Below are 144,179 nucleotides of genomic sequence, written 5' to 3' on the forward strand. Positions count from 1 at the left end.
AAAGAAAGGAATTTGATAAACTGCTCCAGCCTGGAGTTCTTCCCAGAGGCTTGGGGGCAGAGAACCAAGTTCTGCTGACACACCCACTCTGCCTGAAAGGCTTTTAAATAGCCATCCCTGACCTCTGGGTTTCTGTTTAAGGCGCTGCGTAGGGGCAACCTGGGGTGCACTGTGGTTCTGAGAACTGTCTCTCCAAGATCCATGTACTCCTGACTGCATAGCCCACATCTTCCTAATTCCAAAGGCAAACTTGAGAGATGGTCCTGTCTGGACAATCAGGTCAAAGTGGATCCCAGGATGCAAAGTGACTTCTGCCAAACTACACAGCTTTACTGCCAACCCACAAACAGCTTTCAAAATAGTGGTGGCCTTGGGATCAAGGGTGATGAATGGAGCCTGGAGAAAGGTTCCCTTCTTCTCCAGACCTAAAGAACGTCTCTCCTTTGTCCTAGTGTGTATGTAGCAGTTTGAACTTCCAAACAAGAACTTCTCCCCAGGATCAAGAACTCAGCCCTGCCCAGTAAGAACTCTGCCCCAGGAGACCTCAACTGGTGAGCAAAACAAGAGTCTACATAACACGTTTATTTTTATTGTTTCCTTTCCAAAACTCCAAGCCGCATTCAGCAACAGCCCGGACTCGCTCCTTGATAATGAAGGCCTTTTGACCTGGGAGACCTCTGAAAGCAGCTTTTCTCTGGAAGCAAAAAGAACACCTGCAGGAGAAGCCAGGCTCCAAGTCTGGTCACTGCCTTTTCCTAAGATGAGCTTGGTCTGAAGGTGCTTATGAGTGAGGGGTGCATCCTCAATGACCTTCAAGCCTGCTTATTAAATAGCTGTCTACCAACTGTAACTCTAGTTCTTTGGTCATCCAGGAATTTCTCATCTTTAAGTAATTGATCACATATGTAACTTGGCTGATGATCTTGTGCAAAATGCTACACTCTTAAAAGATTTTCCTTTATTTTTATTTTATGCATATAGATGTTTTCCTGCATGTACATCTATGCACCATGTGTATGCAGTGCCCTCAGAGGCCAGAAGGCATTGAATCCCTTGGGACTGGAGCTTCAGGCAGTTGTGAGCTGCCATGTGTGTTTCTGGAATTGAACCAGGTCTTCTGGAAAAGTAGCTGAATGAAAAAAAAATGAAATAAAAGAAGAGCATAACTATTCCTAAAAGATTTTAGGAGTAAAGATTTTTACTGTAGATCTAAAGAAGAAAACAGGCAGAGAGATGAGTCTAGGCTGAATATGACCTAAACCACAAGAGGAGAGAAGGGGAAGTCGAGCGAGGGAGAAGCTGCTGACCAAAAGAGGCAAGAAGCTTCCAGGACCAAGAAGGGATCAGTGAAGCCAAAATGGCTGAGTTATACAGGGATCGGGCTGGGGGAAGGGAAACAAAATGCCAGCCCTTGGGAGGGAGAGGTTTAGGGTAAGCATGTGGCAAGAAATACTGGGAGGAGCCACAGGTAGTAAGTGAAACATATCCTGGGTTTGAGACCTAAGAGTAGCCAGTGCTCTTAACTGCTGAGCAATCTGTCCAGCCCCCAAATATTACAGTCGTTAGACCTAAGCTTTCTCCACCAAACAAGAAGTGGTTCATCCAACTATTACCCACAAGTCAAGGTCCCTTTTCTTATTTTTAGATACCAATGATGGCCTTCCCTTCTGGTATCTTCCTCTTCTGTTGTTCAAATACCGGAATCTGCCATCGGTTGTCTCTGTGAGTTAATATTGGTTGGTGATTTGACAAGATCTAGTCTCAGCTAGCACGAGGCTGGCTGCTTCTTCCTTCAGCCATCTCGGTGTTTGCTTTACACTGAGGAATCCTGAGGGTTGGCGCATACCTAGTTTTAATTGTTTTACTCTATGGCAGATCGATTGATCTCTTATCATTGTACAGAGCCTTCAGTAGCTTATGGCAACTTTATTTTGTTGTAATAGTCTTGATATGTAACCCAGGCTGGCCTCAAACTTAGGACCATCTAATGTCAGTGTCACGAGTGTTGTTGCATAGGCTTATAGCTTAACGTTCTGTATAAAAGAGTCAGTAGCTCTGTGATAGTGAAGTCTTGGCACCTCCCCTCACACTCTGCAAGCACCTTGCCAAGCATGGAGCAGGAACTCTGTTGAATAAATACGGTTGGTGAGCATGTTAACATTTATCAAACACTTGCGATGGGTCAGGTGCTGTGTGAACACATTTTGCTTCTGTCTTAGTTACTGTTCTATTGCAGGGAAGAAACACCATGATCCAAGAAACTGAGAAAAGGCAGCATTTACGGGGGGATTGCTTACAGTTTTAGAGGGTTATTCTATCATGGTGGGGAATATGGTAGCAGAGAGGCAGAGTAAGTGCTGAGCAGTAGCTGAGAACTTATATCTGATCTGTAAGTTACAAGGCAGAGAGAGAGAGAGAGAGAGAGAGAGAGAGAGAGAGAGAACAATCAATATCGGCATCATGTGTCAAATCCCACCTTCAGTGACACACCTCCTCCAACAAGGCCACACCTCCTCCAAAAAGGCCACACCTCCTTCAACAAGGCCACTCCTCCTCCAACAAGGCCACACCTCCTGCAATAAGATCTTGTCTCCTAATTCTTCATAAATAATTCACCAGCTGGGAACCACACATATAAATATGTGACCCTAAGGGGACCACTCTCATTCAAACCATCACCACTTTCATTATTTCTTTTAATTCTTCCCACAAAGATTGATGAAGTAAGGATAATGACTAATGATTGCTTGGTTACAGGGGAATAAAGGGGATTTTCAGACTCTCAAAACTGGGAATAGCAGACCAGTAGTCAAACCCAAGGTGTCCAACTCCAGATTGAGCTTTTAACACCCCATTATTATCTCATTTTGTTCCACGAAGTAGAATCCTCCAAAGAACTAACAACCCAGAGCAAAAGGAAATTGTTTATCTCTTGTTTGGAAGAAGCTGGAGCAGGGCAAGCACAGTAATCGGCACAGCAGTGGAACCGGCTCACCAGGACCTCAGAATTCTCTTCTTTGTACTCCACCTTTGGAAGAAGCTGCCTTTCCAAAACCTCACAGCCAAGATACCTACTACAGTTCTAGGAAAAAAAACCAAAAAACAACAAAACAAAACACCCCCATTCCAGGTCCCTAGTGGTGGGAGAGAGGTAAGGATTGGGCACCTTTTGACTTTGAGGCAACTTTTTGAAGCTTACACATGTTCACATATTCTCTTTGTGTGCGTCTGTGTTGGTTAGTTTTATATGTCAACTTGACAGAAGCTAGAGTTATTAGAGGGAGGAAGTTCCTTGAGAAAAAGGCCTCCATAAGATCCAGCTGTAGGGTATTTTCTTAATTAGTGATTGATGGGATGGGACCCAGCCCATTGTGGGTAGCATCGCTCCTGAACAAAATGGTCCTAGGTTTTATTAAAAACAAAAACAAAAGACAAAAACAGGCTGAGCAAGCAAACTCGTAAGCTGCACCCCTCCATGGCTTTTGCATCATCTTTTGCCTCCAGGATTCTATCCTGTTTGTATTCCTGTTCTGACTTCCACCTTTGAGAAACAATGATGTGGAAGTTTAAGCTTAATAAACTTACTTTTATGGTAAGTAACTTACTTTTATGGTCATGGTGTTTCATCGCAGCAATAGTAACCGTAACCAAGACAATGTACATACACATGTTTATGTGCAGGTGCAAGTGCATGATGCATATTTGTTTGTACATGTATGCGGAGGCCAAAGAATAGCCTCTCGTGTCATTCCTTAATCACTGTCCATCTGCCTTGGTTGTTGGTATTTTTTATTTGGTTTTGTGGTTGCTGAGACAGTCTCTCACTGGCCTGGAACTCATTAAGAGCAAGCGTGACTGGCTGGTCAGAAAGCTGCAGGAATCTATGTGCTTCTACCTCCCCGGTGCTAGAATAACAACCATGCACTGCCTCAGACATATTATTTTACATGGCTTCTGGGAGATGAACTCAGCTCCACATGCTTTCAAGGCAATCCTTTTCCTGACTGAGCTGTCTCCACAGCCCTTACCTATAGCAGTTCCTATAGCTGCACAGTAAATCTAGCAGCACAGAAAATACACAACTATGGTACCAATGTCTCTGAAGCACAAGGCCAAGCATGATTCAGCTACCTTTAGAGTCTTACGAGGCTACAATTCCAGTGACAATGGGCACAGACCTCTTCAGAAAATGAGGAAAGACTTTCTTCCAAGCTTACTTGTGGACTCTGGGAGTTGAGAGGATCTCATTCCTGTCTCTGAAGGAGCAAGGGCATCTTTAATCTCTAGTTATCTGGAAGCTAAAGCTATCCCAGCTCCTAGTCTTCCTGTGAGTCCTACCTTGTGGCTTCCTCAACAAGGTCATCTGTGTCATCCAGGGAGCAGGAAGGAAGAGCCCCTGACAAGATAACTCCTGAGTTCATCAGATGTTTTAGTTGCATGATTCTAACAGACTCCCATGACATCTCAGGAGATGAGACACTTTTACTCTGCTCCACTGGCTGAGACCTACTTTTGTGGTTCCATTAGACACAAGGAGCATAGGGACAGCAAGCAGTTCATCAGTTGTTCAACTATGTCCATTTAGAAGGAAGGATCTGCTGCTCACACAGGGAGTATTCACAGCATGGAGTTACCTCCAAGTCAGCTTGTCCTGCTGTTTCCTGTGACAAACAACAACAAAACAACAACAACAACAACAACAACAAAAACCCCCACAAAACAAAAATCTAAAGAAAGATCAATAGGAACAACTCTCTCTCTCTCTCTCTCTCTCTCTCTCTCTCTCTCTCTCTCTCGTCTGTTGTAATAATCTTAGTTAAAAACTAAAAACTAAGACACACTTCCTGTTCTTGAGAAGTTTCCTGAATGTGTGTATTTAGACACATTCATTCCTCATAGCCTGTATGACTGTCAGAGAATATCTTGCAGAAGTTGGTTCTCTCCCTGCAGGAGTCAAACTCAGATCCCCAGGCTTGGTGGCAAGCACCTTTAACTGGTGAGCCATCCTGCCAGCCCTTGTCTTTTACGTGACTTTGTTTCAGGGTTCACCCTGTGCTTTATTGTAAAGTTTAATTACTTGGGAGTCAATGTGAGGGCTTGGGATTCTAAGGAAACACTTTGAGGTAATTAATAAACTAATAGAACAGCCATGGGTACAGTATGGTCACTAGAGAGTTTGGTCTAGTGATTGGCATTTGCTACAACTTAGAAGCCCAGCTGTTATGTATCTAGCAGATGAGAAAAGGATAAACACCATGTGGTTATAGTGGCTGCCATAAAGGTTTTTATGATGTGTGTTTAGAAAAAAAAGTCCTCTCAACACATTAAAGTTTTAAAGAAATAGGAAGGGTAGGAGTGTGCACAAAGCTAAGACTTCAATCATATAAAAATGAGTGGTGGAAATAATCTGAAAGATAGGTGATAAAAACGTGGGCAGTGCTTATCTTCAGCTTATGAGACTCGGGAGGTAAGATCTCCGACGATGAACGGGGGTCTCAGCATTTATGCCTTTGCTCATTTTTGCATTCTCTACTTTAATAAGCAGATATCACTTCCAGCATAATAAAAAATGGAGGTGAAGTGTGTTTCTCCATAAGCACTGTCAGGGAACATAGTCTCAGCTGTTTAGAAGGGCATGGTGAGGCACAGCTTAAATGCCAGCCAGCTCCATGGCTCCTTCAATCTCACAGAACGTGAACATTCATCTTGGACAATGATGAACTGGTGAGAGTCCCCGAATCCCTTACTCTGGCCACAGTCTCTAGTATTATGTTCCAACAAAACCCTGGATAAGACTCACTCAGTACCTGTGGCTCCTCCTAGCACTTCTCACCCCTCTCCTACTCTAAACCTCTCCAGCCTGACATCTAGGATGGTCAGGAGTAGAAAAGAGTTAGATGGGGTCTGGGGAGAGAAAGGTGCACCTTTGGTCCTACAGAGTTTCCATGCAAGAACAGCATCCCTGAGAAAAGCCTTTGCATCCCGCCTGCAGCCGATGTTGCTATTGTCCTATTCTTGTCCCCTCTGCCACCCAATGCATTCTCCTTAGAACCCATTTCAGCCTGAGCAGGAGCTGATGAGGTCTGTCTCTGCTGTGACAAAATGAATGTCAAAGAAATGGAATGAAGAAGGGAGGGAAGGAAGGAGTATGAAAGCAAGGCTGATCCCATGACATTCTTCAAATTGGCCTTTAAGGACACTAGGCCTAAGAACTGGGAAATTCCAGGCAAGTCCAGGCCTCAGAAGCTGCCCCTCCACTTGGCCTGAGGCAAGGACAAAGGGTCAGCAGCAGTTTCTAGATTTCCTCAACTACTTCCTCAGCCTCCCTAGCAAGTTTCCAGCTCCCACTCCCTGTAATGGAATGTCTGTACAGATGGACCTAACAGATTAACGTAGAGGAATTCCCTAATGTGCTTTAAATCAGGCCTGCCTGCTTACTTGGTTGTCTCTCTATGCTGGTAATGGGAGACCCCAGCATGCTGGACTTCCGTAGAATAAAATCTTTTTGCAGTTATATGCTCTTGAGTCTAGGGTATCATTATTCGGAAAATCATTGAGCCCTATGGGAGGAGGGAAGGAGGTGGGCGTGAGCAAGGGAGGAAGGGAAAGAAAGAGGAGGGAAGGAGGGAGGCAAGGCAGAGGAAAGGAGGGAGGAAGGAAACAGGTTTGTTTTGGTTCAAAATCTGACATTACAGTCTGTCACGGCAGGGGTGGGGTGGGGGTGGAGATTCTACAGCAGGAACATGAGGCAGCTGGTCACACAGTCACGGAGCAGAAAGAGAAAAAGGTCTGTGCTCAGTTCACTTTCTTCTTTTTATTCAGTTCTAGACTCTAGTCCACGATGCTCCCCACATTTAAGGTTGATCTTTCTACCTCAACTAACCTAGAAACTCCATCACAGACATATATTGAATGTTTGTTTTCATGACGATTCTAAATCCTATCAAGTTGACAGTCAAACTGACATCACTGGGCCCATACATGGACCAATGTGAAGAAGCAGGAAGTGGTGGATGTAGGCCTAGTTTTCTTGCTCACCCTGTATCACATTCCAGCATGGTGATGGAGCCTCAGTGGCAATCTGTCCATTTCCAACATGGACATGCCCATTTTCCTTCCTCTTGCCTACAGTTCTCTAGGTAATTTCCAAAATAATCTCTCTTTTTCAGATTCCTTTTAATGTCTGATTCTTGGGAAGACCCAGCCTAAGGCATGATGGCTACTTGCCTTGCATCTGGAAGATTCTTTACTCCTTCTGCATCTTACTCCAGAGACACAGCAAAGCAGTCATCAACAGTTTGAGCATGGAGGTCAGGAGCTACAGGAGAGATGCTGAAGATGGCCAGTGAGTTCATTGAGATGCTGAATCAATTCAAAAGAAGAGAGAGGATCACAGCACTGACATAGAAAGTAGGCTCTCCCCAAGTTAGTATCAATGGGGAACACAGCAGAGAATGAATGAGAACATCAATGGGGAAATATGCAGAATCCAGGAGGTAGTAAAGGACACCAGAGGCATATGAAGGGGACATAATTCCTCACCTTACACAATGGGAAATTAACAGACACATCTTGAGGTAGGAGCCCTGGAAATTTCTGACCTCTGTGTTTTATAATACACAGCCAATCATGCAAGATAAACAGTAGTTATCCATTTATATTTCATCTTTTGAGAGCTGTTTATTCATTTCATTAGTCTCTGTCACCTAGAGATTTATCAATATTACACCATCTTTTCCTCATGTATACTAAATAAAGTTCACGATCTTTACTGTGGCATATAATATGCTTCCTGACCAGCTTTCTTCCTTTCTGCCTAGATTATTTTATCATGGAAAGTCTCCTCTGACTGACTACACCTTGTGTATACATACCTACATAGTCTAAGGAGCACTTGTGCTGTGTCCCCTGCCAGAGTCTCAACTGGCATCTGACCCCTTTGTGCTTTTGCCTCCTTTACCTAGGACTTTCTCTTTCTTCCTTTTGCTCCTCTTTTTCTCTGCACAGAATTCCACCTCTGTTTCTCAAGCTCTTTGCTTCTTTACTTCTTTCTTTGTTTCAACATCAGCCTGTAAGGTCCCTGAGAAACTAGGAGTAAGGTACCACCCCTGAAAGAGTAGATGCTCAATAAACATGCTCAAACGTGAGGGTACTGTGTGTCTTCATCCCCAGAACCTGTAGATATGGTACTTTACCTGGAAGGGGGACCTTGCAAGCTTGATAACAGGGAGGATTTTAAGAGAGGGATACGGTTTTTGCAAACCACCATTCCTAGCTCTTTTGTACTGGTTCTGGGAGTTAAACTCAGGTTTTCATGTTTACAAGGGAAGCCCTTTAGAACCTGAGCCATATCCCAGTTCTTGTTTTAAGATACAAAGTCTGTGGTTCATTCTGGGAGCCCCAGGATAGCACATGGCAGCAGCTAGCCCTACTGAACCTCATATGCCCCCTCCTCCCTGCACTGGTTTCACTCCAATTCCTAGGACAAACAGAAGCAAAGCAACCTCATGTCTGGAAGCAGTTGGACTCCAATGCCTTGCTTTCAGCTCCTCTGAGTGAAAGGCTGTTGGAAGCCTGCCTTTCTGTGGCCCAGACACCCAGTACTTGGTGACAAAGAATGCAGAGTGGCCTTACTTTTTTCTCTCAGTCCAGACCCCAGAGACAGGAAATCTGTTTCGCCTTTCGTTTCTGTGGTCAGCTAAGAATACAGGCTGGTAGGGCATGATGGCCTAGCCTGTAATCCTAGAGAGAGGATTGTATGTGGAATCAGGAAGATCAGGAAATCATGGCCAGTGTTGGCTCCTTAGTGAGTTGGAGGCCAGCCTGGAATACACGGGACCCAGGTTCAAATAAAGAGACAGCAGTGTGGAGTGGGCAGATGTTCAGGCTTACCAGAAGCTCCAAGACTCAGCCCACTGAATCCCCACCTCAGTCTTTTGAGCTGCACCCCTGCCTTCATCCTTTTCTCCAACAGGCCTGACCTCCCTCTAAGAAGAAAAGGCTGATCATTGAGCCATCACTAGGGTGCCAAGTCAGCCTCCGGCACTAGTCAGGTGGGCTGTTACTTTCCCAGAAGTCTTTGGGCTGTGCCAGATTCTCCTGGAATCCACCTGTTCATGCTGCCAAGCAGATTCCTGTTGTGTGCTCTGATCTCCTCCAGGAGGGCAAATGGCATGGGGTAGAGTGGGGGAGAGGCTGTACTGGAGCTAGGGGCGGGCTTCCAGGCATGACTGCCAAGGCAGCTCCAGAGTCAGCACTCACTGGAGGTCTGCACCCTCGGCTCTAGATGGTACAAAGTTCCCAGGAGGAGACAACAGGCTCAGAGAAAAGAACGAAAGCAACATCCCTTAGCTGCCTGCCAAATCCTTGCACCTGTAAAACTTACTGATAGGCACTGAAGGTCCTGAGGCACATATTCTGCTCCAAACCCTAGACTCTGAGAAAGAAAACAAACAGGAATGTCCCAGACAGAACACAACAAAACTGAAAAGCAGCCCATTTTGGATCATGATTTATGTTGAAAAATTATTGTAAGATTGTTTCTAGCGGTAAAAATTAAGAAACAATACTAATCACATGGCAGGAGATCAGTTAAATGAATTTTAGTACTTCTCTGTGCTATTAGGCTAAACTGGCCACAAGCTGAAGATTTCATGACGTTTAAAACAGGATGACAGGAAACAGGAGGCAGACATGTGAGGCTATGTGATTCAGCAAGGAAACGCACGCGCGCGCGCGCACACACACACACACACACACACACACACACACACACACACACACACACGCTTCCCAAAGAATGCTCCAAAACACTTGGCACAGTTCTCTTTAAGGCTCAGATATAGTTTGTAATTTTCTAATATTTAATTATCTGTGTTGTCTAAAATAACACATTAATTTATTTTTTTTTTTTTCTTTTTTAAGACATGGTTTTTCTGTATAACCCTGGCTGTCCTGGAACTCTGTGGACTAGGCTGGCATCAAACTCTCCCTGTCTCTGCTTCCCAAGTCTTAGCATTAAAGATATGTACCAACACACCTGAACACATATATACATGTTACATTTTAAAAATACCTTTTTTTCTTGATACAAGGTTTAGGTCTGTAGCCTGGACTAGTTATGAATGCACACCAGTTCCCTTGGCATCCTAGGTGCTGGGATTACAGAAATGTGCCACTATGTTTGAATAAATGGTTTTTAAAATTTCTTTATTTTGGGGGTGTGTGTGTGTTTGTGTGTGTGTGTGTGTGTGTGTGTACAGCAGTGTGCCACTATGCTTGTGTGTGTGTGTGTGTGTGTGTGTGTGTGTGTGTGTGTACATGCCCATGCAACAGTTCATGTGTGGCAATTTGTGGCAATTAGTTCTCTCCTTCTATTATGTGGATTATGGGGACTAAACTCGGGCCCCAGCTGAACCAGCCACCAGGGACATTCTTCTGGAAACCTTCAGGGCTATCACTATCAGCTAGGGCACAAAGTCAGCCATGGACCAGTACCAAGTTGGCCTGACCTTTCACTTTGATGACATCCTTCCCCTGTTTTAGAGGCCTTAGGTCTCCGAGTCTCCTGCATGGATGACCCTGAGCTCATTGGAGTTGATGTCCACTTTTGGGTCCTTAGATGGTATCCAGATAATCTCATGTATTTTCTTTCCATTCTGACACATGCCCCACATGCTCCTGGTTAACACTGTTCCCTGAGCAGACATGAGAAATTCCCACATGGATTCTGGGATTTTTAGAGGTAATTCAATGGTGCTTCCAAAGCTAATAGGGAGAATAAAGTTTGGGTCCATGGCTAGCTGGTTCAGGACTGGGGTTTCTCTGTCCAGAGGAGAGCATGTGTTCTCAGCTCAATCCCCAGGGAGTTGAGGCCTATCAAGCTGTGTTTATAAAAGGCAGGTGGAAGCGTTAGAACTCTGGTTATTCATTACCCTTTATGAAATGCTGATATCTCAAATCCTCATAAATAGGCTAAGGGCTGGTGAGTCACTCAAAGGCCAAACCAGACAAATGAGCGCCTTACTGATTAACCAGCCTTGCAGCAACCTGCCAGCTGCCTAGCAGCATGGAGGAGGTTAGGGCCCATGCCTTGCCAAGGTGGCCAAAGGTCATAGTCTGCCCTTGTTCTATGGCTCTTGATCATCAGGAAACTAGACATTGCCCTTGGATTTTGGCAACTCATGGACTATCTTATAATCTTAAAAGCCCAGAGGAGCGGTCCTTGAGCCCTGCCTTCCTGGACACCATGAGGCCCATTATTCATGTCCTACTGAAGACATATTGGGACTTTTTTCATCTTCCTGTTCACTGGGCCTAGGGGTCCACTTTGAACTTCTACTCTGTGCCTTCAGCTGAATCAGAGGGAAGAGTACAGTTAAACATTCTTGGGCATCCCTAGGACATCTAAAAAATTCTCTGCTAAAGTGTTCAAGAACAGTCTTTGTGTTAGAAACAGAAAAAGATGACCTATGAGGGACATGAACCACCAGGGATACAAAATTCCAGAGACACTGTCTTGGTTGACAGTTGGATGTGGTTATAGTTTAAGTGTGAACTATCTCTCTGAATGCTTGGTTTCCAGCTGGTGACATTATTATCAGAGGATGCCGAAACTATAAGGTATAGAACCTGGCTGGTGTATGTAGACTGTTGAAAGGCTGATCTTAAGGGGTGGAGCCTTGGTTTCTTGATATAATGAAAAGCCTTCATTATAGGCTCTCAGCATCACAAACTCCATTGAGCCTTTCCACCATGATGGTCTGTACCCATGCACTAAAAATATTTCCTTTCTTCCTTAAATTGTCACTGTCATGTCAGTAGGTAGATACTGGGCCTGCCTCAGAAACCCAGAATAACCTCCCATATCAAGATGCTTAATTCATTCATGTATGCCAATTCCCTTTGGCTATGCTGGGTGAAGTCCTTGATTCTGGGGATGAGGAAATTGACATCTTTGAAGCTAAGTTCTTTCTGCAATGGTCAACTGATGGAACCTTTGTTCTAAGGATCTTCTAGCTTCCCAGTAGTCCAAAGACACAATGTTTCAGACTCTTCTTAGATTTCGTTCTAGGACTGGCAAAACAAGCCCTGGAACTCTTAACTCATCTCAACAAGGTAGGAGGACCTTATGCTATAAGGCTTTGGCTCCTTAATAGAAAGCTGTGGACACCGCCCACATCAGGGTCCTGGTGATCTTGGCTTCTCTCTTGGTTTGAGTTTAAACCAGACTAAGCTAAGACAAGGCCACGAGGGACTTTAGGCAAACTGATGCCACCTTCACACTCTGTTTCTACATGGACATGAAAGGGTCCAATGACATCTCATCTCTTTAACTTTTATGGGAACAGCCTGAAATTTTGTGTCCTGCCCCCTTGGAATCAAGCTAAAGTTTTTAAAGCAGACTCTGTTCCAGCCCCCCAACACACACACACAGTAGGTCTTTCAGCTGGTCCTGGGAGCACATCCACTTAAGAACAAGAGTCTTTCCTGGAAAGAGGTATACTATAAAGAAAATCTCTGGTGTACTGTATGGTTGCATCACTTGTCAATAAGAAAACCTGTGGCCTATAGGAAAGGATAGAATAGAAGGTGGGATGTGGTAGATAGAAAGGATTCAGGGAGAGAGAGCTAAACACAGGAGGTTAGCCAGGGAACATAGAGGAAATCAGAAACATAGGAGCTGAGAAGAGGTAACCAGCCACGTGATAGTACTTAGAATAAATGGGATATTAAGCTATAATCTAATCAGGAAACTGTCAAAATTTATGGCCTAGGTATTTGCAATTATTTTTGACTCTCAAATTTGTTATTCTGGGAACCTGAGGCCAGGAGAGAAAACTCAGTTTTTACACCAGGCCCTCTTATATTTCACCCCAACTCATTCTTCTCACTTTTGAGGCAGCAGCTACACTTGCCTAGTTTCTGTTCCTCAAACTCATTAAATATGTTTCTTATTCTGAAATATATATTTGCTTTCTATCCTGCCCAGAGCACTTTGTCTCAGCTACTGGGCCATCTGATTCCTACTCATCCTCAACTTTTCACCCAAGCCCTCTCCTCCTCCTTGGCCTCAGTAAGAGTTACTTTTCCTACTGGTTCTCTATCTCCCTTCCTCTGCAATTTCTTTCCTATACTTGTTGTGTTCCTTCTTTTTCTGAACTCAGCTGGCTCCAAGTCTAAGATATGCATTCAGTGGGCTGTGTATGATGTGGTCTATCTCCAGTCCTAGTTTATAACTCTGTGATCTTCCCAGCTCACCCCAGTCAGACAAGGTGCCAAGCATCAGGTAAGATTATGGCTTCCTACCAAAGGAGAAGTCATAAGATTTAGAGCTTGAACCCTCAACCCAATGCAAGACCTCTGATAGAAACACCTGACAGATTCCCCATGACCAAATTATGCAGTTTTTGTTTGGTGATTTTACTCTTTTGGGCTCATTCATTGCCTGTCTTTTCCTCTGAAATATAATACAAAATCAGGAGAGAGCTTGCCCATCAGGATCTTATTAGCACTAAGCATGGTCTCTGGCCTGTTGAAGGTGTATACCCAAGCTTGCTGAGTAAACAAGCAAGTCCAATGGCCCAACTGCCCTTTCCAAGCTCTGCGGATGCCCTCTCCTCCACTCCAGAGTCCCATCTCTACAAATTCCCAGGTATTTAGGCCAAAGGGTTCAGAGATCTACAGTTCTTATTTCCTTTTTATTGAAAATTCAAGAGCTTTCTTTCCATCTTCACATTACAGTAAGTCTCACATCTTCAACCTTTTGTGTCATACATATATTATATCACAACACACAGACACATAGACACAGACACAAACAGACCAACAGAAAGACAGACACACATAGACACACACAGAGAGAGAACAAGAGAGAAAGAGAGAGCGTGAGCGCGTGAGAGAGAGAGAGAGAGAGAGAGAGAGAGAGAGAGAGAGAGAGAGCGCAAGCGCTTCCCGAGGCCTTTTTGTACAGGAAATTCAATTCAAGTTCAGGGAAGGGTGTTCACCCCACAGCAATGCCTAACGCTGCCAAACGAAATCAACAACCAGTTTTCAGCTTCCAGGGCTCTTGGATTCCACTCCCCCACTGGCCTAGGTATTTTAACTGGCATTTCCTTCCAGTATTGTTATTCCTGCAGGCTACTTTTCTGTTCTTCCTCTTCCTCTTTGGCCTCCCTTCCACCCCCTTGATACCAACTATAGTTGTTTTCAAGATGAATGGAGCCTTGTTTCCCACCTTCCACACTCTTCTAGAGCCCAGCCCCGCTACCCTCTTCTATGAAGAAGGGACGACCCATGGCCTCTAAGACACGGCAGCTTCTCCCTTGCCTACTGAAATGCTGCTGCTGTGGCTTCAGATGTGAGCATTGCAAACTTAAGCTGTGATGTGGCAGTGCTGAGCAGACGGGGTTGCTCTTGCCAGGGGCCAATGCCATGACCAAAGATTGGGTTACTTATTTCCTCCTCATACTAGGATGCGTTTGCCTCATTCCTTTTCCTTCTCTACCACCTTCCTCTTCGCCTTTCTTTCCAGCCTCCCCCTCCCCCATCCTCCATGTTCTCTTCCTTGCCTGCCTTCAGCCATGGGATAAAATATTTAGGAAGAACTTCACCAGATCTAAGCAGATTTGATCTCTTAACCTTTGAATTCCCAATCTCTTCCCGGAATGGTAAGAGACAAATCTTTATTTTATTACTTGCATGTATTTTGCGTAGGTATGCATGTACAGAACTATTTATGTATTTATTTAGTGTGCGTGAGAGAGAGAGAGAAAAATACAGAGAGAAAAAGATAGAGACAGAGACACCGGGAGAATTTGCTTGTCAGTTCTCTCCTCCTTCCATCACGTGGGTTCTGGGAATTGAACTCAGGGTTAGCAGGGAGAGTCCTTTACTTGCTGAACCATCTTGCTGGCTCAAACCTGTTTTTAATAAATGCTCTAATCTCCCGTATTCTGCTATGGCGACATGAAACAGATCAAACACACTTTGTTTTGAAAATCAGAGCTGACATGTCAGGTCCCAGCTCTGGCTGTGATATTAGACGGAAGTTCTGGCCACATGATGCTCTCTGATAGATGTCCTGGTCACAAGCCCCCTCCAAAGGTCTATCTGTGAAGAGGGTGAGTGAGGTCACAGTTTGATGAATGATTTTGCTCCTACAACAAGCTGAGGCCCCAGGCATCATGGGGCATCCCTGCCGGGCACTGTCCTACTTCCTGACCCACAGAATTTCTGAGCATAATGAAATTGCCATTTGACGTCACTAGCTCTTTGGAACATTTTGCTTTAGAGTAAAACAGAAACCAAGCGGTTCCTTCCCTGTTCTCCGTAGGCAGGATGACCATTACTTTTCTGAAGCAGAACTGTGGGGTCACTTCTCTTTTGTTCTGTGTGTCCTGGTCTACCAGTCTCACATACTGCCCCAGTGTGACTTACCAAGATGTTTTCCTAAACAAACCCTCCCAGGGGTGCCGCTGATGCCAGCAATTAAAATAGCAAAGACTTTTTTTCTACGCCAAGGTTTTGAGTCCTTGGCACAGACACAGGGACACTCAATTACTGTTGTTTTTATAATTCCTGCTTTTCTTTGAAGTTGAGGAGCAGACGGGTGAGTAGGAGAGAGCAGGCTGAGGGAAGGGCCAGGGCTAGGACAGCAGGAATACACTACTGACTCACATCAGGCCACACATCTGTCTGGCATGATTCAGCTATAGAAGAGCTCCCATAGAAACATAAGGCAGATGAGCAGGTACCACATGCTGGGGCCTCTGAGATGCCTTAGGTGTAAGCTTGCCAGATAAAACCAGGTAGCTAGTGAAGTTGGCCGTTCAAGCAAAAATCCTCCATCCCAAGAAACGTATGTCCCATGAAAATTTGAGAATGATTTTTACCCAAAAAAATGATTTTGGATTTGCTCTTGTCTCTCAATGCAAATGTAACCATAACAGGGCTTCCTGTGTTTTCCTTTGCTAATTTTGGTAATGCTACTCTGGGGACCTACTGGGAAATCAGAGGTTAAAGCAACAGGGGGCTTCCTTCCCTGGGTTACAGGAAGGGAGGTGCCTGAATTCAGGCGACAAGGCTGTCCTGTTAGGTGACTCAGGCAGGCCCTGCCTGGTAAAAGCTGGATGAAGGAAGCCCTGTCCATCTCTACTGTGGAGATGTTGCCTGGGCTGGCTACTGGAGCGTAACTCCATTCCAGCTTCTCGCATTCTTGCTGTTCCCTAGTGACAGCAGGAGCCACTGGCAAGGAATCTTTGGAAATGTAATTTGTCAGAGTGACTCCTGTGGGACCAGCAAGGCACAACAAAGGCACTAATCTCTACACTCTATATTTTATTGTATTAGTAGTAGCTATTATATTAGATGTCTAAACCACTTCTTCAATCTTCATAGTGTTTGCAACACTGTATTAGGCAATCTTAACACATGCTTTCAAAGTCTTCTTCACACTCATCAGGACACTGAGGCTCAGAGAGATTAAGAAATTGGCTGTGATGTGTACACAGAAGTGGGGGTAGTACCAGCCCTTCTTACACCAACAGCATGGTGACCGGTTAGAGGAAAAGCAGAAGACAGGGACCCATTGACAGCACTATTTGCCACACAAGGAGGGGCTAGAAAGGATGCTATCATGACCCTGGCCCATATGCTTATCTGCTAGTGCATGATAAATGGCCTTTCATTCTTATTCTTCATAAAAACATCAAACTCAAGAGTTCTTCTTTCCTGATTCTCAATAGACGTGTGCTGGCAGCCCTGTCTACTTTAGGAAACAACATGGAGTCCAGTAAAGCTACAACTGGACTCAGATGTCCAGTGAGAATCCTGGCTGTCAGTTAGTAGATCTGGGCACTGGGCAAACTTCTAAGGTTGTCTGTGTCTTCAGTTCCTTGTTGACACGGTGGAGCTGGCATTACAAGGATAACATTCATGGTGATGATAGTGTCCACATCACAGCCGGGCCCACCAAATGCAGCCGTATCATACAAGGTTCAGGCTGTCTCTGGGATGAGGTGGCAGCTGCCCTGCCTGCTGATATGAATGGTTGGTGGATCTATCCATAGCAATCCAGGGCCAGTGGGGCCAGGAACACAGTCTGTACCCTTAACATATTAATTCCTTATTAGATACATTGTAGAACCATCTACATTGAGGGTTATGCACTGGGACTCCAGGACACAACGCTGAAGGTGCCATGCTGTGACATCATGAGCCTCTGGGCAGACAAAGTACAGAAGGGACCAATTCTTACTGGCAGGAAGATTGGCATTCCTGTCAGATTATCGAGGAGGCAGTCTTACAGAAGACATAGGATTGGCATTAGAATCAGAGCAGAAAGGTCAAGAACTGGGCAGAGAGCAGCCATACAGTGGTGAGAGTGCTGAGCTATGGCGTATTCTGAGGGCAGGGTGAGAAAGCAGGGTGGCATGAGGCACAGATCCCAGAGAGCTCAGCAGGGGGCATTTGCTGTGAGCCTACTACGAATGAATGAATGATGACTTGTCTTCAGTAGCAGAGGTTGCCTTCTGGTTGAGTGGCTGAGAGAACAGGAATGAGCAAACTAGAAGGAAAGACTCCCTCCTGCCCTTGGTACCCTTTCTCTGCTCCCAACTCATTGCAGCCTCTCCTCAGCCTGCCCTCTGTTCCTCTGACCCCATTCCCCAAAGTGGCTTCCAGTCTTGCAGGGTGCTGCATTGCAGAGATTCCTGCCTCATCTACCTCCTTCCAAATAAACCCGACCTCTTTCTCCCACCCTCAGGACCCACCCTGCTCTGCTCTGTGGTTGGTTAAGCAGTCCACCCAGAGGTCTCTGGCTTCCCAGCTTGCAGAATTCCTTCTAGGTCTATTTTGCACTGGACAGAGAACATCACGGTCTCACGAAGGTTACCAGGGTTGTTTGCTGTGAACCCATGGACACAATCACTGCCTACACTTTCCCAATGAGAAACTTTGTGGCCTCTCCTCCTTGGCTCTCAGCAGGGTTTTAGGAAATAACATGGATTATGGTTGCTGAAGTACACAGGAAAAGTCAGAACTTGGAATACTCTACAAAATTCCTGAGCACACTTTGGTCTAGCACAAAGAGATCTTTTGTTCTAGGCATCAACATCAAGAGGACATTCTGTAGGAGGTCGCTGTCTAAAACTCCCCTTTGACCTGAGCCTCTGGCTGTACCCTTTCTCCTCCATTCCACTTAAGGCATAGGATCCAATCTTGCAGGGTGCTGCATTCCAGAACACTAGAATCAGAATGGGGAAAGATCTTCAAACTCCCGCTATGTGTCAGAATTCGGCATGCCTACTGCCACACAGTCATAGGCCCAATAGCTTGTAGCTTTGTTGGGGGTTGAGAGGAGGGGTGAGGCTCCTGGAGATGGCTCGGCAACTAAGAGCCCCAGCTTCCTTCTAGAGAACCAGGTTCAGTCCCAGAACCTACATGGCAGCTCACAGCCATTTGTAATTCCAGTTCCAGGGTATTCAAATGCCCCTTTCTAGCCTCTATTGGCACAAGGCACATATGTGGTGCACAGACGTACATGCAGGGGAAACACTTGTATATATAATAAAATAAAATAATAGTAAAGAGTTTTTCAAAGGGTTTTTTAAAAGGAGGAGCCCATTGTGAGGAAGTTAAGTCATTGGAGACATGCCATTCAAGCAGAGGTTGTGAACCTGCCCCATCTCCTTCTCCCTGTTTGTTCTAGGCAACACAAGGTAAATGGTTTCTGTCTCCCCAAAGGTCCTCAGTACAGTGTACTGCCTTGTCACAGATACATGTCCATGAATTGAAAGCTCTGAAAAACTTCGAGCCAAAATAAAATTATGTAGCTCAGGCATTTTGTAACAGCACCATAAAGCATGCTGGTATACCTCTTAAGCTCCAGATGAACCCTGGAGTGGTCTTACCGCTTTCTAGTGAGTCGGGGATGACACCCTTTGTCTTTGTTTTGGGTGCCAATACTTCCTCTCACCTGCATATATACCTATCTACCGTCTAAAAACTGATGCCTTTCTCCACTTAACCAACTCTTCCTGAAATTAGGTGCCAGGCTTTGGACTAGGCCCTGAAGGTACATGGAGGGCTCCCAGAGCAAACAAAGAATAAAAACATGATTATGAGAATTTGGGGGAAGGGGCATTTTTCTTAAGTCATGTTGAAGGGATGGGACAAGTGTGACTAAGAATGGAGAGTCCAGAATGATGTTCCTTAGATTCAAAAGGCCCTTCGTGTCCCTAAGAATCATGGCAACTAGTCCTGCTGGCTGAAGGACTGGTGCTGCAGGCTGTGTGGCTTTTCCTACCACAGCTTGGATTTAATCTTGGGCATGTGGGCAGGAGGAGGATTTTGTTCAGTGCTAGTTTTCTAGGACACCTGCCATTGACAATGCCTACGTGTGTTAGGACATCTAAGTGTCTGCTGTCCACACCATAGTGGCTCCAAATGGCTTCATATCATATTTTCCACCTTTATCCAGTGAGTTCAGCTGACAAACGGAGGCTGGCTTGTGCACCAGGAAGTCCATTTCCAGGACGTGCAATGCAATCTCAGCTCTATTTTTGGAAGACTTCTACGAGTTCCTCTGAGTTCGTCAGAAGCTCACACAAAGCCTCTGCAGACCAACAGGCAGTGGGAGGGTTCAGCTTCTCTTTGCAGAGTTCCTGGATCTGACTTTTACTCCTCTTCCATCCCTAGGGTCTGCTGCAAAGAATGCTTAGCCTGTGCACCACAGCTGGGACTTAGAAGGATCCCAAACCATAGAACACAGGCCTTGACTTCATGTCTAGGTACCTCTGAGCTCTCATCACTGGTCAAGAAATGTTGATGGTTAGCCCCAGGTTCTCCTCTAGTAAGGAGAAGCTAGGGAGTCTGTATCTAATCCTTCTATCCCTGCAAAGCCCCTGGGAAGCTCAACAAACTTGTCAGCCTCCCAGGGTCTTATTTCCTTTCCACACCCTTGGCGAAGGAGTAGCATGCTGCCTCTGAAAGAGAGCCATTTATCAAACCAGAAGACAAGTTTGAGATGCCATCATTTGTTACCTTATTGCTTTGAAAATTTAGCCCACAATCAGGCACTCGGAAATATAATCCTGCCCAGCCCTAGTACGTTTGTGATGTATCATTGCCACCTCTACCTAGTTGTAAAAAAAAAAAACCAAATTCCCACCATCCACTCAGAATAAAAGCCTCTACCCATTCAGAAACTCTTTACCATAGCCTTCCCCCAACGTCTAACCTCTCCTTACCTTCAGCCCCTGCAAACCACTGTTGTGTCTTCTCATTTTGGGAGACAGAGTCTCGTGTAGTTCAGGCTGGCCTCGACTTTGCTGTGTAGCCTTGAATCTCTTGCCTCCATTTGCCGAGCACCTGGTTATAGGTGTTTTTACCATGTCTGGCTTATACCATGTTGGAGTTCCAACCTACAGCTTTGTGCAGCCTACGTAGGCATTTTCCCAATTGAACTGGGTCTTCGACCCTTGTTCTGCCTTTGGTTTGTGTGAATTGACAGACTGTGGACAGTAAGGATTCATAGAACAGGCAACTTGATCAGGCTTCTGTCCCTCAGCACCGTGCTTTTGGTGGTTGTCCACACAGAAGCATGAGACTTGAGTAACTTCTGTGACTGAGGAACATATATCCCTGTGTGGAAGGAGCAGCCATTCCCCCGTCCACTCTGCTGCTGGATGAAGGTGGGGGCTGCTCTCTCATTTCACCTGTCAGGAATATTGCTCTGTGGGTGTGGGTATTTGCAAACCTGCTTGCAACTATCTGCCATGCATATCTAGGAACAGAATTGCTGGGTCATGGGCTACCTTGGCTTAACTTTTTGAGGATCTGCCAAACTATTTTCCTCAGCGGCAGTGCCATTTCCTCCAGGCAGCAAGGCCCAGGTGTGCCAGCTTGCCCACTTCTCATCAACACTGCTTCTTTTCCACTGTGCTGATTCCAACCGTGTTGGCTGCTGTGTGTGGAGTATCTCCCTTGGGGTCGTTGTGAGTTTGCTTTCTCCTAGTGGTGAATGCTCTTGAGGATCTTATCTTACATTTGTTCATTTATATGTCTCCTTTGGAGAATCATCTACACAAATAACCCCTTCACTTTTTATTTATGTATTTTATTTGTGAGTGTGCGTGTGGTGGCGGCAGTGGCGGTGGTGGCTGTGATGATGGTGGTGGTGGTGCTGCATTGTTGCTGTGAGTAGAGGCTCCTATTTCACAGGGGATGTAGCATGACAGACGAAAACCCCCTAGTGTAGGCGTTCACCGTCCATGTTGTTTGAGACAAGACCTCCTACTGTTCACCACCACACTGTGGATGACAGGCTAGTTGGCTTGCAAACTTGTCAGAATTTTCCTATCTCCACTTTCTGCTTCACTGTAGAGGGGGCAGGAGTAGAGAGACACAAGTTACTTCATCAGACATGTTCTGTGAATCTGAGCTTGGGATTCTCTTGGGCAAGGAGCAGTTTACCCATCCCATCCCATCCCATCCCCTCCCCTCAGTCCACTTTCTCTACTTTTAAACTGCATTGCTTGATTTTTTTTTTTAAATTAAGTCGTAAGGACACTTTATGTATTCTGGGAAATGGACCTTTTGAAGGGGATATTATTTCTCCCAATCGTTAGATCTTTTAAAGGCTTTATTTGGGGGACTGGAAGAATGGTTTACTGGGAAGAAGTGTTTGCTACAAGCCTGTCGAGCTGAGCTTAATTGATGTATCTCGTGGTGGAAGGAGAGAACTGACACCTTAAGGCTGTCCCTTTGCCTGCACATGCGAGCAGAGGCATTGGCGTGTTTTTCTGACCCTCCTCCTAGACATGCGGGTTAATGTGTAAGCATATTCATAAACCTGCACATACACACGCTTTATAAGATGCCAGTAAGAATTATTCAGAAGAGAGGAAGAGATTTGCTGGTATCTCTATCACATCTCTCTCTCTGGTCTTTATTTAGGACACTTGACAGATGCTAGCAAACATCTGAATATCGTCACCCGTTTTTCTATTTATTCTGGAGATTTAGCCATTCTTCCTTCAAAGAAGCAGAAGCAGAGTGGCAGGGAACCTTTGCTTGTGACTTTTCTATCTACCTGGACTCTCCTCTCTGACCTGACCTGGCTCCATTCCTCGCTTAAGCAATCACTTGGCAATGTCTGAGGATACATTACATGGTGGTTTTAATACATGACAAATCGGATCTCTTGGATTTAAACTCCTGTTCAAATAAAACTTTGTCTTTTGACTAGCATCTGCCCAGTGCTTCTCCAACTTCTAATAACGCTCATTGTATCCTCGGCTTCTGTTTTGCCTTCATCAGATTCTATTCCTAGGTGAGCTCATGCATGATCTGTCCTCCTGACTCATTTTATTGTGTACAGCGCCCTTCAGGTTCATCATGCCAAGCTGACTGGATTTCCTACATATTTTGGAGGCTGACAGAACTGAACTCTTGTATACTGTGTTCCTGCTTCCTCACCCACTCACATGTGAGCACACCCATGTTTATTCCATCTCCTGACTGAACGGTGTTGAGGTGAACACAGGGTGCAGGGATGCTGCCATCATTTTTCCTCACGATATACACAGAATAGGAAGCACTGGATCACACGGAAGTTCTATTTTTAGTTGTTTTGAAGACTGCACATTGTTTTCACAGTAACTGGACTGATTTACATTCCCACCCACAGAAGTGCACTCGCTCTGGCTTTTCCTTGGATGGTTGTGAGACAGTGAAGGTTTATGCATGGGGCTAGAATGGTCACCATGATGCACTGAGGGAGTGGGGACAGAGCTCCATTTTCTGTGTGCCTTGCTCCGATTCATGGTGGGACAAGGGTCCTTTCTCACATTTAACTTTAACCTTAGCCATCTCTTTTGGTACACTGCTATGTAAAAGACAGCCCCAAAATAGAGGGTTCTCACTTTCCCTGCTCAGAAGCCCATACTTGAGGCAGGTCTGAGTGGGGAAGGCTCTTCTCCGCTCCACATGACACAACTGCAGCAGCTCTCTGGGGGTACAGAATATCCTCTCATCTATGTTCATGTGGTTGCCGAGTTGTTTTTACCCAGGGTTCCTGTCCACACCACAGTCTCTGCAGGGCTGTGGTGTTTCCTTCAGGGTGGTGTGTCTGACAGTAACGGAACTAAGAATGTGAAACTTCCACAGTTTGGAGAGCTGATTTCAATGGCAAAATGATTCCTGTCATTTTGTTAATAGCAAAGGGAAATTTAAGAGGAGGGATATCGAAGAATCTGAGGTTGTTTTTGATGTTTTTCATTGGGCTTTAGAGGACATGATAGGAACCAGATCTTTAAAAGTGCATGGGGTGAGAATAAGTCTGTGTCTGTAGTTCTCCTGCCTTCCACATATGTGTGTCTGGTCAAGAGATATGAGAGAAAGCAGAGACATCCTGGAACCCATGTGTAGAAAAGCCCAATGCAAGTGAGCTGAAGCCTGGTCAACAAGGAGAAGACGGTTATGTTGTAGTATAGCCGTGGCAGCAGGTGACTGATGTACACTGGCTTGGGTTTTAAACTGTACACAGCATGCAGCATGGATGGGTGAGCAGCAAGACAGGTAGCAGTAAAAGGAATTGATGATGAGTTGAGTTTTATATTATCTGACTGGGAGATAGAAATATCCTGAACACATGCTGAGGGAATAGTACTGTGGAAAGTGTGGTTATGAACCATGTCTCTTTTAGAAGCAGAACGGCCGGGCTGATGTTAGATAAGCGAGCGGAGGAGGTGGCAGGGTGAGACTTCTCAGGTCTCTACTTTGAGATATGAGTACACTCTTCCCGTAATGGAGGCTCGCAGACAAACGGGGACAGCAAAGAGAGGAAGAGGAAGTGTGTGGTTAGGATCTGTGGAGTTGAAGAGAATAAACATGCTAGGAAACATCTCAGAAGGAGGAAGAGTATGGAGTCCTATGTGAGGAGAGTTTGTCTCCACAGGTCAAGAGCTGTGTTGCTAGTTTGTGAGAAGTAGGACAAGGGGAGGGTCTTGGGCAGTCTAGGTACATGAGTGTGATGTTGGGATATGAGGCTACCTGCAAGGTGTTCTAGAAGGATGTAAACAAGGATAGAGGCAAGCCATGGGAAGTACAAGAGGGTTTCTGGCCCTTCAGGTGGGAAGGCTCTACCTTCTGGTGAAGTCGGATGATGCCTTCAACATCCAGTTTGGTGTATCTGGCCTGTGAGCTACACAGTCTCCTCAGCATCCCTAACCCAGTCTGTTTTTGCAAAATGAACTTCTTGGAAGCCTCAGCCTTCCCTGCCTGGCTGGCACTCTGGTGATGTACCAGCCCAAAGGTTCCTCTCCAAGGTGACTCTGTGTTGAACAAGACTTAGAGATCAGGTCCACCGGCCTTGAGGGCAGAGCAGTTGTCACCATTTGCATGATCTTGTGCCAGGCTCAGCCCAGTTCTCTGGGAGTTTGGTTGAGGTGGTCCACACAGTTTCAGATTCTGTTTAGCTTTTCCACAGTACCATGGCAGGAGAGGGGCAGACAGTGTAGGCTCAGAGTCTGGGTGCCTGACTCGCACTGAGGTCTGCTGCTGCTGAGCTGATCTGAGCTGTGTGGCTCTGGGTCTCATGGCTCACCTCTTGGAATGCTAGATTTGTGTAAGATGTGTATGTCAGTGAGGACGCCTGCCCTGAATCATGTGAGAAGCAGGTGAGGTGCAGCCTGACACCTGGCTGGAATGTTTTAGCTCTCAATACAGGCTAACATCCATCCTATCTAAACAGAGTATTGTGTGACAACCAACATGATTCTGATTTACCTGCCAACTAGGAACCTGGTACTTTCCTAGATGCTGTGCATTCAGAAGGAAAATCACATATAGTGTCTCTGCCTTTCCAGGACCTCTGGGAGTGGAATGACAGGGTTGGGTGGAACCTTAAGATACAACGATCTTGCTTAAGCCTCCCAGTGTGTACTTTAGGTACAAAAGTGTTGAAGTAAGCACATGGAAGCAGCCACCTTGAAGTCCCTAGAAATGGACATAGTTTGGATTTTTGGCCAATCTGTGGTCTTCCCCTTGTATTCTCTCTCATGTTTAAGGTACCATTCAGGGTTCTCCATCAAGTCCTCTCTGCCTTTGTTAGCACATGACTGCAACTGGGATGAGCTGCCTGGATCTCTATTCTCTGATGCTGGGCTTCTTGTCCCCTGGGGTGTCTGTCTATGACCCCACCCCTCCTGCTCGCATCTTCTAAGCCTTCTGATCAGCTTTAACCCAAGGCTGACCAAAGCAGACCTGCTGAGTTGTCACAAACTGGCTCTAAGACTAGGACAGGATCTGTGACATCAAGGAAAGATTTTGGGGAGGTGGCCTGTTGCCCTCAAGGATTCTGGAAGTTCTATCCCACCATTTATTTTCTTATTTATGATGTTGTTGGGCAATGAAACTCCACTGGTCAATGGACCTAGCATGGAAGTTGTGGGTATCTGATCTAACTGGAGACATTTGAGAGCTTATGAGCCATTTCCAGCTTCTTGTGCAGTGACCTGGACGGCTATGGGCTGAAGGAGGTGAGGTTGGCAATATCTTTCATGACGGGCTGGGGCTCCACATGAGGGAGAGCCCAAAACCCTGAAAACTGCCCCCAAGAGAAACTAGTCTTGTTCTACGTTAGGGGAACTTGAAGCTTATTTCTTTTTGTAGCATTAGCCTGTCCCAGCCTGACAGATACCATAATCAGCTCTGGTCTTTGCTCTTGACTGTGGAGTTATGAATAGGGTGACCCTGGCAAATAGCATTGCAGTCATAGGTACTCTGTGTGAACACCACTACCATCTCCATCTCTTGGGAGAATTCGGGGAGGAACATGATAAGTGTTAGGCACATAGGAAATCTCAGAAAATCGCTGGCACATTGCTTCATGCCTACCATGTCATTTAATATCCTTTACAGATTAGTAAACCATGATTCAGAGAGATCAAGCTCCCTCAGAGGCATATGGTTCAGAAATAATAGACAGCAATGACCAAGTTTCAGGTCCAGGGGTCCCCATGAACCTGGGTTTCATGTGAATCATGGAGGGGGGACATCAAGGACATTTATTATCTTGTCCACACTGGCTGGGGACTTGGGCTGTCCCCTACTGGGCCCAGACCTGTTTTCTTGACTGGTTTACTCAATTGACTGACAGAGATAGCGATCTTATCAAAAAGGTGTTGCGCTTGCTGGTGTCTAAGGCAAAGTCCTTTGAAAGTCTGACTTTGTTCACAGGTGTGTGCCTTTTCTCCTGTGGCTTTCAAATGCTTCTGCATATCAGCTAAACTCAATCAGACATGATCTAACGTGGCTCTGTTGCACCCTCTGGTGGCCACCACCACTGAACACTCTGGCTGGCGCTGTAAGCCAGGAGTCAGAAGGACGTGGGCAGCCCCGGGCTGGTTCTGTTTACTGCCTTAAACCATTGTGTAGGGCTCATGCCTAGGATTCTTCTGCTAGGAACACCACCTAGAGTCCTTGTCCCCCAGGTCCCAAATGCCATGATCAATGTTCAGAACACAGTGACCCAGAGCTCACTGTTGATGTGCTTGCTAGCTTCACCCTCTGACACACTTCAAGTCTTCCTGAGTCTGCCTCTCTTCCTCAAGGTGCTATGCCTCATCAAATTAATGCATATGATGCCATAAGCAATGTACTTTCTTGGTTTTTATGGGTGTGACTGCTGTCTGGTTATCTGCCTGTCACCATGGCTCCCAACTTTCTCCTGGCAAACCCACATTCTTGCCCACAGTCATCTGCAGTGTCCCCCATGATCTTGTGTTAGATGAAGCAGATACTAAGCCTGGATGTGCTCATGGCATAAACTGCAGCATCCCTTTTACTTTTAGTCCATCTCTGGATGCAGGCTTTGACCACTGACTCCCAGGACCCATGGGTACCCCTGGTCCAACCAGGTCTCCTCTTGGGGGGAAGAAGCCCTCCATCCCTGTGTAGACCCAGATCAACTTGAGCTCCTCGCTTGGGACAATGCTTCCCCAAAGCTAGTCCAGATGCTGGAAAGTATGGAGGAAGACTGTGGCAAAGTCCAGAGGCAGCCCAGGAGGCCATGAAAGGAGGCTGGGCCTAGGAGTTTGCGGCTGAGAAGCCCATGGAACTTTCCATTTCAACAGTATTCATGGAACCTTGACCTGAGAGCTCAAAGCAGACACCAAGATCTTTTGTTTTAGGTTTGTCACAGGTCAGGAGTACACCTGTGCTGAGCTGATGAGGACCTGAGAGAAATGGCTTGACTCCCCAATTGTGGACCACACCTGCAGTGTCCGGGGGACCCACAGTTCTGGCCTTTGGCACTTTCTCATCCATTTTGTTGTCCAATGACACCAACCAGAAAAGAACTCCTCCATCGCTTTCACACATGTGAATTTCTGGTGCTTTCTCTGTGCTATAATGGACCGAGCCACTTGGCCTGACGCCACCACCTGGGTGTCTATGTTCCCTTGTGCTGGTGAACTGCAGGTGGGTCGATGTGTACAGTTGTCCTCCATGTGCCACTGCATTCATGTACATCCCTGGGGACTGGTGGCCTCTCTAGCTCTTTCTTCTATTTTTTGTATAGTTGTCCCACCTCAGATCACTCTCTCACCTGTCAGCAACTGTGGTCCAGACTCAGGGCTTTAGAAACTGCAGCCTGACCAGGCTCCACTCCTGTGATCAAACAACTCAGACACAAATCCTCGACCCTGCTTCAGGGCCAGTTGAAGGGATGGAGAAGCTAAACCAGCAAACAGTGGAGGCTATATATATTTTCCTCTGCTAGAGACTAGAGTATAATGCTTAGCATTGCAAGGAGCTATGGGTAGTCCTCTTTCTCATCTTGACCATTTGAAGTGTTGATTTAGTTTCGTGTGTGTGTGTGTGTGTGTGTGTGTGTGTGTGTGTGTGTGTGTGTGTGTGTGTGTACACCTTATTCTGTAGGTACTGGAGCTGAAAGTTTGCAAAATACTAGATGTGAGAACCAGGATCAGCCAGTTTCTGTGAGGTGACTGAGAATTAGGACGATTAGAAATGTGTGTGGAAAGAGGATTCACTTTACTTTCTGGTTCAGGCCCAGGACAGTCCCTGTGCAGGACCTGAGAGATAGGGAAGTAAGGAGAAATTCCAATGGTGGTAGGAGTGTCTGAACCCATCGTCTGAGGTACCTGTGGTGAGGAGGCTGAAACAGAGGGCAATCCCTCCCCAGCAGCTCCTCCTTAGCTCTCCTAGTACAGGGGTGCTGGGCCTCTAAAGTCCACTACTACTTAGTAAGGGATGGCCTCTGAGGACACAGTTATCCATGCATATCAGGGGACTTGCTCTAGTTTTTTGATTTCAAAATCCACTGATGCTGAAATACCTTATATCAAAAACAGTAGCAGCCTGGAGGACTCTGAATTCTCCCAGACACTGTTGTCAGATGGGATGTCCCGAGGACTGGCTGCTGCTAAAAGCCACTATAGGCAAGAAGTGCCAGGAAATGTCTTTACATTCTTACTGCTTTTTTGGCTAATGTACATTCCAGGAACTCAGGTCTGAGACAGGGCAGGAGGAGACATACAGGGGACAAAGGAAGGCAGGCAGGCATGGTTCCTCAGGGACTGACTATAGCATACTGCCACCATGTGGCTGCTTGTCCATTGTGCGACTGAAACCATAAGCCGGTATAAGGGAACTGGGTCTGGGGTGTGTGTGTGTGTGTGTGTGTGTGTGTGTGTGTGTGTGTGTGTGTGTGTGTGTGTGTTGGTTTTGGTGTACTGTATATGTGTAGAGTGCATATTGTGTTAGGATGTGTGTTTATGTTTTTTATGTGTGAGATCTGTGTTGATTGAGTGTATGTGTATATGTGTGATATGTTATATGTATATGTATGTTTTATATATATACACATAGACATAGGTATATATGTAGTATGTATTGTATCTGTGTACACTGTGTATGTGTAGTGTGTTATGTGTTTGCAGTTCGGATGTATATTCTGTGTGCTTTGAAAATGAACGCGCCTGACCTATGGTGAAGAAACAGATGTGATAGAAGAAAGGGAAGTCTAGAGATGAATGAGCTGCACAGAGAGGATGCATGGTGAAGCCCGTCACTGAGGATAGGAGGCAGGGATGGAGACAGGGAGTGAGGGTGAAGTCAGACAGGGCTGGAGACTGGCTACCTTTCCTCTGAAGTGCCTCTGCCCAGTGCTGGGTTCTTTGCTAAGCCTGTTACCTGTGCTAACTCAGTGCTTAATGCATGTGAATTAATAATAGTAAATTAATAATAACATAATAATAAATTAATAATAATTAATGGGTGTGTCACTAAATTTACCAAATTTACCATGGAGGTCAGGCACAGGACACTCAGCAACCTGGTCAGGCTCACCCAGCCAGGAAGTAGCCCTCACACTGCCTGGCTTTAGGGCCACATCTGTACATGTTGTCTTGGACCAGCAAGGGCAAGCAAGCGAGGTGGCATATAAACTGTAAAGTGCTGTACCAATCGTGAGGAAAGGATCACAGGCACATACCAGGTTCACATGGCCAAGTTCCATTCTAAGGCTTTGGAAATATTTCTTTAAAAATTCAAGTAAGAATGCTTCTGTCATTCAGACCTGGCCTGTGTTCCTCCCAGGGTGTGGCTATCTCCTCTGTGTACACTGGACCTCAGCTAAGCAAACATTGGAGTCACAGGCCCTGTATCCAGTTGGGCCTCCTGGGATGCTTTGTTTTGATCTCAGGCTCCTCTGAAGATTAGCAAAGTCAAGTCCACGTGATGGACAAGAGCAGAGGTTCATGGAGGTTAGGAAACTCACAACAGTCACACCGCAGGGAATGGCTCCACACTGTCTCCTGAGCCCCCTTCCAATGGGGAGGGCAACATCCCAGGAGACCCTAGAAGACGATGCATCCAGCCATTTCAGGACCCAACAGAACCCTCAAAGAGAAACTGCACCCAAGCAGAACTCTGAACACACCCAAACAATAAAATAACTCTTTTTATTTACTTTGATTCAAATCATTGTAAATATTCAACAATAAATAAAACAGCAGTGGCTGAGAAAGGCAGATTTGCTAACATCATTGGAAATGCGTTCAGACCAATCAGGAGGATGACAAGATGTGGGCAGGAGAAAGCAAAGTTTAAATGGGCAATGCTGGGCCACAGGAGGCAAGGAAGGAAAAGCTTTTGGGCAGAAAGTGCTTGGAAAACTTTGGCTCTGAAGGAGACTTGGGAAATGGCTAAACTGATTGTGCCTGGAGGTGCAGGAGGGACCCACATCTACCTACTAGGGTGGTTTGATCAGGCTCTTGGGAAATAGTTAAAGTGATTGTGCAAGGGTCGGCGGTGGAGGCAGGAGTTACCCATGTTCACCCAGTAGGGTGTGCAAGATCCGGATTAGGCTCTGGAGAAAGGGTTAAAGCTGTTGCCATGGAGCAGACTCTGGGCAGGAAGAGTCAAGGAACAAGCTAAATGAGCAGAGGGGTTAGGGAGGTAAGGATGGGGTTCAGCAGGGAGAAGCAGGCTCCAGGCCTAGCCTGGCTGATGATGCATTTACTATATTCTGAGGCAGAAGGCTTAGGGGCACTGCTCTGCTGGTCTCTGCTTGCTTTCTTCACCATGCCTGCCTTTTCCAGGTATTAGGTAACACCTGGGGCACAGGAGAGGGTGACAAAGAGGAGAGCTGATCTTATCTGAAAATTGGCTAGTCAGGCCTTGGTGGCTGAGCTGCCTAGGAGCCAATCTTTCTCACCTGACTATGATGGCACCTGCGGCTCCAGCTGCCAGGTCCTGAGGGCATACAGCTGTCACTCTATCCTCTGGGCCTCCCCCACCCTGCATGTTGGGAGGGAAGGCCCACTTTGAGAAGCACAGGTGAAGCCTTCCCACCTCTGACAGGGAGGCCACATTCCCAGGAAGTGTGATGGGTCTCTAGCAGACCCGTGTGGCCACAGCGGAGACTGCAACACCAACTGTATCCTCCCTCCTTTGGTCTCTAGACCTTCAGATCGTCAAGCTCCTAGATAGTGGCTGGTGGCCTCCCCATTCTACACTGTTTTGGGGTGTGTTCCACTAACCACACCCACATGGCTTATTGGATGATGTCTGATGCCCAAAAGCCATCCTAAAGACATTGAAATCAAGACTTTCCTCTTCGGCTTGTCACGTCCAGGAACCAAAGGCTACAGATCTGATTCTCTCTCCCCTAACAGAGGCTGAGAGGAGTGGAAGATTGCAACCAGTGCAAGAAACACCAGCCTCCTGGTTCACTTCAGATTAGTAGTCTTGGGTGCTGATGAGAACCCACACACCCCATTTCCCTTAGATTTAGTAGATTCCTGCACTGGAAGCCAGCTCTTTGCTCTCTGCCTGGTGCCCAGGACCAGCTTTTCTGTCAGCCAGCCCAGTCTCTTTGGGGAAGGCTCTTCCTGTACTCAGCCTCCCACACCCAAGGAAAGCTCCGGTTACGTTAAACTAATTGCTGCACTTAATTCTGGCCACAACTGACTGTATTTTATTCAGTTAAGCGCCCACTACTAAGCCAGTGAAACACAGGGGAAGGATGAGGATTATGGGACAGAGAACCATTGGCTCCTTGGCTGGAGGAGGAACAGAAGGAGGGAGGGAGAGAGGAAGGCAGGGAGGTAGGGAGGCAGGAGGCCCCAGTGGGGGTTGGGAAGAGGAGTGGGAGGAGCCAACAGAGACAGAAGAGCTTCCGAGCAGCAGCCCTCAGCTAGAAATGGCTACACTCCCGATGCAGGCACTTGCTCTCATATAGTAGAACCCAGCTACACCTGAACTGTCACCCCCTAGGCCAATGTCCACTACTTTTGATTTGTCTTAGGGACTGACCTGCTGACCCACAAACATCTGCTGAGTTCCTCAAACTGGGACCTTTGAGGAGGCCCCTCCACTGCAAGGACCACGCAGGAGTCCAGCCTCTTCAGCCAAGGATTTTAGGTCAGAGAGATTTTAAAAGTGAAGCCATATTGCTCCCTCATTAAAAGCCTGAATTCTGAGTCGCTGAAAATTAAACAAAAGCAATGCCAAAGCCACTCACAGGACAGACTCCTAGAAAATGGCAATCTTGGTGTCTGCTCTTTGGTGATGCCTGTGAATGGCCTAAGGTTGAGTGGGGTCCCTGGGCTCTTACTTGCAGAGAGGAACCTGAGCAAGGGGAGATCACCCCAAACCTTCAAGACACCTCTCTCATTACCTGCCTTGATGAAGTTGTTGGGGTCTTTAGGGAATATTTTTCAACAGAAACAGGTTTCTCTTCCTGAATATCTGTACGGAGGAGACAGTTATCTCCAAGTGCCTACTGTCCTCCCTTCTGCAGTGAGGAAGAAAGCGTCACTTGTACTAGAAAGGGAGGTGACACGGATTCTACCAAGGATTGTCAGCGCCACAGGATCTGCCCACCAGCAAGCCCCGAGTCCAGATGTCTCAACACGTACATTTGGGTGTTCTCCCTTCAAGCTCCTGCTCTCACATGACACAGGCAAAGCAACAAAACACACTGTGGGCAGCTGTGGGGAAGAGTATGCACAGGGTCAGCTGAATTAACAAATCAATAAATAATCAGGATTTCTGTAGAGGAAGGAGGAAGAACAGACAGAACTCTGGAAAAGAGGTACATGCATTTCAATTGTAGTCCTAGAATGTCCCCAGTGCGACCCCAAACGAGTCCAGGAAGGTGGCTGCTAGGGACTTGGCTCAGTGTTCAGGACCCGGGGAAGAATGCTGGTAGTTAGTGATCCTGAACCCAGCAGTCTGAAGAAGTGAACACCCATCCCAATCCTGGCATACTCTGCGTGGTACAGAGTGTCATCTGAAAAGATTTTGAGCTATGCAGCAAAGCGGGGTGCTGGTGGAGGTCCCCTTTCTCCAGTTGGGGATTTTGTTTCATGTCAGCCAATGCATGCATTTTTTTTTTTCTTCTCAAGTTCAAAGGCACGTGGAAGTAGTCAGACCTGCTCTGGCCATCAGTATCACTACAGATGGGGGATCACAGAATGGTGACGAGGGTTTCACTGCTGTCAGCATTACATGGCCTGGTTTCCATGGAAGAACTCTAGAGACAGAAGCTTTGCCTAGCCATCATCAGTGACCTTTTTGAAGAAAGGGACAATGCGGATGTCATATCAAGAGACAGGCGAGGCTTCATGCAAAGGAGAACGGCATCTTGCTCCTCTGCTGGTGTAACCTAGTGTGGCTCTGCTCTGCAGATGACTGTCCCAAACATCCCTAGCCAGAGTCTGAGTTGAGCATGAGGCCCACAGTTCAGTGGTAGCCTCTAAATTTCTTCCCGGAAATGTTCACTCTTTTGAACACAAGAACCTTCAGGATTTTGTTTTCCCCATCTCTACCCTCCAATCCAACCCAGAAGCCAAAATAACTGTTGTTGTTTGGAGGCTAGGCCTTTCTTGGTACCTGCTCACTTTTTCCCAGTTAGGGGACTGCAGTGGGGAAGTGCTCCTACTGTGGAGCCTGAGACCTGCTCTGTATCCTGGGAGAGTTGAACAACTTTGCTATGTAGATGATACCAAAATGAGGGTGCAAGAGGCTGCCAGAAAGCCTGGAAACACCCCGAGTTCAGCCCTGGGAACTTCTGGAACACAGTGGCTCCAGGGAGATGCTGGGGCTGCAAGTTGAGAGGTGTGATATGTTGTGTCCATCCTTACTGGGTTGCAGCATCATCTCCCCTTGAAGATGCGGATTTTGTTGATGGCTGCCAGGGTAGTTGTGACATTGTACTCGAAGTCGCCATCATGAACCCCCGTCTTTCGGAATGCACCTGCTGATGGGTTGTTCTCCCAGTAATGGTGCCAATTTCCTTTGCTGTCTGCCCCAAAGCCATATAAGTCCACCTGTGGGGAAAAGCCAAGGTGAGATCCAGATAGCAAGACCATGATAGTGGGGTGGGGGAAGTAGGAAAGGTAGCCTGTGTTTGTCCCTGGAATTTTATGTTAAACATTAATGATTCACAGAAACAACTTTCTTCAAATGCCAAGTCAAGCCAAGGAAGGCTCGAGTCCCATTCTAGCCCAAAGGCACTTTGGGGTGACTTCATGTGGGTAGTCCTGAGGTGGGCAGGGCCTAGAGCCCTAAGGAGTCTTGGAGAAAAGGTAGGGAAAAGGGCTTGGGAGGCAGGCAAATCGTCTCTCATCCAAGCTGACTCTTGACATATCAGATCGTTTCAGAACTATACTTCCTCATCTGGAAAGGAGGCCAAGAGGCATGACCAGAGAAGGTAGGTGACAGGTTCTAAACCCTTCCTTCTGAGGCCAACATCTGAGGCTGGACACATGACAAACACAAATGGCTACTTATTGTGCACCTCACATTGGGCTGACATGTCAAAAGGCAAGCAGGCCTACTCTCTTTAGTTGCCACCTAGCAGGTACTGGGGACATCAGGGACACACCCATCAAAGCTCAACTCTTCCAACTTATGGAATTCATGAACAGAATGTCCCTTAGAGAGGCAAGGGTTAAATTCAGGTTCCCAGGGCACCGAGGAGAGGCCACAGGCCCAAGGTGATAGGAGGTTCTTTCCAAGAGGGGACAATTGAGTTGGGTCTTAGCTAGTGAATAGGTAGTGGACGAGTACGGAATCACTCTGATGAGCATTCAATGAAGGGCATAGCATCTATCTGCAGGGTGGAGGATAGACTGGAGCTAGACAGGGGTGTGTACAACAGAGCTGGGACAGCGAAGTTCAATGGCATTCAGTTTCTCAGCACAGGCCTAACTTAGAGCAGAGATCTCTGGGTAGGACTGGAGATAAGAGATGGGAGCAATGTCTTTGAAGTTCCACTCCGGTTCTCATAGTTGGTGGGTAGTGGGAGCCCCATAGGCCTGGTTGGCTTCCTAGCAGTGCTGGCAAAGTGTGTGGGTCAGGGTGTAGATCCCTAGGGGACTCTTAACAAGCAAGCTGAGGCTGGTAACTATGGCCTTTGTAATTCTCCCTGTCTAAGCCGTTTAGAACCTGCTTTTTCCTTTTGAGCTGAGTCAGAGCCTAGCCACCTTCACTGGACTGAGTCTGGAATCCCACTCTTGAGAATATCATACTGTTGACCCTCTTACACATGCCTGGTGAGACAAGTATCAGGGACCCATGAAGAGATGTGGTTGGAAACTGTCTTCTTCCCTCTCCCTTACCCTGGACTCCCCTGGAAACATGGGGTGATAGCCCTTGATCCTGCAACTTGCAGGAAGGTGGAGTAGCATACCTCATCACAGATATGAATGGAGAAGATGATCGAGAGGATGCCAGTCGATGGATACCGCCCATGGCCCTGAAGCCAGTTGTCAAAGACATACTTGATGAAGGCTGGGTGGTAGATCAGGATCTGCAGGGAGAATGGACTGGGTGAGTACAGTCAGCAAAAGACACAAAGCATCTAGTAGGTGCCATACTGCCGAAGTCATGAGTACATGGTCATGTAGGACTCTGACAAACATCTTTGCATTTATGGACTTAGTGCTAGGGACACTATAGACATCCTGCATCACTGAGAGGGAGGGCTGCAGAGTGATGTGGGCCACAGGCAAGAGTTAGCACAGAAGTGCTTCATAGCACTGGAGGAAGCCTTGACTAGGACAGTGGTACTGAAATAAAAATACTATGGAGATAGGGAGTGTGACCCAAGACTCCAGAAGTGTTTCAGGAAGCAGTGGAAGGGATCATGACAGTGTCACACTGCATTAAAAACATATGTATGTGCTACCTGTTCTGCCTGGCACTGGCTGGAATCGTTGACCTAAGGCAAACTATATGCAAGGCTTTCCTCTCCTGCTAATGAAGACACTAAGGTTCAGAGAGGCTAAGCAGCATGTTCACATCCAGGGAGGTCTCCCTGTGACAGGCATTGCCTTGGCCTTGTCCCCTGTGGCTGCCTTGGGGACAGTGAAGGGGACCTTGGGAGCAGCAAAGGGTTTAGTGGCCTTATATTGTTCCTTAGGGAAGGGCTGAAATGACAGATTTACAGGCCTCTGGAGGTCCCTCCATTTCTCAGCCTTGCTTCAGGATATTAGGGTCATAGCAGAGAGACCCACCCTATAAGATGCCTATGACTTCTTTCTGGGACTGTGGTGTCCAAGGCCAAGGACAGCATGTCGCAGGCACAGTGGGACTTCATGTAGTCTTAGCATGATGGAGGTAGGCTATGTCCCTGGGAAAGTTACTGGCCCTCTCTGAGCCTCCTCAAGCATGACAGTGCATGCAAAGGTTCAGTGTGCTGGGTTTTGCACACATGTTCTGCTTTTTGCCCAGGACTGGACCCATGCAGTACAAGAACCCACTGGAAAGGGCAGGGTAAGGAGAGAAAGGTGAATATGGCTTTGAGAAGCTCCCAGGAACAACTCAAAAGAAAAACACCGAAGCAAAGCCTCTATTGCTCATGCCCTCCAAGGGCTTGGGAGATGTGGACAGCTGGGTGCTACCCTGGGTTGGCTGTGATAGGTTTGGGTATTCCTGGAGGGTCATGTCTGTGGTAAGTTCCCAGTTGGTACTGATGTTTGGAGATGCACTTTAAAGGCCTGTACTTAGCAGTGAAGCTTCATAGGTGCCAGCAACTGCACTAGGCCAGGGCCTGGGCACTCTGTGTAGCCCAGTGAAATGTCACAGCACCAAACCTTGGAAAAGAAATCATGGGAGAGTAAGAGGGTCGAAAGCTGCCTCGTACCTTCTCTTGTTTCACTTTGATCTTCGGAGGCACAGGGACGTAGGTGCTGCAGATGGAAAAGAGGAGGTATTTAACATGGAGAGTGACATAGCCAGAGGGGTATGGGTCGGAAGGCTTAGGTTCCCAGAAGCCAGCTTCCTGCCCCAGCACAGCTCCTTCTGCAGCAGCTCAAAGGGGAACCTGGAGGTGACCCAGGCTGGTTTGAGAATATTCTGTGGCTAGATGGGCCAGAATGGAGACTTGCTATAAGCACAGCCTTTCAGAGGTCTGGGGATATTTATCTCCATTTTAGAGAGTCAGAACATCTGTGCTCATTAGTGGGCTCAGGCTAATGCTGAAGAACTGACAGGGGTGACCTATGGCTGTCACTGACTCATGCAAGCAGACACAGGCTTGCAGCATCAAGGTTTAAAATCCACTACCACACGGAATCTAACTAGTGCAATCTAGGCTCTCCATGTGGTAGAGTATCAGGGGAGCACCTTGAGTCAGCCGCCTGGCCCAACCTCTTGCTGAGCCCTTCCCTCACACTCTGTACCCTGGAGGCATGGAATTCTTGGAACCCGAAGTTCTTGACTCTGGTCCTGCTCCTGGGAGACCAGGACTAGGACTAGGAGTTATGTGGACATCTGGAAATGGAGCCACTCCCCTTTGAGAAAAGTCAGGGACCGAGGAATTAGACCCAGATGGTTGCATGGGCTCTGGGTCCAGTTCAGTGTTGGGCAAGTGGTTTGGCCCAGCCACAGTTGCTCCCTGGAGGTCAGAGCTAATGAGAAGCACTGCTGGGAGGGCCAAATGAGATGCTGAATTTCAAGTGATAGGCGCCATGCCTGGGGAGCAGATGGCAACACTTACCATCAGAGAGCCAATCATTGACTTATCCACAAAGTATGCGCTCAGCAGCACTTGCCTGTTCTGTGCTGCAGTCTATGCTGGAGCAAAGGGGCTCCCAGCACTGAGGATCAGCACGGAGCTACCATATGCTGAGTCCTTTTCTGTGGTTTATCTAAGAGATTCCAGAGAGTTGGAGAGATGCAAACTATAACACAAAGTTCAGCATAACAATGCTAGGTAGGAGGTGAGGGGGAACCAGTCAGGTAGGGCTTGCACATATGTGCCAGGAGGCATGGGGAAGAGGAATTCTATGGGACAGCCCAGCAGGAGTGTGATGTGGTAGGTAGGAGACAGATGGACACAGGGCAGACATTAGAGAAACTCACTGAGTGATGGTGCCTGTGGTGGTGGCACTGATCACCCATTGCAGGTCGGTGATCTTGAAGGGGACCAGGACCATGTTGACATTCTCTCCCAGCTCCCGGAAGCTCTCAGGATACACAAGATGGTGGGTGGTCCTGCTCCCAACATCTGCCTCAAAGCCCACTGTGGGTGCCCTGTTCATCCTGGGAGGAGAGAAAAATTGGGTATGTGGTAAGGATGCTAGAATTGGAGTCACCTGTGTGGTAACAGCAGGTGAGTCCCTTGTTTCCTAGGCTTCAGTTTCTCCACATGTACAATGGGAACCTTGTAGATACAGGCCAGACAGGTCTCGCAGATCAGATCTGAAATCCCAGCTACTTGGGAGGCTGAGCCTAAAGGGTCATAAGTTCAAGACCAGCCTGAGGTGTGGGAAACAACTAGGTCAGAGGAAGACAGCCTGTCTCCTGTGCACATCCAAATTCCATCCCTAGTTCAGCATAACAGAGGGCAAGGCACTTATATATTTATTTATAAAAGCGAGTTGGGTGGGTCTTGCCCTCCTACCATTGACCAACTGTGTCCTGGGTAATTATACCTAGTAGGTGCGCCTTTTTTGTTATCCAGAGCTCAGATAAGCTGTCTACCAAACGATAGCTTTGAACGCAGGTCTACCTGACCCTGAGCCTGACTCTGTCTCTCATCATGGCCATTCTCACAGGATAGTAGGCCCACTGAGAGCTAGGAAAGGGGCCTATGGACTTGAGGCCAAAGACAAAGAAATAAGGTTGTTCTAGGTTCTAGAAGGTACCTGGGGGATACTGAGTCCCACCTCTAATTATGCTCTCTGTCCGAGAATAATTCTGAGTATGGATTATGATAAACTCAAGGGTTGTATGGAGTTTTTTCCTGAGATATCAATTCCACTTGGGGACAGAGGAATCAGAGTATTAAAAGCTTCGGGTTCAGGGTCTAGATTGAACGCTGTGGGTAGATCTGAATCATAGAAACCAAGACTTCAAATCAGTTTTGCTACTCAATAGATGGTAGGTATCAAGTCCCCAGACCATTGGAAATCTCTAGCAAAAACTTGCTAGGGAGAGAAGAAGGAACTAAGTCCCAGAGGTCAGTCAGTACTAGGGCCACACGCCTGGAACCTTGGCATTCTGAGCTAAGCCAAGGTGTTTTACACATCTCTGAGGAACTGTGGACTCGGGTCCATTGCTCACCTCAGCACAAAGTCGTGGCTGTCGATCTCAGGCCCATACGAGGAGTCTTTCAGGTTACCAGAGTTTCCGACAACTGCACAGCGTCGGCAACCCACCAACCTCTTGTTCAACATGGGGTCCACATTCCCAGGTACCAGGCGAAACAGTTCCTTGACGGTGTCGCTCAGGTTGTTGGGTTTCCTCTCCCGTTGGAGCCTCTGGGGCAGAGAACAGAGGGAATGGCCAGCTTGGCTCCACTGCCTCTGGCTGAGGAGGATGGCTCCCCGGCCACCAAACCCAGCTACTACTAAGAGTGAAGGCACAAGCAACTGCTACCCCCATCCCAGGACAAAAGACAGGAAGGAAACTCATTTATCCATTCTACAGGTACTCCCTGGACACCATGTCTATGTGAGATCGAGACTTTAACTGACCTTTGGGCATGTAGGAAGGGGCTGAGGCCAATCCCTAGACACCGAGGACCACTGTATTTATTGAATCCCACATTCGCACCTCCTGCTAAGATCTAGTGTTGCTATTGCTGGCGGGTGAGACCAGCCTGGATTCATGGTGCCTAGAACCAAGGCCACACACCCTTCCCAGGAAAGGATACCAGAGACACAGGGAATGTGGGGGCAGAGACTGGGTGCTACATCTATGGGTCAAGAGCTGCCACAAATTGTCAGCAGCAGCTGTAGCAGTAGTGGGAAAGAGGCATTAGGGGAAGAATCTTGGCCTCCAGGATGGTGACCTGTGACCACCACTGATGCCTTAAGCCACCAGGTCCATGGTGATTTGTGATGGAAGCCACAGGAAGGAAAAACAGTAGGGTTTTTCTCAGATGTATACCTAATAGACCAACAGTTGCTGAGTGAAGGGATGGTGGGGGGAAAAAGATATGTTGAATACTGCCAGATGCTTGGCGGGTCCCCATGACTTCCCCCAACCCTGCTCCCAGACCCTATTTTCCTCACCAGCCACCACCGATATGTGTCCTCCTCCATCAGAGCATTGTGGGCTGTCAGCAGTGGCTGCATGGTCTTGTTGAAGCGCTGGTCAAACCAATATGAGACTTTGCCCTGGCTGATGCAGTGTCTGCAGGTGCACGGCTGTGACTTGATAAACTTGCGGAAGTTCTCTGAGAACTCCAGGACCATCTGCTTGGGGAACCAGGCACTGGGCACTCCCGAGTTGGAGTAGTTCAGGACAAAGGAAGTGAGGAAGATGAAGAGCACGAAGAAGGTGAGGTACTTGAGGGTCCTCTTCCTCATGTTCACCATCTCCACCCTTTGCTGGGACCTCTGTGTTGACGGGAGGGTGGAAGAGAGGAGATCCCTCCTATAGTTGAGCAGAAATCTCAGAGACACAGGAGCAGGCGGCAGGGAAGGGAATCTGCAGGGAGGTCTCAGATGCAGCTAGGGCAAACTTCAGCCTGTCGGAGACACATCTAGGACTGTGTTCTGGACGTCCCTGGGTGGCGCATGAGGAGAGTCTGTGCGATGCAGTCTTGGCCTTATTGGTGAACAGCGTGGTCTACGTCTTCTGCATCCCAAGCAAAGTCAAGAATGTGGTTTGATGATGCTTTAGCGAAACCTGGGAAGAGCGATGTTCTCCCCAGTTCAAAAGGGATTAAGTTTAGTTAGTTAATCCTCAGCCTGGGTGACTCCCTGGATGATCTGGAAAAGGGTCTTGGCCCAGGATGTGAAACTGCTTGGCCACCTTCCTCTGGGAAGTGTGGCTGAGGACAGTTCTTAATTAGAGCTGTGTCTCCTAGGCTGTCACTGGGAATGGGGACTTCCAGGATGTCTCCCGGAAGGCGCAGGGGTTGCCGAACATCTGTGCAGGAGGGAGAAAGAAAGAAAGAAAGATGAAACTTGGTGACCTTGTTATGAAAATTATTTCTCCAGACTTCTGCCACAAGCCTGAGGGGCTCTCTGTGGGCTACAGGGGGTTTAATAATGTTTGTTAGTTTTTCTTGCTTCAGGCCTGAATGTTGCCTCCTCATCACCTGAGTTTGTCACTGCTGTGCGTTACTCTTGTCACTGTGGACAAAGTTGCTCAGGCAGCCATGTTTTGCCTAATATCCTGAAGCAGTTCACCCTGAAGTCCTGAACCAAAGTAAATCCGACCTCTCCCTCAAGGTGTTTCCTGGCCAGTGCACTGTTACAACCGAAACCAAACCAAACAAACATAAAAGGACCCAAGACAATGGCCAGAGCTCGAAGCTTAGCTTTTTAAGTTTCTCAGTTGCTGTTTCCTGCTTCTTAAACTACGAACCTCCACAACTTACACATGAACAGATACCTGGCAGTGAGGGAAAATGGTTCAGAGCCTAAGTCCCTTACCCCAGGGTTTCCTTTCCTATGGACACAGCCTCTCAGTGTTGGACTTAGTGTCTAAAAATTTCATCTATCTTTCCACCCTTTCAATCATATCTTTGTTTGGTTTGCTGCTGTCCTGGGAGTAAGTATGCATCTGGTGTACGACACGGGCAGCTTCATCTCTACTTTATCTCTCCTCTTTGCCTTACTTCATCTCCCATCTCTTAGAACCCCACACCTCAGAGCCCCACTTCAGGCCTGGGCTATTTTGACCTGGAACTCTCTGCTTTGCAGCTACTTTTGGACAGGGTGGAGTGAGGTAGGGGTAGGCGGGGAGGGTCTTACCTGTGTTAGAACCTGTGTCAGATGGTAAGGCTCCAATGACCTCCAGTGATCTCCTCTGTTTATAAACCAGAGCAGAAGACTAGGCAGGAAGGGTCAAAGTAACAACTGGGCCCTCAACAGCTCCTGCCCTGCCCAGACGGGCTTAGAAACAGCTTGTGTATTATCTCTATGTCAGGCATTCTTCTCACGGCAGCCTTGACTCATGGCCCAATGACTTCTGGCCAAATCTTGTCCTTGTCACTGAAAAGTAGACCCTCTCCAGGCGTCTGGGTTCTGGCTTGCTGGCTCCATATGGCAGAACCAGAAAACAGAGAGCAACACCCAGGCCAGTGAAACGCCTCCAACATGCTACAGAGAAGGGAGAGCCTTGCTCAAAATGCTCCCAAGTCCTGTCATGGCCAGTGGCTGCTCCGTGCTACCTAGTCTTCTTAGAGAAGGTTTTCGGTGGAGCCATGCCAACAGTACCAGAGTAAAAACAGTCACAGAAGGCACACTACGCAGTTCCTGTGTGCTGTGGGTCAGGCCCTGAACTTCTCTGATCCTTGCTTCCTGAAACACTGTTCCTCCAGGCCAATGGGGAATGACTGACATAAAGGTGACCAACTCAGAGCACTGAGTGCAAATACTACACAAGTCATTGCCGTTTCTATTCCTTGAATACCAGATGCTTCCATTGTACAGTGCTGCCCAATGAGATCCCTGGACTGTCTCAAGGGCAAGGTTACTTAAAGGACCAAATGATACCAGGCAAAAAGAATACAAGCCAGGGACACCCTGTCTCAGTTCCTCCAGGTGGTGTCACCTGACTCTTCGGTGATTTCTGAGGACCCTGGGGAAAAGGGGTCCTAACACATAGTGCGTGCGTGCGTGCGTGCATGCGTACATGTGTGTGTGTGTGTGTGTGTGTGTGTGTGCACGTGTGTAAGGTGTGTTAGGGGCCCCAGAATCACAGAATAGCCAAACAGTGAGACTGATCCAGTGAGCCAGCAGCTAGTTTTGACTCCCCAGGAGCTCCTCCACAGAGGCTCTACTTCCACTTTCCACCTCTCTGTTTCACCTGTTCCCTTTCCCTCATACTTGGGCACACAGATAAGAGTAACACACCCCAGGAGAGGCCTCACTCCTTATAACACTGGGCCCCAGGGTTGGATGCAGCCAACTTGTTCTTTGTACTTTGCAAATCAGGGTCCCAGCCGCCACCTGTTTGGCCTCCGAATGGCCCCGTGCCCTGGTCTCTGGGGCATATCCAGCCCATCTTTCCTAGGTGAGAGGCCCTGTGTAAGTCATTCTAGCTCTCTGGTGGGTCTGCTCCATAAGGCAGAGCAATCACACCTCTTTAAGGGTCTATGGGAAGTGTGAGCAGACCCTCCGGGCATCTAACGTGCACAGAAATAAGTTATCTTCCCCACCAATGCACAGGTGATGGGACTGAGGCTTAGTGGGGAAGCCTCTGACTGAATTCATGTACAAAGGTACTGAACCATGAATTTGAACTTGCTCCTACTCCTCATGGTGCTTTCTCAGACTTAGAAACAGAAAGCCTAGACACCCCTCCACCTCCTTCCTTTCCTGTCTCTGGCACATGTACTCTGTGCTAAGCAAAAAATTCCAGGAAGAAGATGCTGGCTTGGAAAGGATCTGGGGTTTCTGTGTTCTCATGCAGGGGTGTGCCTCATTTCTGCTTTAATCCCTCATTTGGAGAACCCATGGCTCAGTGAGTCAGAGCTGGGAAGTTCCTGCCTAGAGCTCAACTTTGGCAGTGAATGCCACTTGCTTTGGCTCCTGGGCCATCCATAACCAGCAGCTGAGGACTTCTCAGCTGACACTAGGTGACTGGCTTCCTCCCTGATAGTGTTCCCCAGTACAACTGGGGCAGCCAGGCGTTAGGGTGGTATCTGCTTGTAAAATGCCTGACTCCTACTCAAAGGTGACACTGCTGTATACCAACCGAGGACTTTTAGGGGGCCCTGCTTCTTGCTGACCTGGACCCCAGTTTGGGTCACTGTCTACCACATTGGGGGGTTTGCCTACTCCCCTCCATATCCCTTCTCCAACCAGCGATGCAGGGCTTGGGCTTCAAAAATCTCAGTTTTGAGCTTTCCCTGCTCAGACAGCTCTGGAGTCAACTAGTTGATGTCTGGCTTGATAAAACCACAAGAAGTGAGGCCTTTCTTCTGCCCTACCTTTATGGTGGTGACTTGCAGGCCGCTTCACACTTATGTCTGAAGGTTGATGTGTTCTGTGCTGATTTCCTGAAGCTTTCTGGTTTCAGGGTTCCAGCCAGAATGGGTTCCCTAAGTGCCTGAGGTCTCACACCTCCTCCCTTTTCTCATCTTTTCAAATGACTGGTCTCGGAGGAATGCTCATTTTCCTTCCATTCCCTCTCAGACAGGATCCTCGCTGCTGGCCTTACAGATCCCCAGGACTCTTCCAACCAAGCCTGGTGTCCCAAATGACTCTCCATTTTACCTGTACTTGGCTGGCCCATCCCAGACAGAGCTGCCACTAACAGCCTTTGTGCATAGTATGCCCGGGTGTGATGGCTACTTTTCCTTGTCAAATTGACTAGATACAGAATTACCATGGAAGTACAATCAATCTTATGAATATGGAAGGAGGTAGCTGGAGGAATGGCTCAGAGGTTAAGAGCACTTACTGCTCTTATAGAGGATCGGGGTTTGAATTCCAGAACCCACAGCGGACACCATACACATGCCTGTGTGTAATCCCAGTTGTGAAGGATCTATGTCCACTTCTGACCTCTACAGGCACCTGCAATGCACACATGCGTGCGCGTGTGCATGCGCGAGCACACACACACACACACACACACACACACACACACACACTTTTTTTTTAAAGAATTTCTATAAAAGAGGTTGTCTAGAGGGTTTAACTGAGCTGGGAAGACCTATCCTGAGTATAGGGGACATCATACTGGACTGAATAAGAAGGAGAAAGTCAGCTTAGTGCTAGCATTCATTCCTCTCTGCTTCCAGACAGCGGAAGTAATGCATTCAATCACTTCCCTATCCTCCCACTGTGCTACCCTTGCCTAGGTGATCTGTACCCCAGCTGTGAGCCAAAACGAGCCCTCTAATGATGGTTGGAGTGAAAAGTGGATCATGCATCTGAATACTTGGATCCCAGTTGGTGGCACTGTTTGGAGAAGTTACACAATCTTTAGGAGGTTGAGACTTGCTGGAGGAAGCACATCTCTTGTAAATGTTGCTTTTGTTCAGAGTTCTTGAGGACAGCAGCATAAAGTTACCAATATACCTCCCTTCCTTTCTTAAGTTCCTTCTGCCAGACATTTTGTCATATCAGTGAGAAAGGCAACCGATACATGAAGTTCAAGCAGCCAGAGAATCTCTGAGTAACTTTCTGGATCCCTGTTTTGTAAAGGAGGAAGTTGGGCTCTGAGAAGCTGGCCTTCACAAGCCACCTGGAACACCAGTTCCAGTCAGCCCTGTTCAATAGAATGCAAGGTGAGGTCTTGAATAAAGGAGCTAGCTCTGGGTCAAGGGTAGGAAGGGCTCTGTTGGTTCCTAAGTCGGTCCTTCAGTGTCATGCTGTCTTGCCTGTCCCTGGGAAACCTGCAAGACCCTTCTGAACATAGGTGTGGTGGTTTGAATGAGAATGTCCTCTGTAGGATCTGGCACTTGAACATTTGGTTCCCAGCGGGCAGCTCTGTTTGGCAGGCTTAGGAGATACCTCCTTGCTGGAGGTGGGCTTTGAGAGCTTAACGCTTCACCCTAATCCAAGTTCACTGTCTGGTTTTTGCTTGTGGTTCAAGACATAAGCCCTCAGTTTCTGCTCCAGCTGTTATGCCTGCCCCCTACTGCCTCTGCTCCATCATCCTGGGCCCTAACTACCTAGAATCATAATCCCAAATAAACTCTCCTTCTATCAGTTGCCTTGGTCACAGTGCTTTATCTCAGCAACAGAAAAGTAACTGACACACCTGGGTGAGTCATCATCACCAGTAAATGATGAAGCCACAGACTAGGCCAGAGCCAGGAAGTATCTTGACAGTCTCTATGTTAAATCCACTCGGAGGGGCCGGTGCCTCGCAAGAGACCTCTCCAAAGACTTAAGTGACTCTAAGATGGCTGACCCGTGACAGCTCAAGAAAGGTGCCTTGGAACAAACCGCTCTGCAGACAGCTGAGGCTTGGTAAGGATGAGGGATGAAGGGTAAGAATGAAGTTCATCACAGCATTTAGGGGAAATACTAGTCAGGATTAGGGAGACCTGGTTGCCCTGTAGGGCGCCTTGGCCAGTAGACAGTGACTGGCCTTGGAGTATTTGGAAATGTGGACTCGAGATGAAGGCAAAGGGGAAACAAGGTCAGTGTCTGAGAATCATCAGGGCTACAGTGACATACAAGGCTGGAGTGTAGAGGGGGCTTGTGACATTCTGAGGAGGCTGGAGAGTGGCTTTAATTCATCTCAGAGACTGCACAAGTCTATCTTGTTAGAGTCCTTGGGTTCCATGATCCATCCCGTACACTCATCTATTTCTCCATAACCAAGAAGTGTTAGCACATGGGAGAGCCTGTGGCTACACTTGCAAGTCTCTTTCTGGGCTCTCCTACCTGCCCCTCTTGCTGATTTCCTTGCTGGGAGGATGGGGGAGCAAAACCTCCCTTGAAACACGGATAGCGATTCAGGACACAGTCTAGAGACTCCACGAGAAGCCTGATTAACCAGGATTAGCATTACATGGGGGACGGTCAGGTTGTGTTTTCATATTCTCAGCAGAACAAAAGGAATTTAAGTCCACAAATCTTCTTATGGGGATGGAAGGGTGCTCAACTTGGAGTGTCACGATTTGCAAACAGCAGGAGAAGTGAAGAACAGGACTGGGAGCCTGGGGAATCCTGCTGTCTGGGTACCCAGGTACACAGGTCCTCAAAGGAAAGGGCATTCCTGATTTGGATGGAGTAGCAAACACAGCACAGGAAAGGCCGCTCAGGAACCTCCACCCCACCACAGTGGCCCCTGGACCTGTCAGTTGCTTCCCAGATGCTCATGTGAGTGAGAAGTCTCAGCCAGGCTGCTCAGAGCTAAGCTTCAAAGAGCTGAAAGGTGACTCCGAGGGTTCTTCCTGCATTGTCCTTTGATTTTCACAGGAACACTTTAATTTTGATTCCAAAGGCATTAGATGGTTCTGGTAGAGGCAGGGACTCCTGCTAGTGTGCTTGGGATGGGCTAGTGTGCTATGGTACAGAGTCCTGCATTCACCAGCAGGTACCTGTGAGAGTCCACTGCTATGGAGGGTTCGGGCATGTCCCTTTGTGTAGTGGGGTCTTAGATGACGCTGCCTAGCCCCTGAGGTGAACAAAAGCTCATCAGAAAGAGCCACCCTTCCACTTGACAGTTTACTGCACCCAAGTTGCCTGTTGATATCTTTCCTAAACTCAGGAAATAAGGGACATTACCCTAGCTAAAGGACCACTGAGCAATCCTCTTGGAGAACTGGGATACCAGGCTGGAGTAGAACTGTCAGACTAGCAGTGGAGAAGCAAAGAGCTCAGAAAGCAGCAGCCAGGAGAGAAATGCCACTGTTAATGTCCCTCCATGTGTAGCCTTGTTGGAGGAGCCTGAGCACAGTGATGCAGACGTATGCAGTGGAGGACAGCACAGGGCCCTGTCTTTGTTATATAGCCTGCTCTGTTGAGTGACTCTGGGAACCTCAATCTTGCAGTTCAGAGCTCATTTTTTCTTAGTATACTGGGAACATGGAGATAGGAAGGTCTGAGGACATAATTCCCTGACACATTGTGAGTGACAAGCTTTCAGTCGAAGACAGACATGACTCCTGGGTCATGCTGCCAAGGCCTGTAATGGATACTACATGCTTGGGGGGTGGGTCAGAGACATTCTGATAGAACCATGTCACTTGATGAATCCTTGGTGTAGTGTGTGGTCACAGAGACCCTTCCTCATCAATCATTACATGAAGGCTTCAGGGTTCATGGAAAAACTCACTAAGAGAACAGCTCTTAGGTCTGGGGTCAGCTGCAGGGCCATCCTGCTCCATGGAGGAGACAATATAACAGTCCCTTCACTGTCCGCTAGAATAGAGTGAGAAAATGCAGGCCCTGCTTCCAGGACGGTGTTAACATGCCTGCCCCTTCTCTGGTCCCCGTGCACTTCTGGGCCCCAGGCAGAACTCAGGCAGTTCCATTCAGCTCCATCCAATCAATCTGTCAATGTGTCTGCTTTATGCATCAGGATAATGGAGCTCAGAAAAGGGGATCACTTGCTCCAGTATGGAACATCTTATAAGAGTTACGCTAAAAGGCTGGCTGGCTAACCAGCGTGGCTGCAGAGCCCATGCTCTTTCTGCTGAGTCTCTTCTTGGGCTAGACCAGTCTCCTACCCCAGGAAGTCTGTGGAAAAGGGAGCGTCATCCCACCCTGTCCTGAACCTCCCAAAGTGACCACAGATGCTATCTACCCTCTCTGTCTAACTGAGGAAGCATGTGTGGAGGAGAGAGGTGTCTTGAGCTAGTATCGGTTATGGCTGGAGGTGCAGTGGGAACAGACCCAGGCACCTGGCACGTAGGTATTTAATATAGACTTTTTATGCCCCCACCATGCAACCTGAGTTGCAAGTTCTGAGTATAGGGGATCAGTGAGAGGACTGGATTGTGCATCTCTTCTACCTATTAAAGAACCTCTTTATAGGGAACACAGAGTTTTAAGAGCATCATGTTGGGTTGGAAAGATAGCTCAGCAGTTAAGAGCACTGACTGCTCTTCCAGAGGTCCTGAGTTCAATTCCCAGCAACCACACAGTGGCTCACAACCACCTATAATGGATCTTCTGGTGTGTCTGAGGAGAGCAACAGTATAATCAAATACATAAAATAAATAAATAGTTCTTTAAAAAGTCTTTTAAAAAAAGAGCATCATGTTTTGGTCCATTTGTTTTAAAATATACAGATGTCCTCTTATCTCCTCCTAGCACCCATGGTGAAAGTTTGGCCGCTCCCTTTGGCTCTCAGAGAGATGCCAGGGCTGGAAAGTAGGAGGGCACATATGTTCTAGATGAGGGGAAACACACAGGTTGGGGTGAGAAACATCTCCTGAACCTTGCTGAAACTTGGTCAGTCAGTGTCTCTGCATGGCCTCTTTCATAGTATGTCTTATTTAGACAATTTAAGGTACAAATCTTTCCTGAGAACACGAACATGGGCATGAGGCACATGAGGGAGGGCACAGTATGGTTATGCAAAATGAAGAATAGTTCTAAACAGGAGTGGACCTTTAACATTTCCTTTTGTCCATTTTTTGTCCCTTGTCACCTTCCCTCTTTTAATCCTTCCTGACTTTTGTCAGGGAACAAACCAACAGGTAGAAAAACTGGACTTTGAAACGTTCAAGCATGTACAAGTCTGTGTGTGAATGTGTGTTTGTGAGTGAGTGTGAGTGTGTGTAAATGTGAACGTGTCAGTTTATGTGTGTGTGTCTTAAAAACATGTTTAAAAAAATTGGGGTTGCTTACAGGTTCAGAAGTTATTAGCATTAACTAATTATTAGCAAGGTGGTAACGGGGCAATGTCCAGGCAGGCATGGTGCAGGAGGAGCTGAGAGTTCTACATCTTCATCTGAAGGCTGCTAGCAGAATACTGACTTCCAGGCAGTGAGGGTGAGGGTCTTAAGCCCATGCCCATGGTAACACACCTATTTCAACAAGGCCATACCTCCTAATAGTGCCATTCCCTGGGCCAAGCATATACAAACCATCACATCAATCCTACCCATATGTTCAAATATTTTTATTAATAAAATTACTCCAGGTATACCTTGGTGACAGAAGGGATCTCTGTCCCTGACTCTTCCCAGCTGAAGCACCCTGAGTCTCAGCACTGCCTTCCTCTGAAGCTTTGAGGTCTCTAGCCCTCCTCAGGGTCTTTGGGATGTTTGGGTTATTACATAGAAGGCACCCGAAACAAACTGACCTGACTGAAAAAATAAAGTTATCTGTATCAACAGGACTACAGTAAACCAACGAATTCTGGGCAGATATTGGGGAGGAAGAACACACAAGACAGTGAGTGGGAAATTTCTAAACTTTTACATTTCTGAGACTGCGAGAAAGAACTCTTTGCAGTATGGCCAACGCGGAAGGGCTGTTAGGATGAAGGATCCTCAGAAAGAGCATCCTGTTAGAGATACCTTTGTTCTGTCCCCATTCAACTCATATATGACACATTTCTCTTGTTCCCTGCCATCATCCAATATGATAGGCCCTTGCAGATGATAGACAGAGGAAAATAAAGAGAAGTGGTGGCTGTGATGGTGGGGCAGGGGGAAACATGAACACACAGATTAGTCAAGCTGGAAGAGGGCAATGGGGTACCATGCACATTCCCTGCCTCAGGGCCTTTGCACACACTGCTGTCTACCCAGCAGTCTCCTTATCCCAGGTCTGACCCTCCTGTAACCAGGGTCTGAGTCTGTGCTGGAGACTGGGTTCCTGACCTTCATGAGGATTTGTTTCATATCCAGCACATGGGATCAGGCTAATCTGATGATGCTCAGTTAAGCAGGCCTGCTGACAAAGCCACAGCCTGCCCCTGAGGTTGCATCTCACCAGGCTGCAGTTTTGGCTTGTTCCTTATGAAATACTTCCAGGCCCTCCAAGCCTGGATCCGGGCAGAATGGCTTTCTGATGGTTCTTTTTCCAGGTGATTGAAATCCAGTTCATGGAAGGTTTAATAATTCCCTCTGGGCTTCCAGGAAAGAACTGCTCAACTATTCCCAAAAAGGAATTTCGGTCTCCGAATCCCCAGGCGATGGAGGCTCTGGAGATACAAGGCTAGCCCAAAGCTCCAGCCTGCAAGCCTTAGACAGGAGTGTCATAGTTTGTAGTTTGCAGGGTATTTCTTTGCTAAGAGCGCGAGACCTGGAAACCAAGACCTGGATTGCTGCCAGACTTGTTCTCCTGCTCACTGCTACAGACCTCAGAGACAAGCTCTGTCACATCTCTGGATTGGAGAAACGCTCCAATGGCACCACCTCCCTGCTTTAACATCTGAGGTTCACAGAGAAGATGGAACCAGTCTAGGGATGTCCACCAGTCTGTAGGAACATTGAGGCTAAACTGTGGGGTCCTTGGCTGTCTGAGCATAGCACTTAGAGTGTGACCAGCTGTAGGAAGTGTACGGTGGGTGTCTGGCAGGTACCAATGTCACCACTTATTGGAGAAGAAGACCTGGGTAGAAGCCATGCCTACCAGCTGCCTCTGCACCCCTCTATCACCAGCCTCTGCCTGCTGGTCCTCTCTCTCCGAGGCCAGTACCCCATATCCACTCAGCCTTGCTTTCTGAATTGAGCCTTCTGCTCCACTTGGAATTATGGGTCTGGCTTACTGATGTGCAGAGGCCTCACAGTCCTATCTCTGAAATGTATTTTTGAGAACGAAAGCAAAGCAACAAAATGAAGTCGTTTCGAATTTCACTTAGGGCAGGGCACTGTAAGGACCAGCTAATAGCTTCCTGTTAAGAGACAGCCTTGTCCTGTTGTCATTCCATTGTCTGAGGTTTCTTGTTCCTTCCTAATCCTATAGACACTTGGAGATGACAGACAGAGGAAGATAGAGAGGAATGGTTGCTGTGTTGGTGGGAAAAGGGGAGACTGAACACACAGAGAACCAAGGTGTGGAAGACGCCAATGGGAGATCAAGTATATCCCTGCCTCAGGGCCTTGCACACACTGCTGCTTTTAGAGCAGTTTCCTTACCCCCACTTGTTCTTCACTGTACTCTGTTATTTTGTGTCTATGCAGGTACACATATATGTCCATGAGTGTGCACAGGTACACCCTCAGAGGCCAGAGGTCAATGACAGAACCACCTTGAGTTTTGAGACAGGGACCCTGAGATCATCAAGTAGGCTATGCTGGCTGGCCATCGAACCTCCCGGATCTGCTTGTCTTGTGTCCCTGGTGCTGAGAGAGCAAGCATGGGTCACTATACCCAGCTTTTGAAAACGTGGGGTATAGAAATCAGACTTAGGTCTTCACCCTCATGAGGCAGGACTTTACTGACAGAGTCACTACCATAACCTGAATGTGTGATTCTGCCCAATAGTCCTCCTGAACACCTTAAAGCCATCTTGATTCACTCCCTGGCTCCGTGGCATTTCCCCTCCCACCTTAACCATGAGATGACAGACACTGTCACTCAACTTACATGTTTTTCTGTGTGTCCCCTGCTGATCTGTGGGATCAGAGCTCACTAATCTGGCTTGCCCTGGGCCCTAGTTGACAACAGTGACTTGGGACACAGGAGAGCACTCAGGGCTGGGAATCATTTTCTTCCTGCCTTTGCCTCATAAGGGCTGAGAAATCTCAGACTTCTCAGGTGCTGAGACCTCAGTGGACAAGGAGCTGGTCGGACAGCAGTGTCCGCTTGGGGCAAGCAGTCTACAACCTTGAGACCTTAAGCCTGGAGTTTGGTTTTTCTGGTTGGCCCCGGCTGAGCAAATTGTTGTTTCCGGGGATGGCTTTCCTTTGGCTTTGCAAAAATCAATTTGCAAAAACCAAAACAACCTAGTAGTGTAACTGTCTAACCAACCACCCAAGACTGTGTCACTGGGCGTGAGAAGTATCTGTGGGCACCTCTGAGGGCTGAGGTAGGATGGGATGAAATCACAAGGAGGAGCCTGGTCTCTCTGTGGGCTCAGGGTCTTGCTTCCTAGAGAGCTGGATCTTCAGAGAGCATTTTGGGGACACGGATTCTTGTCAGTCACCTAGGACTCATCCCTTACACCAGAACACTGGAGTTCTGGAGTGTCCTAACCACACACCAGCACCCCCCCAATCCCAGTTAAAGGCCCTAAAACTTTTCCCGATAAACTCACAGTTCTGCATGAGGTCACATCACAAAAGCCACAGCCCAGCCTTTGGTAGAGGATACAATCAGCCCCACAACATCCCAGACGATCAGAGCAGAGTCTCTAGAGTCAAGGAGAATGGAGTGCTTACCGGAAGTGCCACATCAGTGGAGTTCCTTAACCTCTTTAATTCTCAGTTTCTTCATCTGGAAAACAGAAACAAGGGCTCAGCTTCACCATCAAGAGGGCAGATGCTTGTAGGACCAACAAGAGGGTTCCTACAGTTTGCCCAGCTGGGCCTTATACAGCAAACACAAACTTGTGAAGTGGAGTGATGGCCCTGTTAACCATTCAGTGCTAGGGTTAACACATACGTACCTAAAACAGCACTGGCAGACCGAGAGAGCCATATGTCTCGACTTCTGTCTGAAACTGAAACAGCCAAGCTCTGAGGACCAGGCCTTTAAGACCACTTTCAGTTCCAAAATGTTAAACGTGGAGCACTTGCCCCAGAGCCTGAACTACCTGGGGATGTTGGCTGGTCTAGCTCCTCCCACTCCCGGGGGATGACTAGTGCAGGAAGTAGCCATGGGAGCAGGGAATAGCCCCTTCCTGTGGGCCCAGCACACATTCTAACCTCCAGGGCATAGCAGCCTCACAGGAAGCCGGCAGCAGGAAGACTGTGAGCTTCACCTGAACCATGAGGTCACAGCCTGAGCTGGAGATAAGGGTCTTAGGTGAAAGGTTATGACCTCTGATTCAGGCGCCTGCTGGAAGTTCTGTAAGGGTCTCAGAATTGGGGGTCCAGGCACAGGTTGACCTTTTTGGTGAGAGATTTATTAGGTGGGTTCTGAACATGACAGAAACCCAGCGCAGGGGGGAGGAGAGCTCTTAGAGGTTTCAGGGGTGGGGGAGGGACTCCTCTGCCATGTACTTAGTTGATGAGTAGCCCGTGCCTGCATTCTGCTTGTCTCTAATTCCAGGGAAGGCAGAAGTTCCACCCTTCAGTTAATGTGTGTCCATCATGAGGGACATGTGACACATAGCCCCTTTGTTTAGTGTCTCAACAATCATCCTTTAAATAAGATAGAATGGAAAGAATGGGACAGATGGACTGTCCCAGTGCCCATAACTTCCCTGTAGCAGTGGGAATTACAGAGTCAGCTGAGTGTGGAGGCTGCTGCAGGTGAACATGGCTTGAAAGGCCTTGGCCCAAGCTTAACAGTCTTAGGTCACCCTGGGGCAGGAGGCCTAAAGAGGCTTTGAGTCTATACAATTCTTTTGCGGGAAAAAGGAAACAGATAGTTCGTAGTTTGTAGAGGGAAGAAGTTGAATTTGAGAATGAGGGAGGCCTGATGGTTGGCTGAGCTTGTGTCTTAATTTCTGAGAGGGATGGAGACATCCCCAAACATCACGTACTGAACAACTGCTCCTCCCTTGGGCTATTCCTCCTGCCAGGAGGGAAATAACTTTCTGAGAGGCGAAGCCCTTCGTTTTCTTTTACTAGACTACTTCAGCGGCCTTGAATCTGGGTTAGCTGAGGGCTGTCATCAAGAGCGGATGACCCAGAGCCCAGGATGTTCATGGTACATGTGTGCTTAGCGACACTAGCTATGGATCCAGATGTCTGGGGCTGTCATTCATGTCATGTGTGCTTAGGGACACTAGCTATGGATCCAGATGTCTGGGGCTGTCATTCAGTGGCTCCACACCCTCAGTGAGCCACAGTGTGTGGTTACCCCTCAATTTTCCCATCCATAAGGAATGCCAATAGTGCTTACCTCCCATGGGTGGGTGGGATGATTCAGAGACCAAAATAAAGACAGCATTTAAGACGTGTATGATAAATGCTATCTAAAGGCTGTAGACCATCCTCACCACCATCATGGTCATAACCACAACCAACATCACCACCACCGCTCTCATCACAAACATTATTACTGGACAGTGCAAATAGTTATTCCCTGCTTTGTACTCATTGCAACTATCACCATCAGCATCAAAATCATCATCATCATCACAAATGTGACTATCAGCTCATCATCTCACCACCATTACCGTGGTTATTATCAGAAACATTGCCACCATCATCACTATCATGATCCAAAGGAATACCACCATCATTGTGGTGACCATCTGTCTCAGTTTCTTTTCTGATGCTCGGATAAAATGCCCCTGCTAAAGCACCTTAAGGAATAAAGGATTTGTTGGGAATCACAATTCCAGATTATGGCCCATCACTGAGAAGAAGTCAAGGCAACAGAAAATTGAAGGGGCTGGTTATATCACAGTCAGTCAAGAGGAGAGAGCAAGACATTAATGGATGCATGCCTGTGGTTAGTTTGACTTCTCCAATCTTCAAACGTTCATACCACTCCTATCTTTTTATTCCTTTAAAACCCATTTCAGCCATGCCCTTGCTCTCCCTCTCCCTCCCCCCTCCCCTCTCCCTCTCTTCTCTCTTCCCCCTGTCTCCTTCCCTCCCCCCACTCTCATCTTCCTCTCTCTTGGTTATCTCCTTTCCTTCTTTCCCCCACCCTCATGTTTCTACTCTATTCTGCTGGCCATGTTTAGTCTCCAAGTTTCTCTCCCTGCTCTCTACTCTTCTCGATGCCTCTGGCTATTTTCCCCATCACATTTCCAAGAAAAACCTTCCCCCCAACCACATCTCAGAGTAGCCATGTCCTCACTTTATCCATCTGGTGCCTGAATGAAATGAGGACATGACCACTTCTAGGTATGGTTGACAAGAAGGTTTTCATTGTAGATATGAGGGAGGCGTCTGAAAGAGTCCAGACTGAGCATGGCCAGCAGAATACATGGGACCATGAGAGAAAAGAGAGAAAGGAAGAGTGAGAGAGGAAGAGAAGAGAGAGGGATACAAAAGAAGACCAAGAGGGCAAAGAGAACTAAGAAAGCAAAGAGCCAAAATGGTGAGTTAAATAGGAAAGGGAAGCTAGGAAAGAGAGGCAGAGCTCAGGGGTTAGAGATGTTTAGAGTAGGGGGTGGGAGTGAGAAGTTCTGAGAGGAGCCCCAACTCTGTAACAGGTACTTTTGAGGCTGAGAGAGACTGGTGGCCAGAATCTGCTTTGATATATTAATAGGCACCTCCAGTTTCTTTGAGACCTGACAGTGTAGAAATCCTCAGTTCATACATTTGTTGCCCTATTTTATTTACTCCCTTACCTAGGGAATGGTGCCATTCACAGTGAGCTAATCTTTCTACATCAATTAATGTTATCAAGACAATCCCCTGTAGATAAGCCCTCAGACCAACTTAATCTATACCCCTTTATCAGGTTATTCTAGACTACATCAGGTCGATTATCCATCTTGAGCTGTCATCACCATCAAGATAACTGTCACCATCATCATGACAGCTATCACCACTACCACGGTCACCACTGTTATCACCTCACCTCCGTCACCATCATCATTGCTTAGTCACCACCATCATCGTCACCTGCGCTGGGCCAGATGGTACACATTTCCCATTTTCTTGTGCTTGCTTGCTTCCCAGATAAGGAAGTTGATGTTGAGAAGGACAATTAGAATTAGTCATTGTTTCAATGGTTAATGATAGTGTGCCATAGGGAGGTTATGTGTTAAACAGCCTCAATTCCCACAAGACTACATGTGGCACCAGAAAACATGAAAGGATAGAGTTATACCCAGACAGAAAAGAAAGGCTGTAAGGAAGGAGGGAGAGACATCTGCAAGTTTGGAGGAATCTTAACCAGATCTAGCACTAACACCTTGTCTTTGAATTTCTACACACATCTCCACAACTCATTTCTGTCCTGTAAACCTGTTGCTGATGGCATTTTTTTATGATTACCCCCCAGCAAGGGATTGCAAAGGTCTAGCAATAAGCCCACCTTAAGATGGGGAAGCTGAGGTACAAGATCACGATGTTGATAGTTACACTGCAGCCAAGTGACAGAGGTATAGGTAAGACATGGGCATCCAGCTATACAACCAGCTGGCTTGTAGACAAAGGTACTGTGAAAACATTTGTTAGTCTCTTAGCCCATCCACTTTGTGAGAGGGCAATACACCATCAACCCACCAAGGTCAAACAGCCCTGAAAATGATGTGACATCTCTGGCAGAAGGTACAGATGGGATTGGGTGGTCCTTTCAGGTATCATAGAAGCTAGTCATGTCCCAGTTAGTGACTACCCTCAGCCTGGTCAAGGCTGAGAAAACTCCCAGAGTAGCACTGAGCCACAGCCCCCAGATAACATTCATTTGCCACATGAGCAAAATCCCTTACTAGAGTTAAGCATTAGGTATTGTTTGTATACAGCAAAGCTGAAAGGTCCAGGGCACTAGCTACTTCCTACCACCAAGCATCTGATTTGTAAAAATCTGCCCACTGTGATGTTTAGCCCTTCAGTGGCCATGAATAAAGTCACTTCCTTTCTCTGACCCTGTCTCCTTACCTGCAAAAGAAGGGCAGTGTTAGGAATTACGGCAAGCTCACAGAAAAGAGATGACACAAAATTACCCTTCAGAACTTTATTAGGAGAGCCTTGTGACCATGGGCAGCCATGGTGGAGCCTTGAAGTAGGAGAGAAAGAGAGAGCAGCCATATATAACATGATGCAAGTCCTGAAGGAAATGGCCTTGAATTCCTGAGAATGAGGTAGGGTTTATACTCCTAAATTAAGAGAGCTGTAGCATGGTGTGGCCTGATTCTAGGAGAGAGAGGGAGAGGGATAGTGGAGGGTCTGTGTTCTAATGCAAGGTGGACCTGTGTTCTAAGGCAATTATTAGGATTACAGGAGGAGCACATAAACACCGAGCCAAGCAAAGGAGAGCTCAGGGATAGACAGACTGGGGTGACTGATGTGTGAGGGTTGAAGACAGGCACAAGGGGGTGGATCTAAATTGATATAGCTTTCACACATGCTTCTAGCAACTCTTCTGGGGCTCACTGGGTAGAAAGTTCATATTGCCCTTGGATGGGAATGAGGGCTGCTGAGAAGGGAAGGTTGATATCTTTAGGTACACAGAAGCACAGAAGGGACAGTAGGGTGGAAGGCACATATGGGACACCCCCTTACTCCTTGCAAGATCTTTTATCTGGCTAGCCCAGGAATTTGGAGATCTGCCAAGCTTCATCCTGCTGTCTTCTGCTCACATAAGGGGAGCAACTCACCCCACCTGTATGCTGTGGGCTGCTAGAAGTTTACACAGCACCCCAAGTTCTGAATCACTTCCAAACTCCTCCTTTGCCTGGGCAAAAGCTGTTACACTTGGCATCTCTAAAACAATACACATGGACCCAAGGGACCTTGGGTATCTGAATCCCAGCCAGAGAAATAAACACCTGAAACCTGCCTGTCCAGTGAAGTGACCCCAAGGGTCACTGGATTCATTTACAACCCAAAGAAAGCCCAGCACCGGGTCCTGATCAACAAGCCCCACTTACTCCTTTGCTGCTCAAGTTTCCTGCCATATCATATAGTAGTTGCTTCACCTTAGAAATCCCTTCCCTTCTGGCCCACCTCAACAGGAAGGTTTCCCCCCAAATAGGGTCATCCCTGTGCTGCAGATCAGAGTGAAGGCCAGACCTCCCAGTCACCCCAGAAAGCTGGTCCCCCTGCCCCAACATTGGACCATATCTGTGCTGTGGCTCAGTATAAAGGCTAGCCCCAGCAGGAGCTCTGCAGCACCTTCTGCCTGGCCCTGCTCCCAGACCCCTCTGGAAATACTTTTTAGGTAGTCCCCATGCTCTGAACTCCCGTGTCAAGTTCTGTTGGGAGGAACCAAGACACAGCGTGAGGCCGATCTGAGCTGTGAGCATCAGATAAAAAGCCCTCAGAAGTGATGCCTTTCCAAGTTCAGAGAATTTGCTGAGAACAAGATCCTCAGCACACACCTGGCTTAGGCTTAGTTCTCTGGCTTCAGATGGCTGCAGTCACTTGGCAAAAAAAAAAAAAAAAAAATTACCGAATTCCCCAGTACATTCCAGGCCCCATTCCTGATCCTGGTAGCTGTACTGTAAACAAGATGAAGTCCTTTCTGTCCTGGTTGCTTGTTGAGTCTAATCATACAAACCAGTAGACAGTGAACAGGTTCGTAGAAGAGCTTTGAGTCTCTGAGACAAGTAGAGGCTACGGCCCCCTGATGTGATGGACAGCGTGAAACTCTTATGTCTTGTCCAGATGCTAGGGTCTTTGCAGCATCTGCCAGCTGATCTGTTAGCTGACATGGAAGTGTCTCTCCGTGCTTCACAGCTACTGGCTTCATGCAGCTAGTTCTAATTAAAATTCAACCTCAGAACTAAAACATAGCTCCTTGGTTGTACTAATCGATGAACCAATTAGCACTACTAATTCAATAAGGTAATTTGATCAGAATTAAATAGAAAAAGAGCCCCTCGATGGCGGCAAACTTCGGGTGCTTATTAGCCTGGTGGCTGGTGGCTACTGCCACAGCTCATGCTGCTCTCTCTATGACTCACTGTCACAAGCAACGTTCTAGCTCCAGTAGAAAGTGCAGACCAGGGAAGTCCTAACAGAGTTCCTGCTGAATGCCTTGGGTAAAATCCCTGTCCCATAGCTTCCCTGGCTGTGTGGTCTTTTGTAGATGACCAGCTCTTTCTGGGTTGTTTCTTCACCTTTAGGAACAGAGCAGGACTGATACCCTGAGTTCTGATAAATACCTTCTGAGTCACTCAGGGGGTCTGAGGGTGGGGTCTGGGGAGGGGTTCCAGAAGAGCATCTTGCCGAGCTCCAGAGGGAGCAATTCAGGAAGCACAGGGAGCAGAGACCAGGAAGATTGAGGGACAGAGAACCTCCAGGTGGAAAGACCTGCAATGCATGGTGGGAGCTGAGCAGAAAGAACATCTCTGTAGGTTGGTAAAATAAGATGTCTCTTGCCAGATTCAGAGACATTAACCCATCAAATTACTGAGAACAAAGTCTCTTCAGATACCTACTTTCATGTCCCTTCCACGGTTTCATCTGTCCTTGAGATCCTGAACACCCCAGAGTCCCCAGGCCAAGCCCATCTTTTATGCTAGGTGTTGTTATACCAAGATAGAGTAAATCCCAGGAAGAAACTATCAGGGGCCTCTTGTCTACCCTCTAAGGCAGCAGTTCTCAACTTGAGAATTGCCACCCCTTTGAGGACTAACGGATCTTTTCACAGGGGTGCCTAAGGCCACTGGAAAACATGGATATTTATATTATGATTCATAATGGTAGCAAAATTATAGTTATGAAGTAGTAATAAAAATAATTTTATGGTTGGTGATCACCACAACATGAAGCACCAGAATTAAAAAGGTCTCAGCATTAGGAAGGTTGAGAACCATTGCTCCAAGGACTTCTCTGGGCTGCAGGTGAGGATCCAGCAGGCAGCTCATCATCACCTTCATCTCATATCTGCAAAAGGCTGGCCACAGGGGTGTGTGCACCTGGCAGGGCCTGAGAAAAATGTCAGGAGATGGAGCTGAGCTGTGAAGCGACTCACTGTTCTCAGAAGACAAGACTTGCAAACTTGCTGTATATGTGGAACAGGTAAAAGTGTTTAGTCTCATGGTAGTCTCTTTCAATAGGCACTTGGAGGCTGCTTGTGCTAAAATGTTCTTTACTTGGGCCTACACGCAGGGGAGAGCCAGGCTCATATGACTATGGTTCCAATAGGCTCAAAGGGAGTGGCACAATTAGGAAGTGTGGCCTTGTTAGAAGGAAGTGTGTCAAGCCAATGGGAGCAGGCTTTGAGGTCTCAGATGCTCAAGCCAGGCCAGTGTCTCAGGGTCTCTTCCTGCTGTCTATTGATTAATATGTAGAACTCTCAGCTACTTCTCGAACACCATGCCTATCAAGCATGCTGTCATGCCTCCAGCCATGATGATAAAGGACTAAACCTCCAAACTGTAAGCCAGCTCCAATTAAATGTTGTCCTTTATAAGAGTTACTATGGTCATGGTGTCTGTTCATAGCAGTAAAATCCTAACTAAGACAGGATTGTAGTTCCCTTATTACAGTGGTTATCTAGCATTCTTGAAGTCTTGGGTTAGATCGTTATCATCTCCAAAACAGGGCATGGTGGTCCACACTTATAACCTCTGCACAAATGGAGGTAGGATCAGCTGACGTTTAAAGGCAGCCAAGCCTACAAACCCAAGTTCAATGACAGCCTGGGATAACTAAGATTTATTCTCAATTGAAACCAAACAAATGGAGGCAAAAAAGATACGTCATGGCCCTAACCCTGCAATTCCCGTGAGTTCCAGGAATAGCAAGGCCTGTAGGCAGACAGCCCACCCTCAAAATGAGAACAATTATCTGTGAAGGAGAGGCTGCACCCAGGAGCAGTTCATCTGGAAAAAAATAGATTGGTCCCCTTGGGCAAGGATGGCGAAAGCAGTGAAGAGAGAGATTAATAACTTATTGATCACCTTGCATGACTGAAGCTGAGACACGAGGAGTGAGACTAAATCTTAAACAGGGGTGATGCTTACACCAGGAGCCCTGATGGGAGCCAACTGGGAGTCACTGGACTCCCCCAAGACCCACTGATGGAATCTCTGTGTTTCAGCATTTTTCATCTCCTTTGTAGATGTGTCTGGATGGGATCGAGTTGAGACTGCTGGAGCTGCTGGGGATGGGACTTGAGTGTAAAGTTGCACATGAGGAAAGCAACTGGCATAAAACTGCAGTAAAGGTGACGTGCAAATCTGCCTAGGTTTTCATCAGTACAGATAGCGTCGTCCCATGTTGGACACAGAGACGCTCTTTGTGCGTGGGGGCATCAGGTAGGCATCACAAGCTGAAATAGTGAAAGCACAGGGATTAGCGCGTGGAAAGAGCACGAAGTGGCCAGTGCCCAGGTCTTTATCTCTAAGTTCTGGCAGTGAGCTTTCCAATTGGGGTTTGAAGGGATAAACCTAAGTGCCTATCAGCATAGCAGAGAAAGGGTGAGGAAGTGTAAGCCTTTCTATTTCCTACGGTAATCTGCAGCATTCTCTCAAGCTCCTGGGTTAAACCTGGCTGTCTTGGCAGTGTGCACCCATCTCAAGAATGCAAAAACACTTTTTTTTTTTTTGCGAATTCCTGTCAATCCAACATTTGCTAGGGTAGAAAAGCAAGGCTGGAGGCATTGAGGGCTCAGGTGAGTGAGGTTTGTGAGGATAAGGGTGTCTGGCATCTTAAATTTTTGCAAAAACCGCAACCAAGAACAGAATGGGACTTTTCTGGTTTATCTATCAGCAGATGGGGGCTTGTACTTACTGGTCACCTAGTGTATGCTTGGTACTTTGTATGCTAGCAAATGTTAACTACTTAGGTGTACACAGTTTCAAATATGTCATGCAGATTAACCCATCAGCCTTCGGAGATGAGCTATAGGTCGGAGACTTCCTGTCATCTCCAGTTTTGACAGGCAAGTGACGAAGCTCCTTGTTTTGGATCACAAAGCTCTGGGAAGGCAGTACCAGTTCCTGAATTCAGGTCTCCTGCCTCTGGAGCTGATGCCTACAGGCACATATGATCCTAAGCTGTCTCACTTCACCTTGGACTCTGACGTTTGATTCCTTCTGACTCTCAGTCCCCTCCATTGTAATAAGAGATCCTGGAGATCAGAAAGGAGACAGGGGTCCCCAGATAGGGACCATGTAGGCTCCACTCAGCTCTTCTGCTGAGTTCTGTGGTGTATTACCAGGTCATGGAGCATGGCCAAGTCAATGGGGAAACAGTTACACAGATAGCCTCTACAAAGACAAAATGGGTTTTCCAGTTGACAACAAAAATTGGTGACTGCTTGAACATCTCTGGAGCTGGGTCAGAGGGAGGAAAGATGTTCTGCAAGCTGTAAAATTTTCCTATGTTCTTCAAACATAGACTGACAGGGTACTTTTGTAGAAGTTTCCTCCAAGATTGGAACATTCCATTTCCTCCTTCATAGAAGCTCAGTGAGATGGGAAGTTAAGAACTCAAAATAGCTTCAGGAAGTCCTTGAAATGAGCTGGATTCTCTAGGTCCCTCCCCTCTATTGTAATAAGAGGCGGTGGAAACCATAAAGGAGGGATTTCCCCAATGGGGTCCAGGTAGGCTCCACCCAACTCCTAACCTTGCTTCTCTGGTATATCACCAGGTCACCAAGCAAGGCAGAGCCAACAAAATAGCCACCCAGAGAAGCCTCTGCAAAGCCAAATTGGGTCATTCTTAGACAAGGCCAACTCACTGGAAGAAGCAGAGGTTAGAAGACCTTCCTGGAACTAAGAACACCAGAAAGGACACTCTCCAAACTGCCAGGCTGCCTGCAGGCTATGCAGTGTGCACCAGGTTTTATGGCTGTCATCTATTCTGCTTTGATGATGCAACTGTCATTGAAACATTTCTGTTCTGTAAGTAATCCCTCACCCAGATTCCTGCACTAACTCCAATAAAATTCATTGAGACACCAAGTGGAACTTTGGTTGAATCCACACTGGAGTCAGTTGATGGTTTCCTGCTGTGCATGCTGTGTCTCCCAGGAAAAGTTTGTCTCACAACAGTAAATTCATGGAGGAAGGGGCTGGTGGCTTCCATGGAAGGAAGATGAGATCCTCTTCTTATCTCCCCTACACACATCACACCTATACTGCCAATTTGGCCCCTATAAGTGTAGCATTATGATCTTGTTGGTGCTCACCTTCCTAACCCCTCTATTTTCCTCTGGGGCACACAGAATGCTCAGCTTGCCGCTATCCCTCCCACTGCCTCCTGGAGGGATCACTCTTCCTCTGCTGGACCCACGTATGCTCTGGCCAGCAGAAAGACCTCAGGGCACATCGAGAGCTCTGCCACCACCAAGGTGGCCTATAACTACCTTCTGCATAGAATCAAGGCCCAGATCAAGAAACATAGGAAAGCTCCTATAGGGAACTCCTTCCCTTCCATTAATTTCCTGCTAGTAGAATTCTAAGCTTGGGAGGGATTTAAATAAAAGCAGCCAAATTAACTCAACATTTCATGCTATACTCTCTTCCAGGAAGGCTGGCGACTCCTTTGAGGTCTAGGCTGTGCATACAGACACATCTCTGCTGTGATGCATACCAGCCCAGAAGCCCAAGAGGGACTGCAAAACACTCAAGTCTAAGAACTCGCCCCTGCTCAGCTGTAGTATGTGTCAGGTCCTTCCTAGTTCCCAAGAAAACTCTCCCTGCTCCTTTAACCCTCAGCTTGCAGGTAGAGACCCAAAGTTCAGAGAAGTGGAGGCCTCTGACTATACAGCCTGTATAGGTGGAAAAGACTTAAGCATGCCAGACTTTAGAGACAGGCTTGTAAACCTGACTATATATGTCAGGAGAGAAGAGCTGAATTAAATCTGTCCAGGTAACTTGTGAAGGGCAAGAGGAAGTGAGTGGTGTGGGAGGGAAGCTGAGGCCAAATGGGAGGTGGAGAAGGTAAAGAGCCTTTCCTCAGCTATTGGAAAAAGGCAAAGGAAGACAGATGGCGACATCCTGTGACACCGATCAGTTTGGTGGAAATGTGAAGGCATTGGGATGCTGTGTGCAGGCTGGGATGTGTTCCTGGTAATCTGTACCAATGAGAGGGAGGAGGCATTAGCCATGCTGAAGAGCCCTCTGGAACTACTATAAGACATGTTTCATTCAGGCTTGTGAAATACCAGTAATTCCCCACGCTGGAGAATCCCAGAGCTGCCCAAATTATCGAGCAGTCTCCTGGAGGTTGTCATATGCATTCAAAGAAGAAAATGGTTGTCTGTAAAGAATTTACAATAGCATGGGACTATACTGCTATGACAACATTTACAATATCATGGAGATGTACTGCTATGGAACCATTTACAATAGCATGGGACTGTGTTGCTGCGGCATCAAAGTGACAGGACTCAGGAAGTAACTATAGTATGAGGACATAGCAGAGAAGCAGGTTTAGGAGCTAGGTGGAACCTGCATGGACCTCATCTTGTGAGAATTCCTATCTCCTTCCTGGTCTCCATGACATCTTGTTACAATGGAGAGAACTGTCAGTGGCACCAAAGGTCTGAGTCAAAGGTGAGGTCTTTAGTGTTTGTATACTCCAGGGGACAAAAGGGCCTAGTGAATTTGGTCAGTTTCCCTTTGTCAGTAATACAAATGCCTTCTGAGAAGGCATAGGACACACTTCTAGAACTGAAAAACTGAACTAGCTGAAGGACTGTGTACTGCCTTGTTTTGCTTGTCAACTCAACTTGACACAAGATAGAGTCATGAGAGGTAAAGGAGCCTCAGTTAAGGAAATGCCTTCATGTGATCCAGCTCTAAGGCATTTTCTCAGTGATCAATGGGGAAGAGTCCAGCCCATTGCGGGTGGTGCCATTCCTAGGGTGTTAGTCCTGAGTTGTATAAGAAAGCAGGTTGAGTAAGCCATGGGGAGTAAGCCAGTAAGTAGCACCCCTCCATGGCCTCTACATCACCTCTAGGTTTCAGCCCTGTTTGCATTCCTGTCCTGACTTCCTCCAATGATGAATTGGACTATGAGCTGGAAGTGTCAGCCAAATGAACCGTTTCCTCCCTCAACTTGCTTTTTGGTCATGGTGTTTCATTGCAGCAATAGCAGCCCTAACTAAGGCCTGAACCCTTGCATTGGGTCAAGTGATGACATAGGTGGAGCAGGACTATAGCAGGAACAAACCTGACTACAAGGTGAAATTTTAAGAGCAGCAGAAAGCAAATTAAGTCAGGAATGCATGACAGGTTCAATGTCTCTAAGGTTCTTGAAGAAGGCCGAATTGGACCAGAGACAGGGTTCATAGAGCTACCTTTGGTTCCCACTGATATTGTTTTGTGATTACTCTTTAGGGACTTCTATCTTCCTGGAGGTGGCCCCTTTTCTGGCATAGAAGCTTTGGTGCACAGATATGCCGGGTCAGCCCTTCCAAGAGCTCTGAGTCATTCTAGCCCTAAGACAAACTTGATCTGACCATAAGGATTCATACAGCTGCCAAGACACCAGTGTAGGATGCTGAGTTAGGTGCTGGCCATTCTCTGCCTTTGCTGAGCCTGAAGCACCTAGGGTTGGTTCCTGCTCAGCAGAAAGGGCCACAAGTCCCTGCCAGGAGCCCTGGTCCTCGCCAGGTCTGCTCTACCACAGCCTTCCATCTGGCATGAAAGAACAATCACCCAGGCCAAAAAAAAAAGTCTAGAAAAACTCTGTCCCCTTCCATCCTGAAAACCTCCTAAGACTCTATTCCAGGAACAAGCTCAATGTATCATCATCTTGGTGTGCAGAGATGTTTATCATCTTGTCATTTTTGCGAGCACCATGTCAGAGTGTCTCAACACATGCTGGTGTAAGGAAGTCATCAGTATGGGGTGAGGTGGTGCATGGTGCAGGCTGCGATCCTAGCACTCAGGAGGTAGAGGCTGGAGGATGAGGATTTGAAGGCTAGTCCCAATGACATAGAGAATTTGAGGCGAGCCTGGGATATGTAAGATTCTATCTGAAAACAAAGAAGTCATCGGGTATGTCAGGGACAAATATGCTGTCAGCTAGACTATGCAGCATCCTCACACCTCAGAGCACACCCAGAGTTTCCAATGGCACCAGAATTTTTCTGTTATAGTGTGTAATCAGGGAACATGGGGAAAAAACATTACTGAACCAGAACTCCAAGGAGTAAAAGAGTCTTAAACACTGGGGACAGACAGTTACTTCCTGGGAGGGGTGGCCCATGGGAATCTGGGTATCTGCTTTATTTTTGTTTGTTTTGTTTTGTGGGTTTTTTTTTTTTTTTGAGCTCTCATGGTTTTCTTACCCTTCCAATATTTTCCTTCTGTGACCACACAGCAATTTCATGACTGGAAAATATAACTGTCTAACTAATTTAGAACACTAAAAACTGGTGGTGTCCTGTGCTGGGCAGGAGAATAGGGTGGGATGGGGTGGGATGGAAGAATCCCCACTCTCAGGATCTTGACCAGAGACTTCTAGAAACTGAGTATCAGGTTAGAGGCAGCCTAGGAACTACTTTCTGAGGATCAGCTTAAAGTCAATGGAGCACAGAGCGGTGAAGGACACCCCAGGAATTTGAGGGTAAGGACCAGTGTGTGAGAAAGGTAGCCCTAGCAACACTTAAAATTCAAAACCAAATCACCGAAGCTGCCTTGTGCCAGTGGCTAGAGGATACTGCCCTGCTCCAGGGAGACCAGCCCTACCGTTGTCTCTAAATTCTAATCCCGAATCCACTGGAGACAGTGAGCCTCCCAGATCATATGGGTCCCTTCTTTACTACAAAGCCCTTCCTACTTTAAAGTCACTTCCCTTAGGTCTTTGTCATAGCCAAGGCAAGCAGAGATGGCCAATGACTATAAACCAGCTAAGAGCAGGTGATTATCAGGGCCTCAGAGAAGTTCAGCTTTCTTATCCTTGGAGCTTGGCATCCGATGTGTAGGTCTTTCCACACAACCTTGGGCCAACTTGTAAGGCAAATGACTTGCAGCCAGCACATAGCTGAGCAGTGATGTTCTGGAAGTCCACCAGGCTTGGGGGACTTGAAGGGAAGATAAACGGGGAACTTGGAGTTGATACAGCTTTGAGTGGTACACTAGAAAGCATACCCATCCAGTCTGAGGTCCTCACAGTGAGCCTGGCCATGGGGAAAAAAGCCTTGAATTGGAAGGTTGGTCCAGCTCAGGCATTAATCTCTGTGAAACACTGATCTGTGAACACCAAAAGACCTGCTCAGCTCTGTCTCTAGACAGCCCAGATCCTCAACCACAGTAACTGTTTGGTATCACCCAGGGCAAACAGGCTGTTCCAGAGTAACAGGTGGGAAGGTAGAAAGAAGTGACAAGGACTGTTAAGGCTCCCTAGTCATCCAGAGCCACAGAATTCCCATGGGAAGACTCCGCATTTAGTTTGGGTGAAGCAAGGTTTGGTTCAAGCTGCTGATGGCTTCCTTCCTACCCAGACTTCTGTGGTGTTACAAAGCATCTCCAAAGTCTTGGGGCCTAGTGGCTGTGAGTTCTGTGAAATAGAATTAAAAGTCAGAGCAGAATAGAGAGTGCTGGGCTTCAGGCAGCAGAGACTATCTTGAAGGCCTACAATCACAGGCAAACATAAGGTCACAGTCAGGACTCCGGGTAAAAATAGCCCACAGGAGTTTCCTAGACTAAAATTTCACAGGCCCAAGAGTTCACTGGGCTCTTACATGAACTCTCCAGCTTAGTACAGAAGGTGGAGTCCCCTTGATTCTCAGAGGGCTGAGAGAACTATACAGAAGAGAACAAGAGATAGAGGAAGCCATGTGTGTGGAGGGCCAGGGCACAGCCACTGGGGAACTGCAACCCAACGTGAGCTCAGCTCTCAGAGCAACCCAGGCAGTCAGACTCTGACTCCCCATTGGCTAGCCAGGATAACTGAAAGCCAGAGAGATAAGAAAACTAGCTGAATCCCACACTAGCATTGTCTTGATCCTGGGGTTGATGATTTGAAACCCGCACTGGCTCACTCAGGTGAGCATGTATAGTCCGCCATCTGCATTTTAGCAAAGGATAGGTTATTTCACTCTCCACAGAGAGAAAGAAAGGTGAGGTTTTGTCTGTTTGTCCTCAGTTGAAAATGAGCTTCTGTCTGGGGACAGATCCTGGAAGCAGATATAGTTTCCCACACTGTGAATACTGTGCAGCTGTGTTCACATCTGGAGAATGGGCACAGAGGCGGGAGAGTTCCTTGGGGGCTCTGAGTACTTCCCAGGGTGTATCAGCTTGCTGCATGAACAAGGATCTCATCAGATTATCAGATACAAATCCCAGCTTGCCTAAGCTTCTGTGTGACTTTACTCAAGCAATGTTCCTGTGGCTCAGTTTCCTCTCTAAAACAAGAGGATAGAAACTATGGCACTTGCCTCACAAGTTGCAATGACAGATAAATACGTGGATGTACACAGAGCCCTTTGTATGTGGCACACACAGGCTCTGCAGCGTGAATACTAGGAATCACCACCCATGCCAATGAAGGGCCAGGTTGTCCTCAGACAGGAATAGCTTGTCTCTGAGAGCTTTAGCACCTCTCTGTCCCTGTCCCATAGCTACTCCCCAGAGATTTCAATCCTAATGGCACCAAGCAAGGCTGGGAAGTTGTAAATCCAGGGCCATTGCCAAGAGTATGGCATGTCCAGACACAGGAGTCTTGAGAGCTAAGGTAGAGTGCCCATAACCAATCAGCTTAGGTCACTAGGCCAACCCTACAGCAGCTCTTTGAATATCTGCAGGATTTAATCATGCATATGAAGAGAGGTTTCAGCTTAACTCCAAGCCTAGAAAGTCACAATGATCCCCTCTTTATACTACGAGCATACAAAGCCACAAGTGTCCCCTCTCCAGCCTTTATACTAATTAGGCTGGTAGTCACTAGGCATGGACCCACAGGACAGTATCCACTAGTTCACTGCCCATCACACACTGAATTGTGGGGAGCAGACCATAGTCCCTGTGCAAGGCACTGAAAATGCCGTGCTGTCAGCAGCATAGTCTAGGGCCTGGAGTGATGGGGACATAAATCACCAGTAAGCAGAAACACACTGGCTAAATATGGCCTGCTACCTATGCTTGTGAAGCGGGTGTCTGGTACCGGGACACAGCCACACCCAGTTGTTTCTGGGTTGCTGTGGCTACTTCTAATCCACCTTGGTGAAACTGAGCAACAGAAGAGGAGGTCTGGTCAGCAAAACTTAGTCAGTCTATTTACTGTGCTGTCTCTCACAATAACCCTACTCTGAAACATACATAAAGGCTGTAGTATACATCTGCCCTCTCTAGCCAGGGTCTCAGGGGACAGGACAGCTTAGTTCAGTGAGGCTTTAGTACTTTGATGTCTTCTAGGGGCAGGGCCTGTTGTGATCTCGTTAGTCAGTGGATCTCTTGTTAGGTAAAAGGAGAGGGGTAGGGCCTCTGGGCTATGAGGCTAGCCTGTACAAACAGAGAACACCACAGAGTGAGCTAATGATGCTTTGGGGGGCCTGCTGGAGACAATATGGGGTCACAGGGGACTAAGCCTATGGCAGGAAATACTTGGTGCCCTGTACTCAGGTTCTTAAGCTGCTAGAAATAGGCCACTGAAGAATTTTTTTTTTATGTCTCTCTGGCCACAGAGAGGCAGGGGATATTTGTAGAATGGGCATGGGCCACATTTCTGAGGTAGAACTTGTAGAATTTAGCATCCACAGGGGGAATCTGACGGGCAAAATAGCAGCTGGCACATAACAGGTTTTCAGGATGGAGAGAGATGCATCTGGGGATAAGGGAACAAAGTCCTTGAGGGGAATGTCCTTGGGAAGGGCCCTGGGGGCTGAGAGTGGGGAGCTGCTCCAACATGAAGTTGGAGTTATAAAAATCAGGACTGCCTACTGTTAGCTGAACTTTTGAATAAACTCAGGGGGTGGGCACTCCAGCATAGGCCTTCAGAGTATGTCTTCAGGCAACTGTCACTTCAGGACCTCTGCAATGGCCTCTGGGGACCTCCCTTCCTCTTGCCAGGGTGCAGCTATGTCAGAACAGGAAGGCCAGATTTGGTTTCAGGTCCTGAAGAGTCTCAGGGGTGGAGGCACTTAAACCTTGTTTCAGCTCACACCCTGGGCATTCAAGTAGAGAGCCCTGGAGGAAAATATTCTTAGCTGAGGCTTGGTGGGCTCTGGGCTGGCCCTGGGGCTTCCTGAGCTGATTTCTAGGCATCCAGGTGCTGCAGAAACAGCAGCAAAATGCACGAGACAAAAGTCACAGCTGTCACCAGGCTAAAGAGGGACTTCAGGGAATCAGAGGGGAGCAAGCGGGTGGCTCTTAGCAGCTGGTCATTTATTTGTACCCCCGCCTTTGAAACTACATTTTGTACATCATTTCTGTACACACTGGTGGTTGCCCCCTGTGTCCCTCACTCTGGGTGCAGAGGCAGGAGGAACTGGCTACTAAATATTCTAAATATCAGAAAAGAGAAGAAGCAAGTGACTTGCTAGAGTGACCCATGGGATTTGTTTAAATTGGCTTTAGTGTGTGCACAGGATATTTAATATATTTATAAATGCATATGATACACATAACACAATGGTTTAATGTAGCACATGCTAATAGTGCTTCTGTAGATGTACATATATGTCATTACACGAATGATATAAGTACATTTATATATATATATGCATGCATACAATGTGAATGTGTGTGTAGAAATATATACACACATACATGTTCTGCAGCCTTTCTGATATACCCTTGGAGTTTTGTACAATTAACTGTTAACTCCCATAATCCTCCTCTAAGTAGGTCTTGTTATGCCAGTTTATAGAGAAAGGAAGTGAGACACAGGAAAAACTTCAACAGCTGGGTGTGTACATTGCAGCTGGATGAGAAATATGGCTCCTCCCGATCCAACCCAAGAGAGCCCATGTACCCGCTGTTCTTAAATCCATCCCCATAACTGCAAAGGACAGGAGAGGGTGAGGGGAAGAAGCTCAGATTATGTCCACATACAGGTCTTCAACGATGATGGCCCACTCTGTGCCTTCTGTGGAGTTCATAGTCAGAACCATTCCCCACTAACGCCAGGCTTCCTCCTTCAGAGGCAGATGGCACCTGATTCCATAACAGACTGAAGCAAAGGCAGAGACTGACCCTTGGAAGGTATCTTCTAAGCCAAACCCTGACAAGATCGGCCCAGCAACACCTCTCTCCTCACTAACTGGGTTCCTGTCGAAGCATTTCTTGTTGAAATGCTTCAGGCATTACCTTATAGCCAGTTGTTACTGTTTTCAGACCACAAAATAAATATCCCAAGAATTCTTCAGTATTTTCATCCAGTACAGGTCTGAATTATGTGAGTGATGGAGTTGGGACCATCCTGCAGCGAGGAGGAGGGGCTTCCTATGATGAGCACTGTGAATCGCTGCCTCGTACAACCATGCCACACTCTAGGCGCACTATTTCTCAGGGGACCTCTTCACTAGTTCCTTTCCTGCCATTGCAAGCCCATCCCTGGGGCAGCATGCTGTGCCTAGAAAGTGCAAGAACTTTCCTGCTGCTAGAACAAGAGTTTTCAACGCCCCCCCGGCCCCGTGTGTGTGTGCATGCGTGTGTGTGCGTGCGTGTGTGTGTGTGTGTGTGTGTGTGTGTGTGTGTGTGTGTAGGACTCCTGCTGTGCCTCCCTTTCCTGGCTCACTCCTATATTCCCACATCCAAGTCACGGATAGCTGGTGACGTGTGGCTTATGCTATTAAATTCTAGTGGATATCAGGACATTTAGAAGATCCAAGGCTATCTGGATTCCTCTGGATGCCGGAATCTCTGAAGCCCCTGAATTTAATCAGAACATGGGCTTTCCACCTCTCACGGCCCAAAGGCATTCTCAATTTCTTGCAAGTACCACCACCAGGTATGAATGGCCTGCAGGCTCAGAAGACACTTGGAGCAAGCACCAAGAACCATTGCTTGTTTAATTTTTGCCCTGTAGATTATCAACAACTCAACATGACCCCAAGTGGTGTCCAGTGTATCTCATTAACTGCTAGCAAACATCCTGCCCGCCCACATGCTAGCCTCTGATGAGTGCAAGATTGGAGAATGGGTCCTCATCATATCAGAAACAAGCTCCCTTGACCCCATGGCCTGCCTTTTCTTTGCTTGACATCTCCTTGCTCCTGTTCTTCCATGACCTGGATACTGAGCCCCGCAGAAAAAAGATCCACTTGCCTGTTACATGATCCCACCATGCTGTGGGATCGCCTTGGTTTTTGCCCTGTCCTTCTCCCAGCCTCTTAGGATCATCTTCCAGCTCCTGTTCCCAATCTTCCTGGCTTCCTTCCCCAGCAAGGTCACAATTGCAAACAGGTGGGAGAAATTCTCAAAGCCGCTCCACTTGACCTGGGAACTCATCCCAGGAACACAGAGTACAGTCAGTAACCAGGGCGATCAGATGTATTGATGTGCATGACAGACAAATACGCAGCAATAGAGGGATGGAAACTTCCAAGTTCTACTGTTTGCTAGAATATTACACAACCACCAGGCAGTGTAATGATTCCTGGAACACTTTTAGACTGACTCTCCTTGACTCAAGCACAGGATTGAAGGAGTTGGGGGTAGAGAAAGTCCCTGACCCCTAAAGGCCCTATTGAATACACTGCCCATCTGCAGAGGCTACTAAGTGAAGGAGGGCGATTTTATTCTAATGGACAAAGACAAAAGCAAGTCTCTGTCTTCAGCCTTAAAGGTCCCTTTCCTGCCCCCCCCCCAGTGGCCATTACTCTCAACACAGAGGGTAGTTTTAGTGCTTAGAAAAAGTGTTTACACAAAAACCATTGAGCAACATAGTGACGTGTCTTCCCCGAACAGCCTCTTGGACGTGCTGTAGAATGTAACACAAAGGCTTGCCAAATGGATTTCATGCAGGCTGGCTCTGTTACTCTCCCTTCCTCTTCCTCCTCCTCACCCAGCCATTGATTTCAGAAAGGGCTGAAAACTACTTGGGTGTGCTTGCTTAATAAAGTGGGAGGCATGCAGACATGTAAGTGGGCCGGTACCCAGAAAGAACGAAAGTTCCCAAAGTCAAAAGAGCTCAAGGCCACAGATAGAGATCTTCAGTTTCTGTTGCCCTAAGACTAGATCTGAGGTGGTGTAACAGGTTGGCAGGGACCTGAAGAGGCTGAAGAGGGGAGACAGATACCTAGGAGTCCTGCCTGACTCTCACCCACTTAGCTAGCTGCACTCTGAATTTTGTGCTTATGGATTGAGCAGATGGGTCAGCCTGTGGCTCTGAGAGCAGTGGGAAATAGCCTGGCTTTGGATTGCATTTTCTAATACATTGGGAATGCCTAGATTTACCTGGTCCATCACCTGCCTCAGTTCTAGAAAAGAAAAGCTATAGTTGGTACATGCAGGAGCTCACAAGGGGGAAGAGGAAACACCAGTTCTGTTCCTCCAGAATCCTAAATAGCACAGGGATACCCAGGACTGGCCAGGGTGACAAGGACATGCAATGGGAAGGTGGGGGTAGGAGACGCCAAAGGCCTGGCTGAAGACTGGGGTAAAAATGGAAAGAGAAGGGGTGACGTCCAGAAGACAGGACATGGGCATGCACTGAACTTTGAAGAAAAGATGACAACTGAGTCATGATGAGGCAAGGAATGAGGTTTTCCAGCAAGGAAGAACATACGCAAACCACAGAGGCTTGAAGTCCCTGAGGTATGGCAGGCTTCCCTCTGGAGTGGTCATAAGAGCTATGACATCACAGCCATAACTCTACCCACAGTCACCCTTTTGCTATGAACTCAAATTCACAGAAAAAAAAAAGCCACACCTTTGTTAACTATTTAGCAGACTGATTAGAGCTCAGTAATTTTGAGTAGCTGAACTGTTGTAGACAGAGAGAAAATATGGCCCCAGGTTGCAAGTATAGCTGAGGTGGTAGGGTGCTTACTTAGCATATCCTGGCTTCAATCCCTAGCACTGCAGAACTTCAGCACTGGGGAAGTAGAGGCAGGAAGAACAGAAGTTCAAGGTTATCCTTAGTTACTTAGCAAGTTCAAGGCCAGCTTGGCTATATAAGACCCTGACTCACAAAAAATGCTACAGATTATTTTTAAGTCTTCTTACTATCCAGTAATCAACTGTCTCTGTCTCTGACCTAACAGTCTTTCAGCTTCAAGTGAGACCCATAGTACGTATTAAAACACCACTAGCTTTCAACAACTTTAAAACTAAGCATGTCATCAGATCACCCCTGAAATCTATAGCACAGGTAGCCTACCTACCCTCTTTGCTGTAATTTGCCCACCTGATGTTCCCACTGAAATTTTGGGTAAATGAACTGTTTTTATGACTTTCTTTCGTTCTGTGACTACAGCATCCATGTTACCAGTAAATGGCGGAAACACATCATTTGGGGGTAACCTGAGTCTGTGTTCCTTATCCATGTTCATTTATATTTGCCTCAGAATAAACTTTCCTTCCATCTGGAACAAGAGCTGCTCTTTGATCAATATGTCCTGAAGTCTTTTCTGTTTCATATGGGACATCAGAGTGTGCTGTATCTAGAAGATTATCATTAGCTATTATGTCCATTTCACAGGTAAGGAACTTGAGGTCAGGATTACTCGGTGAGTAGCAGAAGTATGATTTGCTGCCGGGCCACATTAATCACTGTTCTATAGCAGGAGGGATGAGATTGGGAGAGCTAGGACGAGACTTGGAACTCTGAGGAGACATTGAGTATTGTCCTTCTTCCCACAAAACCTGGAAGATATACCAGAGCCATCATGGACATGAATATTAGAAGGAGAAGGACTCAAATCGAAGCCACGCCTGAAACCGAGCTTATCAGCAGAACCTGCCTGAAAACCTCCTACCAGCTGGGTGTCCCAGACCAAAAGCTGATCATTCGTGAAGAGCGAAGGACTCAGTATGTGACGTTGGCTTCTAAAAGCACCTGCAAAATTCCCATGCCACTGTTATGCTTCCTCATCCTGTGACACTGGGCCTGGCCACAATAGTTGACTGAAAATATCTGTTGCCCGTGAAGCAAAGTGTTGGATCCAAGGGAGGCTGATGTGAGTTACATTTGCTACAACAGTGAAGAAGCAGGGAATAGCAGAGAGCCCACAATAAGCTGGACAGTGAGGAATCACAAGTGCCGGGACACCCCTGGTCCTACCCTCAGGATTTGACCAATGGAATGAATGTGGGTAAATGAGTCTGCTGTAACAAGCACAACTGAAGGTGTACAAGCCAGAGAGAGAACTCTACAGCATCAGCCCCCAGTATTCATTGTTTTCTATACACAAATGAGACTTTCCCTCTTAGCATCTAATACCTGGAACATTTCAGTGTTCTCTGGAAAACTATACATGGACCCATTATGAGTGATTCCACTCTAATTAACCCTACTACTGAACTTGGCCTTTCAGGCTATTTTCTCGGGTGTTTGAAGCTATAAAAATTAGGAGCAGGGATCCTGAAAAGGCAACAGAGCTGTTGGACATGGCTCTGGAAACACGCTGCAACTTCTAAAGATCATCTCAGAGCCATGTGTCTGTGGGTACATTACTAAACCACTCTGTGCCTCTGCTCCATAAAAGGCTTAATCAGTGTGGAATTGTTGCTAAGGAAACACTATACAAAGCCACATATTTACAATGAAATGCAAGCTCTTGATAAGTCGAGTGCACCTGGCTTGTAGGTAGCTATTTCCCATGGTGGCTGGCCATGTGCTCTAAGAAATGAGCTCTAGTCAAGCCTTGAAGGTACTCCGACCTGCTCCACCAACACTCAGCTCAGCCCTTCTGTAGTTCATCTCATCCTTGGGATGCAGCCTGGAAGTGGGATCCCTAGGTCAGTGTCTTAGTTACTGTTCTACTGCTATGAACAAACACCACGACCAAAGCATCTCCTAGGAAAGAAGGCATCTAACGGAGGGCTTGATCAGGGTTTTTAAGGGTTAGTTCATGATCATCACTGCAAGAAGCAGATGGTCATGGTGCTGGAGTGGTAGCCAAGAGCTTTACAGCCTGATCTGAAGGCAACATGAAAAGGGGCAGGGGGTGGCTGGGACTTGGTTTTTAAATCCTCAATGCCCACCCCTAGCAACTTATGTCCTCCAACAAGGTCACACCTCCTAATTCTCCTAATCCTTCTCAAACAGTTCTACTCCCTGGTAACTAAGCCTGACAATGCGGAAGTGTCTGGGACCAGGACACCCTTAAATCACCACAGTTGGCCTAAAGATTGTATAGACTGTGTTTTTGAGCATCCCAGTAGCATGAAAGGAACAAGAGACTTCAGCCCATTTTCATCAGCCAGAAAACGAAAACAGAAGCCCCCATGTTACCAATCAGCACTGTGGATGTTCCTGTCCTTCCCAATGGCCTTCCTGGCGTTAACAGATGACCTGTTCCCCACCTGAAAGCTCTAGAGACCAAGGAGAGAAAGGCAGATAGTTCCTCAGCTACACATCCACTGGAGACTGGCCCTCACCCAGGAGAATGGTACCCCATCTGCAGAGCACCCCACTTATCAAGCCTTATATTTTATTTTAAATCCATGACAATATATTATTTCTCTACAGAGAGCTCCAAACTGCACATGCCACAGGCTCCATATAGGCTCTGCCTCCTATGCCTGCACTGACTGGTGATTCTATTTTCTGCTGCCTGGGCTTATCAGCAGCATCCCAGAGGTATGGGGCCAGCTGACTCCTTCCACCTTCCATGCCCAGCAAAACTTCAGGGCTGGTGACACCCATGAGTGCCTGCCAAGAAACGGAGGATGGGACGTACAGACAGAAACAAAAGCTATCTTCCGTTTCTATTCATTCATCCACCAGGTTCACTCATTAAATCGCCTTTACTGCCTAATCCTTCGCTACCTGACAGTCTTGCGGATTCTCCCTTGCTTGTATCGGCCCTCTTCCAGGGAAGGGGCACCTGCTCTTGACACTGCCCCTCTCTTTTCAAAGGCCATCAACAAAGAAAACTCCCCAAGCTCCTCTCCACCCAGGTCAGTATCTGGGGGCCACCAACGTGCCCTCTTATCTCAGTTACTGAGAGCCTCGCCTGCAGGTTGTCTCTGGTCTGGCTGATAACAGGGCCTGTTGTTTTTAGAGGAAATAGCTTAGTGCTGAGAGCTTCCATGCACATGACTCTGCCTGAATGTGTGGAGGCAGGAACAGTCCCAGGTCTCTACACGGTCATAGCTCCTATTAAAGAGGAAACATGCCCATCATGAGTTGTGACCAACAGTACTAGTTTCTTCCCTCCAAGTTTTTCTCAGCCATCAGCAGTGGGCTTAGGTTCCCCACAGACATCTAAACAGACCTCTGGTTGCACCACAATTGCAACATTCCACACCTGGTGCCCTTGCCCACTATCCTGCCATTTTGATGCATACTTCCTTTGTCCCCTTAACCACTCCAGGCTAGGACATGAACTCTCTGTGGTCATCATCTAGAATAACACCTGACACATTCAAGAAATCAAAAGCACTTGTAGAGCCCCAAGGGAAACTAGTATTTGTCCAGTGATGTTGAGAAGACAGCTCTGTTTAAATTAAGGTTTCCTTCCTTGTTTCAGCTCAGCTAGGTAAATCCAGGACAAGAAAAGAAAGCTCTCAAGTCTTCCTCCCACTCTGAGCTCAGGACAAGAGGCCATGTTCTGTGTTCTCACATGCATGTGTATACATACATTGTTGGGTATTGTCGGTGTACTTTTTTAAAATAAGACTGTGTGTGGGTGATGTGGATTAGGGAGCAATGTCTCATGGGGATCAAGGGAGAGGTGTCCATCAACAAGGTCCAGCTGGCCACTGCCAGGGTCAGAAACCTGTACCCATGGGAACAAACACCTTCCTATTGTTAAAGTTTGGAGGTGAAATGTCTTCTTCTTATAGTTTTACATGTTTGAATGACTGTTCCCTGACTGGTGACCCCATTTGGGGAGTTAGGGAATCTTTAAGATATGACTGTGGAACTCTCTGAAGACTCTCTTCCTGACTGGAGGAAGTTGGGCCTCCCATCCTCTGTCTCTGTCTCTGTCTCTGTCTCTGTCTCTCTCTCTGTCTCTGTCTCTGTCTCTCTCTCTCTCTCTCTCTCTCTCTCTCTCTCTCTCTCTCTCTCTCTCTCTCTCTCTCTGTGAGTATGTGTGTGTGTGTGTTTATGGTTATAGCTCAGCTCTAGTTCCTGTCATAACTCTCATAACCAGCTTCTAGGTCTATCTGATCTGCCCAGATGTGAGTAAGCTTCTGCTGCTATAGCTGAAGCCATTCCTGCCCACCATGTCTTCACAATCATGCTGGGGTAGCATCCCCTTAACCCAGAAGCCAAAATAAATCCATCTTCCCTAAGAGAACCTTTGTCAGGTATTTGATCACGGTAAGGAGGGATGGATCTGTGACACCCACCCTCTGCTCTGGGTTTTCTTCTTCCTTTTATGGTGCATTCCTGGCCCTGTTGCATTCCTGTTGGAGCACAACAGGCAAGACAGGTGTTCACTAGGAGTAGCTGCTTTCCACAACAGTGCAACGTAGCATGGCTTTATTAGTGTTCCAGATAAGGGTCTAACACAGGCTCTGAGAGTTTAATAATGTGCTAGCTGGAGTAGCACAGAGCTATTTAATAGCAAGATAGGCTTGAACTTCATGGATGGTCTAGCATCATTAGTGAGAACTTAAGATGCAGTTCCTATACAAGTCAGTCAGTCAACTTGAAGAGGATTAGAACTGCCATAGAAATCAAGTTCTGGGCACAACTCTGGGGAGTGTTTCTAGGTTAATGAATTGAGGTGGGACTATGTATACTAATGGTGCTGGTACCAGGCATGGACTGGGGTCCTGAGCTAAATCAGACGGAGAAAGTGAGTCAATCCCTAGCATTCATCTCTTGCTGTTTCCTGGCTGTGGATTCCACATGTCCAGCTGCTTCATGCTCCTGAGACCATAACATCTCTGTCACACTGAGCTCGCTATACCTCCAACTGTAAGCCATAATAAACTTGTCCTTTCTTAAATCGCTTTCGGTCAGTGAGAGGCCATTAATACAGTTTGTTTAGTTTTAATCCGGATGATGTGTATAGATGTGGATGTGTGTTTATATGTATATACATGTGTGTGTTTGTCTTACACAATACATAATCTTCCCTAGCACTATATTTAGAATGCAGGGCTTCACTGCGCCTGCCACACCATCCTCCCCTGAGAGGTGTCAAGGCTCACTGACAGACGCTGATTCCGCACAACCGCCAGCCATCTTCAGATCTAGTTGCATAATGTACGAAGCACGTGAGCCTCTTCAGTCTTGTCCTCAGTGGCAGCACGGAACTCTTGAGCGACGATGCAGTCATGGCAGGCCAGGCCGCACTTGTATTGACAGTCATGTGTTATGAAAGGACTTTCACAATTCAGGTGTCTCTTCTCAATTTTCATGAGAACGGCAGAGTTCTCAATCAGAAGCCTGCTCTGTACCTCACAGGGAAAATGGTTCCTCTCAGGGGGAGTTGCTCCATATGGCAGACAGGCAGGGCACGCTACAAAGAGTCTAAGAAAACAGGGCAATGGCCCCTTGCTTTGCTACATAACCCACAGAAGAGTCTGAAAAACAGCACATGTCTCGTCCCCTGTGAAATCCCTCAACATTAATTCCAAAGAATAGAAAAAGCAGCATATTTTTCTCATCCCTCAAGGCAACCCACAGCACAACCCTGTGGGAGGGGCTGGAAAAGACAGCACTTCTTCCTTACATGGAGAAACACAGACACTTACCTCAGGAAGTTGAGCCACTGTCTGCCTCTGGCTCACTGATACAGCTGTCTGGCCGCAGAGCTCTGAGCCTTGCTCAGCACAGACCCAACAAAGTGCCAGTTGCTCCTTGATGGCATTGCTAACTCAGCAAAGTCAAGCCTGACAACAGAGAACAGAGAGAACGTATAGGTTAGTTTGGGCATTAATCCCATTCCAGGTCTTTTTGAGATACTCAGAAGACAATGACAAGGAATCCACCTACCGAGCAGCCCGCCCAAACATTCACACTGTACAGGGGGTTCCAACAGCACCACAGTCCCATGTACGGACAGAACAATAACTAACTGTAATTTCTGCCTGCAAGGGGTGAGAGTCAGACAACTGCACAGAAAACGTAGGGGGATGGGACACAGGACGTAAGGGACACTTGGGAGGAAGTGACCAAGTCGGTCTGAGAGAAGGATGTGGAAAGAAGGAGGTGAGAACTGTTAACCACGACTACCCATGAGATCTCATTTCTATAAAGGCAAAGGTCTTGAGGGAAGTGTACTCAAGGGCCAGGAAAAACAACACCAGCATGAAAATTTAAAAGGATTATTGTATAGGGAACACCAATGGCGAGTCACTGGTCTCCTCGGCTCTCCAGCTCTGTAATGCATTCATGACATTACCAAGGTCATAGTCTCAAAGATCCCCAAATTATGGATTTGAAAAGCATTCAAATGAGCACGGCACAAGAAGGACAGCAGAGAACAGGAAACTGAGATTGACTTTGCATTAGTGAAATAGCAGATGGAGCACAAAGGCTCAAGACTACAGTAGGGATTGGGTGTAGCTTAGCAGCAGAGTACATATTTATAGCATTCAGGAGGCCTCAGGTTCTACTTCTAGTATTACATACACCCCAAAGAGTACTCATGCAACAAATCTACTTCCTCACTGCTGCAGGGACTCATTCTAGTACCAGTCCCTGGCTGCGACAGCCCTATCTTGGATGTAAAACATCACCGAGAGGTCTTGGGTCTCCCTGGCTAGCCTAGGTAAGCATCAGACTTGCTTGTGTGACTAGTCGATTGGACAAGTCCTAGCTAAATGAAGAAGATCAGAAGTATGCATTTGCCCAGAGTCAGGACGATGAGAGCAGTGGGCTGGATCAAGCCCTGGGGCCTGAACTACGCATCTTGCAGGGAAGGACTGCTAACCAACACACTCACCCTGGCACCTCTCCACACATGGCAAATTAGGAAGAAAGTTAGCTTATGGATGACAGCAAATTCAAAGGGTTGGCATGAGGGGGAGGGAGTTCAAGATCTGTTTCAGGTGAAGAATTGGCAGATAAGAGATCAACAGAAGCCGGCTTTGTCTAAAGGCTTAGGTCCGGCTTTGGAAACTACACATGCTGTTGACTATAAACGGACTGTTAGGAGCTGCTGATGTGACAGGATGTTTACCGGGAAGATACATGGAAGGAACATAAACAGAAGGACTCAGATTCTCAGTATGGAAACAAAAACCAAGGCCCTTTCCTTCCAGCCCCATCTTAAATGAGTTGCAGGGGAGGGGATACCAATCCCAGCAGCCTTCACTATCTATCCCCACCTCCACTGAAGAAGTCTCGCTGCTCAGCTGAAGCAAGACTTGTCTACCACTAGAGAAGGTCTTTACTTCTCATAAATGGCCAAAGGGGACTTGCCTTTTAGCAACTGCTGGAGGGAGAAATCCGACTCTCTCAGCAGCAGCTAGGATAGTCTGCTAACCTTAAGATCTTAACCTGACCTCCCACTTCACTGGCTGACATGACCGTGCCCCTCCCACCAATTTCTACCCACCCCTCTCATTCCAGTACCAAGTGCACTTCCCAGGACCCTGCTGCTAACTCTCAGATGGGAAAGACCTTGCCACTGTAGTTCCTGGCATCTGTACTTCCACAAAATACTTTCCCAGCCTGGTAATCAGAGCACCTAATGTGGCATACAAAGAACGTTCATTATAAGTCTTCTTCCTCTTCTTCATCCTCCTTCTCCCTTTTTCTTCTCCTCCTCCCTCTTTCTCCATTTCCTCCTCCTTCCTCTCCTCCTCCTTTTCTCTTCTTCCTCTCCTCTTCCTCCTCCTCCTCTTTCTCTCCCTTCTTTTTGGTACTGCTAAGGATCACGTTCAGGCATAGAAGCTGGGCTAGAGGTCTTACCCTGGAGTCCCTACAGTTTCCTTTGCTTCACCCACTTTTTGTCTATTCACTCTTTTGTTTGTTTGCTTGGTTGGTTGGTTGGTTGGTTGTTTTAACACCAGATCCCTCTCCCTGGCCCCAGTGTCTTGTTATTGCTCTTCCCAGAATGAGCCTCTTAGAGGAGGGGCCACACTTTGCCAGCTGGGTTTCCCAACTCACCCTTGTTACCTACTGTAGAATACTGTATTTTATAGACAATACTGAGGAGGCACTTGGTGATTGTTTAATGAATGAACGAGAAAGAGATGGAGCTCTGAGTATCAATGGGAGTAAGGCTGGCTCACCACTCAGAAGAAACCTGTACTTGAGTTTGGGCTTTATGAAAGTTACATTTACTGAGTAGTTGAAAACCATCCTGATAGGACTACACACACACTACACACACACACACACACACACACACACACACACACACACACACACACACACACACCCATCCCCAGAGATAATATGCTGATTGCACTATATCCTAAGGCATAAGGGAGGAAATTGAGGCTTACTTTAACATGGAATCCTGTTCTTCATTGAGCTTCACTCTATATTCTGGCACTGCAAATACTAAGTGAAGACCAGGGATCTCACTGTAGCAATGCAACCAATCCCTTCCTTTGTCTGGATGTGGCTGGTTTGAATCTGAAATATTTCCCTAAGGATTCTAGATCAAAGGCTTTGTTGTCAGCTGAGGAGTCTCAGGGAATTGAATGGATCTCAAGGGCCCTGACTTGATCCATGGATACATCGACTGATGGGCTGCTAATTCAGTAGCCTTACTGGGAAATGATGGAAAGAGGTCATAGGGGTCTGCTGAGAGGAAGGAAGTCACTGGCAGCTGTGACTTCTCTTCCCCTTCCCCTGTCTCTCTCAGCTTCCTGGTAGCTTTGAGTTGAGTGGTCTCCTTTGTCCCATGATCGCACAGGTTCTGCCCTGCCACAGGCCGGCTGCCATGCAATCAAGTCACAATGGACGAAAAGCTCAGAAACTGGATCAAACAAGCCCTCTACACTCATGTGGTTCTTCTCAGACATTTCCTCAGAGGGGCGAGAAACAAAAACCATCTCTCATCATCTGCGCTCAGCTCGCTCTCTGGAGCATCAGATGCTCCATTTTGAAGTCATAGCACTGAGCTCTCAAACACAGAGAAGACACACTGTTGGTGCCAAGAAGAGTCAGTTCATTACTGTGACTTCCCATGCCTTGCATTTTTTTTAAAAACACAAGTCCATGAAACCCTTTGCTAAAAGGCCCCATTGCAGCTATGTTGCCATCAAGCCCTGACGGCATGCTGGCACTGTCCAGGTTGATGCTTCCACGGGGCCTTCCAACATGGATGACAACTAAATCCTCATCACTGAAACGCCATGGTAGGTGTTCAAACACTCCAAACACGAGCTTTAGATGCAAGAAAATCAGACATAATAGCTATTCTCTGTGGGGCCAGGAACAACCTCCTAAGACCACAAACAGGAAATCCAAGTTCCAAGTAGGGGCTCCCTTAAGGCTTAAGAATGCTTGCTCAGTTACCCAATTGGTGCACCGGGTCTACAGAGCGCATAGAGTCTCCAGGTTGTATCAACTTGTTCCAGGCAACTCACCTGTTCATGCTGTCCATTCCCCCATAAAACATGAGTTCCAACTTACATTCTCAGTGGGAAGCTTCTGGGATACTCAGGATACTCAGAGACAAGAAAGACATTTACCAACTAGCTAGAGCACGGATTCAGACAAACTCCAGCTAAACAAATCATGGTTATGCTCCTCTGTGTTCTTATTTCCCCTGCTCTGGATCCACAAGTCATTCTTTCTTTGACCCTATTAGTACATCCACCATTCATAGTTCCTAGCGCAATCAGATGTGCCTTCTTGCTGCACTGTGTTATACAGTAAATCTCACAGGAGACTGTTCTCCAATTTTGTTCTTTCTCAGGTTAGGGCAGTGAACAAGAAATAAAACTCAACATCATTCCTGGAAAGACAGAGCCAGTTTGCTTAATAAATCATAGCTTTTCCCCTTTCAGTAGAAAATGATTGTCTGAATGTTGATTGGCCTGCTACTATTCCTGCATTAAATTACAGGACTCTTTCTTTAGTCAGGGGCCTGTGGGCATGTCAAAATCTGACACAGCATGGACACTTCTAGATGTGCCATATGGAAGGGCAGTCCAGTCAACTGTGTGATTTTACAAAAGTAGCTTTTCTCAAACTTCCTCATGGATAGGATGCAAAACGTGCCTCTTTCAACACAGCTGTGTTGGTAAGCAAATGAATTATCGAGAGTGCAGAGGCTGGGAAGATGGCTCAGAGAGCAAAGTGCTTTCTGCACAAGTCTCAAGACCTGAATTCGGATTCTCAGAACCCATATAAAATCTCAGCACCATAGTGTGCCTGTAACCCACGGGCTAAAAAGAGACAGGCAGGTCTGCAGGCCTTCAGGTCAGCCAGCTCAACTGAAACAGTGAGTTGCAGGTTCAGTGTGTGACTCTGCCTCCAAAATTAGGGAGTAAATGGATTAAGGAAGACCCAAGATCAATCTCAGGCCTATACACATACACGCACCAATGAATGCAAAAACAAAATAAAAAATGTAAAGGATAAAAATTGTAAAAAGAACACAAGGTCACTTTGGTAAAACTAAATAAAACAGCAGTAGTACAACAGGTTGTATTTTTTAAGTGCTGACTGGCATTTTCTTAAACTATTCTTGTGCGTGTGTGCAGGCATGCGTGCGTGTACTGTCAGTTTTTATCACTTTGAGCACGAATATTGTGATGGTTTGAATAGGCAAGGTCCCCATAGACTCTCGTGTTTGAATGCTTGGCTCTTAGGGAGGGGAACTATTAGGAAGTGTGGCCTTGTTGGAGTAGGTGTGGCCTTGTTGAAGGAAGTGTATCACTTTAGGGAGGGGCTTTGAGGTCTCATATTCTCAAGCTATGCTCAGAGTGTCACCCAGTCTCCTTCTGCTACCTGCATATCAAGATGCAGAACTCTCAGCTCCTCCATCACCATGCCTGCCTTCACACTGCCATGATTCCCACCAGGATGATCATGGACTGGACCTCTGAAAATAAAAGGCAGCCCCAATTCAATATTTTCCTTTATAAGAGTTGCCTTGGTCCTGGGCCTCCTCCTCCTTTGGGGATACGGATGGAGATAAAGGAAGTCCTTGACTTCAGGTAGAACATTCCTGGGCATTCTTGAAGTGGACTGAGTTGGTTGTCGGCAGAGGTGGTGGCAGCCTAAGTGGTTCTTCTCTGGGCATCAGATGCAGATCAGTGCAAGTTTTCTTCATCTCCTGAGGACTCGGAGGCAGTCTCTCTCTCTCTCTTTCTCTGTCTGTCTGTCTGTCTGTCTCTCTCTCTCTCTCTGTGTCTGTCTGTCTCTCTGTCTGTCTCTCTCTCTTTGTGTCTGTCTGTCTCTGTCTGTCTCTCTCTGTCTGTCTCTGTCTGTCTTTCACTCTCTCTCTCTCTCTCTCTCTCTCTCTCTCTCTCTCTGTGTGTGTGTGTGTGAGAGAGAGAGAGAGAAAGAGAGAGAGAGTGATGGGCAATGTTTTCTAGATAACTTCTTCTTTAATGAAGGAGGTTTATGAACCTGATCTTGTAATCGGAGGAAGACAGAATGAGGGAAAGGGGAAATGGGGAAGAAGAGAAGAAAAACCTCACTTATGGCCATGGAAACCTTGGACCCAGCCTCTGGCGCAGGCCACCTGGAGTGGCACTAACAACCACTTTACTTTTGGTTCTTAGTAGTAGCTCAGAGTACATGATGTAGGAGAGGATAACTGTTAGTCTCTAATCTTTATCTGATTGAAGGAATGAGGTGCAGAGAGGTAGAGAGGTACAGAGAAATGAACAGGGGACCCAATACAGCAAGGGATAAAGGTACTGCCATATTGCCACCCCCTCTCTTTCAGAACAAGTTTGTTAGAAGGACTTGGTAGAGAAGACATGTAATAGCCCTCATTACATGTACTGCCCTTGAAACTTGGGTTTTGACTGGTTTCTATGCCTCAGCCTCTCACTGTCAAAACATTAATAACACTGGCGTCCCCAACACTACCCAGAAAAAGAAATGAACCAGAATGGCCAAACAGTGCACTCCCTGGTAGGTGCTTAGATGGATAAGGAGCAGAGAGACGCTAACTTAAACACACAAAGGCCAACACAGACTTGTTCAGTGTGTGTGTGGGTCTTCTGAAAGTGGTCAGTGATGTGGCTGCCTAGCAGCCATAAGGAGGCCTGATCCTCGGCCCACACTGATGTGTGACGAGAGCAAGACAGGGACACCGAGACTACTGCTAAAGGGGTGGAACAAGCACAAGGCAGGGCCTGACCTGAGCTGAATAAAGTGCAAGCCCAGAAACCATTTTGCACTTTTCAGTTGCCTCTGATGTCTAGCAAACACTTTCTGATGTCTCAAACACAGACAAAGCTCCTGGATTAAATTCAGATGGCTCAAGAGAGCTCCAGTCTGCTCTAGAAAGACCCTCCCCTCCCCAAGTCAGAAGATGCATGAGGAATCATTTTTCTCCCCTGTGGAGCCTCTGTGGTCGGAGAGGTCCCTACATGTTGTGCGCAAACCCCGTCAGCATATCCACAGAGAGTCTAGCCAGGGAAATGGCATCAAAGTGGTCAAGCAAGAGGGTTCCAACAGGCCCTGCAATGCTGAATGAGGGTGCCATTCAGAGCATTGTGTCAGCTATCCTTTCCAAACACTTCCAGAGCAGTGACTCCCTTGGTGTTTACATAGCACCTCCTGGAAGATAAGAAGACCTCAGTTTTACAGACGAGGAAACGGAAGCACAGAGCAGTTAAACCACTTGCTCCGGGTCACACAGCAGTGCGTTAACAGATGAGTTGATGACTCAGTGCATGACTCAGCAGATATGAATAATTGAAGAACTGGGGAGAAGAAGGTTGAACAAGGGCATCCACTAAGATTTCATAACTCCGTTTCACGCTATCTTAGCGTGCACCCTCTGTAATGTGCTATCACTGGCTTGCCTCATGGCCTCCTCACTCTAGCCAAGCAACAGTTACGATTCCGTAGCCCAAGGTTAAGAAGGAAACCTCCCTGACTGCACTCAGGGGATGCTTTCCAGTCATTCGGGTTGTTCAGATTCCAAACTCAAACTCACTCCATAGCCCCCAGGGCTTCCTCTGCTTTGTGGGTTTGGCAGGGCATAGGAATTGGTTTCATTTGTAGATTCCTGTGCGTACTTGGGGCTCACAACTGCCTCCTTCAGCCTGTTCCAGGTTGCAGGTAGAGACAGGCAAACAGCAAAAGGATTTATGTCTGAGACAGTGGTGTCACTACAGAAGGTAGGTTCTCTCTCTCTCTCTCTCTCTCTCTCTCTCTCTCTCTGTGTGTGTGTGTGTGTGTGTGTGCGCGTGCGCGCGCGCGCGTGCGCGCACACAGGCACGCGCACGTTGGGGTTGTGGCAATACAAGTTTGCACATGACATGACACGGCATACGTGTGGAAGTCAGAGGACTTTTTCTGGGAGATAATTCTCTCCTTCCACCAAGGTTCTGGAGATGGAACATGTCTTCAGGCTTGCTTGGCAAGCACTTCTATTGGCTGCCAGCTCCCAGAATGTATTTTTTCCTTAATCCGAAGTTCCTATGAGGTGGGTGGGCAAGTACAACTAACAGCTCATCTTATCTTCTCACTTCATTTTTAATTTCCTTTTTGGCCAGAAGACCACATTTTTACACTGAAGATTAGCCTTTGAAACTTCCAGCTCTGCACCCCACAGAGCAGCATTGGCGCTCACAGCTAATATGTTTCCCAAGCAACAGCCTTTATCCCTCTGACCCTCTGCCAGGTGGTGGGATTAGCAGATCTTCCACTAAAGGAACAAGGCACCTTCCTGCCTTTTGTGAGGATGTTTTTAACAGGTGGGTTTTCAAAGTCATAGGCTTTCATTCCTCAGTTCACTGGAAGCAGGTTAGCCTCCCAAGGTGCCCATCTAGGGAGCCAGGGAAAATTCTCAGGCTGGCTTGCCAACTAGGTGCTTAATCTTCCTGCTAAGTTCTGTCTCATCCTGGGAGGCTCACGATGGCTTTGAGCATCACTTGGTCCCTAGGCATCATAGGTTCTATAGATTCGGTGTGTACCAGCATTAGGAGAAAACAAATCTCATCAGAGACCTGGGATGGGGATTTTTGTGAAGATGGCAAAATCACACAAGTTCAGAACCAACCAAGAAAACTCAGGAAGCCTGATCGCAATGTGACTCTTGGGGCACACTGAAGTCAAGCTCGGGTCTCCCAGAGGGTGAGGCTGCTGGTCTTAGACTCAGGAGAAAGGAAGTGGGGGAGACTCAGGACCTCCTACTGACTAGGCAGTTGAAGCATGGAGTCCATGACCATTAATGAGAGCGCTCACATGGGGTAAATCTAGGCTAGAAGCTGATGTCCTGTCAGAAGCAGTTCTGCTTTCCCATGTAATTCCCATGCAAAGCTGTAGGATACAGAATGATGTTTTAAGTACACTGCACGTGGTCAGGGTCCTGGCCTCTGAAAGCGCCAGTAAATTCCAACTCTGTCCCTTTCAGCTATGGGATTCACCCACATCAGTGTCTTAACCTCGTCGACCCTCAGCTTCTGGTACCAGTGAAATGGGATTAGGATATAAATACAGAGACGACTCAGGCTGCTGTGGGGAGGAAAGTACAATGTTAGAGAGGTCAGATTCTCCAACCAGGCAGCCTGCTTGCAGGCTTGGCTGTGTTGAACGATAATCTGTGGTCAGGTGGGAACCCAGACACATGAAGAAAAACAAGATGCAGATCTAAGACAAACCAGACGGCTCAGGAGGTAAAGGCACCTGACACCAAGTCTGGCAACCTGAGTTAGATCCCCAGGACCCTCCCAGTGGGGGCAGAGAACAGAACCCAAAAGTGGTCCAGTGACCTGCACAAAAGCACCTGTATATGCTGATGTGTCAGTCCTGGAGCTGCAAAGTAGGAAGAACTTTCATCTCTAGTCTGACACTCGGAGGGTGACCCATGGGAGCTGAGGCTGCCTGTTCCCAAGATATCTCAGTTCTGAGACCCTGGAGACCCTTTCAGGCCGTGTTATTGCCTCAGTTCACCAAAGCAGAGTAAAGGGCCGACCGAGTCCTTCGCTCCGTGACCAATGAAATCAGGAGATTTATTGGAAGCTTCCATCCACACTTCGGAGGCTTTAAAGAAAGAGTTGTACCTTTATTTTCTTCCCACGGACCCTTTTATTTAGGAAAAAGTAAATAGCCAATTAGAGGAATTGTCATCTTTCATGTGAAGTTGTCCGTGGCCTGTTGAGCCTGAAACAGTATTTTGGAATTATTCCATTTTCTCAGTTAGAAAAGTCATAGGCTTGCTTTGGTTGTTTTTTGTTGTTTGTTTGTTTTGCTTTTTAATAGATGATAGATTTTTCTCAAGAGCTCTTTATTAAGTAAATATGTGTGCAGATAGCTACTTGGTTCCATTAGTTTCTTGTACATTCAAATGGATTTCTGTTGTTTTCTTTTAATGAAGCCAAATCCATCACATTCAATCTGTGAGGGTTATTTTTTTTAACCTGTATCTAGTAAAATTCAGGGAAAGTATTTTCTCTGTGAATGCTAGTTGTCCATTCCTAAAGTCACTTTTTAATTCTACCAAGTCACTTGGAACTAAAGACATATTCAATTTTCCTGATGATTTATTTATTTATATTTGAAAAATGGATCTTACTATATCGCCTTGGCTGGTCTTAAACTCGGAGATCTACCTGCTTCTGCCTCCCAACTACTGAGATTAAAGGCATATGCCATTAGGTCAAATTGGTTTTGACTTTTTAAAACCCTTATTTTATATTCTCTTTAAAATTTTCAAGTTATAGACAGGAGAGTGGCTCAGCAATTAAGAGCACATATTTCTCTCCCAGAGGACCTGAGTTAATTCCCAGCAACCACATCAGAAGGCTCACAACCACCTGTAACTCCAGCTCCAAAGGATCTGAGCGAGATCTGAGGCCCTCTGGCCTCTATGGGCATCTGCACTCATGTGCACAAACCCACCCACAGAGGTGTGCATATATATATATCACATAAATTAAAAATACTTTTATACTTACATGGTTGAATAACTTCAGTACTTTAGAAAACAAAACAAAACACACATAAAAAGGATCAGAGAAGAAAGGTCTAAATAACCCCAGACTAATCGGAAGGCACTTTTAACATACAAATATTTCCAGTCTTATTAATGTGATCTTTGAATGGGCTTTTGAAAAGCCATGGTGGACTAATCTGTCCACAAATTAACCTTCTAAGGAATAAAAGAAAAAAAAAAGTTTAGAAAGAAAGCTAGGGAGAGGGCTTAGTGGGCAAAACACTTGCTTTTCAGAGAGAAGAACCTGAGTTTGAGTCCCCAGTACCCATGCAAAAAGCCAATCATGAGTGCACAAGCCTGTAACCTCAGCACTGGGGTTCAGAGATAGCTGGACCCCAAGAATTTTCTGGCCAGATAGCCTTGAAAAAACAGTTAGCTTCTGGCTCTATGAGGTACCCTGTCTCAAGATGATAAGGTAGAGAACAATAGAGAAAACACTCCATGTCCTACTGTCACTTCTGAAGGTACCACTTCTGAAGGTGCATATAAGTATGTATTCACATGGTCATACACCCACTCAGATGTATGCACCAGACTCATACACAAACACACACACACACACACACACACACACACACACACACACACACAAATGCCCAGCATTGCTGAGTAATTTTCCAAAGGTTTATTTATTCATTTATTTATTATGTACACAGTGTTGTGTCTGCATATATGCCTGCACCTCAGAAGAGAGTGCCAAATCTCATTACAAATGGTTATGAGCCATCATGTGGTTGCTGGGAATTGAACTCAGGACCTCTGGAAGAGCAGTCAGTGCTCTCAATCTCTGAGCCACCTCTCCAGCCCAGTGGGCAATTCTTATAACCCAAAATTTATGGTGAATTTATTTACAAATAGATTTCTTTTCTCAGCAATTATACAAAGTATATCTGTGTGACAAAAGAGAAAACCGAGTCAGGGAGCAGGTGAGTGATCTGGTCGCTGAATTGAGCATCTCGTCGAAGTGCCCTGAAATCCAGGCAAAGTTCAATCCTTTGCATTGGGATGTGAGCAGAGACAAGCTGAAGGTCTGCATGATTTGGATGTGGCTTCAGTGGGTCCCCTAAGGATCCAAGTGTTGGAAGCTGGGTCCCCAGAAAACAATGTTAAGGGAAGGTGGAACCTTTCAGGGGTGGGTCCTAGTGAGAGGACACCAGACTAGCCCATCCTCACCATGTCCTGCTTTCTGACTGCTGAGTCACCAGAGGAATCTCTCCCTTGGGTACTCCACCCTTCATGCTCCTTGCTAGAACCTCAGCCAGGGGACCTCACTAGGGCCTCTGCCATGCTGCTTGAATTCTCAACTCCCAATACAGTAAATGAAACAAACCCCTTTTCTCTGCAATTACTCAGCCTCAGGCATTTTGGTATATCAACAGAAAACTACTAAAGGATCTTGCTACCATCTTATCTCTAACACACTCAGGGGCAATCAGATACAATGGGTTAAACCAGTACTTCTAAGAACTCTGTAGTCCCCACCTACGGAATCCACCCTCTGCCTTCTCACTGCCAGTAGGATAATCTTTGGGCTGACATACTGCTGCCTCAAGCTGTGGCAGAACCAGAGAGGGTGACAAGTGTGGGTTGGACCTCACCAGTCTACCCAGTCTACACCGGACTCCTCCCAATTTCCTCCCCAGGAGGCTACACTGAAGAATCCCTCCTGCTTGCTAGTCCTAAGCCCCAGCTGCATCCATGCATACTGGGTGGCTGTTTTTCCAGAGACTTGAGGTTGTGTCTAGCAGGCTGGATTAGGACAAAGTGCTTGAGTTGGTCTTTCTTCCCCCGGTCCCCGTGGTCTCTCACCGGGCCTCTGCACATTTGTACAGCCATGCCGTCCTGGATCCCAGCCTCTTCCTGTGTCTCCTTTCCAGAGGTAAAATAGGTACTGCATCATTTCCTGCTGTATTTCCCCCAAGTGCTGCCCCAACCTGTGTAGGAGGGGTAAGTCCTTTATTCGACCTTTATTCAACTTGAATTTCCTGTCTAAACTCAAAATGTCAAGATGTTTCAAACACACACCTGGGGGCATACACTAAACACTTAGTAAAAAGTAGATGCCACGGAAATCCTTCTCAGCGAGGCAAATAAGGCATGCTTACATAAACCTCTCCCACCTGGGCTCCTTCCAGGAGACAGAAACAGGGCGGGCCTTTTACACTGCTGTCTCCTACATAGGACATGAAGGATTGAAGAGGAAGAGGGAAGAGCCTCACTGGGACCATAGGGCTAGTCTCAGTCCATCCTGGGTACCTTAAATGCGATTGAAGTTCTCCCTGTTCTCCCAGCCAGGTTACGGAGTGTTTTGGTCTCGGGTGACTGTTCCCAGTAACAGTGCTCTGAGATCACTTCTCTGTCCCTGTTCTGGCCAGTTGGTGATTTCTCACCCTCCTTCTTCCATAGGGAAGAAGGAGATTTTAATGCTTTAATACAATTCAAAAGAACAAGAAACATAGGCTCCCCCAGGGCAGCATGGGGAGTTTTCAAAGAGGCTAATACGCTATTTTACCTTTAAGTCAGCTGCCTATTGACAGAGTTTTTCTTTGAGCTTTCCAGAACTTTTGGACTCCATTCCACCCTTTAGAAGAGACTCGTGCCCCGAAACAATCAATTTCTCTGGTAAATAGACTTAATTCATCTGGAACTTGGAGGCTCTGAAGCTTCCATGAGCGAACCTGGCCTTTTATCTTCTCCATAACTCCACAAGCCAGTGGAGAGGCCCATGCCTCTTACCAAGACTTAGCACAGAGGTACAAGGACTGAGTCATTCACACAGCTGGCCTGTGGCTGTGTCCCACTGAAAGCCGATACCCTTTCCTCACCTCCGCCTGCTGTTTCCTTAACTCCACCTTCCCAAATCTGTTGTTCAAATCTGAATGGCAGGCGTATGTACAGGTGCAAGTCCAATATTCAAAATCAAGTATTAAGCTGTATCTTCCAAGCAAATCCAATGCACCCTCTTGGCTTTGCATAATCATGCTGAGGTCTGGAGTCATACTGTCAGAAGTTTGCAGTGAGGGCCCTGCACTCTCTGACTATCCTAGTGTGTAAAGTGGCCCGAGGAAAGGACACACTGCAGGAATGGGAGGCGAGAGCACCTAGCTGCCTCACCTCTTTGTACAGAAGCTGACAGCAGCCTGTCGTCTCAGTCGCTCTGTTTCTCTTGCATGCACAAGGTGTACAACACTTCTGATATCTGCATGACATCACCCAAGAAAACACATCTGTTCTACTGCAGACTGACAGCAGAATCCACAGGTTTCCTTCTGTGGCCCCTTCAAAGGTGGGGACTCTCAGCATCTTTTAGCACAAGTGGCTTTGGTTCTGATAAATACCGAACAGAGCATAGCTCTTCATCCTCCCATGCACCTCCTCCAGAACACTGAGACCTCTGGGATAGAATTCGAGGACCATGTGTTTTTCCACTCCAGTACCTCCAGAATCCTGTGAGGTATCTGGAACTAAACAAAGTTCCCATAAACACTAGCTCAGATAGAATCAATGAAATCCAAGCCTCACCACCAAAGTAACCAAAGAAGTAGTGAATTCCAGACTTTTCAATGATGTTTGATGTTGGGTCTCCAATAAGAACATATCAAGACGTGAGTGGTTTTGGAGATGAAGAGCTGGAAGTGTTATCATATCACTCTGGTGTTGTTCCCTGGGGCTCATGGTTTTGCATTAAAGATAAAGAATTGAACAGAATGTCTAAGATAAATTTTAGGATGTGGACAAGGAGGTCATGCTGGTCTCTTTACATCTGTACATGGAAGCCCCTTAGCCACTACTATAAATACACGGTCAGGAGTCAGATCTCATCTCTCAAACCCAGCATTGAGAACTGCTGGCAATCACTTGACCTAGTGAAAGACAGGAAGTCACTCTGTCAGTGAGAGAGGAGGAGCCAGGGGGTAAACACTCCAGCCTCCCCAAACGAACTAGTTCTGAGGAAGAATCTGAGGGAACCTAAAGGAGGTGCAGACTGTCTTCACAAAGAGGCTTTGCTGTATGCCAGGTGCCTATCAGCAGAGAGCCACAGTTTCTTAATTTGCAGAGAGTGAAACTGAGACCCAGGACCCAGAATAGCTCGGGTGCCACGTTGCAAAGCAATTGAGCCTTGGCACTGAGACTCAAAGACAGGCTCTGATGGGGATCATGTCTGGGTTCCTCTGACCAAATTAGAACAGACATGCTCTCGGGTTCGCAAGCCAGTGATGAGGAATGCAGTTTCCATGTGGGTCATGCAATTGATCAAAAGGGCCTGAAAGTTTGATTCTAGAATTCGTGCTAACCAGGCCACCTCTCTGTGCACAAAGCACTGAGAAGTACTCTAGAAGTCCCCCTTGCCAGTTGTTTCACTTCCCCATTTTTAGTAATTTACAATCAGCTGAAGTTCACAAAAACAAAGTACATAGAAAGTTCTAGAACTTTTAAACTTATAAGTTTTGAAGCAACTTTTATTGCTGACTATTGTTACAATTGTTTCGTTTCACTGCTAGTTATCCTTAACCTTTTACTGTGCTCGATATAAAATTTGGACTTTATCATAGCACTTCATATGAGCCAGGGTCTCAGGTATTTACCGGGATCTTGGGAAATATCTCTGGATAAGAGACCATTGTACAAGGACAAGCTGACTGGTGGACTTTACTTTTTTTTTTCTGTTCTGTTTGCTTTCTGGAGACTGGGAAGGGCTTGGGATGAAAGCTAAGGTTCAGCTTCCACAAAGTAAAGCTCTGTTCAAACACAAACCCCTTGAGTCAGCAATTCCAGCCAGGTAAATTGATAGGGGTAGGTATCTAAGGCACACATCTGGAGGTGCCTTCCTGGGGAGGTCTGCCTGACACTTGTTTCTAGGTTAGAGTTCTGACAAGACAGGCCGCTTGGTGGGAGGAGACAGGGAAGATGTACTTGTCACAAAGTCATACTGACGATCCAGGATTCCGTGACATCCTTTTCTTTCAGGCCCATCCCCAAGAGGGAGGGGGAAATCGAGAACCTCTAACATTGGTGACAGCCAACTGTTCAGAGGCCCCAACCTCAGGAGGAGTGTAGGAGGAGTGGTGGTTAGCCTGCACCTGAAGGTTGAACTAGCACCATCTACAAATAGCTCAGAAAACGGTCAGTTTCTGCTCAATGCTACAGAGCCCAATAGTGTGGTGCTCACACTCCTGAAGAAACCTCTGTGGTCATTTCCAGCAACACTTCCTGTTTTTTAGCCCCAGATCTGGACAAAGCCAGTGTGGGGAAGCCCCTGCTAAGCTAAGCTAAGCTAAGGCCGTGGCTTTGCTGGCCAGTGTGACCTACACAAACAAGGCGGGAAGAAGAAACGTCATGTCAGAAAGGACAGGGAAGAAGTTCTCTCTCCATTCGTGTATTCCTTTCTCCTGTTCCCGTTCACATACATGTATACACACAAGCATATTGTGAGCGTATTTGCACGGCAGATGTCTACACACGGTTCTGCGTAATATCTATTCTTCAAGACTCATTTGGGTGTCCGTAGTAACGGCGGCTCCGCCTTACAGATATGGAAATTGTGGTTTTTAGAGGCTAAGTCACACGTTCAAAGCGAAATTCTTCATTTTACATTCATTTTTAGGCACACACAGGAGACACATGTGGGGAATTTTAGTTATTTTTTTTTCAGCCAATCATGAAAGTTCAGAAAATGAGTCGGCTTTGGTGTTTGGGACAGGAAAGGGAAGTGCAGAGGCACAGGGGCCCAGCCTAGAGGCTCTGGTCACAGGCTTAGGCGGTCTCATAGCTTAGCCTAACAGTTGTTTCCAAAGCAACCGACAGGGGGCAATGCATCCTTCTTTTTCAAACCTGGGGGTGCTCTAGCCCATCATCCAAGAAAGAAAACCTGGGGACACCGCCTTCAGTTACCAGAACACGCACATTGGTTTAGCAGGGTGGGTGCTCAGCGCTCTCCTGGAAGCCAGCGGGTGAATTTTAAATCAGTAGTAATAATGGAAAGAGAGGAAGGGCGTCCTGATCCTTGTCACGAAGTCTTTTCAGTGAGCACTTATTAGCACCAACTATGTGTCAGAAACGGTGGCAGAGACTGTCCCCTGCTCCTAGCAGTTTTTCTGCTGGGGAGCGCCCCTCACCTGCAGCTGGGAGGCCTGAGCGCTCCATCTCAGCACAAAAGCCGTGGAGGTGTGGGGACCCGAGACAGTGGTAAGCTGGGAGAGGACAAGGTTACCCATAAACACGGTCAAAGTCTGGCGAATACCTGATGTAGCAACTGTGCGAGCTGTCCTTGGGGGTCACTAGTGTCTCTTGAGGAGTCATTCAGCTTCTGAGATGCCTTGGCCAAACCATCTCCCACCCACTCGCACGCTTTTGGCCACGCACATGTCCTCTCATGGAGCGCGGCCAATTCCTGCTGGCGGAAGAAGCCGGCTAGGACCCTTGTGCAAGAGGCTGGAGAAACTCCAGGTTCCAGCAGATAGATGGAGGTCCGGGCACTCTTTTTGAGACTCCACGATGAGGCAAGGCGAAGCGCCCAACACCTTACCTGTACTATGAGGCGGGCACCGGGAGGCTTAGCCCCCGTCTCGAGTTCAGTCGCGCTGCCTCCCGCAAGGTCACACTCAAACGCCCACGCGTAGAAAAACGAGGGCTGAAAGTTGCTTGCGCAAAGGTCCGATTCCGAGCTAACAGTACTCCAACCAAGTCGCCTTGTCCGGTGTCACCACTTCCCACCCCGTGCACTTATCAAAGCGGCAGACCGTGCCCTGCGCAGGTCACACTACAGAGATGCAGACAAGTTGCTAACTTTGGTCACATTATTTCTTGGCAGCTGCGGCGCCTAACGGGTTTGGGGCAGATTCCAAGTTTAGAGTTGCCACCGCCGAGCTCACTTTGCCCACCCTAATCTACCCACTTTTCAACACACCGCTTCTTGTTGTGCTGTCCTAAACTCCAACTTCTCCCAAGATCCGAAGCAGGGCGGTATTAGAGGTGTCCCGGGGGCCGACAGCTTCCTCCCAGGGTTTGCGCCTGCCTACAGATGATTGGAAGACTCCATCCGGAGACTGTCCCACCACCTCTGGTCTAGAAAGTCAACGCTCTCCTAGCATCCCCACAGTGTCCCAGCCCGAGACCTCCGCCTCTCTAGAGAGGGGGGCGTTCTGCGCCTGATGGAGTCTCCTACCCGCGGCCCGGGAGGAGATCCACTGCGGTGCTGGGTGCAATGTCACGGCAGCCGCTCTGGGAGTCGCTACAACAACCGCCGTAGGCTCTCCACTGAGCTCCAGGAGGCTCCTCCAGTAAGCACCGAAGAGCCTGGAGCACCAGATCTAGAGTCTCCTCCCTGACCCTCTCCCCGAGACCACCGTGGTGGCTGTGGCAGAGCCAGGGATCTCTCTCCTTGTGTCTCCCTCTTGGCGCCAGGGGTCTTTGGTTCCACTTCTACTGTTACACCTTCGTAGTCCCTTCCCCACCCCTCTGTTCCCGGGTCGGGACGATCACCTCAGCACTCAGAGAACACAAGCGAAATTTCTCCAGCCCCAACTCGCGAGGGGGCGCCGTCCCTGGGGCACCGGGACAGAGACCAACTGGGTGCGCACTCACCAAAGACGGAGACACGCTGGAGTTGCCCGGTTTGGGGCACTGAAGCGGTTCAAAGGGGTATCTAAGGAGATGTGTCCAGGATACTTACCCCAGTCAGCTCACACCTCACGGTCCTCCTCTGTCTCCTCCTCTCTTCTCCCTCCGGTCTAGGGCTCTTTGTCTTTGCAAAGTGTCGAAAGTGTCTGGCATAGTGGGCTCCGCCAGCAGAGGTTAGCGCCGGAGAAACGGGAGGCGGGGTGAGGATGGGAGCGGCCTCTGGAACACCTTCCCCCGGGTGTAACGGGAGTGAGAGGCGGGGCGTCCGGGGAGGGGCCGCCTTCGCCCGCCGGCTGGGACCAAGCCGGGACTCCGGCGCGCCCAACCTGGTGACCGCCTCCTCGGCGCTCGGCCCTCCCCTTCCTCCGCCCAGTGCCCGCCCCTTGGCGCCGGGGCGCCCCCCTCCGCCCCTCCTGTCGGCCTCAGCTCGGCTTTCCCCTTGCTTGGGGCTTCCTGCGAGCCCAATATAGCTCAGCCGAGCCACGTGGACCGCAGCGCACTGGGTGGAGGCCCGACCGGCCTGAGAGACGCCGGAGGAGGCGGCGAGGGGACAAGATCGCTGCCCCAAGAGAGGGATCTGCCGGAACAGCTGGCGAGGCTAGGGAAGAACTCCCGAGAGGCTCGAAGCCCGTGGGGTCAACCCCGGGGATGAGGCGTTGGGCGTGCACCCAGAGGTTGTGGCTGGCGGTGCCCAGAAGAGCCCCATTCAGGGGCGCGGTGGAGAGAGGGGTCTATCAGGCAAAGCCATCTCTTTCTCTAAGGGCGCGGGACTCCAGGTGGGATTTAGGTAGTCTGGGGGAGGGGCATGGCGGGTTAGGGATCGCGGTGACCTGAGCCTTGGACAGCGCGGCCCGGACTGGGAGCCGCAGAGCAGGTCACTAAAGGCATCCACGTCCCCGCCCTTCACGCCTGCTCTTCTGAGGTTTTCCCTTTGCGGATGGACAGACGGCGGCGGGGTCCCGAGCTGGGATAAGGCTGATAGTGCGAACCAGAGTTAGAAAGGTCCCCGCAGCAGTCTGGGGATGAGGATTTGGTTTAGGTTAGGGTAGAGGTTTTTCTGGCCCTGCCTGTTTTAATAGGGAAGTGAGGCTAGTTGGTACAGAATTTAATGCGTGTGGGTTGTAGATCATAAGTGGTCGATTTAAAACGCATTTCTAAGATCTGGTTAGTCAGTGGGTGTTCTCTCACTGGGATTATCTCTTCCACAACTTTTCCGTGGAATGTTAGGGAAAGACGGTCGCGCGCTGGAGTCGTTCCGTTTTCAGCTCTGGCTGCTTCTGGAGACAAGCCTTTGCAGTGGAGGAGGCTAGAGCTGTCTGGCTGGTCATTCACAGAATGAAGCTGTAATGTTAGGGCGAATTTGCAGCGCTTCTCCATTACTGTAATCTTTGGCTTCTGGGGGGAATGTCCTCTGTTTCCTAGACCTGGTCCTAGAGTTTGTTTGCTTGGGTTGTTGTAGTGAGCAAATGGATACGGGCTCTTGAAAGTGCCTTTGGCATCTAAGAGCTCAGTTCAATCCAGCTTGAGGAAGGAGGAAGGAGTGGGTTTCAGCTGTGCTCCAGGACTACCTAGTTAGGGTTGAGATATTGTGTAAGTCCCAGGGAAGTAGAAGAGAAATCATTAAAAGGGAGGAAGGGGAGAACAAAGAAACAACAAACTACCAGAAAAGGAAGGAAATGAATAGACCTACAAGTTCCACTTGTAGGGAGGAGGAATAAGAGGGTAATGTTGCTAGGACCCCTCCAGTGAAGCCTCACTGGGGCCTAATCTGTCACAGGGCTGTCCTTTATCGGGATTTTGAGAGGGGGGGGTCTCCAAGGTGTTCAATGACCTGTACTGAGCAATTTTTCTCTGCTGTTCTAGGTTGGTTTGGGTTTCCATGCTAGAAATGGGGTGAGGTCCTTGTCTCTGGAATGATCTGTATGAGCTTCATTGTTTCTGAGAAGCTGTTCAAACTGCAGCACCTGACATTCTTCTGTGTGTATGGGGGAGTAAGGCAGAGGTCCCATCCTGTGAGCTACTGTCCTCCATAGCACAACATCTTCCAGCCCTATCTAGTGTGAGCCACTTAGATACTTGGTCCCCGGAGACAGTTTGGAGCAGGCACACACACCACAGTGACTTTCAATAGAATACAATTTAAATGGTCATCTAACTGGACCTCAGGATTAAGAAAAGAGCCCTGTGGTTTGCAAGACCGTCTCTGCTAGCCATGTGCCTCTTGATTTGATGAGGCTTACAGTGGCTGAGGAACACTGTGCCTTGATTCCTGCTGGCTGGAGTCCTCTCCCTGTGCTCCAGAAGCTCGTAAGGGAGCACTGGATGAATTAATTGAAGTCTTCTTGCAAGGAGGCAGAGTGCATAGGGAATCACTTAGGGAGATGGAAAAAAACTATATGAAGAGAAGGCTGCTATTATATCCTAATGGATTCTGTGGAGGGAGGGTTAGATTAGGCAAATGAAGAGCCCCATGTCATCCAGCTGGTTACACTATGTTGCCAAGAGCTCATGCCAGCTCTGTGTCCACCCCAGAGTCTTAGTGGATCCCTGGATGACTCAAAAAATGACTGGTGAGCTCTGGTGAATGTATATAAACCACCTTGTCTACATAAAATGCACCTACTTCTAGAAAGTAGAAAATCCACCCATTCCCTGCCTGTCAACATTTCTTTCTGGGTAGCAGGGCAAGGCTCCATATCCTTCCCTTCCTTCTCTTCTTCCGTATGTGTGTGTGTATATATATATGTGGCGTTCCATGCAAGCAGCACTTTTGACAGACACCCCGCACCATTTCCAGAAGCAAGGGAAACAGGCCACAAGCCAGGGGAGGATGCATGCATTTCTTTTTGTCACCCTGATCATGTCTCCCAACATTTCCTGCTGGGAAACAACTGGAAGTAGTCATTACAGGGAGTGCCTACACAGTGGGTCTCCTGGGGAGCTCTGACATGGATTTAGTGCATACTGCCACCTCCCCTTGAGTTCAGAGCACAGTGAAGCTATCGTTCTGATGGCTGGGGAAATTGATTTTCTCTTTTCCCTTCCCCCTTTGTTGGCACACCAGAGTGGAAAAGTAGTAATGGGCTCTAATCCCACTGGGCGATTGTGCAGAAAAGAGGAGAGTGATGGGGCTTGCTGGAGGTTTGGGTTTTGGGTGGTGCTTTCTTAGGTCTCAGGCTATGAGGAATTTCTGAAGTTTCCTTAGGAAAAGTGGTTCATATAGAAATGTCCAAAGTAACATGACTTGGGAAACAAGAAGAAGAGACTGCTTGTTGCTATCATTCATTTTTTTCTCCCCCCTTTCCCTTTCTTTTCCTCCCCCTTCCGTGTGTGTGTGTGTGTGTGTGTGTGTGTGTGTGTGTGTATGTGTTGCATTAGTGTTTCTAAGGAGATGCACAGAAACCTATTCACACCTGATAGAGAGGTCATTGACAGTCCAAAGAAATTATTCCATTCAAGTTTAGGTTAGTGAAGGAACACATTGATGAGCTTACTTAATTGGAGTCTGGGTGTTTGAAAGACATCACTAGAGATCTCTACATAATGTGCAGACAGTTACTAGACCAAAGACTCCTCTCTTGCAGGCAATTGCTAACTGCTTATATAATCTCAGAGAAGGGTCTTACAAATCCTATACATTTCTTATGAGTTTAATGAGTTTCCACCTTACTTACCTCTTGGGGGAATGTTTTCAATATGAAGTTACATAACACATTAAAAACAGTTATGCAACTGTGTGTATGTGTGTGTGTGTGTGTGTGTGTGTGTGTGCATGCTTGCACAAGTGCATGTGTGTGTGAAATTTCCCCTTCTGGAACACCCCTTAATATTTTGGGTGAGTTTTTGCTCCAGCTTCTAATACTTCTGCAGCCATAGAGAGTTGTTTCAGTCCCGCTCTCTCACTGTTGATCCCTTCAATCTTTGAGTTTGTTCAGGAGAGGAATCCAATTGATAAGCCAGTCCAGGAGTTAATGGGGTCATAAGTCCAAACTGTGCAGGCTGCCAAGCATTGAGTGTCCGTCCCTGAATAGACCTTGACATGGAAGAGCCCTCTAGATTTGGCACTTGGCAGAATATAGAGAATAAAGCCTGTTAACCCCCTCCAGTCCTGAGGTGCCTTAAGGGCTTTTGAGCCAGCTAGACCTGTACGATCAACTTCGTTTCCAGACTCAGTGTCCATCCAGGCATGCCTGCAGTGTCAGTCATTGTGACTACCCTAATTTGTCCTGAGATAAGCTTTAATACTAGGTAGAGACACCAGAATAGGGAAATAAATGGACTTGACTTCTTAAGAATAATGTCTAGCTGGATATTTGGCTCCATGCTAGAGCACTTGACTAGGCTGTATGAGGTCTGGGTTCAGTTTGCAGGACTTTAGAAAAAAAAAGGAAGGAAGAAAGATAAATTTGGAGTAGAGCCAGAAAGCCCTTATCTACTTTGTATAAAACCAACAAGTTTACTTTGTTTGTTTGTTTGTTTATTTATTTATGGGGGAATACTCATGTAGAGAAGAGAGGACAACCTGCAGAAATTGATTCTCTTTACCATGTCAGTCTCTGGAATCAAGCCAGTCATAAGGCTTGGTGGCAAATGCCTTTACCAGCTGAGCCGTCTCACTGGCCTGAACAGGAAATTTTTAATTCATTTTCTCCGTTATATATCTTGTGCTTATGAAAGAAGTCAGATGGTAGCTCTCTGAGTGGTGTTCATTTAATCCGCTAGTACTGTAAGTGAAGGTTTGATCACAACATGGAAATAGTAAGATGTGCTCTGGCCTTTAAGAGGTGGGGCCCAGTGGGAGGTCTTTAGGTCACTGGAGCATGCTGTCTCTGAAGAGACTGTGGGAGACTGCCTATTCTCTCTACTTGTTTAGACCTATGTCTGCTCCTCCGTGAGATTCTCATACAAAGTGTTGCTGTCATATCCCCTCAGCAGACAGCCTAACCAGTGGTGCCACTTGATCATGGAGCTAAATAAATTTCTCCACTTGTTAAGTCAACAGTGTCGGGGATTGTGTGGCAGTTATGCCCTACATCTGTAGATCCAGACCTTGTCACATGACCAAAACCTATCTTCAGACTTGCTAATTGCATGAATCAATAAACATATTTTCCTTAGACCACTGCAGGTCACCATTCTGTGACTTACAGCCAAGAACATAGTAACTGTAGCCAGGATCATTTTCTGGAACTACTTCCCCACCTTCTCTAAGGTCACTCCCAAACCCAAATTCTTAAAACCTAATAGATCTCCATTAACAAGTTTCCGAAGTCCTTCTTGGTGTGACTTTAGTGTGCTTCTCAGTTGTTCTTTAACTTTCAGATCCAACATTAGCAGGTGATTTGGGTAAATTACATGTCATGTTCCTGATAACAACAGTTTGCTGGGCTGAATTGGAGAAACACACCAGACACTGCATCTGCCCTTAGAGTCAGATGCTGCAAGATGGCCCTAGTCCAATAGCAGCAGACATCAGGAAAGGCACAAATGCATGATGAGGTGGGCTGAGGCAAAGAAGACAGTGGCAGTGTAAAGTGTTAGGGTATGTGTGTGCACTTTGTGCTACTGTTTGGGTAAGTTCTCAGGGTTGAAACGCTGGCTTAGGTAACAGTCCTTGCAATAGAAACCTTTTCTTCTATGATATTTTCCCTGACTGAAGTCAAAACAGCTAAGACAAAATGACTGGTTTTTGAAATCTGCTCCAGAACACAAGGTCAATGCCTTCATTCTTGGAAAGAAACGGTGAGGCTCCTCTGGGATAGAGAATGCTCTGTGTCGTGAGTCTTGTAACAATCACAGCCAGCACCTGAACATGAGGAACCGAGAGTGAGGCTCCAGAGAGGGGTGAGCCGACTCCTGCTGTTATCAGTGTGAATTGACAGTAGCCTTAAGCCCGGAGGAAGCACCTACTTAGTTCCTCACACTGGGGTCTTTGGCTCCAGCATCTCAAACTGACATCTCAGCTGCTTTCAGGAGAAAGGTGCCATGCGGAATTGACTAGCTGAGTGCCACGTACTCGGAAAGCCTTTGATAATTGATGGCCATTATTAATTTAAGTATCTTTCTGATGTATATTAGGCTTGTCAACATATCTGTGGATGTTTTATAAATGAGAAAGGAAAAGCACACAGTTTGTGAATTGCTAAGACATGAGAGGTCTCTGCCAGGCTGGCTGCTCCTCTTTGGAGAAATTTCCCATGTGTGTGTGTGTGTGTGTGTGTGTGTGTGTGTGTGTGTGTGTGTGTGTGTGTGTGTGTGTGTGTGTGTGTGTGTGTGATCTGCCTATGGGAGTGGCTTCAACACTGCTGTTTTCCCTTTCCCTCTTTTCCTTTTTTTTCTTGTTTTTTTGTTTGTTTGTTTTGTGCCAACAAGAAAACTAACATTTTTCTCCAGTCAAAACCAAGTATCAACATCTAAATCTGTAGTAAAAGATTCCCATGCTTGAAAGGGATGTAGATGGTATCTATATCTGTTCCTGGGAAAATAAATAAATACTGACACAAAGTGCCTGGTGTTTTGTTTTGTTTCCTTTTGCACCTTAGTAGAACAGGTTGACTATTCCTAAGACAAGTCCACCGACCTTTCCCTTTTGCTTCCGGCCATTGAAACATACCCCAAATACACCAGTGGGGACATCTCTGTGCTTTGTCAAGTGGAACTGTTTTATACATAAGTAAGTTGTCCAGACTCAGCTTGCAGGCCTCCCTCTAACATGAGCAGTGATGAGGCTAACCTCGGGCTTCCAGGAAGGTCCAATGTCTTGACTTGTTAAATGAGCACATTATTATTATTATTATTATTATTATTATTATTATTATTATTATTATTATTATTATTCTTACTGTTGGGACCACACACCTAAAGGGAAGAAGGCTTCCATGTGGCTCACTGTCCAAGGGCAGAGTCCATCATGGCAAAGCATGGCAGCAGGGCTATGACAGCAGAACTCTGGGCTGCTTGCTCGGAGTGGTTCAGGAAGCAGGAAAGAAGATTGGAGCCGAGAGCAGCGATGGGCTATAAACCACAGGCACAGTCCTCCAGCAACCCAGTTCCTTCAGCAGACCCCCATCTTCTAAAGTTTCCACACCCTTTTGAAACAGCACCACCAGCTGGAGACCCAAGTATTCAAACACACGAGTCTATGCGGGATATTTTCTTTCCAAACCACAGCTACTTAGTCATGTAGAAGTGAATCACTCCCGTTTTCAGCTCTGAGAGCAGTGCTGGTATGTCATTTTACAATTTGCAGGGCTCAGACTTCATCTACCTTGATCCACATTCCAGCCATTCCCGAGTATACCTCATAAGACATATTGTTCTAGCTTTAGGGCATCAGATTTTTTTATTTTGAACACTAGGAGAAGAGAGCACCCCCTTTACCATCAAAGGCACTACCTACAGGCTCTCCCAAACATTTCCACCAACATATCCCTGCTTGGTCTAGTTCCAATTCTGTATCATTGATGGGTACTGAATAAACATTTCTATCCCAAGTATTCAGATGCTAAAGGCAATGGGCATCTGGGGGCCATTAGCAGTCTGTGCTGCAAAGTACAAGAGGGCTAAATCACTAAACTTAGATCAAGACCAAGAGTATGAAAACCAGACCCATCTATAAAATGTGGACTTGTAGTTTCTTGTTGCCATAGTAACTAGAAAATAGTCTAAATACACCTGTGAAGAGGAAGGAAGCCTTTGCACTACAGCCAAACTGTCTGGCTGTTAACTCTTAAGTTCAAGACAGATGTTGCCTGTAGTATTAAGCTCAACTTCTTTATCCCAACTCCAAACCCCCATCCACACTGGGAAAGCTCAGATTTAGACAGAGACTTGGAATGGCAGGGGTGGCTGTGGAAGAGAACCATCCCCTTTGGGAGTGGGGTGTACTTAAAGCTATTTTAATGGGCTCAAGGCAGAGGAGTCTTTTGATGACTATTTCAAATAGAACTGGGTTGTCCCTTAATTTGAATATAGCTTTTCATTGAGGAAATTTAAATAAGACCTTACCAACCCTGATCCATTTAGTTAATTCAAAAAACTCTTAGCCCTCCCGTTTGTAAATCTTATTCTCTTACTGCTGGCTTTCCATCTGTTGGCACGTCCTGTCACTTTAAACACTGGGGGAGGACACTTAAGGAATCTGTTCTCTGAACTGTTTAAAGTGAGCATCTAACAGACCTCTTAAGGAGAAAAGTTAAGATTTCATCTATGTTGACATGGATTTGTGAGTTGAATTCAAAGACTAAAAGAAAGCTGGATTTGGCCAATTCAGGGCCAGGCACTGGAAAGATGAATGATTTGGGAAAGAAGACTACTTGCTGTTCCTGCTAAGGAATAGGGTTCAGCTCCCAGCACATACACAGTGGCTCAACCATTTCTGACAGCCTTGTCTGTCCTCTATGTTCTTAGCAAGAAGATGGCATACATGCAAGCAAAACACTCATAAAATAAAACTGAAAAAATTTTACATGAATACAACTATAACAACACATTATTTATACAGATGATACATAGATGTGTGTGTGTGTGTGTGTGTGTGTGCATGCTTGAGTGTGGACATAGAGGTCAGAGGTCAGAAGTCTTTCCTCAGGTAATGTCCTGATTGTTTTAGACAAGGTCACTCTGGTTTGGAGCTTGCCATGTAGACAAGACTGGCTGACCAGCAAGAGTCTTGACCCCACCTCCCTGGGACTAGAATTGCACCTGTGCACATCACACTTGAGCTTATATGTGAATTCTGGGAGTCAAGCTCAGGTCTTAGTGTTTGTAACAATGTTCCCAACCTAGCCATCTCCCCTCCAGTCCGAAGTGTATGTTTTAAATGCGTACTGACACAATAACCTTTATCTTTGTTCATTCATATACCAAACAAGAAGGCTCTTGGATTGTTCTGTTTTTCTTTTTCTTCTGTAAGAAGAGTTGTTATTTCTTTTCTTGTTCCATATTGAATTTTATGCTAAGTGTTGTGTTGACTCTGTTTTGGGAAGTGGCATTCCCTGTCCCAAGTTGTCTAAGGAGCTTGTAGCCAGGAGACCTCCTCTTGCTTTTGGCAGTCCTAGTGAGGCCATTTTACCACCTTCTCTCTAGATTCCAGAACTTCCTGGCTTTAGCATAAGAGCCTACACCCTGATCCAGTATTCAGATTTTGTGTATTTAGTTCAAGTACCCATGCTTCATAGCCCTGTGACTTCTCTGAGTCTTTGTTTTCTCATCTGTGAAATCAGATTAGCAACTGCTCCTTCCTCCAGTTATTGTAGGAAGTCAACAAGTGGATACATAGCATGGTCTTAGGTCAATGAAAGGCTCAGAAAGGCTGCTCTACATTAGTAAACTGCCAGAATGTGTTCTTCAACATTACCTTTCTTTGTAGTAAAAGGTCTAGCTGCTGAGACTTCTCTCCACTGAACCCCCTCCCCAGCCTCTTTTGAACCTGTTCTCTCCAATCAGAGCACTCTAAAGATACAGGCTGTGTACAAGTAGGGATACAGAGCAGAAGACCAGGTCCAATATCTAGGCTCCCGCTGCCTTCTACAACAATTGAGCATCCCTCCAGTATCATGGGCAAGGGCTGGATCCTAAAGGGTCCATTGGGATTTCCAGCATGGTGAATCGTGGAAAAATGTTTCAGACAGTGATGTGCGGAAAATAGTAGAAGCAGAGACAGCTTATTAAGAAAGAAGGCTTCTGTGGGTTGGAGAGGTAGATCAGGAGACAAAATGCTAGCCTTCCAGTGGGAAAGACCAGAGCTCAACTTCTAGAATCCATGTGAAACTGCAGAGAGTGCTGGTAAGACCTTATGGATATAGCTTCTGACACTACTAGGACACATGGTCTCAGTAACCTCCCATATGCTGTGTGGCTCTTACAATCTTTCTGTCCCCTCTTTTGCAATGTTCCCTGAGCCTGAGGAAGACTGAGTCATGAGGGTCCCTGGAGAAATCGGCACACATTAGATCCTATCTTAAAAATAAGATAAAGTGTATATACCTGGGGCATGATACCCAAGGTTGACCTCTGGCCTCCATGCACACACATACCAGAAAAGAAAAGAAGGAAGAGAGAGAGGGACAGGGAGAGAGAGAGAGAGAGAGAGAGAGAGAGAGAGAGAGAGAGAGAGAGAGAGAGAGAGAGAGAGAGAGAGAGGGAGAGGGAGAGAGAGAGAGATCACGTACTAAGAAGGAAATGTGTAATATTCCCTGGGGAAATGTCAGTGGCTCAAAGGCAAAGGCTGTACAAAGGGCTGGGACTTCAGCATTCCATACTGAAGACACTGGGATTGCTCACGTGAGCATGCTGAGCTGTGGCACAGTTCAACCCTAGGTAAGAAGAACTTTCATTCTTCCTTTCCCCCATTGGCTTATGCTAATTTTGACCTCACCCTCTGCCATACTTCCCTAGTCTTTGTCAGGACAGGGTTCAAGGCTTCCAGGCAACATACTCGAAACTGCTGGCTGAGATCACAGCTGAATGCTGTTTTAGTGCCCTCTAGGGCTCTGATTGACTGTCTTTGTGGACCACAGGATCATGTAAGCAGTAGGGACTTCAGACTGCGATCGTAAGAGGTGGGTGTCCATAAAAGTCTTGGAAAGACAAAGTCTCAGTATAAGAAAAGTAGAGGAGAAGGAGGAAGAAATGGAGAAGGGGAAGAAAGAAAAAGAGGAGAAGGTAGAGAAGGAAGGAAGACAAGGAAGGGGAGGAAGAGGAGGAGGAAGAAGAAGAAGAAGAGGCGGAAAAGGAAGAGGAGGAGGAACAGAACTAACATATGCGTGTCCCTGTAGCTATTCAACTTTATACCTCTTTCATCAGCGGAGTATAGGGGACTACTCCTCAGGAAGTCTCCAGACTCTTATGATCTGCCCTAATTCCTTCCCTCAGATACCCATTTATCCTTCCTCTTGAGGTGGTCCTAATGAGAAATGTCCCCGCATAACCCTGGGAACTTGAATACTTAGTCCCTACCTGGTATGGGGTTTAGGTGGTGTAGCCTTGCTGGAGGCATGCTTTGAGAGTAAAAAGCCTCACTTATCTCTAGTTTCCTCTCTCAGCTTTGTGTTTATGTTTGAAGATGTGAGCCCTCAGTTTCCTGCTCCTCCGACCATGCCTGCTGCTTACTGCCATGACTCTACTCTTATCCCCATTGGAAACTCAAGGCAAAGTAACTCTTCCATAAGTTTCATTTCATTATGTTTTACCACAGCAACAGAAAAGTAACTGATTTATTACATCTTGCTCTGTGTCCAGCAGAAACAGGCTCTGTGCATACGACTGCCCCCTACTCTGTGTACTGCTAACCCTCTGTGAATTTCCTTTCCTCTCCATTTCTCTCCCATGTCCAACTTCTGCAGCCTCAGCTCAGTTGCACTCTTCTGTGAAGAAAGCCTGTGACTTCCCAGTGGGTTATAGAATCACCTTGTCTGCTGCTAATTGGGTCTCAGATGGATCCCAGTCTCCTGTTTGACCACAGGTCTTGTTCTTTCCTATCATTTTGTGCTCACTGTTGGCCTGTTTCCTGATGCAGAATCTCTCAACAGTTCCCAAATTTTCCTTTGTCCAGCCATGCCACCTCTCTACGGGATATTTTCTTTGAGTGTCTGGCTGGTAGAACCTTTGCCAGTAGGCTGGTTGGTGGGCAGAGGTATTTCTTTAGTGCCTGCAGTCCTCTATCTCCTTTTATAATGATGGTTCTCCAGTACCAACATAGGTGAGTTTAGAAGACTATAAACAATATGATTTAGATATAATGGATTTTTTTAATTTTATTGGACTTTTATTTACATTTTAAATGTTATCCTCTTTCCCATTTTTTCCTCCAGAAACCTGCTATCCCATCCCCCATCCCCTGCTTTTTTGAGGGTGCTCTCTCATCCACTCACTTACTCCCTCCCATCACCCCGCCCTGGCATTCCCCTACACTGGGGCAACTAGTCTTCACAGGACCAAGGGCTTCTCCTCCCATTGATGTCAGATAAGGCCATCCTCTGCTACATATGCAGCTGCAGTCATAGGTCTACCCCTGGGTACTCTTGGGAATGTAGATTAGTCTCTGGGAGCTCTGGGGAGTCTGGTTGGTTGATATTGTTCTTCTTATGGGGTTGCAAACCCCTTCAGCTGTTTCAGTCCTTTCTTTAACTCCTCCATTGGGGACCCCACTTTCAGTTCAGTGGTTGGCTGTGGTCATCTGCCACTGTATTTGTCAGGCTCTGCCAGAGCCTCTCAGGAGACAGCTATATCAGGGGGCATATGCGATATTGTCTGGGTTTGGTGTCTGTATCCCTACCCTTCAGATGTTTTACAGAGCAATAAGTGATAAAAACTATATAGAACTGGTACAGAAACAGGCAGGTAGATCAATGGAATAAAATTGAAGACCCAGAAATGAACCCGCACACCTATGGTCACTTGATCTCTGACAAAGGAACTAAAGCCATCCAATGGAAAAAAAGATAGCATTTTCAACAAATAGTGCTGGTTCAACTGGAGGTCAGCATGTAGAAGAATGCAAATTGATCCATTCTTATCTCCTTGTACAAAGCTCAAGTCCAAGTGGATCAAGGACCTCCACATAAAACCAAATACACTAAAACTAATAGAAGAGAAAGTGGGGAAGAGCCTCAAACACATGGCACAGGGGAAATTTTCCTGAGCAGAATACCACTGCCCTGTGTTCTAAGATCCAGAATCGACATCACAAACCACATGAAGCTCGAGAAGAAGGAAGACCAAAGTGTGGTTGCTTTAGACCTTCTTAGAAGGGGGAACAAAAATACTCACAGAAGGAATTATGGAGAGAAAGTGTGGAGCTGAGATGGAAGGAAAGGCGGTCCAGAGACTGCTCTACCCAGGGGATCCATCCCATATAGAGACATAATGGAAATTCTTGCATATGTGCACATACAGGCCCCTGAGTATAATCCTGCTGAGACCTTAAGTGCAAAGGTGATTAATTCCAAGTAGTTAGATAGACTGTCACACTTGTCTTTCATGACCATAAACAGATATCTGTGATACCCAGGTGCAGAAGCTTGACCCTTGAGATCTATAGATACCAGCACCCAGAGTCACAATGAAATGATCTGGGTAAGTATCAATCAGTAGTGCAGACTTACAATAGGTGTGTGAGATAATGTCGGCATCACTCGGTGTCAAAACGATACATAGCGAATTCCACTAGCATGGATTGAAGGAAATGTTAGGACATTAGCGAAACATCACTTGAGGCAGAAAGGGAATGTGGCAGGTGCCAGGCTGCTCATTACCCATGACCTCTTGTCCTCTTCCCCTCCTAACCTGCAAAGGAGTGCACAAGCACCCATAGTCTCTATTGCTACTCTGCTGGGAAGGTGACAAAAGTATGCTGCTGTGTCTTGTGTGCTCATTTCTTTAATAAAATATAGGATGCTCCCCAATAGCAAAATGACAGCTTCTTGCCAAAGAACAAAAACACGAAGAAGAATTCATTCATCCAGAATCGTTGGGAAAGCCGTAGTGCCCATGTGTGTTACCCACCTACTACCTGACAGACTTGACCTTCTCTGTGGCAGGCAGATAATCTGACACACAGTGACTTTCAGCCTTACAGAGTGCCCTCCAGAGTCTAGGCTAAGTTCTGACTCCTACTCTGTATTGAAACATATGGTGCTCCCTCCTGTGTCCATGCACTCCAGACACATGGGCAGCTGATCCCTTCTTAATACGATCCACCAAGTGCTCCTTGAACTACCTAAAACTTGGAAAAGGACAACCAGCCTATGTAGTGATTTGAGTATGTACAGCTTCCATAAGCTCATATGTTTAAACACTTGGTTCAAGTTAGCACAAATTTGGGAAGGGTTAAAAAGCCTTGTTGTGGAGAGGTGCGTCACTGAGAGTGGGCCCTGAAGTTTTAAGAGACTGGAGGAATTGCCTGTACCTTTCTTTCTGCCTAGGGGTTGTGTTTCAGGAGTCTAGCTCTCAGCTACTGATCCAGCACACGTCTGCTGTCATGCTCCCTGTCTTGATGGTCATAGATGCTAACCCTCTGAAACTGTAAGCCTCAGACAAACCCTTTCTTCTACAGATTGTCCTGTTCATGGTGTTCTATCACAGTGATAGAAAGTAACCAACGTAGCCAGCTAGCCACGTTTTTCATCACCCAAAGTGGGCTCTGTACTGCTTTGCTAGGCCTGGACACTAGAGTCAGGCAGGATCCAGCTATGCATTCATTCAAACAGTTTACTCTGAGATCACAGAAAGTTATCACCTGATTTCTCCATTCCTTCTTTTCAGCAACAATACCATGTAATGGATTCTCCTCAGCCTCACAGGGATCTTGTGAAGAGTCACTCTAGCATCGTTTGTGTAACTTTATACACAACCCCAAGCTACATGTTGGTTTTGTGTCAGTACTTGGTTCTCCTACATGCCTCCATATCCAACTTGTGGTCCACAAGCTACCCGCATCCAGGGATAGCTATAGATGGAGCCCAACAGAAAGCCATCAATATACTCAGAACATAAAATATTTTTCCAATTTGTTCTGAAACTTGATTGCGCAGATCTAGAGTGTGAACATAGTAAATGACAGTGTCATGTCTCTATGTCAAAAAGCTGACATTGGACCTTTGACACTAGAAGTCACACTGTTAGGCATCTCATTCAAACCTTTCATTTTACTGCAGGACAGACCAGGGCTCAGGGAAGCTCCCCACCTCTCAGAGTCCTGAGTGGAGATCAATTCACATGGAGTCCTATGCTGATTTATTTGATTAATAGATACTTAGATAATACTTATCAGTACTGTTTCAGGTTATTCACAAATATTAGCACTTTTTCTTATGTGTGTTACTGGAAATTGTACCAAGGGGCTACAGACATGCGAAGCGAGCACTCTCCCAGTGAACTACTTCCCCCACCCTCACCCCTTTTGTATTTTATTTTGAGTTAGAATCGTACTAAGCTGTTGTGGCTGACTTTCAACTCTTGTGACCCTCTTGTCTCAGCTGTCCCAGTAGTTTGAATGTAAGCCTTGCCACCAAGTTCAGCAATATTAGCATATGCAGAAACATTGGAATATTTTCTGCTACATGTCACATGTCTTAGTTATGGTTTCTATTGCTGTGAAGAGAGACCATGACCAAGGCAACTTTTACAAGGACAACATTTAACTGGGACTGGTTTACAGATTCAGAGGTCCAGTCCATTATCATCAAGGTAGGAAACACCTTAGTGTCCAGGTAGGTATGGTGCCGGAGGAGCTGAGGGTTCTACATCTTGTTCCAAAGTCTTCCCAGCAGTTATAAGGAGGGTCTCAAAGCCTACCACCACCCGCAGTGACACACGTCCTCCAACAAGGCTACACCTTCTAGTAGTGCCACTCCCTCCCTAGGTCAAGCATTTTTAAACCACCCTATCACTTCATAAAAAAGAGGCAGAAAATTAACTGATCTGTGTATCTATAGGAATAAAGGGGCAGACCTGACCCACTGTCTCTGGACTTTGCCTAGAGCCCCCACATCAGTCTTTGTTTTATGACACCTGTCAGTTTCCCTTAACAGCAACCAGAAGTTCAGTGTCTCCCTCCCCTGTTTCTCTTTTCCTCCATCCCTCCTCCACCCTCTTCTTCCTTTCCCCTCCCCTCTTGAGCCATCATAGTGAAAACAGGGGACAACTGCTTTCCATGGGGGCTCTGCCATACCTTTCGAGTTTCCTTTATAAATGAGGAGAAGGGGAATGAGAACAATTTGGAGCTCATGCTCCTGGGCTGAGCATTGCTCAATCCATCTCGTGGTATCTCTCTCAGGAACCTATAGGGTGGTGGTGGCAGGGAATTCCTCCTGGGACTAAATTGCCATGGACTCAAAGTTGTCCTTTGGGATGCCTACATGGCCGCAAGCAGGCTTCCTGTGTCTCATTAAGCAGGAACAGGACAAGTGTTTGAGATTGTCATGATGAAAGGGGCTAAGCTATGGGAAGCTGGGTGGGAAAGAGGCTAAGGGGTAGAGACCAGGTAGGCTGTGAAGAACGGAGGATTCCAGGACAGCAGGAAACTTCATTTACCTGCTTCTGAAGGCTTTAGGGCTTATCAATGTCAAGTCTGCTTTTCTAGGAGCATTTGGATGTTGTCCTAACAGTACCATGGAGGTTCAAGGGTATGTCTAACCCGGACAAAGGAAGTAAAACCAGCTCGTGTGCCCTGTGCTTCAGGCCTTCCCACCTCTGCTGCATATCTGGAAATCCAGCCCCTGTTAGGTCACTAAAGCGGGAGCTCCTCATCCTGAGGTAGGAGCCATCAGAAAAGGCTTTAGACTCTGTTTCTCAGTGGGTGTCCCACTCTTCAAAATGGCACATTAAATGTCAGCAATTTCCCTTATTTGCCTTACTGTAAAATAGGTTAACTGAGTGCCCAAGACATTTGGAAATGATTGATAAAATGTGCAATTCTGTGAGCGATAATTTTTCGTGAGCCTCAGGGCCTGCCGAGGAGGCTGTTGGAGGTACCAAGCATCTTTGATAACTTTATGCTCTTCTTAGGTTGCAGGCACAGTTCAATGGGGGAACAACAGGCACAATGCACTGAACCTTCCCTGCAGACCTGGGACAGAGGAGTTTCCATGAATATCTCTGTTTTCTAGACAAAGAAAACATGGCTCGGAGAAGTTTGGGGTCTTTCCTCGTGTCGTGCAAATGACACAGAGTAGAACAGTAACTATAGGCCAGACTCCTGAGAGTGCAGTCATGCTTTAAGTTTCCCTTTGCCCTTTAAGAACTACCCTAACTACAGCCACCAAACTAGATAAGATGGATGAAACAAAGAAGTGCAGGCTGACAGGAACTGGATGTAGATCTATCCTGAGAGACACAGCCAGAATACGGCAAATACAGAGGCGAATGCCAGCAGCAAACCACTGAACTGAGAACTGGACCCCCATTGAAGAATCAGAGAAAGGACTGAAAGAGCTTGAAGGGGCTTGAGACCCCATAAGAACAACAATACCAACCAACCAGAGCTTCCAGGGACTAAGCGACTACCCAAAGACTATGCATGGACTGACCCTGGGCTCCAACCTCATAGGTAGCAATGAATATCCTAGTAAGAGCACCAGTGGAAGGGGAAGCCCTTGGTCCTGCCAAGACTGAACCCCCAGTGAACGTGATTATTGGGGGAGGGGTATTGGGGGAGGGAACACCCATATAGAAGGGGGGGAGGGGAGGGGGAGGGGATGTTGGCCTGGAAACCGGGAAAGGGAATAACAATTGAAATGTAAATAAGAAATACCCAAGTTAATAAAGATGGAGGGAAAAAAAAAGAAATAAAAATACCACATGCCAAAATTAACCAGTCCCGAAGATTATGCAACTTATATACAGTTAAAATTATGTATATATAAATAATTTTATAAGTTTAAATATATGAAGCAAAAATGTTTCTAGTTCTAATCATGTCATAGATTGATGTTTTTGTTTAGGTAGTGGTTAAGTGCACAGAATATATCCATTACTAAAAGCATAGAGGTCAATGTGAAGCTGCACAACTTCCATTCTGAGTACAAGTTCTAGCTTAATATTTTAACACAATGTTATTTTTCGAATAGTAACCATGATATAAAAATTGACATTTTAAAAAATAAACTCATACAAAATTTCTTGGTTCCAAACACTAGTAGACAACTATCCTAAAGTGAATAAAACAGAAGTTTTTCATTGTTTTAAATTCAGGCACCTCTTACCTATGAATGCAGTATTTTAAGTAAAATTAGCAAAAGCAATAATGATCACAAATTACAGAAAATACGTGAAGGTATTAAAAGTTATCCAGGAGCACAACTGTCTCCAGGGTAGCTCTGTGCACACACACTCCTGATGGGTGAAGCCAGAAACCACCTTCTGTCTTGAGAAAGGAGATTAAAAGCAAATGACATTAAAACAAATGTCATATTTGAAAAATAAAACTCTTGGATATAAATAAAAAAACAAAACAAAAAAACAAAACAAAGAAGTGCCCTAACCTAAGTGAACTTCAGGTTTCTAATTTAGCCTGAGGGATAAATTGAAAACCTTTCTCCAGGAGGCCTCAGGGTGAGGCTGTGGACCATCCGTTACCCTAGGACCCTGCCTGTGCCAGGAACGTCCCACTTTAAAACTGGGCTCAGCTACACTCCGCTTCAATGACCCTGAGCCAATCACTACTGAGAATTCATATCATAAGCCTCTGTTTTTTTTATCAACAAAGAGAGGAAATTCTTCTCGTACAAGGTCAGGAGCACAGCCCTGAAGCTTCCAGATAACCTCCAGCTCAAAACCAGGAACCCCAGGAACTCCACCAATGTCTGCATCCTCCCCTTCCCCTGCTGAACTTCTGAACTTCCCCTGAGATTACCCTGTAACTGATCTCCTCGATTCCAGATTCCTCAGCTGTGATCTTTCCCTGCACACTCCCTGGTAGTTGTGAGCTCTGCATTTTCTTCATTGGCTTGTGTCTGACCTGTCCTAGAGTTTCTATGTAGTTGGGCTGTGAATTTACCTCCTCGAACCATCCCAGTGCACAGTCACCTCCTAACACATGCTAGTTTCACTGTTAACCACCAGTGGGATGAAGACAGGAACTCCTTCATGTAGGCACTTGGTAACTACTCAGGATTTAGATTTGATTATAGCTAAGTGTGCACCTGAACTGCCCTCCATGAGGGTTAGGGGAGAGGGCTATATGGAGTCTAAAGTGATTGTGGCAGGGGCTGATCTTACAGAGAGAACATAGCCCTGTCCTAATCTCTGGCCTCATCACAACAACTCTTGCAAAGTCCCAAGCAAACAAATTAGCCACTTGTGGAACATTTTTAATGAATATATTCTTGTCTTCATTTTTTTTTTAAAAGCTGGCAGCTCAGCAGAAATGGCAAGTAGACTCAAATACAAAAAGGATATGGGGTATTTGCCTTCTCTATCCCTTCCCCCATGCACGCACACACACGTGCATGCACACACACTTCCACAGATGTACACAGGCACACATGTGCTCACACACACACACACACACACACACACACACACACACACACACACACACACACACACACAGAGTACACGGAAGAGGGTATGCGACCCATTGGAAGGAGTCCACCTGCTGCTGTATCATCACAAACAGGTGCATCTACTTTGATGGCATTCTGTGTGATGGACAGACGCACCAGGGAGAAGAGGAAGACATTAGAAGCCAACGTGCCCTCACCTCCACATAGGCACAGGCTGATAAACAGTCAGTGTGTGACCTTCAGGTAAATGAGTTTCTGGTTGGCGGAATGAGCTTACACAGACATGTGGCAGGGCTATACTCTCTTCAAAATAAACCTGTGGACCGTTTTATCAAGGAGTGCCATTAAAGCAAGTCCAACAAGACCTGATTGGATCAGATGGTGCATGAAAAGAACCTGAAGTAGAAAGACGCATGGAGGCAGACACCCTTGCTTTGTTATGTGTTATAGTATTCATGGTGTGTTTGGGGAAATGCATTTTTACCTGAGCATGCATTTATGTGCAAATAACACCTAGACCTCACTAGATACAACCCCAGTACTCAGCTTTGCCCATTTTGGCAGAGTCATTTTTTTTTTTTATTAACTTGAGTATTTCTTATATACATTTCGAGTGTTATTCCTTTCCCGGTTTCCGCAAACATCCCCTTCCTCCCCCTTCCTTATGGGTGTTCCCCCTCCCCACCCTCCCCATTGTCGCCTCCCCCGACAGTCTAGTTCACTGGGGTTCAGTCTTAGCAGGACCCAGGGCTTCCCCTTCCACTGGTGCTCTTACTAGGATATTCATTGCTACCTATGAGGTCAGAGTCCAGGGTCAGTCCATGTATAGTCTTTAGGTAGTGGCTTAGTCCCTGGAAGCTCTGGTTGCTTGGCATTGTTGTACATATGGGGTCTCAAGCCCCTTCAAGCTCTTCAGTTCTTTCTCTGATTCCTTCAACGGGGTCCGTTCTCAGTTCAGTGGTTTGCTGCTGGCATTCGCCTCTGTATTTGCCATATTCTGCCTGTGTCTCTCAGGAGCGATCTACATCCAGCTCCTGTCGGTCTGCACTTCTTTGCTTCATCCATCTTGTCTAATTGGGTGGCTGTATGTATGGGCCCCATGTGGGGCAGGCTCTGAATGGGTGTTCCTTCAGTCTCTGTTTTAATCTTTTGCCTCTCTCTTCCCTGCCAAGGGTATTCTTGTTCCCCTTTTAAAGAAGGAGTGAAGCCTTCACATTTTGATCATCCGTCTTGAGTTTCATTTGTTCTAGGCATCTAGGGTAATTCAAGCATTTGGGCTAATAGCCACTTATCAATGAGTGCATACCATGTGTGTTTTTTCTGTGATTGGGTTACCTCACTCAGGATGATATTTTCCAGTTCCAACCATTTGCCTACAAATTTCATAAAAATCATTGTTTTTGATAGCTGAGTAATATTCCATTGTGTAGATGTACCACATTTTCTGTATCCATTCCTCTGTTGAAGGGCATCTGGGTTCTTTCCAGCTTCTGGCTATTATAAATAAGGCTGCGATGAACATAGTGGAGCACGTGTCTTTTTTATATGTTGGGGCATCTTTTGGGTTTATGCCCAAGAGAGGTATAGCTGGATCCTCAGGGAGTTCAATGTCCAATTTTCTGAGGAACCTCCAGACTGATTTCCAGAATGGTTGTACCAGTCTGCAACCCCACCAACAATGGAGGAGTGTTCCTCTTTCTCCGCATCCTCGCCAGCATTTGCTGTCACCTGAGTTTTTGATCTTAGCCATTCTCACTGGTGTGAGGTGAAATCTCAGGGTTGTTTTGATTTGCATTTCCCTGATGACTAAAGATGTTGAACATTTCTTTAGGTGTTTCTCAGCCATTCGGCATTCCTCAGCTGTGAATTCTTTGTTTAGCTCTGAACCCCATTTTTTAATAGGGTTATTTGTCTCCCTCGCGGTCTAACTTTTGAGTTCTTTGTATATTTTGGATATAAGGCCTCTATCTGTTGTAGGATTGGTAAAAGATCTTTTCCCAATCTGTTGGTTGCTTTGTCCTAACCACAGTGTCCTTTGCCTTACAGAAGCTTTGTAGTTTTATGAGATCCCATTTGTCGATTCTTGATCTTAGAGCATAAGCCATTGGTGTTTTGTTCAGGAAATTTTTTCCAGTGCCCATGTGTTCCAGATGCTTCCCTAGTTTTTCTTCTATTAGTTTGAGTGTGTCTGGTTTGATGTGGAGGTCCTTGATCCACTTGGACTTAAGCTTTGTACAGGGTGATAAGCATGGATCGATCTGCATTCTTCTACATGTTGACCTCCAGTTGAACCAGCACCATTTGCTGAAAATGCTATCTTTTTTTTTCCATTGGATGGTTTTTTGGCTCCTTTGTCAAAAAAATCAAGTGACCATAGGTGTGTGGGTTCATTTCTGGGTCTTCAATTCTATTCCATTGGTCTATCTGTCTGTCTCTGTACCAATACCATGCAGTTTTATCACTATTGCTCTGTAATACTGCTTGAGTTCAGGGATAGCGATTCCCCTGAAGTCCTTTTTTATTGTTGAGGATAGTTTTAGCTATCCTGGGTTTTTGTTATTCCAGATGAATTTGCAAATTGTTCTGTCTAACTCTTTGAAGAATTGGATTGGTATTTTGATGGGGATTGCATTGAATCTGTAGATCGCTTTTTGGTAAAATGGCCATTTTACTATATTAATCCTGCCAATCCATGAGCATGGGAGATCTTTCCATCTTCTGAGGTCTTCTTCAATTTCTTTCTTCAGAGTCTTGAAGTTCTTGTTGTACAAATCTTTTTACTTGCTTAGATTAAAGTCACACCGAGGTACTTTATATTATTTGGGTCTATTATGAAGGGTGTCGTTTTCCCTAATTTCTTTCTCGGCTTGTTTCTCTTTTGTGTAGAGGAAGGCTACTGATTTATTTGAGTTAATTTTATACCCAGCCACTTTGCTGAAGTTGTTTATCAGCTTTAGTAGTTCTCTGGTGGAACTTTTGGGATCACTTAAATATACTATCATATCATCTGCAAATAGTGATATTTTGACTTCTTCTTTCCGATCTGTATCCCTTGACCTCCTTTTGTTGTCTGATTGCTCTGGCTAGAACTTCAAGAACTATATTGAATAAGTAGGGAGAGAGTGGGCAGCCTTGTCTAGTCCCTGATTTTAGTGGGATTGCTTCAAGTTTCTCTCCATTTAGTTTAATGTTAGCCACTGGTTTGCTGTATATGGCTTTTACTATGTTTAGGTATGGGCCTTGAATTCCTATTCTTTCCAGGACTTTTTATCATGAAGGGGTGTTGAATTTTGTCAAATGCTTTCTCAGCATCTAATGAAATGATCATGTGGTTTTGTTCTTTCAGTTTGTTTATATAATGGATCACGTTGATGGTTTTCCTCAGATATTAAACCATCCCTGCATGCCTGGGATGAAGCCTACTTGATCATGGTGGATGATTGTTTTGATGTGCTCTTGGATTGGTTTCCCAGAATTTTGTTGAGTATTTTTGTGTCGATGTTCATAAGGGAAATTGGTCTGAAGTTCTCTTTCTTTGTTGAGTCTTTGTGTGGTTTAGGTATAAGAGTAATTGTGGCTTCATAGAAGGAGTTCGGTAGTGCTCCATCTGTTTCAATTTTGTGGAATAGTTTGGATAATATTGGTATGAGGTCTTCTATGAAGGTCTGATAGAATTCTGCACTAAACCCGTCTGGACCTGGGCTCTTTTTGGTTGGGAGACCTTTAATGACTGCTTCTATTTCCTTAGGAGTTATGGGGTTGTTTAACTGGTTTATCTGTTCCTGATTTAACTTCGGTACCTGGTATCTGTCTAGGAAATTGTCCATTTCCTGCAGATTTTCAAGTTTTGTTGAATATAGGCTTTTTATAGTAAGATCTGATGATTTTTGAATTTCCTCTGAATCTGTAGTTATGTCTCCTTTTCATTTCTGATTTTGTTAATTTGGACACTCTCTCTGTGTCCTCTCATTAGTCTGGCTAGGGGTTTATCTATCTTGTTGATTTTCTCAAAGAACCAACTTTTGGTTCTGTTGATTCTTTCTATGGTCCTTTTTGTTTCTACTTGGTTGATTTCAGCTCTGAGTTTGATTATTTCCTGCCTTCTACTCCTCCTGGGTGTATTTGCTTCTTTTTGTTCTAGAGCTTTTAGGTGTGCTGTCAAGCTGCTGACATATGCTCTTTCCTGTTTCTTTCTGCAGGCACTCAGCGCTATGAGTTTTCCTCTTAGCACAGCTTTCATCGTGTCCCATAAGTTTGGGTATGTTGTACCTTCATTTTCATTAAATTCTAAAAGTTTTTAATTTCTTTTTCTTTATTTCTTCCTTGACCAGGTTATCATTGAGTAGAGCATTGTTCAATTTCCACGTATATGTGGGCATTCTTCCCTTATTGTTATTGAAGACCAGCTTTGGGCCGTGGTGGTCCGATAGCTAACGCATGGGATTATTTCTATCTTTCTGTACCTGTTGAGGCCCGTTTTTGACCAATTATATGGTCAATTTTGGAGAAAGTACCATGAGGAGCTGAGAAGAAGGTATATCCTTTTTGCATTAGGGTAGAACGTTCTATAAATATCCGTTAAGTCCATTTGGCTCATGACTTCTCTTAGTCTGTCTACGTCTCTGTTTAATTTCTGTTTCCATGATCTGTCCATTGATGAGAGTGGGGTGTTGAAGTCTCCTACTATTATTGTGTGAGGTGCAATGTGTGTTTTGAGCTTTAGTAAGGTTTCTTTTTACGTATGTAGGTGCCCTTGTATTTGGGGCATAGATATTTAGGATTGAGAGTTCATCTTGGTGGATTTTCCTTTGATAAAATATAAGTGTCCTTCCTTATCTTTTTGATGACTTTTAGTTGAAAATTGACTTTATTTGATATTAGAATGGCTACTCCAGCTTGCTTCTTCAGACCATTTGCTTGGAAAGTTGTTTTCCAGCCTTTCACTCTGAGGTAGTGTCTGTCTTTGTCTCTGAGGTGTGTTTCCTGTAGGCAGCAGAATGCAGGGTCCTCGCTTGATATCCAGTTTGTTAATCTATGTCTTTTATTGGGGAGTTGAGGCCATTGATGTTGAGAGATATTAAGGAATAGTGATTATTGCTTCCTTTTATATTCATATTTGGATGTGAGGTTGTGTTTGTGTGCTTTTCTTCTCTTTGTTTTGTTGCCAAGACGATTAGTTTCTTGCCTCTTCTTGGGTATAGCTTGCCTCCTTATGTTGGGCTTTACCATTTATTATCCTTTGTAGTGCTGGATTTGTAGAAAGATATTGTGTAAATTTGGTTTTGTCATGGAATATCTTGGTTTCTCCATCTATGTTAATTGAGAGTTTTGCAGGATACAGTAACCTGGGCTGGCATTTGTGTTCTCTTAGGGTCTGTATGACATCAGTCCAGGATCTTCTGGCCTTCATAGTTTCTGGCGGGAAGTCTGGTGTGATTCTGATAGGTCTGCCTTTATATGTTACTTGACCTTTTTCCCTTACTGCTTTTAATATTCTTTCTTTATTTTGTGCGTTTGGTGTTTTGACTATTATGTGTGAGAGGTGTTTCTTTTCTGGTCCAATCTATTTGGAGTTCTGTAGGCTTCTTGTATGCCTATGGGTATCTCTTTTTTTAGGTTAGGGAAGTTTTCTTCTATGATTTTGTTGAAGATATGTACTGGTCCTTTGAGCTGGGAGTCTTCACTCTCTTCTATACCTATTATCCTTAGGTTTGATCTTCTCATTGAGTCCTGGATTTCCTGTATGTTTGGACCAGTAGCTTTTTTTCCGCTTTTACATTATCTTTTTGACAGTTGAGTCAATGATTTCTATGGAATCTTCTGCTCCTGAGATTCTCTCTTCCATCTCTTGTATTCTGTTGGTAAAGCTTGTATCTACAGCTCCTTGTCTCTTCTTTTGGTTTCTATATCCAGGGTTGTTTCCATGTGTTCTTTCTTGATTGCTTCTATTTCCATTTTAATTCCTTCCACTGTTTGATTGTGTTTTCCTGGAATTCTTTCAAGGGATTTTGTGTCTCCTCTCTATGGGCTTCTACTTGTTTATTTATGTTTTCCTGGAATTCTTTCAGGCATTTTTGCGATTCCTCTCTGTAGGCTTCTACTTGTTCTCTAAGGGAGTTCATCATGTCTTTCTTGAAGTTCTCCAGCATCATGGTCAAATATGATTTTGAGTCTAGATCTTGCTTTTCTGGTGTGTTTGGATATTCCATGTTTGTTTTGATGGGAGAATTGGGCTCAGATGGTGCCATGTAGTCTTGGTTTCTGTTGCTTGGGTTCCTGCGCTTGCCTCTCGCCATCAAATTATCTCTAGTGTTACTTTGTTCTGCTATTTCTGACAGTGGCTAAACTGTCCTATAGGCCTGTGTGTCAGGAGTGCTGTAGACCTGTTTTCCTCTCTTTCAGTCAGTTATGGGGACAGAGTGTTCTGCTTTCGGGCGTGTAGTTTTTCCTTTCTACAGGTCTTCAGCTGTTCCTGTGGACTTGTGCCTTGAGTTCACTAGGCAGGTCACTTGCAGCAGACAAGTTGGTCTTACCTGTGGTCCCGAGGCTCAAGTTCACTCGTGGGGTGCTTCCCACGGGCTCTCCGCGGTGGCAGCAACCAGGAAGATCTGCGCCGCCCCTTCTGGGAGCCTCCGTGCACCAGGGTTCCAGATGGATTCTTGTGCTTTCCTCTGGAATCAGTAATGTGAGCAGAGAGCAGTCTCTTCTGGTTTCGCAGGCGTGTCTGCCTCTCTGAAGGTTTAGCTCTCCCTCCCACGGGATTTGGGTGCAGAGAACTGTTTATCCGGTCTGTTTCCTTCAGGTTCCGTCGGTGTCTCATGCTAGACCGCTGCCGCTCCTGTCTGATCTCCCACCGCGCCACAGAGGCCTATTCCAGTTTCCTCTTGGGCCAGGGATGTGGGCAGGGGTGGGCAGTGTTGGTGGTCTCTTCCGCTCTGCAGCCTCAGGAGTGCCCACCTGACCAGGCGGTAAGGTCTGTCTCCCACGGGGTCTGGGAGCAGAGAGCTGCTGCGGGCCGGGATCCATGGGTGTGGGACTTCCCCAGAGTCATTTTTTTAACAAAATCAATTTTTAAATGTATGTAAGTAAGTATATATATATATATATATATATATGTATATATATATATATGTGTGTGTGTGTGTGTGTGTGTGTGTGTGTGTGTGTGTGTGTGTGTGTGTAAAAGGAAACATGTACAGGCTATGGCATATGTGAAGGATCCGTCCATTCCCTTTCACTGTGTGGATTCCAGGATTAAATGGAACTCATCAGTCTTGGCAGCGAGCACTCCACCCACTGAGTCACCTCATCGGTCCCTATTCTGAGAAGTCTTACTTTAAAGTATCATTTGTTTTACTTTATGTGTATAGGGGTTTTGCATATATCTGTACATCATGTACATGCAGTGCCTGTAGAGGCCAGAAGAGGGTGTTACCTTTGAAGTGGAATTACAGATGGTTGACAGCTGCCACATGGGTGTTAGGAACCAAACCCAGTCCTTTCAACAAGCAACCTGTGTTCTTAATCACCGGGGCATTCTAGAAATTCTTCTGGGATTATCCCTTCCTGTTAACTTCTTATCCCAGTAGAAAAATGCCCTTCCCTTGGGGTCTCTCTTCCTTCAGCCACACCTTACTGTCTTCCTGGGGTGTGGGGGTATAAAACACCTTCACACGAGCACCAGCCTGTGAAACAAGGGAAATAGAAACCCACTTCAATTTACTGTTAGGCAAGAATTAAAAGGCATTCATTTTAGTCACACTATCCTTTGGGTGGAGAAATGACCTATGGCAAAGAATGTTCCAGAATATTGCTATAAACAGAGTTAGAATCTGGGCCTTGTGATATTTTGCCTCAGACTCAGGGATGAGATGAGAACAGCCTACTTGATCTAGGCTCCATCCCACTCCATCCGGCTTTGTGACCTAAGGAAAGTTACTGAATGTCTGTGCGCCTTGGCTTCCCTTTCCTGTGAATGAACAAGAGCACGGCCAAATTAATGTGTAGTCTTAATGTAATCTTAAGACTTATGATCCCGTCCCACATGCAGAACCACAGAGCCCATTCGCAGGTAAGTGTAGCCTGTATTTCCCTCCCCGAGCATATCAGATTGGCATCCACCTCACATCCTAATTACATCTTTTTAAAGAAATGGCTGCAGCGAATTCTGTAGTCGCTCTGATGCTGGTGCTGTGTCATCTTGGAGAAGAATTTCCCTATTTGTTCTGCTGTCTGCTCACATGACTGAGCAGTAGATCCATGCAGCCTGCCCAGTAAGCTTGAGTCTATAAAACTGGCAGCGACCATTGCACTGGACAAGAATCTGCAAAGACAGGACTCAGCCGAAGAGTCTCTTGCCTGTTGGGCCAGGTTTCAGGGAAACATGGGCTTCTCACCTACATGTGAAGGGAGGAGAGGCATCTCCTTGACCCAACATTTTTACAACGCGAGTGATGAAATCCAAACTCTCCCTTATGCTAGACGGGTGCTCGACAGCAGTGTTACGCCCCAGCCCTACCTTGTGTATTTTGGTTCCGGGTATAATTTACGTTCCACAGAGCATTGTAACCACCTCTTTATGCAGCCAACATTTGCTTCTCTCCACCCTTTCCTTTGTGCTCCCTTCTAGACGTTTCCATGTTTCTTTCCAGGTTGGTTTTCCTATTGTTTAGACGACAATATTTTATGTTTCTTCTCTCATGGTCCTAAAATCATTCTGTTTTTGCTCCATTCTCTTTTGAAGATATTCTTAGACTATTGTAGCATTCTAGGAGGCGGATATTTTCTTTCTGTGTTTTGAGGATGTCATTCCATTGTCTCTTGGCTCCCATTGTTTCTGTTTAAAAACTAAGCTGCATTAGGTGCAAATGCAGTTTAACTGGCTTACACAAACTAAGCATGCCATAGAGTAGCAAGGAAATAGACGTGCCCTACCCCACACAGCCGGCACTCTTTCCTAACACTAGCAGCACAAGCTGGATTTTAAGTCTCTTCTGTGCTGTATTTGAATGGAGTCACAGAGAACCTGTGTTGTCTCACGTTCAGAATGTCTGTGAGGGGCTGTCCGTGAACCTGATCTTGCAGCTACATTCTCAGTGCTGAGTGTTGTTCCATGATAGGAGGCTCTACAATTCACTACTTTATTCTACCTTGGATGGACTTTGGTCAGGGCCACTGGTGCTAAAAGTGCTCAAGTGCACCAGTTTTCTTTGCATGTTTTCTTTGCTTTGAACCATAAGTGCATGGCTAGGCAAGGCATCTAGCTACATGGGTCCATGAAAATGCTCATGTTTGACATGTTGTTGCTGCAACCAGTTAGCTGCAGACAATGGTTGTGATTTCCAGCTGCACTAGTGTGAGTGATCTGACTGATTCATACCACGCTGGCCAGTACACTTTGTCTTTTTCATCTCTGTCACCCTGAGGGATACTCGTTGCTGAAACCCCAGGCTCACAGGACACACAGACCTGAGAGCAGAAGTGTAATGCAGTAAGGTTTGCAGATCTGGAAGGCAGATATAGTCACGTTGGCTCTGTTTTACATGATGAACTGAGAAACCCCAAGAAGCTCCAGGGACTCGCCTATGGTCACACAGCTAGCAGGAGACAGGCTGCAGTCCAGATGATTTTGCTCTACCCCTGAGCCCCAGCAGATAATACTAGAGGCTCCTTGTTTTCTTCTAGTGCAGCTTGCTGCCTGCCTCTCTTGAATCTTTGTGCCTGACCTTAGGTATTGTCTCTGGGTCTTTTTACTGCAAATGCATCCACATGAGTGCACCTGTACACACACACACACACACACACACACACACACACACACACACACACACACACACACACACACACACACACCATTGAAGGAGAGAAGGCAGAACATGTACACCTCGGCTTTCAGTGATCTTCCCGATCTATACAGATTTGCAGATGAGACTGGAGATCAGAGCAGTGACCTGATTTTCCTGGGCTCATAGAACTACCTGGCAACCAGGCAAACTCCTGACCTGCTAAGCTGATGCCACCCTGCCTTGCCACTTCTCCGGCCTACTGAGTAATGCTGAGGAAAGGAGAAAACAGATTTGTGTTTCATATCCTTGGCATGAATGAATGTTTTCTTTGCTTTGAACCATAAGGTAAGAGTTATTTCTGGTGTGTGTGTGTGTGTGTGTGTGTGTGTGTGTGTGCGCGCGTGTGTATATTCATTCACAAGCAGCTGTTGTGTGATGGCCCCAGCATATCAAACATTGCTACAGTTCAGTTCTTTGCTTCAATTTCAAAATCTTCACTAGAGAAAATCTTGAACACACTTTTATATTTTTCAAAGAGACAGATGATTTTGATTATTTTTATATGAAGAACAAACAGTTGCATTCATACACACATGGGGGGGTGCTTTATTGATGTCCCTGTTTTGAGCAGAATAGTGACAAAGTGAAAGGATATATTTATTGCTCAGGGTATTATGCATTGCTCAGGGTATTATGCTATGAAAGATTCCAGAACATCAGAAACCATACATTTAGTTTGGTTCTAGGTCTAGCATGTGGTTAGAAATGGAACCAAAAAAGATCTTGGTTTATGCTCTGTATGTATCTATCCGCTCACTGGTGTATCCACCTACTCAACCATCCACTCATTCGTCCATGTACCCATGGACCCATCCACCTGTCCATCCATCCATCATCCATCCATCCATCCATCCATCCATCCATCCATCCATCATCCATCCATCCACCCATCCATCCATCCATCCATCCATCCATATTAACCAAGCATCTAACTTTCCCTACTCTTGACATGTGCAGGGAACTTAGGCTTCTTGTTCATAGGAATTTGGAGTGACATACTCACAATGTTTACCCATCCTGTATGGACAGATTTGTGTTTCATATCCACATATATGCAGGGTTAGGAACTCTGAGAAAACAGGGGTCTTCCATCTTCTTGTCACTTCCAGACCTCAAATAAAGTACAAACATTCCCTGTGCTTCATGGCGAGCATGAAGGTGGACTTGACCTTACGTAAACTTAGAGCTTACGTAGAGTTAGCTAGCTCAGAAGCTCTCTGATGGATGCTAAGCTTAGCTAGCAAGAAGCTGGACCCTGCTTCCTTTTACTATTCCATTTACTCAATGATCCATCCATTCATCCTTTATCCGCTCAGGGGTTAAGAACGCCATCTTCTCTGTGCTGCTCATCATTTGGATGACAGGGAAGATAGAAAGATCACCCCACTCATTAATTTCCTTGTCCACGCTAAAGAGAGACCTTGTCTCAAAAATCAAGGTGGATGACATTTTGAGATATGGTAGTTTAAATGAGAATGGTCCCATTTGCTCTTATGTTTGAATACTTGGTCCTCGGATGGTGGAATTGTTTGGGAATGATTAGAAGGAGTTAACTTGCTAGAAGAGGTGGGTGACTAAGGGTAATCTTTGAGGTTTCAAAACTCATGCTGTCCTCAGTCTCTCAGAAAGGGGGGGGGGTCCCAAGATCACAGAACAGCACAGACAGAGCTGATAGCATATCTAGGCCTCTTACCTTCCATAGGAAGGATTCTTTCATGAAGCACCATGATGGTAATAGATTGACTCTCTGAAACAATAAGGGAGTCCCTAACTAAATGCCTTTTTTTGTAAGTTGCCATGGTCATGGTGTCTCTTCGCATCAACAGAATGTGTTGGGGAGAAACATCAGGTGACAGGAAGATGTTATATCGGGGAGAAAGAATGTCAGGGAGGTGGGGGTCAGAGAGACGAAAGGTGTATCAGATGGACAGTGTATAAAAAAGAGTGTAACAGAAAAGGAATTTGTAAGAGTCTGAACATAGGAACCCATAGGACTTTGCTAATGTTGTCTGCTGACTTAATGTCCTGTGACGGTGGACTTACTACTTAACATACCCATCTTGATCTTATAAACAGGGAGGTTCACCCTAGTCTGCAGGATTGTCATCAAGTGGGGGAGAGGCGGTGTCTGCTCTATATTTTAATAACATGGCCAGTGCCTCTGAGCTCAGACAATATTTCCTCTAATTAATGTTATGCTGGATATTAAATTTCTGACCCAAGCCTTCACCCTGCTGAGGAACCCAGAGGCACAGTGAGCACTTTTCAAAAATGAGTTGCTCACAATAGGAGGAAGTCCTTTTGTCCCCTATCCTGGCTTCCCACCCTTCTAGTCAGTCTCCTTGGTTCCACCCCAATTGCATACTTTTTTGATTAAGGTCAGAAGGGCTTGAAAGAAGCATTCCCCCACCCTGAGGAAGGGGCCTTACTCAGCCTCTGGGATGTGTTATTTACTGGATGTAAATAAAGCCAACAAGACAAGCATAGCCCAGAGGCTCACTGGGTAGTTCTCAGTTTGGATCCACAAGGCCTTTCTATAAATACAGTCATTCAACCAAAGAAAAATAAATGCTACAACATCTGTCTACCTATACTGTGTTCCATCAGAACCTCCTAGCACTTTTCTGATATTTTCCTGTCGAATTACTCTGAGTGGAGATTGTATAGGGACATCCCCACACCTATTCTCACAGAGGGGGAGGAGCACCATTTTGAGGGGAAGCAAACCTATAGAATCTGGTCAGCTGGTAGCATACCTACTATGTGCAATGAAGTTCTTCAAGGCATTATTCACTGTCCTCTGAAGTCTCAATTTGGGTAGCACCAACTGGCTCTTCAAGTCTGGCTCTCAACATTTCTGTCATTAGAGCAGCCCTTTCTCAGCCTTCCTTATTGACATCTGAGCACTAGGTCAAACCATGGTCACACTGGTTGTGTTTGTAGATGTGGGGACACTGTTGACTTGGCTGATCCCAGAAGTCTTTCAACTTCTGGGAAGGGGCTGGGGAGTGGAGGGTAGCCATATATGCCCTGCTCCTTTGGAACTTCCAAGAATATGTTGCTCTGATTTCTCTCACAGACCTAGAACAGAAAGAAGGAAGTCTTGGTGTAACATGGTGAGCCATTTCTGTGGGGGCACAAAGGGTGTGTGCATTCCAATAGAAGTGAGTCATCATCTCCAGTTCTCTATTTCTATGTCTGAATGTGGGGGTGTTCACAGCCTCCAAGTTCAGTGGTGAACACTGGCAATGGCACCGCCACAGAAAATGATGTTCACAGTCATCTCCAGGCCTTCAGACCCAGGCAAGGGGATAGGAGCAGCAGTCATGGTACACGGAGGAAGGGTCAAGAGTAGATACCTCAGTCATGAAGTCTGGGGACAAGCGTAGTTGGTGACCTTGAAACAGTTCATTTACTCTCCTTCCCAATACTATCATCTGATAGTGGAACTGTCCTGGTAGGAATGAAGATATTCTGAAGAATAGCATGCACCCCTCCCTCTGGCTGATCGATTATTCAAACAATGGTCCCCAGGGATTTGAATTTCTCAAGGATCTCATGCTGGGAGAAAGAAAAGACAGTCAGAAGAGGCACTTGTCTCCTGAAAAGAGATTTCACACAGTTTTGACAACTTGTCATAGTATCTTGGAGGAGAGTCTGGAGCTCAGACAAGGATGGGCCAGTGACTGGGGTGGGACTGCACCTGGAGCAGGACTGCTTAGTGATGCCAAATTTTGTCACCTATTTAAATCGAAACCTCATGTCAAGCTCCTGAAGATGAGCTTGCTGGGGTGTGGGGGTGTCATTAGATCTCTTTGTTCCTCTTCCTGAAGTAGCCAAATTGAATACATTTCATTTTTTTCTACCTTTTCACTATTAATCGTGTTTTTATTTGTCCTATCAAGGATAGGTATGTGAGCCTGGCTTGTTAGGATTTCCAGTACCCAGGTTCTCTTCTGAACAACTGTAGTAACAATAGGGACTGCTGAGAGTAACCACTCCCTTGGTTATCCTGAGAATTCCATCTATGCAGAGCACAGCTCTTAGCTGCAGAGTTGAATATAGAAATAAGGTGAAGAAGATGTGATGGGTTGACTGACACTTTCAGACCCGGACTGAGTCCAATTTCCCAATTCACAAGCACCTCTCACACACGGCAGCTCCATTCTATGAGGGATTAGGACCCACGCACAGGAAGAAGTCCACCAACAGCTAAATGCTCTAGCAGCAGAAAGGGAAGGTCAGAGTCAGGGTTGTAGTCACTCACAGTTGACCTCACTAATCTGTGGGCCTGGGTCCATGTCTTTTAGCTTCTGAGACTGTCTTGACATGTGCAGAGGCTTTCACCTCAGCTCTTGGTCCAGGCTATAGCATCGTGATCCCACCTGTGACGTACTGTCTAGGCTGTATCCATTGTGGGGAGTTGCTGAGTGTTCTAACTCTGGATCCCTCTCCTGCTAGCTGCTGAATGCCTGCTCATGTGGGCAGTGCTTTGATGATGTCATTGATACTATTATCCACTGAGTAGATCCACAATGTTCTCTCTCCTTTCTTGTGAAGGAGAGTTCCTAGAACTCATATACCTTTTGAAATATGTACTTTGCCATGGCTTTAGAACAAAATGGTAACTGAACCCATGCCACATCTTTCCCCTCTAAATTTCCACTTTTATACAGTGTCTGTCAATTATACTGAGATCAAATCATGTTCGCTGGAGAGGCCTTTATAATATTTGCCATATCCTTGGTAGGAAGGAACAATTGAGGCTGTGAGAGCCCTTATGCCTGTAGAGATGGTCATGGACACCAGTACAGACAGGTACACTAGCACCTCTCCTAAGATTCCTTATGCCTGGCTTCATTTAGATTCAGGCCTTCCTGCACTAGTCTAGTTCAGCAGCCTCTGGATCCTAGGGCCTTCTGTGCTGTTTTAAATCTCTACTCAGTGCTGCCCAGTGCATGCTTGTGAATAGATACAGCTTCAAAAAGCAGACACATCCCTCTCCCTGTCAACTTACCACAGCAATGAACATAGGGCCTACACTTTCCCTGGGGGTATTCCTTCTCCCTTCCCCAGCAGCAAGAATAGTCAAGCCACTCATCTTCCTCATGTCCTGGAAATGAAGCTTCTTACTCTCGTGATGTGCTGAGCTAACAGGATGTGGCTTCCTAGCAGTGGGGGCGGGGAGGGGGAGGGACAGGAGTCTTACAACTTTAGAAAACAGTGCCCAAAGGCTGAGATTTGCTGAGAGCACAGTTTTGCCTCAGGACATTAGTGCGGCCCTTTCTCTCCACCAAAGAACTTCTACCTCTGAACTTCTGTCTATGTGGGTCATTTTGAGTCACTATGAGGAAGACTTCTGTTGTCTCCCATGTACATCCCATCACTCTAGAGAGGATTTACTAATGATACTTTGACCATGTGGACAATATGAACGTATCATGTCCCATCCCCAATTTTTCTTCCATCTCACTTTGAGAAATCAAATCAAATACAGATTAATGAAACTGTTTAAGAAAACAGTCTATGCTTGGAGATTCTGTGTGTTTGAAGTACTGGATAGCTCCTGGTAACAGAAAGACAATTCCCTACATAAAGGCTGCTCACCTCTTGGCAGGCCAGATCTGTCTGCTCTCTTCCTCCTCTGCATATTGCGTTTTTCTCCAAGATGCCACTCATCTTTGTGTGGTGACATCCACTTGGCCAGTAGGTCTTCTTGTCTGCCCATGAATTCCATGAATGCTGGCCGTTTCTAGACAGGTTGTGTGAAAGAAATCTTATCCAAAGGAGATGGTCAGCCATTTTGCATAAATGGCCAAATGACTGCCACAAGCTCATTCTACCTCCCCTTGGCAGTTTGATGCAGCGATGCATGATGCATCTGTTTTCTGACATGTTCAGCCCAAATACCTGGATGCTGTGCTTCCTCACCCTCTCTGATGTCTAGTTCAGTATGAAGTTTCCTCAGGAGCAGGAAGTAGCTGGATCGGCCATTTGTTCGCATACTTGAGTGCAGCTCATGCTGTTGTTTTTAAAAAGCGGCAAATGGATAAAGTTCAATAAGCTATTCCCTGTAGTCAATGAAAAATTTCCTTTTGATAAAAAAAAAAAACCTGTTACTTCAAACACGTAGAATCCACATGTGGATTGTCTTAAACTGTTTCATTATTCTAGAATTATTGATTTGATTTTTTCCCAAAGTGGGATGGGAAGAAAAACTGGGGATAAGAACATAATTTGCTAATGTTGTCCACGTGGTCAAAGTGTCGTTAGTAACTTCTCTTTGCAGAGATGCACATGGGAGTGACCGTGGGTAATGATGGCTGACTCAGTCTTGTCTCATGGCTAAATCACAGGCTTGTGAGCAAGCAGGGCAAGGGAGCTGCTGGCTGATTTTGAACCTTGGAGCAGTAGGCAGCTCCTGGCTTGAAAGCTGCTTATGAGAAGCAATTATGGTTCTGTTTATTTTCAGTCTTACGCTTCCAATATCCAGTCCAACGTAGCAGGGACAGGAAGTGTAGCATCCATTAGCCCTCAGGAGGATTGGAAATGAATTCATAAGACCAATATTTCACAGATCCTCCTGGTAGTAGCAAGCCATGGTCATGTTGAGTTATTTCTAAGTGTGTGTGTGTGTGTGTGCGTGTGTGTGTGTGTGTGTGTGTGTGTGTGTGTGTGTGTTTGCATGTGTGCTGGGGGTGGTAGTGATGGCAGTGAGCATCATCCTTTGTCCATTCAGTATAATTTTCATTCTCATGAGATAGGAATGCCTCCGGCTAAATCTCACTCACCTTACGTCTACAATGTCTAAGGCACAGATGGATGGGAGAGGATTTTTCTTGAGACTAGCTACTGTTCTATCTGTTTTTGACCTGTGTGTTCTCAGGAAAGTCAACAGTCAAATTCTTGCTGTCAAGGGCTGACCAGGCTGATGACCTTTAACAGCCCTTTTGGGGCTGATGTTATCATCCCCACCTCTCAGAATGACAGTTTATATATATATATATATATTCCCTACAGAAAGAGATGACTGATCCTGGTGAGATAACCTTGCAGTGAGAGCTGCTCCTTCCTGACTCAAGGAACATTAACAATTGGTTTTTCTATGACCTGTGATGTCCTCAGGCCCACAAAGAAGAGCCTGATGGGTACCCATTAGCTCCTTTACAAGTTTAGCTCATGGCTGATGAGCTCTCTAGAGTTTATCAGTCCCTAATTCATACCTTTTTGCAAGGCTAGGATTGTTTCTTTTCTTTACTCAATAAACACTTGCCATCCTACAAAACAACTCCAGCATTCTTTTTTTCCTTTTCTTTTTTTAGGATGTTTTCTCTGACCTGTTTGGGAACATTGAGTATTTCAACCTTAATTTCTGAAATATGATTATTTTTCCTGATGTATTTATTGGAACAACAATAACAACAGCAAAAACTTGTCCTAGAGATGAGATAGGTCCAAGCACACACATCCCTCTCTAATAACCATAATACAAGCTGTGTGTCTTATGATGAAGGTTGGAGTAGAAGAGAGCACAGACATCTGTGAGAGCAGAGCTCTGAATGAACCTAGTTGCAGATGTCCTCCTCACTGCACCACAGGCTGATGGCCAGAACCTGGAGAATATGTAAGCTCTGAGTCTTTCAAGGTGATGTCATTTAAGGTCCTCAGAGCTGCCTACAGAGTTAATAGTGATGTTTTCTTAATAGTGCAGCTTTCCTAATTTAGCTATGCAATATGGTATTTTTTAGTGTTTTAATATTACTTAAATTTAGAAATAATTTGACCAGAGAGTTGCAAAGACTGGGGAGTACAGTGTGTGCCTGCGAACTCTTGGTCTGCTTCCATGGTGTTGATATTGTATGTGACCATAGTGACTTTTCCAAAATACAGGAGGTATCATTAGTACAGAACTACCTGAGCCACAGACAGGAATTTGGCTTCTTGGACCTCTCAATGAGCTCTCTGTTCATGGAGACTACCTGGGATCACACACTATAATCAGTCATGAGGCCACACTAATCTCCAGTCAATGTTGTATCTCAGCTTTCTTTAGCTTTATTAGCCTCTTTCTTAAGATGTCCTTCAGAAATTACCCCATGGAACCCGCCCCCCAATCTTAGATCATTTGTAATCTCAAACTAAATGCATATGCAGGAATGATGCATGTATACATTGAATGTTTCTATAATTTATTTCTACTAACTAGACGTTGAGAATATTTGCAACTCTTGGAATGCATTAATTATTTGTTTCCTTAAATTATGGATGACATGTTTGTAACAAGTACATGTAAATTGTGAGTGTACATTATAAATATATAATCCTGTTTGCCAACATTTATCACCCTTGTGCTGGGGGCTGAACTTCATGCTAAGCACTTTGCAATCAGCCTTTCATTTGAGCTTCATTCGTAAGCCCACAGAGAAAACAAAATGTCTCATGTTTCAACTTTTGTTAAACAGAAACTTAAAATATATATATTACATAGAAACTTTACTATACAGAAGATGAAGGCTTCTGGGGAAGGTGAGGGTGATTCTTCAGAGGTGTCCTAATTGGGGGACAGCGGTACCCCCTAGCCTATGAGATTAAGGCTGCTCCCAGGCACATTGTGCAATACAGACAAGCAGAGTAGACCTCAGTGAGCTTCTGGTATCCCTTCAAGAAAGTCACTGGATGTACAGATGTTCTTGAGTGTCAAATACCCAAGAACCAGCATGCCTTGAAATGTTAGATCTCCCCTTGGAAGGAAGGCATGGGAGAGTCCTGACAGTGGCTGCCAAAGCCAAGAAGGTGGCAATCTGCTATAGCCTGCAGAATGGCTAAGAAGACCGGCTTCCTCATCACTGGGGTCTTTGCTAGACTCCAAGTTCAAGCAAGTCACTTCTTCCTCCAGGCTCAGTTCTCAGTGAACAGCTAGAAAATTCATCCCTTTAGAGACTCTTGAGCAACTGGGGAGAAGGTTCAGTTTCCCTGAGCACTGGATCCTTCAGCCCAGGGTATCACCCCAGGACACCGACACATAATCTATGCCTTTTGATGTAGATCAGGACAAGAATGGAGCTGGTTTGCAACCAGTACATCCAGGAGATAGGAACCAAATATTCTACAGCTGTACTCCCAAAAGGAACACTTTCCTGAGGCCCACTCACAGTCATGCCCCTAGATACCATTGAACCTTCTATTTACCCAATTGGAAGAGGAGGGTTGCTGTTTTGATTCCTGCTTCCTGATAGAGACCACAAAGATGTTTGCCCTCCTCAAGGTCAAAGAATCTGTTTCAAAGAGCATTCCCGTCTTGATTCCTCAGATTTTACATTGCTACACTGCCCTTCATTTGACCTAAGATAAGAGGATCCAGGACAAGATTTGATGCTTCTAATTAGAGAGAGACTGCAGGGACTGTCACCCATCTGGACAGTGTGCACTGTGTGCCCCAAGTATTGCCCTAGGAACTTGTCCAGATGCCTAAGCCTGGAAGCAAAGGAGACTTCAAGGAGGGGCAGTGTCTCTTGTCCCCTGAGTTAAACTATGCTATTTATTTCCCGTTCAATCACAGTGGAGGTGTGGAAGCTCCAATTAACACTCAGGGTGCATCTCGAGGGAGTGTCTCTCACACACTGGCACATAAACGTGTCTGCTAAAGCCAGACCCTATCACTAAGCATCCCTGCAGGCTCTGAGAGCTTAATCTGTCATGAGCTCTGCCTCTCCCCAGCTTTGGAGACTAAAGGCACACGCTTTATCACCTTCATTAGCAGTGTCAAGGCAGTGGCTGAAGGTACGGACAGTTGTCTCCGTCTCAACATGACGTGTCATGTCAAGTCTAGGCCCTGAACACTTTGACACTTCCTGGTTCACTCTATCACTCCCTAACTTGAAGGAACCAATTCCATAGGTAAAATTGGCATAATTCAGGAGCAACCTTTGACCTTAAGCCTGACCTCATTTCCGGGGGGATGGGCTTGTACATTCAAGGGCTTCATCCACCCAGCTTCATCATTATTTCTCATGATGATGATATGCCTCATGTTTCTTGAGCTATAAAATGAGACTTGATCCTGACAAAATCCTGGTCCCACACAAAGGTGATGAAAATTAGGATGGGCTTGGCACCTGTATCAGTCAACTTGGTGCATAGTCTGGCACAGAACAGATACACGTATAGAAAGCAGAGCTGGCGCTCAATCCCATGATGCCTCTGTCTCTTCCCCTGCCCGTGATGTTCCTTCACCACGAGCTTTCTGCAGTTACTATAGCCTGTATCTGTGAACCAGGCAGGCTGAGCATCAAATACCCCAACCACAGGGATCACCTTTTCACTAGCATATTGTGTCATCTCTTTGTCTTCTTTTCCCTGTTGTGTCTTTAGAACAGGAACCTAATAATGTCACTCCAGGCCCCTGCCTCTCCATGAGGCTGGCCAGCTCAGTTTCTCACTTTTCCCACTGGGTCTGTGCTTTTATATAGTGGACATTACTCATACTTTTCCTAGAAAGTGTGGACCTGCCTCTGCCTCAGGGCTTTTGCAAGACTTCCCCTTCCTTTTGCCACCTTCTTCCTTCAGTTACTGTGTTATTGATCATCCTGTGCTCGCATCTCTCAGCTAACTTGTTGGAGGAAGAGTGACTGAAGTACATTCACAAGACAGGGGAGGGTGATCAGGAGATTCAAAGTAACAGATTAAGAGGTAGCAACAGTTAAGGATCAAGCTCAGTTAAGTGTCCCAGAGCCTAGGGAAGAAGTACAAATGCCTTGTAAGGCACTGGGCAGAACAAAGCCGCAGCCACTGAGACCTGTCTCTCAGCTCTGCCTAAAAAACCAGCAGGTCTGTGTGGGTTGTGCTGGGTGGAGAAGGCAACAGACAAAAGACTACATCCCTGGGGTTGTGTGGAGGTAGAGTTGTGTGGGTCCACATCTGCTTCTCTGATTGGCATGGCCTTTTGGGGAGGCAGAACTCAGGGAATTTTACTGTGCTTATCCCATGCCAGTGCTGGGCTGTAGGGAAGCACCAAGATATTGCTCCAGGGATGGGAAAGCACAGTGTGAGATGTGAGAAAGCCAGAGTTGGTTCAGGGGTTCCCCGGGCCTGTGACTAGGTCAGGGCCATGGGGTTCTCAGACTCTTGGATATCCAGGGGCCATTGGGAGTACAGAAGTACATTTTAGCCATCTTATTCTTTTCATGCCCATGACAGAACTGGCCATAGAATAGATGCAAACAGCACTAAAGAGCTTGCTTCCCACACGTTTTGCCCTTCCCTTGACCCTGATCACAGACCCTGGCCATGAGCTCCTCTAGGTGGAGTCTCTCAGTGATGAGCAAGGATGACTCATAGAGTTGGAGGTTTGGGGCCTCCAGGAGGGTGTTACAAAATCACTGAAGTATTCTACCAATTGAATAATATCTTGATGACTCACAGTGTCAAGGATACCTGGAACCAGCCCTGACTCTTGATCCCAGGGAAGAGAAAATCACATATCCGTGTTTTGTTATGCCCAGGGGCCCCGCATTTTCGTTTTATCTAGAAGCACGCCCAAGTCTTCAGTAAGTAGACTTTTGACACGTGTACTGACCCATAAGAGAGACAGAGTTTGTGCTTCAGAGAGCACAGAAAGGCACTGGGGATAGGGCAAGTCATACTGAAACCAATATTATCTCTAAGTTGTTCATTAAGCTCAAGGAGCTAGGTGCCTGGCTGTCCAGGTATTCAGGTACATTTCTAGTGTCAGTGGGTCATCTCTTAACTGTACTCCTTACCTGAGCTGTTACCCACTTGAGGTCAGCCATGATGAGAACCAGAGAGGGAAATAGGGCCTTATGTATGGCTCTGTGGTAGATGGCCAGGGCTCGGTCACCAGCCTCAGCTGTCTTTTTCTTGCCACCTAGGACTTAAAGATGTATGCCAAGACACTCTTCCTCTCTTCCTTCATTATTGCTCTACCCACCAAGGGCAAGCCGGCTCTCCTATCCCTCTGGGGAAATTAAGTCAGTTTCATGACCTTAACTCTTTCATGAAGCTTTTATCCCAGATCCAAAGGCATCTGCAGTTTTCTCCCTTGTGGCTCACACCCTCTTGTAGGTCCTCAAGAGAAGTGCCCTGGAATGTCAGGCTCTGGAACTTTCTGATGGATTTACCAGTACTTCTAGGGTTTGGGTGTTTTTATGTATGCTACAGCCAGTGGTCCTGAGATCCTAAAGCACATGGAATGGGATCCTACACCAATAGATGCACTGCTTAATATTCTTTTTCTCAACTTGAAACAAGTTAGAAACATCTGGGAAGAGAGGACCTCACTAGAAATACCTCTGTCACTTTGCCTATAGACATATTTGCAAGGTATTTTCTTGATTAATTGATGTGGATGGGTCTTGTCCACTAAGGGCAATGTCACTACTGGTCAGGTGGTCTTGGGTGGTAGAGAGTCATGGGCAACAAGCCTGGTAACAGGGCTTCTCCATGGCCTCTTTAGTTCCTGCCTTGTGTTCCTGTTTTGACTTCCCTCCATGATGGACTATAAGCTATAAGTTGAAATATATTCCTTCTTCCCTGAGTTGATTTTAGTCATTCTTTTTAAATCAAGCAGTAGAAAACAAACTAAAACATAAATGTGCACAAATAAAAGCCACCATTTTAAACTATGACAGCATTAAAGCAGGTCTCCGAAGTGACAAGCACTATCTATTGCTTATAGTGTATGACTTGTACTCTATCTATAAGAATCAAGGGCTGTGGGCCACTCTTTGTAAGTCATCAAAGCATGGCTTACCTCTCTCTCTCTCTGATTGACCAATGCAGAGTATCATAAACACACCACCAAAAATACAATCTTAGTGGGTTGTATTTATAGATAATTTAGCATATACATACACACATGCATATGTATGTCTATAACAATAATAAAGAAAAGGAAGATAGTAATGTAGGAGTGGGGGATGACATAGCAGTGGTTTGAGGGAGGATAGCTGGGAGGGACTGGAGGGAGACAAGGGAGAGAAAATGTGATATAATTTTATTTCAATAACCAACAGAGACACCTGTCAAGCAAATTTTCCATCTGCCTTGCCCACCATGATACCATCAGAATTTGATTCACAACACAGCAGAAACATCTTCCTATTGTTTTAGAATGTAGATTAAGCCACAATATGAAGAAGTAAAGATGGATTGCTATCTAGTGTGAGAATGGCACATCAGTCCAAAGAAGGACCCATTCCCTGTGAGAGGAGACTTATCCAATGGATAAGAGGAACTCAGAATAGAGACAACACATTGGACTCCAAAAGGGTGCCCATGGAATATGGAAGGAAGCTTGGAGCAGGAACATAGAGAAACTTGTCATCCCATGGAGAGAGAAGAGTAGCTAGGATCCCAGTGCCTCACAAGCATGAGACACCTACAGTGGTTAAAAGGCAGAGGGTGTGTGATGCTTCAGTAGGAAGTGGTTGGGCTTCCTAAGCAAGCACTAGGTTTCCTCAGGTGCCATTCAAGCAGCTGCATACTGGATATGGAGACTAGAAGATAGTGCCTGCAAGTGGGCCATCTGGGCCATCCAGGAGAAAATGCCAATAAGTCATCAAATGTTAGGTAGAAAGAATATGGCTCTGCCTGGTCTCCAGTGAACTGTTTCAAGAGCCACCAATCAGATGCCTGGTAGGCAGGACCCAAGTATAGCTAAGGAGAAAGACATCTACTTCTGTCTTCCTCCCTTCTTTTCCTGCTGCTTACCATAGAGCATCCAGAGCAGCAGAGGAGGGTGCAAGGCTGAGATGGTTGGCTGGGCATATATGTATAGAAGTTGAATCTTACTCTGGGTTCTTGGCTATTTCTGAAGTTGAAATTGAACTTAGGATGTCTCTTCGAGGTGTCATTCAGGGGTGGGGAAGGGAGAGATGACAAACTGTGTCTAAGCTGTCTAGCTTGTAATTATACCCAACCAAATTTAGCTGTCAAATAAAAGCAGTAATTACCAGCAGGCCTGAGGAGCATCATGGCATTTGCCCAGAGCAAGCACATGCCTCAGATGCATTCAGCTTTAGATTAAGGACTATTCAGGCTTCTGTTCTATTGTCGAATCCTCCATTTTGCAAGGCATATTGCTGCCCACCCAAGTCATGATTTTCTATGACCATACTGTGCTGGGTACATCACATCATATTCTTAAGGTCAAAGATGGTAAGGAGTATATCTGTCCATATAATCTGGGACTAGTGCAGGGTACACAGGCAGTCAGGGGACAGAGTTCCTAAATATTTTGTGCTTCAAATCAGAGACGATATGTCCTTCCTTACAACTTATGCAGCCAGGGAAGGCTTCTGAGAAGAATGAATTTCTAGGGTGACTCATCTTCAAGAAAGTAGTAATTCTCTAGAAAGAGAACATATATATATATATATATATATATATATATATACACACACACACACACACACACACACACACACACAGAGACTTGGAAGTAAGAAAGCCTTAGAAACGTAAGGGCATCATTAGTATTGCATGGCTGGAATGTGAAGTGTAAGGGGTGGGCAGGTGAGAAAAGTGAGCTATGGGGAGACACCATGTCTACCCACACACACATTGTTCAAAATTCCCTTCACCCATCTGTCATAGATGAGATACGAAGGTGCTGGCTGTGACCAAATTCCATTGCTAAAAATTCATTCTAGCTGAAGAGGAGAGGAAGTGATATTAATCCTAGTCACTGGGCAAAGCGAGCTGCAGCTGCGGCCATCCAGAAGGAGGCTATGTGAAAGAGGTGGAGGCTGGGAAGCAAGCATTGCTCATCCATTTGCTGTGGGAAGAAGGGGTCTGCGGCGAGAACTAGGCACTTCATTGTGATGGCTCTTACTACTGTGAATGTAGAGAAGAAATTGAAAACGAAAGGCATGAAACAAACAAACAAACAAAAACCAAATTGAATGTTATCTACAGGAACATGGTTTGTATGTGGAAATAGAAGTAGGAAGCCAGTCCATGTGGAACTGGATTCAGCTTTGGTGAATCTCACCTTGACCCAACTTCTCCAGTAAGATTTGATTATGATATTCATGATTTCTAGTCTAACAAAAAGGGGCAATATTTTCCATACACGGGCTCAGTGTAGCTGTATTTACCTTGTTATATAAATGTCCCTCTTCTGAAGGTCTTCAAATGATTCTGAATTATGCAATCTTGGACTGGGACTTTTTGTTTTGTTTTGCTTTTTTTTTTTTCCTGTAGTGAATTAGACATTTGGAACAGGCTCCAGAAGCAGCAAGCTGGGTGTCAGAAGTGAAGGCCACTCCACACTGTTACTCATCCCATTTTAGTGGCTTGACCCTATAATTAGCCTCATAAATTGGAGAGAGAGAGAAAGAGAGAGAGAGAGAGAGAGAGAGAGAGAGAGAGAGAGAGAGAGAGAGATCAAACATTTAACTGCTATCATGGTCCTGGATAAAAATAAGGAGCTGGGGGAAAATCCCTTCAGTTTAAAAAAAAACATGCTTTCCCATAAATTATGAAACACAGTAGAGCTAATATCGAATACACAGTTCTATGGGCAGAGGTGCTGTTCCAATTGACAAACAGTCTCATATGCAACACACTACTTAGCACCGCTATTTTAAGCAGGTTTGGATGCAGGCTCAGGAGATTGGCATTCTCAAGAGGAAGAAGGCTCAAGAATTGTTCTCTCAGTAGAACTGTATGAGTCACTGTCAGGGCATCATATTGGTTTGTGGGTTCAGCACTAGCAGAGAAATTTGCTGACCATTCAGTTGTGGAGAGGGTGGGTAACTTATAGGTACTCTGTATTTGTAATTTTAGCCATGTCTCTTCATATTTGCCCAAGTCAATTCTCTTTAAAAAGGTTTTGCAGCATCATGCTGTGACACAAGGCTACCCTGTCTTAATTATGGCAGTTAAGAATGTGCTAGTCAGGCCTGGTAAGTTGCCTCAACAGGTAAGTCTGCCATGTCGGGTGAGCTGAGTTTGATATGTAGGATGCACATGGTAGAAGAAAGAACTGACCTACACACACACACACACACACACACACACACACACACACACACACACACACAGTGTGTTCACATGCCCCTACTCTTGGCCACCGAATAAATAAATAAATATAACTAAGTGTTCTTAAAAAGAATATCCTAGGCACATTTAGACATTATAGTAATCAATAATATGCTAAGCACAGCCAAACTAGATGCTTTCAGAGATGATGGCTTTATTCTAAAAAATGTTCTGAGTAGATATTAAGGTTTCCCTGTATAAAATGTCTGCATCTAAGAGACACCAGTTGACTTTTCCAAGATCACATTGTTAGAATGCAGTTCTCCTATTCTCAAAGTTTATATCATTTGGAATGTTAGGAGGGTCTTAATGTGGACTCTCCTCCTATAATGGCCAGAAAATGGATGAATGATTGTATTCATGGTCCACCAAATCTTTGTTCTCTAAAGGAAGTTCAATGACAGTTTATAAATAGTAAAATTGTATTTGGAAGACTAGACTCTGATCTGGTATAAGGGCAGAACTTGTGTGTAGTACAAGTGTTCAAGGGAGTAACTTTTGCTAACTTCTGTACCCAGCAATGACACTTGCAGTCATGTCTTGGTGTCATGCTGTCTTCTGCAGATCAGAAACACATCTGTATCCCTCAGTGCTGGCCCAAAGTTGGCATAGAAGAAGGACTGTTCCTTTGAGTCATGAAGACACAGATATACTGTTGTACGGGACAGTTCTCTGAGCCAAACAACTGCCATCTTCGGGAGTCCAGCTGCTCCCACTTGCAAATGACCATCCCAGGTGGGCTCATTGACTGGTGAGACACACTCATAGAAGGACATGTGAGAGAGTCATAAGGCCCTCACCTGAGAATTTGGTCACTGCACACTACCTATTGCACCAAATTCCACCTAACTGTATTTGGTGTCAGGGAGAGCAAGAGTATGTAGGCTAGGGAAGATTGGGATGGGGATGCATCTATGGCTACAGGAAATCCATTACCTTCTGGATAAAGGATTTCCAGTGAGGTCTTTGTCAAGGGAATACCCATACTCCTGTAAGTAATCCCTTACCTGTGATCTCAAAATAAAGCCAACAAGTGTATTGACTATTCTGAATGAACTTTGCTAGGTAATACCTGAATTTGTCAGTGGGATCACAGGAGAAGGAGGAAAAAGAAGAGGTTGGAGGAGGAGAGAGAGGGAGGAGGAGAAAGAGGAGAGGAGAGGACAGGACAGAAGGAGGAGGAGGAAGAGGAGGAGGAGAAGAAGCAGTGGCAAGAGGTAAACAATGTTTATCTGTCTTGTGGAAAGACTTTTAAGTGATCTGGTCCAGGTTGCTCTTTCTCCCATGGCTTCTGACTGCTCTCAGCTTCCTGACCGTCCTTGGTCATCTGCTTCTAGGCTCTCCCTACAGAAACTCATCATTTCCTTTGCTACTCAACTTTTGAAATTTTTAGTTGAGTGCTTTTAAACCTCATAGTAACATAAATAGAATAAAAATCTCATATTCAATACTTATGTATTCTGGAAAAATCTAGAAGATAA

General features: G+C 46.3%; 1 protein-coding gene across 2 annotated transcripts; it reads right to left on the reverse strand.

Annotated features, from left to right (window-relative positions):
• Window positions 1–29,968: 29,968 nt before the first annotated feature.
• St3gal1 (ST3 beta-galactoside alpha-2,3-sialyltransferase 1) lies at window positions 29,969–98,025 on the reverse strand. Of its 2 annotated transcripts, XM_032916337.1 has the most exons (9): window positions 97,837–98,025; window positions 79,828–79,965; window positions 52,745–52,799; window positions 40,056–40,917; window positions 39,103–39,299; window positions 37,900–38,079; window positions 36,680–36,725; window positions 35,225–35,344; window positions 29,969–33,860 (listed from the first exon to the last, which is right to left on the reverse strand). In XM_032916337.1, exons 4-9 carry the CDS (start codon window positions 40,359–40,361, stop codon window positions 33,687–33,689), a joined length of 1,023 nt encoding a protein of 340 aa, XP_032772228.1. In that variant the 5' UTR covers window positions 40,362–40,917; window positions 52,745–52,799; window positions 79,828–79,965; window positions 97,837–98,025; the 3' UTR covers window positions 29,969–33,686. The 2 variants fall into 2 exon arrangements, with proteins under 2 accessions (XP_032772228.1, XP_032772238.1); XM_032916347.1 differs by lacking the exon at window positions 52,745–52,799.
• Window positions 98,026–144,179: the final 46,154 nt, after the last annotated feature.

Source organism: Rattus rattus, chromosome 1 (genome assembly GCF_011064425.1).
Source record: "Rattus rattus isolate New Zealand chromosome 1, Rrattus_CSIRO_v1, whole genome shotgun sequence".
Classification (NCBI taxonomy): domain Eukaryota; kingdom Metazoa; phylum Chordata; class Mammalia; order Rodentia; family Muridae; genus Rattus; species Rattus rattus.

Excerpts from the sequence above, each read along its gene's own strand:
- St3gal1 (XM_032916347.1), bottom strand. The coding sequence starts at position 40,361 with ATGGTGAACATGAGGAAGAGGACCCTCAAGTACCTCACCTTCTTCGTG. Across the intron at positions 39,300-40,055 it reads ACACATATCGGTGGTGGCTG|AGGCTCCAACGGGAGAGGAA; the intron begins GTGAGGAAAATA and ends TCTCTGCCCCAG. Across the intron at positions 38,080-39,102 it reads AGCCACGACTTTGTGCTGAG|GATGAACAGGGCACCCACAG; the intron begins GTGAGCAATGGA and ends CTCTCCTCCCAG.